Source organism: Halichoerus grypus, chromosome 2 (assembly GCF_964656455.1).
Source record: "Halichoerus grypus chromosome 2, mHalGry1.hap1.1, whole genome shotgun sequence".
NCBI classification, from domain to species: Eukaryota; Metazoa; Chordata; class Mammalia; order Carnivora; family Phocidae; genus Halichoerus; species Halichoerus grypus.
The window spans coordinates 187,001,149-187,138,600 of record NC_135713.1 but is presented as its reverse complement, the minus strand read 5'-3'; the positions used below and the strand labels follow the sequence as shown (position 1 = coordinate 187,138,600).

Below are 137,452 nucleotides of genomic sequence, written 5' to 3'. Positions count from 1 at the left end.
CACTGGGGGGCAGTCTCTGGAGAAGGGCCTCAGGGTTCCAGAGAGACGTCTGCCACCTGCAACCTGCCCCCAGCGGGCCTGCCGTCGGGTCTTGGCACCCTCTCTTCCGCTCTCCCCCAACCATGACCGAAATGAGCGAGAAGGAGAACGAACCGGATGACGCGGCCACCCACACCCCCCCGGGGACCGTCTCTGCCCTCCAGGAAACCAAGGTAACTCAAGAGGCGAGAGGCCTGGACCCCTGCCCGGTGCGTCCCCAGCCCGGGTGCCCTCTCCCCGACGCGGTCACCACTGTGGGCTCGGGTGCCGCGGAGTCACGGCAGCGGGACCCGGGTGATCCCGAAGGCTCTGCGCGGCGACCGGGGCGAGTGGGTTCGCGACGAGGGGCCACAGGGAGCCCCCATCACACAAGCACGACACGCCCTTGCGCGCGTGATGAGCGGACGCGCTGCCGCGACCCTCCCGGGAGGTTGTAACTCGGCTTTGTTGGAGGGAATCGGCGCAGCGAAGGCGGAGGGAGTGTGTAGCGGTGTGTAGCGGGTGTGGGCCGGTGTACGCGCCGGTGTGTGCGTGCGAGGCGCACCCCTCCCGCGCCCGCCAGGTCTCTGTCTGTAGCTCGGTCTGTCCCTCTCTGCCTGTGTCTCTCCGAAAATGTCTCTACAACCTGTTTGTCTTCGTGTCTCTCCCGCTTTCCTTCGGCGTCTATATACGTTTATCTCTGGGTCTCTGGATGTCGCTCTCGGACCCGCCGCAGTCCTGCGTTTCCCCCACTCCCAGCCAGGTTAGGCTCGGGGACGTGAGGCCGCGGCCCGGGGGTGCGCAGCTCCCGAGTGCGCGCTGGGGGCTGCGGCAGCGCCGGCCATCGCGGGCGGGGACCGGGGGACTGTTGCTGCGGCTCCGGAGCAGAAGGACAGGCAGCCCCACCCCCCACCCCGGGAGCGGGACAGGGTGGGTGGAAGCAAAAAGAGAAGTCATCGTAATTAATGAATGTCATAATTAACCCTAATTATGTATGATCGTTACTCCTGCGGGAGTCACAATGAATAAATTATTCGCCAGTGAAGGCAGGCGGAGCCCAGACTCCTGGCGCTATAGGGGTTGGGGGAGGCCACCACTTGAATTTAATGCCCCCCCACCTCTAATCTGTCCACTTCCTCCCCAAGTTCTAGGTGCTCACTAGTGACCCGCAAGAAGTTCTGCGGGGAGCAACATGAGCTGAGCAGGCTGGGGATGGGGAGAGAAAAGGAGACTGTGTCAAGGGCGCTCTCTGCCTCCTCCCCAGACTTCAGGCCAAGGCCTCCTTCCCTCTCCCTTGCACCCGGTGTTCTGTTCCCACCTGGTCCTGTTTATCCAGTCGAGGAGGGGCACTGAAGACCAAAAAAATGGGTGGGGTCTTTGGCTCCTTCCAGGTGTTGAGAGCTCATCTATAGCTCTTTCCAATGCCCATCTTGCTCCTAATTCTGTCCAGGCCACCCCTCAGGATATGAGGTTAATTCAAGGTCAAGGTCATCTAGAGAGTGACCAGGAGTAGATGAGTAGGGGCAGGGTGGGGCCTGGCTGAGGCACCCCAAGGAGCTCCTCGTCTCTAAACCAGCGAGACCCACTGGGTCTCCATGTCAGTCTTCAGATCTGAACTTGACCTTCTTCTGCCCCCTTCTGAGAATGAGACTCTGGTCTCTCAGACCACAGAGTTAACTCCCCCTCAGAGATCCAAGTCTCTACTAGGAAAGGAGTAAGGTCTTGAGGTGGGAGGATATTGCTTGGAATATTTGTGACAGCTTTTTTTGAAGCAGAGAGTCCCAGGCGCTGAGCCCCATCCTGAGTGCCAATATCCCTGGCCTTCCCAGGTGCCTTGTAGTCACCCATGACAGACAGATACATTCCCCTTGCTTCCCAAGGGCATGGGGGTCTTCCAGGCCCTTCCTTGCTTCCCATAGGAGGTCTGGCTGCCTGCCCCCCTTCTTCTTTTTTTTTTTTTTTAAGATTTTATTTATTTATTTGACAGAGAGAGACAGCAAGAGAGGGAACACAAGCAGGGGGAGTGGAGGAGGGAGAAGCAGGCTTCCTGCTGAGCAGGGAGCCCAATGCGGGGCTGGATCCCAGGACCCCGGGATCATGACCTGAGCCGAAGGTAGACGCTTAATGACTGAGCCACCCAGGCGCCCCTGCTTGCCCCCCTTCCTAAGAGCTCTCCGGAAGCTAGAGCAGTGCTGCCTCAGCAAACCCACAGGCTGCAAGCTCAGCTGTGTGGGCAGGGGGAGGTCAGGACCTGGCGGGTCTCTGCCTCCCTCCTCCCAGCACAAGAACCGTCCAGTGCTATCACCTCTGAGCCACGGAGATCCCAAGAGCGAGAGGAGGGGGATTGCATACCTCGCCCTGCCCCTCTGCCCCCCTTCCCTACATCTCACCCTTGTGAAGGACTGTGATCACAACACAGGCTGGGCTGGGGGTCTGGGTGGGGGTATTCAGGAAGGCACAGGTGGGCAGGGAGAGAATTCAGGGCCCTACCAGCCCCTTTAGCTCCCCGCACCTCAACCTGTCCCAAAGAAGCTTTGGTCTCCAGACTCTAGGGCTTGGGGAAGGGGGAAGGGAGAGTTTGAGGCAGATCCAAAGAGGGGGCTGGTGTCCATTAGGCAGTGAAGCCAACATTCCAGGCTTATTCATCAGTGCTGGGGGCCCCCTGGGCATTTCTTGCCAACCTAAGTCCAGCCTCCTGCCCACGCTAAGGTTGGATCATATCCCTGCACCCAAGCTCGTCAGTGACCCTCCTGGTGCCATCATTGCCATCTCTGGGTCCCCGTGCCACCCTACCACGGGGTGGTACCGTCACCCCCTTTGGTGCCATCCTTGGGAAGACCCTGCCATGCCAACTCTGCCATCTGAGTCAGCTTGTGCCCCATCCGCCACCACCCACCTCCAGCTGCCTGGTGCCCTTTCAGGAGCTGGAGGAAAGTGAGGAGATGCTGTGGGGAGTTGAGGAAATGAAAGGACCATCCAGTATGTGGGGAGATGGGGAGGAGGCAGGCAGGCCAGGCCCAGCCTCTGGGAGGGGATTCAGAAGAAGGGGCCTGGTGGTCCAGGCTCCAAGCCAGACAAGCTCCTGGAACACCCGGAGAGAATAGGATGCAGGTGGGTCAGCTTGCCAGGGTACATGGCAGCTTCTCCCCATGCCAGGGAACGGGTCCTGGGACCCGGGGGCACCAAAAAGATAGCTGATGGGAGTCAGGGAAAAGTCCTCTCTGGGAACTAGGAGTCCCAGGAGTGGGACTACCTGGCCAGGCTGAGCCAAAATGAGGTTTGAGTAACCAAGCCAGATGTCTCCTGAGTGGACAGGCATCAAGCCATTTGGCAGAGGGGCCCCCATCCTGCTGTCCAGCCACAACCCTTGACATCGGCCAACCATCCCAGGTGATACGTTGTTCCTTCCCGCTCCTCTGCCCTCCTGGGATCTGGGGCCCACAGCAGAGCCAGGGAGTCAGGAGCAGAAGTGGGGCTGCCTCAGTGCTGGGGAACATTCTGTTCCAGAGACCTCTGTACCCTGCAGAGGTGGCTCTTGGCACTGAGGCCAGGGCAAGACCAGGAAAGAGCAGAGGCTGGAGAGTAAGGAGGCTTCAAATCTCATCCTGTGGGGATTACTATGGAAATAACAGCCTTGGGAGGGGAAGGGGAACACTGATGTCTTCAAATACTGGAAGGACTGATATCTAAGAGGGAGTAGCCCTTTCTGGAGCCAAGGGAGGAACAGAGCCGCTAGGCAACAAGATCTCAGGGAGGCAGGTTTCAGCTCTATATAGGGAAGCATTTTGCAGCGATTGCAGCTGCCCAAAGATGGGATGACTGTCCCAGGAGAGGGTGTGCTTCCTGCCACGGGAGGTGACCCACAGAGTCAGACAACTGTTCGGGGGGATGTGGCCAAGGTGTTGTGGGATGATAGCATGGGCTGGGGACTACTCTAGGTGGCCAGTCTTGCAGGTTCCTTCCAACCCTAAATTTCGATTGACCTGGCGGACAAGCCCATGGCATAGCCGAGGGGCAGGGGTGAGGGCCAAGGCAGAGCCCAGAGCAGCGGGACCCTTCCGGTCATTTGGGCTCAACAGCCAAAGCCGCTGGTTCAAGTTCTGGCTCTGCCACTTACCAGGTGAAGACTCATCACATGTAGGTGATTTAACTCCTAGGCGCCTGTGAGTTCATCTGCAAAGTGGGACAATAATCATCACTGTCTCAGAGGGAAGTGCCAGGATTAATGAGGTGCGGCAGATGAAGCACTAGCCCGATCCCCGTATTCTGACAATGACCGCCCCTCATTATAGCTTTAGGTTTTTACTTTTTGGACCCAGAGCCTTGCATTGCTTAGAGAGCATCTACTCCTGCCTCCTTCCTCTTGGATGTGGGGAAACTGAGGCTCAGAGACAGGAAGTGAAGTGACTTGCCTTCAGGCGGCAGATGTAGTTTTACGCCCACCCCCAGCACATCCTCCCGGAGCCCGCTTGTGCTCTGTGCTCTGTCCCCTGGGCAGAATGATGGGGGGCTTCTCCCTGCCTCTCTGGGCCTGTGAGAGCCCCCAGAGCCACACTGGCTCATAGAATACCTTTGTGTTCTAATGAATTGTCCCTGTGGCCCTCCGCCTCTGCCGTAACACCCAGGGATCTGGGCCCTGGGGCCCTGCTTCTCACACACAAAGAAGCCCACAGTGCCGCACAGGAAGCTGAATTTGGAAGGAGCTAGGCAACTCAGCGTGCCAGAAACCCCAAGGCTCTGGCCTCCCAGCCGGCACACCAGGGCCTGCCTCGTGCCCAAACGTCTCCCTCTCCCTCTCCGCTTCTTTCCATGTTTTGCTGCCTCCCTCCCTGGGGTCACGCAGGCTGCTTGATGTGCCAGCTGGGAACCCTGACCACTTCTCCCTGCCTGAAGCCAGGCCTCCGGCCCCCTTTACCGATCACCGCTGGGAAGGAGTGGGCAGGGGTAAGGGGGCTCTCACCAGGGGGGAAGAGGTTCAAGGATCTGGGTAGAGATGTTTCCAGACCTCACTCTGGGCAGACTCCGAGAAGGATGTGTTGGGGTGAGCAACGGAAGGAACTCTGGCCTCACTGCAGAACTGACCCAGCATTCCAGAACATGGGCTCCATTTAGGATTCCAGGCGCTTGCCCATCATTTAATCAACAAATATTGACTGAGCACCTACTATGTCTTGGGGCTCTGTGTGGGGATTTGATTCAACTGTCCCTGCCCTCAAGGGGCTCCGGGCTCCTGGGGGAGTAAGAAGTAAATGACAACGTAAACCAGATTGGATCTATAATGGAAGTCAGTACTGGGTGCAGTGGGGCCCAGAGGATGGAGTGGTTATACTAAACGGAATTCCTGCAGAAGAGACCGCTTCCCGGAGGAGGAACAGTCACTGGAAACCCTGAAGGATAAAGGGGGTATTCATTGGATAAGGCAGAGAAAAGGACAAGCACATCAAAAAACGCCAGGGTGAGGGCGGGGAAAGCCCAAAGGAATAAACATGGACGAGTTCGAGAATCCCTATGTCTGGGCGGCAGGCAGAAGGCATGGATTGGAAGGGAAGCCTTGGCCAAGCTGCAGAGTCTCACGACCGGGGCAAGGGTCTTGGCTGTGTCCTGAGGAGCCAAGGGTTTAGCCAGGTCAGGGATCACCTCCCTGGCAGCAGTAGGGAAAGCAGGGGGAGATGGGCAGGGTGGAGGTAAGGGGTTGTGGCCCTGAACTGGGGCAGGGCTGTGGAGGTGATGAGGTGATTATAGGGGATGGGCCGGAGAGCGATTTTGGAGGAAGAATCAGCCCTGAGGATGAGGGTCCGGGATGACCCTTCCCGCACTCCCAGCCTGTTTGAGAACACAGTGGAAAACTGGGGACCTCGTGTGTTTGTTCGGCCGCCAAAGTATTATTTTGTTTAACTCGAGTAAATAGTACGCCCATACGATGAAATCCTGTGTAGCCATAAACAAGAATGTGAAACTCTTTATGCGTTGGTATGGAATGATTTCCAAGATTTACTGTTAAGTGAAAAAAGCAAGGCGTAGGAAACATAGTACACTACCATTTCTGCAATGGAAAAAAAAAGGAAATACAACCTCTTGAATTTATTTCTATCCAAATTCACAGAAAAGTCTAGATTTTTTTTTGAAAAAATTGGAAAGCCTGGCACCACTGGGCTGGCCGTGTGGACTAGCCCCGGTTGTCCAGGGGACCCCAGCAGCTGCTCTCTGGCCGGCCAGCCTGTCACAGTGCTCACCACTCCCAACTGTGCCTGCCCAGCCAGAACTCCTCTGCTCATGGACGTTACCCACCTGTCGGCATCCGGGATTGGGACCACCTTCTGGAACAGGGTAGCTTCTGTCTTAGTACTTCGAGGCTGTGGCTGACCAAGGAGCTATCCTGGCTCGGAGCCGGTCCCCTCTGGCTTTCACTTACAGCCCCACTTCCTCTCTCAGCTGCAGCGGTTCAAGCGCTCGCTTTCCCTCAAGACCATCCTCCGAAGTAAGAGTGTGGAGAACTTCTTCCTTCGCTCGGGCTCTGAGCTCAAGTGCCCCACTGAGGTGCTGCTGACCCCCCCAACCCCGCTGCCCCCTCCCTCCCCACCACTGGCATCTACAGACGGGGGCCTGCCGACCCCGGCCCCCTCCCCCTGCCCCATCCCACGGCCCCTGGCACCACTCAAACCAGTAAGGCTGCACAGCTTCCAGGAACACGTCTTCAAGAGAGCCAGCCCCTGTGAGCTCTGCCACCAGCTCATCGTGGGTAGGTGCCTGGGGGGTCAAGGAGAGGGGTCAGGATGGGGGTGGGGAGTATGCCCGATGTTGGGCTCTTGCTATTCAGGGCCCTCCATCCTAACTGTGCCCCTCCCCCTGGGTGGACAAATGAGCAGCCTTGGGCTGGGCGGGTGCCCAGTGTCGCTGCATTTACTAACGGCTCAGGCTTCGGCTGACACGGCAAGCGTATGAGGCGGAGGCACTAGGCCCCCAGGCTGAAGTGAGGATGCCCGGCCCCTTTCTTTCACCGATGCCCTAACCTGCCCCCTTTGCTCCTTGCCCCTGGATGTATCCTCTTTTGCCTAATCCTTCTTGTTGAACCCAAATCCTTCCCAGGAAACTCCAAGCAGGGTTTGCGGTGTAAGGCGTGCAAAGTGAGTGTCCACCTCTGGTGCTCGGAGGAGGTCTCCCGGCAGCCGTGCCCCGGCAAGGCGGTGAGTGGGGACCATGCAGGGCTGGCTGGCTGTGGGTGCCCCCCCAGGACTGGCCTGTGGGGGGGATGGGTGCCCCCCTCCAGGCTGGTTCCTCCTGTGGGGTGGTCCTGGGGCTCGGGGAAGGACAAGCTCTTGGCGGGCTGTGACACCCTCATGCCCTCTCTGTGCTCCCTCTCGCCATAGTCCTCCTCCTTCCGTCGCAACTTCAGCTCCCCGCTCCTGGTGCATGAGCCACCCCCAGCCTGTGTCACAAGCAGAGAGTCCCCACCCACTGGTGAGTGTCCCCCCATGGCCTCTGATCCCGCTGGGGTGTGATGAGAAACCCACGCATTCGTCAGATAGGCACCTGAGTCACGTGGCACCACCAGTCCTTGGCACTTCCCTGCTCTGAATGCCCTTGTCCTGAATGTAGGGGGCATTCATTCATTCATATCTTATGGAACAGACATCTTATGGAACACTTACGAGCACCAGGCATTGTGCTAGACATGGGGACACAGCAGTGAAGAAGGTGGAGTTCATGGTCTAGTAAGGGAGCTAGACATGAAAGAACTAATCACACAACTTGTCAGTTAATCACCGTTCTCATGAATGCCTGAACCGAGAAGGATAGGGACTAGAGAGTAAAGTAGGCACGGTCCTCATCCGCAGGAGAGGGAAGGCGTCCAGAGATACGAAGGATGAGGAGTAATTCCAAGAGGATCTGGTGAAGACTGGTGGGCAGAGAGGGGCCTGGGGTGGGATGGGGCAGGGAGTTAAAGAAAGGACGTCTTGGCTGGGGCCGAGGGAGTGAAAGTGATACAGGGCTTCGGGGCAGAGCAAGGTTGGCAGCTGGGTGCCCGACCTTGAGGGTGGCTCCTTGGCAGGGGCCAGCGGGAAGGTAGACCCCGTCTATGAGACCCTGCGCTATGGCACCTCCTTGGCTCTGATGAACCGCTCCAGCTTCAGCAGTACCTCTGAGTCCCCCACGCGAAGCCTGGTATGTCAGGCACCAAAGGGGAGCCTGGGGGGCAGGGGTCTCTGAGGATGAGGGTCTAGGGGCTGAGCCCTCCCCCATGTGTCCCCAGAGTGAGCGGGACGAGCTGACTGAGGATGGGGAAGGCAGCATCCGCAGCTCAGAGGAGGGCCCTGGAGACAGTGGTGAGTGGCGGTGGGGACCAGGGGCAGGAACAGAGCACAGGGCAGGCCACTCCCTGCTGCCTCACGGCCCGGCCCTGCCCTGGCATCTCTAGTATTCACAGCCCCAGCCGAGAGTGAAGGGTCAGGACCGGAGGAGAAGAGCCCCGGACAGCAGGTGAGGTTATGCTGGCACGGAGCCCTGGGAGGCCAGATGGGAAGGGGATGTCACTTCTTCCTGTCATTGATCCATAGGTGGGTGAGAGCATGGTGAGTGGGAGTATCACTGCTCCATCATTTATCCTCAGTCTACGGGGATGGGCAATGCCAGGGTGAGTATGCAAGGAAGGCAGGGGGTACCACCCCTCCCACCACTGAGCCAATGCCTGCAGTGCCCACTCCCGCGCCAACTCCCCAAGAGCGGGCAGTTCCGGGGTGCAGCCACCAGAGCAGAGTTCTCTTTCTCCAACCTTGGCCCAGACCCCCAAGGATGAACACGGAAGATAGGGGAGCCTGACCTCTCCCTGTCACGGACCCAGGTGCACTGTGTCCCACCTCCTAGCCCCCCCAGGGTAGGCCAGGTCAGGGCCAGTGAACAGTGGGTGGAGTGAGGAGAGTGTCCCCCTCCCATCACTGACCCAGAGCTCTTCCACAGCCCCCCAAGCCCCCTCTGCGAAAGGACGTGGGGCCCATGTACTCCTACGTCGCGCTCTACAAGTTTCTGCCCCAAGAGAATAATGACCTGGCTCTGCAGTAAGTCCTCTTTGCGGTCCAGCCCCACTGGGCAGCCACCGGGCTCCAAGCTCAGGGCCCTGCTCCCAGACCTTGGGACATGAGTGTGAGGGGGACCTTCAGGAACCTTCTCCTGCATGCATGAGACAGCTGAGCCCAGAGAGGAGCTGGACTGCGCAGAGTCCAAAAGGGATTGGTGCTGATGTCCTGTCTCCTGCCCCGGCCCAGGCTCTGCCCTGAAGTGTCTGCTGTAGCTGTGGCCATAGCGTCCTCTGAGGGCATCAAGAATCCTCCCCCAGCTGCAGGGGGTGGGGCGTGCTGGGGATCTGGGGGCCCCAGGTGGTTAAGATGTGGAAAGGGCAGGTCCCTCCTGCCCGTTTGCGACCCCAGCTCTGTCCTCCCAGGCCTGGGGACCGGATCATGCTGGTGGATGACTCTAACGAGGACTGGTGGAAGGTGATTTGGCAGGGTGGGGAGCAGAGGGACCCTGGTAGGCACCCCACCATTCCCCACCTTCAATGGGTGTTGCCCCACCTTCTCTCCAGGCCCAAAGACCTCCCCCACTCCTCCAGCCACTGGCCTAGGACCAACACTTGGGACTTGCTCTCACTTTGACCCTCCCTGCCTCAGCCTTGTCCCTCTGCTCACCTCATGCCCTTCCCAGGGCAGAAGCCACCCTACTGGGGGTTCGGATACAGGAAGCCCAGGATCTGGAGTGTGATCGCATTGGCTCTGAACGGGCATCAAGTCTAGAGGGAGCAATGTGGGAGGGGGTGGCACCGGGCTCATGGCCAGCCTCATCCCCAGGGCAAGATTGGCGACCGGGTTGGCTTCTTCCCAGCCAATTTTGTGCAGCGAGTCAGGCCAGGTGAGAACGTTTGGCGCTGCTGCCAACCCTTCTCTGGGAACAAGGAACAGGGGTACATGAGCCTCAAGGAGAACCAGGTGAGTGCCCGGGCCCTGCAGCAGCCGGAGAGGTGGGCATGGGAGAGAGGCGGCAGGGGCAGCGGCGAATGCCCCGGAGGAGGACGCTTGCAGCCTGGCAGCGGGAGGGAAGGCGGGTTCGAAAGGTGGGGCTGCGGGGCCCTCCTGTCATCTGCTGGGAACTGGGGCTGGTGGCCAATACAGGCAGGGGGCTGGATTTGGTTAGAGACAGCTTGGGGGAGGGGAAGAGCACTGGATGAGGAGTCTGGAGGCTTGGGTTTGAATGTTGGCTATGCCTCTGGCTTGTTGGGTAAGCTCCCGCAAGCCCCTTTCCTCCCCTTACATCCTCTGTGAAATGGGAGTTCAGCCGGGGCGTTCGGCCAGCTCATCTCACAGGTCAGCCCCGAAGAGCCGCTCAGCGTCTGCTGATGTCCTGATCTCGCTGCCGAGCCCAGTTACCCTCAGGGGATCTGCTCCCATCGCCTCAGCTGATGTCTCCAACCACATCTGATCCTGGTCCCATCATCCCCTGGGGTGGCCCCTGGGAGCCATCAGCAGGACTCGGGGCCAGGGCTGTAGGCAGAGCCAGGACTCAGCTCCGTGTCTCTCCCACTCAGATCTGTGTGGGCGCGGGCAGGAGCAAGGATGCTGACGGCTTCATCCGCGTCAGCAGCGGCAAGAAGCGGGGCTTGGTGCCAGCCGACGCCCTGACCGAGATCTGAGAGGAGCCAAGAGAAGCCAGATGCCACCCCTGCCCATGCCTGGCCCTTGCTTCTGGCCCCGGAGGGGACCAGGCATCTGCCCACACTCTTCTGCCCCCTGCCTCTCTCCTAGGGGCCACTCCCCGGCACTTGGGAGCCTTCTGCACTGAGGAAGGTTTTATTTCTTGGGTCCCAAGGTGCCCTGAGGGAGTTGCTCCTCTGGGACTTGGGCATGAGGAAGGAGGAGAAAGTGGGAGGGAATGGGGAAGCTCCAGGTAGGTCCAGCCAATGCCCGGATACCCCCAGTTGCCACGCTGAGCGCAGCCCCGGGGAGGGGGGCGTTCCTGGGGAACTTTCCTGCTGCTTTGTCCAGAGAGCCTTCCCACGTCCACACCGCCTTTGCATGCCCGACACCATCCCCCTCTCCCCACAGAGCTCCTGCTTGGGTCTATGTGTGTGACCCTGCGGCTGCCCCTTTGGAAGGAAGTGGGGCCTTGGGAAGGTGCCTTCCCGAGTCCCTCAGCCCCCCGCCGCCCGGGGTTGGGAGGCGATTCAGGGCTGCAGGAGGATCCTGAGTCCACCTCCTGGTTTCACCACCTCTGTCACTCCATCAATTCTCAGGAAAGTTCTGTGGGAATCTCTCCCCTTACTTGAAACCCAGGCAGACAGAGGAGGGGAGGGCTGTGTTCTGGGGAAAGCGTGGGTAAATCAGAGACTGTCTCCTCAAGAACAGTCACCACAGAGCAGCCTCATCGTGTCCTTGTCCCCTGGAGAAGGACCCTCCAGAGCAGCCTGCACACAGGAACCTGACTGAGCCCGTACTTGGTCAGAACCCCCATTTCACTGTCAGGACTCTCTCGAAGTCCCCGGTGGCAGGGCCGGCCAGCCCGGGGAGCTGTGCTTACTTCCTGTCCCAGGTCTCACGAGGCCCACCCTGGGAGCCCCACCCTCAGGGCCCCCCTCCATATGGCCCTTCCTCACCCCCTTCCTCTGAGCCTTGCAGGAAACACTGGGACCCCTCCTTCAGTGCAGGGATCCCTCTTCTGGCTGTATCTGCGCCCTTATCCTGGACACGGAGTCCTGGGAGGAAGAGGGAGTGGGAGATGGTCAAGGCAGGCCCATCATTCTGTTTGGCCACCAGGAAAGGAACGGGGTAGGCACCCTGGGGGTGGGGTGGGCACATACGAGGAGGACCCCTCCATCACAGGTTGCTTTTCTCTGGTGCCAACCTCCCTCTCCCCCCAAGCTCAGAGCCTCTCGTGCCCTTGATTTGCCAGCCAATGCCAGCCCCCATCCCGGGCACAGTCACACCCTCCCATACAGGGGGAGGGACACATCCTCCTACCCACTGGCCCCAGCTCCACTTCTCCCCCTCGGAGGGGGGCTCAAGCCACACTGCCCTGTTTGCTGCCACGGGGCCCCCCCCAGCAATATCCCAGGGGGGCCCAATGCCCACTGTACATGAGGCTGCATGAGGGGTCTGCTGGGGCATTGCTGAGCCCCTAGACCCTTAAATAAATGTTTCTTGTCCCAATCTGTCTGCTCTGTGTATCTGCTTGGGAGAGAGGAAGGAAAGGTGCAAGGAGTGGGGCGGGGGCTGGAGGTGCCAAAAGGAGACAAGCCTGGAGGTGGGAGAATTTGCGGATCTCTGAGAGGAGGGGCGCCGGGCTTGGCCCAGACGTTGCAGGGGTCCCCCTGCCTCCCCGCTCCCTTTCCCCACAGCAGCCTGAGATGGGGGATCTGGGGAGGAGTTCGAGAGAAAAGCAGGGCAGGGGTGGGGTGGGGTGGGATGTTGCGGGACGCTGGAAGGGGAGAGGGTGCGGCGCGGCTGCGGTCTGGCTCGATGCACACGTGCGTCCGCGGGGACGGTCACCCAGCTATGCGCCTCGGCACCATTTCTGCGCACCTGGCGGTGGCCTCCGACACCACCCGAGATCAGCCTCGCCCCCGCAGCCCCCCAAACCCGAGGCAGGAAGGCAGGCGGTGCGGACAGTCGCCGACAGGGGGCCCTCCCGAGATGACTGGGGGCGATGACTCAGTGCCGCCCGTCATGGAGAGCCTGGCACGCAGTGGGCCGGCGGCGGCGCCCCTCCCGCACCAGTGCCCGCCGCCCACCTGCTCCGCCGCAGAGCCGCCTCGTTCCCCCTCCGCCCGCCTGGCCGCGTCATCGCCGAGGCAGGCACGTCCTGTGCTATTTATAGGCAGAGGGGAGCGCAGAGGGAGAGAGAGGCGGGCTGCGGGGCGTGCCAGGGCCACGCCGGTGCCGCCAGAATGCGGGGGGGGGGGGGGCTGCCCCTCCTGATCGGCGCCCAGCGCTCCTGCCTTGCAGCCCCCCACCCCCCAAAGCAAGGTCGGCCAGGTAGGGCCAGACGCTGAGCTTTCGTTGCGCCCCTTCACCCAGGGAAGGCCCTGGAGCTCGGTGGGTGAGCGGGAGGAGGAAGATGACCTCCCCTTTCTAGGACCCCTGATAGTGGGAATGAAAAAAGGGGTCACAAACCCAGTCCAGTGGCTTCAAGAGAGGGGGACTCACCTAAGTAGGCACCTGCTGTGCCTGGAGAGCCACGCCAGGAACTTTATGTAACCCCCTCGATGACCCACTGAGGAAAGTGGGGCTCTCCCTTTTCACAGATGAAGAAACTGAGGCACAGAGATATTAGGTGGCATACTCAAGGTTATTACAGCCTATCCAGCCCCACCTTGCCTCTTTTATACATAGGGACACTGAGGCCCAGAGCGGACCAGTAACTAGCCCAAGGTCACCAGCAAATTGGTGACCAAGCCAATTTCAGAAATCATTCTCTTGCCTCCCAATTCGGCTCTTTCCCGACCTGGGTCCCTCAGTGCCTCAAACCAACAAGATGGAAACAGAGACACCCCAAGACGCTGGGCCAGGGGCTCCAGGGATCGCAAGCCCACCCCGCTGGAGAGAGTGAGAGCCTTTCAGCCAGGCTTTCTGCACACTCCACTCGTGCCTGCCACCAGCCGGCAGCTGGCCTGGACCCCCGCCTCCTCTCGGGCCCATTTGCTGCACTGCTGAGCGCTGCGGAAGCACTGACAGCACGCCCACAGCCTGGGGGCTGAGAACAGCTGGTGCCCCCGCCAGAGCCTCTGCCCTCCTCTGGGCCCGTTCTGGGGGTGGCTGGGCCAGCAATACCACTGGCCTCGGGCAGAGCATGCCCAGGCACCTGCCGGTGCCAGCTCCCCATTTGGCTCTATTGTCTGACCCACGTGTGCCCTCCCTCCCTCCCCCCACCTCAGCCTGAGCTTAACCTGGCATAGATGGTCTGTCTGTGGATAGACTTCGGGGAGATGTGAAAAGAGGGGGAGTCTGGAAGCCAGAGACAAGAGGCCTAAAAGAGTAGAGAGATGGATACCAGAGGTGGGGCGGGGGGAGACAGATGAGTGAGCCCCTCTGTGCAACCTCACCCATCTCGCTAGTCCCACTCCATTTGGCCTTGTCAGCCTTCTTCACCCCCCATCCTTGTCACCCTCCACCCTGACACTTGGGACAGGGTGGGGACCTCTGCTGAGGAGTGCAAGGGAGGCAACTTCTGCCCTCCCTATGCTGGCAGGGAGCTAGCCTGGGGGGTCTCTCGCTCTGAGCCTCGGAGAGAGCCCCGGGAAGGGGACCAAGGACCCTGGCCCCCTTCTCCCGCTCCTGTAGGTCTCTCCTACAGCAGCTGTGTGCAGGACCCCTGCGGCTGTCTACTCTGAATCACACCCTCCCCCGTCGGGAGGATCAAAGGTAGGTGCTAGTGTTCACGCCATGCTGAGATTCTGGGGAGTCGTTGGCTTCTCCAGGCCTCAGTTTCCTCTCCCAGAAATGGAATTGGACTTGCTCAGGGAGGCTTTACCTGAGGGCTAACAAGCCCCTTTAAATGATATGCAGAACTATGTGGTGGGATCAGTTGTATGATCTTGAGAGGATGGATCTATCTTCCTATCAGAATTTCCCTAGGCTCCTGGACCTAGAAGAGATCCAGCGGTTACTTTAGGGGATCTGCCTGCTAAGGGGGCGCTCCCTGCCCTGCCCTGGGAAGGCGTTGGAAGCCCATGGTAAAAAGAAGTAACCTCCAGGCCTGGGGTGAGCTCCAGAAAGAAGTGACTAAACCCAAGAGATAGGCTCCCACAACCCAGAACCCTTCTCTCCCACCCCAACTCCTTCCAGAACAACCCTAAAAGTGAGGCTGTGTCCGACCCCTGCAGCAACCTGCAAGAGAACAGCGCCATCTCCTGGTCCAGGGGGCAACCGGCTTCGAGTTGCAAGCTCAGGAAGCCTGGTGGAGCTTCCCACGCTAACCTTTTTCTCCTTCCTGTCATCCCTCCACTGCCCCGGGCCGGAGGGTGGCAGGGATGAGGGGAGTGGAAGGGGGGGTGGCCTTCAGTGCTCTTCCTCTTGTGGTCCAGCCACGCTTGGGAAGGAGGTGTCCATGATCCAAGCTGGAAGCTTGGCCAAGGTCCTTCCTCTCCTAGGCCACAGCCTCCCGCCATGTGGACTCGCGAAGGATTACGGCAGGAGCTCAAGGATCAAGTTCACACCAGCTGCTACAGTGGCGACAGGGAACCCAAAAATCAGGTTCTGGTGCACATGGGCGGTGGTGAAGATCCTCTGGGTATTTCTGAGTCTGGGCTGCCCTTCCTTGGGGTACCCACCTGCCCCACCCTGTCTGGACTGGACGAGGACACTAAAGGCAGAGTAGGAGTGGGGCCTGGTGTCCCCAAGAACATACCAGTCCTGTCTTTCCCAGGCAAGTGCACATGGGAACATCTGCCCAGCACATCCCCTGAAGGCCCCAGCTGGCCTTCACATTGCTCCTCAGGAGAGGGGTGGAGGGCAGGGAGGAAACCAGGACAGGGCATGCGTCCAAGCTATGCCGAGGATTAAAGGAGGGGGCCCCTTCTCTGCCACTTTTCTCCCCAACCCAGACCTGACACTGCTGTATTTAACTGGCTAACTGACACCTCCCACCTGGACATCTGTCCTTCAAACTGCCACCCACTCACTAGAGCCAAAGCTCTTCCAGCCACTCTCCCTAACCCAGTTGGTTCCTCATCACCAAAGGCGTCACCTGCCCAGTCCCCCCCTAAAGCTTGGGGCCTGGGGACAAGCCACTTTTTCCTCAGCCCCCACAATGTCTACCAAGTCCTATTTTACTTCCTAAACATCTTGAATCCATTTTCCCGTCCCCAGCATGCGGGCTGTGCAAACCCAGCTCGTCATTTCACCGCTTTCCGCATCTGCCAAATGGAGAATAACCCTACCTTACAATGTTATGAGGATTAGAGAACTGATGTCAGTGTAAAGTGCCTCACAGTACGTGGCTCGAAGAGCCCTTCACTGAGGCCTGTATTGGGTCATTTCTACCGGCCAAGTGGCAAAATAAAACTTACTCCTGTTTGTAAGCAACTCACAATGGCTTTGACAAGTGTTTATTCCAATTTCTGCTGAGAAAAGCCTTTTCCTTTGTGCCCTATGTGATGGATATAAACCAAAAAACATTAAAAAGTTTTTAGTAATCTCTACACCCAACCTGGGGCTGAAACTCAGAACCCCAAGATTGGGTGCTTGTTTTTTTTTAAAGATTTTATTTGAGAGACTGCAAAGCAAGAGAGAGAACACGAGCCGGGGAGAGGAGCAGAGGGAGAAGCAGGTTCCCTACTGAGCAGGGAGCCTGAAGTGGCCTGATCCCAGGACCTTGGGGTCATGACCTGAGCCAACGGCAACCGACTGAGCCACCCAGGCACCCTGAGTGCATGTTCTTCTAAGGCAACCAGGAACTCCTAAAAATCTCTCTTGGTAGAAAAGAAAAGAGGTCTAGAAATTGGGATGCTCAAAAGACCTCAAGGCCATTTGGGCAGCTTAAGGAAGGGTCGGCAGTTAAGTCCAGGTGGCATAGCTTCTGGGCTGGTGGTAGTTGAAATCCCCAGTCCTGAGTTCTAGGAGTAGACTTCAACCCCGGACCCCAGTGGACAGCTGAGAAATACATGCATAGTATCTTGATGGTTTTTAAACAATGTGACAACTGATGTCACAACTTCTGTTGGTTCTCAGCCAACATTTGGGACCACTTTTGACCTGTTACCCACTTTCTGCTGTGAAGGGCAGTTTTTTTTTAAAGATTTTGAGAGGGGCACCTGGGTGGCTGTCGTTGGGCGTCTGCCTTCGGCTCGGGTCGATCCCAGCGTCCTGGGATCGAGCCCCGCATCAGGCTCCCTGCTCCGCAGGAAGCCTGCTTCTCCCTCTCCCACTCCCCCTGCTTGTGTTCCCTCTCTCACTGTGTCTGTCAAATAAATAAAATCTTTAAAAAAAAAAATAAAGATTTTGAGAGAGGAGAGAGCACGCTTGAGTGCACGAGAGGGGCAAGGGGCAGAGGGAGAAGCAGACTCCCCACTGAGCAAGGAGCCCTGGGATCATGACCTAGGCCAAAGGCATCTGCCTTAACCGAATGAGCCATCCAGGTGCCCCTGAAGGGCAGTTTTGAAGCACAGGATCTTGGAGACTTGAGTAATAGAAGCCATTCTTTCCCTCCCTTCATATCAGGCCCTACACCCAACTAAAACCAGATAAGAAACCCCATCTCTCCCATGGATGGACACAGCACAACCAGAGGCCAGGAGCCAAGGAAGAAATGAACAGGCACCCTGCAAAAGGCCTGCACCCCAATCCTCAGTGTGCACTCAGTTCTGATCCTCTCAATAGTGAAGACCCACCAAGCAGCCAGAAACTTTGGAAGCAGAGAGAAGCAGATAAAGGTTGGTTTTATTGAGTAACTGATCTCTGTTACTACCGAGGCCACTATGTACAGACAAAAGAGAGGGAGTTTTATTTCTTCGTCTCTTCCTCCTTGGACAGAGTCTTGATGATTTCCTCCTTCTTCGCCTGGAGCCGCTCTTCACGGCGCTTGCGAGCCTCCTTGGTCTTAGATCTGCGGGCCTCAGCCTGGTCACTGGATGATAGAAAAGGAAAGATGGGTCAGTTTGAGAATAAATGAGCTGCTGGGGAGACAGAAGAAAGCGCCCAGACCTCTCCCTTTGAGCCTAGTCAGCGTAGGAAATGAGTCACCAGGGCCACCACAAGCTCGGCTTCAACTAAGCCCCAGTCCCCGCCCTGCAATGGCGGTAGGTGGTGCGCGCAACAGAGGAGCATGTATTTCTAATGCAACAGCTGTTTTCTGGACAGACTGTGTGCAAGTCACAATTAGGCATTAGCGTATTTTAAAGGTCTTAGAAGAACCCTCATCATAAAGCTCAAAGAACCTGTCCCCTGTGACAGAAGCCAATTCCTCAAAAAACTTACGCCAGAAGCTTCTTGCGAGCCTTGTCGGCCTTCAGCTTGTGGATGTGTTCCATGAGAATCCGCTTGTTCTTGAACACGTTCCCCTTCACTTTCAGGTATAGGCTGTGATACCTGCAGGGTAGAAGGCGCAGGGGCTTCGGTCGGTAATGGGGGCAGAGGCTGGCCCGGCATCTGCCCCTCTATGTAAGGTCCCTCAGTACGCAGGGTTCCTCTCCTCTCTGTTCTGCAGGGACGGTTTCCCCCAAACCAAGACTTTTTGTGCAATTTCCAGACAGAACAGCTTGCCTGGCAGGTTAAGTTCAATTCTTGGGCTATCCTAATGTTGCACGTGGCCGGGGGGCAGGGGGGGAATGGGACGGGACATACAGATGACAATGGAAGAACTTTCTTTGAAAGGCCTAAGACACATGGCTCCCTCCCCCAAGGCCAATGAGACAGACTGTGGGTCTGTGCAGAGAACAAGCTGTCAAAGCACCAAATGGGTCTTAGTGGCCACAAGAAGAGGGTGTGCTTACATGTGGCGGTCGATCTTCTTAGACTCTCGGTATCTTCTGAGCAGCCGGCGCAGAATTCTCATCCTCCTCATCCAGGTTACCTTCTCAGGCATTCGAGCATTGGCAGTACCTTTTCTCTTACCTGCAGGGAAGGGGAGTCAAGCCCGCTGTTGTGCCTCTGGGTCTCAAGTCAGTTACTAGAGCCAGCTGCTTGGTCACAACGACAGCTGCCAGTTTCTTCAACACTTGACAATTCACTCAGTCATGGGCCAAAGGCTTGACTTCATTTTCATAGCATTGTTTTCATTTTACGATGATGACCCTAAGCATTTCTTTCATTTATTCATTTTAAGGAAGCACCAACAAGCCAATTATTCCCCACTTTCTGCAGAATGTGTAGAGGACAGGGTGTGCACCAAGGCAGTATGGTAAGCTGGAAGGGGCTTTAAAGGAGCGATGACCTTCATCTCCCTAAATCATCCTAACTCTAGAAAGTGGTTTTAGGATTTACTGGACCACATTTTCAAGTACCCAGTAGAATCCTTGGCACAGTGTAGGTGCTCAATAAAGTGACCTCTTTCTACCAATACCTTCAACTCCAACACTAGCGTCACCTTTGAGTTGCACACGGAGAAAACACATCTAACATCATGGAGTAAGAAAAGGGCTTACGAGGAGACAAAATGGAAAGAAAAAGATCCTGGATATATCCCAGTCTAGACTTAGGCAACTCTAATTTAAGTCTCAGAGAAAAGGAAGAACACACTTACCAATGCCCATATGTCTGCCCTTCCGGCGGGCCAAAGTGTTTTTACGGCACCGAGCCCGGGAATGGACAGTCACAGGCTTCCGGATGATCAGCCCATCTTTGATCAGTTTTCGGATCTGCTGACCTGGGAAAACATGATGTATCTAGTCAGTGAGGTGGGGCCTAGCCCCCAAAATACCAGTCATAACCCAGAGTCCAAGAAGGCCAGGCCAGAGACATCGCTCACATCCCTGGCCCAGTGGTCTCACAATGGTACAAATATTGGAACTTCTGCTTATTTCTCTTTTGTTAAAAAAACAACAACAACTTTTCTTCTATTTTTCCAGATGTTTTATAGCCACTCAAATTATATGTATTTGAGGATGTGAGATCAAGAGGTACAGACACGGCCTGGTCCTTCAGATCCTGTCTCACCTATTAGCTACTGGTCTAAAACAAGATTATGATATTCTGAGCACACATCACAACGCCACAAATTCAAACTGGTTAAGAAATTCCCTGATAGGAGGGCGCCTAGGTGGCTCAGTTAAGCGTCTGCCTTCAGCTCAGATCATGATCCCAGGGTCCTGGGATTGAGCCCACATCGGGCTCTCTGCTCAGCGAGGTGCCTGCTTCCCCCTCTCCCTCTGCCTGTCGCTCTGCCTACTTGTGCTCTGTCAAATGAATAAATAAAATCTTAAAAAAAAAAAAAAAAGAAATTCTCTGATATTGACCAACATTCTTTGCTTGACCAAACTTTCATCAGCCTCCTGAACCACCTCCTAGGCCCACTTGTGCATGTCCTTGTAAATTCTAGTCTTTCTAAGAACCCGGCTTAAGTCAGTTTAAGCACAAGCCCCCACCCTTGATATAAGATCAGGTTCCCCAACCCCCAACATTCCCCAGGTGATGTCTGATCATCCCGGCCTGTCTTTAGCAACAATCCTGTTTGGTCAGTCTAGCCAGAATCCACCCCTCCCCCCACAGCCCCTTACCATTAGGGTTTCCTCTTAGTCATCTTCCATCCACTGACCCTCATACCACCCACCTTGGCCATAAATTCCTACTTGCCCATGCTACGTTCAGACTTGAGTGCCATCTCCACCCCCCACTGTAAAATCCCACAGTTGTCCCTACACTTGCAGCAATGGTCCTGAATAAAGCCCGCCTTACTATCTTTAACGAGGATGACTGAACACCTTTTTCTGTAACAATATCACATGGAAGTAATGTGGATATGTTGCTGTCTGCACGACTGACAACTGCTTAACTGCCCTGAATTATATGCCAAGAGGCCTTTCCTAAAGCCCGAGGTCCCAGGTCTTCCCAATCCATCTTTCATCATTTCCTTGGCCATCTCTACTCTCAGTCCCTGTACTGTCTCCTCATAAATCCTTCACATAGTTATAAAGCAATACCCACGTTAGCAATAATCATTAATACAACACTGGGTTGTTCCATTAACTCCCATCCTGTCATTTTGGCAAATGACAAGAGAACCTCTGGTATCTCCTTATTTCTGGGACCCTCCATTTTAGAAGACCCCAGACTATGAGCTTTCCTAGGTTTGTTGAGAGTCAAAATCGTGACATCTTTCATCTCATGAAGGATGAGAAAGGAGCAGGGTGAAAAAGATCCCAAGAACTCACGGGAGTTGGCATTGGCGATTTCATTGGTCTCGTTGGGGTCCAACCAGACCTTCTTTTTGCCACAGCGGAGGACACTGGAGGCAAGCCTCTTCTGAAGCCTGAGCATACTGTGACAAACAGAAAACATCATCAAGCCCTGGAAGCCATTCCCCGACAAGACTTGCCTTGCAATCTTTTAATGTTGTGAAACACAAAGCACGGGAACTGGATGTGTGTAAGCACTCAGGATTCGGGGCAACATCCCGCCCCCCTCACCCCCCATATTAAGAATCATTTCTCCAGCAAGACTTTTGCGCTGTGCATTCCTGCAAGAGCAACTGGCCACCTTGGAATGAGAACAAAGTCCAAGCTATGCCTTAACTTCTCTGCCTCAGTTTCCTCCTCCGGAAAATGAAGTTAAAGGATAAAACTGGGATGAAGAAGGGGCTTATGCCCTTTCTGGTACCGAGCTCTAAAAACAGGCGTCTAAGAATCCGAGGCCAGAGGGTCTGATTCGCTCGTCTAGTCCTTTGCTTCTTGGGCCCGTCTCCCTCGTCTTATCACAGTAATAAACTTACGTTCCGCTAGCCTCAGAGTTTTCTTAGGAACCGTCCACGGGGCGGAAGGCGTTAAAGTGCTAGGGATCGCCCCACTCTAAGCAGTCTGAGGCCCGAGGCCTACGCGAGACCTGTCCTACGTCACATGGAAGCACAGCTGGGCTCCGATCCGGGGCGCCCAGCGAGTAAGGGGGCCACAGCCTAGACCCCGCCGCGGCCCTTCCACTGTCCGCGCAAAAGTCGCTCGCGACCCATATGGGGCGCGGGGCCCACCCTTCCCGCGGCCTCGCGTTCTCGGGACGCCACCCCCCCATCCCCGCGAGGCCGGGGCCTGGTGCGCTCCGGCCCACCCCAAGCTCCGGGACCGGCTGCTTCAGGACTGCCTCCACCTCATCTCTCCCACCCGGGCCCACGGAAGCAAGCCCTGCCGCCCGCCGGCACATCGAATCAAGCAAAATCAGAGGCCCGCACGCCCTCACCTCATGGCTGCGGCCGCAGCGCCGAAAGGAAAGAACTCCCCCCGGCCGGGCTCCTCCCATTATCTGCGAAGGGGAGAGCCCACCCCCTGCTCCGCTTTCGCCCGTATTCCCCGCCCGTCCTTGCATCCTCTACCACACGGAGCTTACTCTTACCCTCTGTGAAGACCTAGAGAATAGAAGCCTAATCTCGGGAATCGGTTTTAAACTTAAAAACATAAGAAATAGATCCTTTCGGTGAGGCAAAGTGGTATAGTCCGACTTCCTACTAGGCATGCGCAGCAAGGGTACCTGATCACGTGGGCAGTGGAAGCCGGAAGTCACGGCTGGACGGCGCAGGCGGCGCGTAGTTTTGCTGGAGTGGCCTACTCTCTGCAGGCGTTCTGGGTTCTCTGGATGATGTTTTCTTAGCGAAAAAATATTAGTGAATGGAGTGAGAGAAGACAACGTGGGGAGATATCAGTCAAGAGCAACCTTTTATTCACTGTCCCCGTACGTTGGGAACCCCTGCAGCACAGGAGAGCTCACCAAACATAGCAGTTTGTTTTTGTGCCACTGTGGTCCTTAATCTCGTAGCGCTTCAGTTTGCTCCTTTGTAAAGTGTATCTAATCCTCATATTCCTGTCATCCGTTGTGAAAACCACATGAATTAACTTGCAAAAGAGGATATTAAGACAAGCTCCTTGGTGACAGGAACCAGGCTTGTTTGGTTCTCGCTGTAGGCACCACAGGAGGCATGGAGCTTTGCGTGTAGTAAGCATTTGAGAAATAGTGCATTGGCTGACTGAAGGAATAGTTGTGAAAGTTAGAAAAAAAAATGGAATGACAGGGTCATCCATAGTTCTTTTCTCCTGCTCTGAAACACCCAATGCAAAAACCCAAAGAGAATATTCTGCGGTTCAAGAAATCTAGATCTGAGTCCTGGCTCTATCTCCTTGCTTGGCTCTGGCTGAGCACCCATCTCTATCATTTGAACTTTCCTGGTTGCTAAATGGAGCTGAGGAAAGAGAGGAGGGGAAGCAAAGCAAAATTCATGCCACTTTTTCAAAACAACGGGGATAGTGTCATCTTCATTTTACAGCTGAGTGAGGTAGCAGAAATTGAAAATCCAGGTCTTTCTGACTTCAATATCCATGCCTTTTCTGTCATACCAGGCTCCTTGTGCCCAAGGGACAGATCGAAACCCTGTTCAGGGTTGGATCTGTTCATAGCACAGTGCTGATGTACTTCATTCTTACTCTCCCTCAAAGTAATGTGATCAGAGAAACAACATAAGCTGGCCATCCACTTGTAGAACCCAGGGTGAGGAGAAGGAGTCAGTGTATTCCACAGTCTCTCCTCTAGCAGGAGACAGCAGGCTGGGCTTTATATTAGGGTAACTGAACCTGGGCAAATCTTGTCCATTCTACTTCTCATCTCCCCTCTTTGAGGAGCAGGGGAAGTGGTGGAGAAGTAACAATTCCTCCTGCCATGAGAGACCTTTGTTCAGCGCCTTATAGCATCTCCAAACACCTGAGCAGTCCATCATTTGATTTCATTCTCCCTCATCCTCCTAATAATCCCAGGTGACAAAGACACTACAGTACTGGCAATCCCATTTTACAGAAGTGTAGTGACTTATCCAGGGCTGAAAGAGCCTGAGCCAAACTGACACCAGAATTGTTGTTGTTGTTTTTAACTTATCTCTATGTCCAAGGTGGGGCTCAAACTCACCACCCTGAGATCAAGAGTGACATGCTCTAAGGACTGAACCAGGCAGGTTCCCCAATACCAGAGTTTTTGCCAGACTCCCTAATTCCTTTTCTCTCCATAGGTTGTGGTTGGTGGGATCCAGGCCTTGGGTATTTGTCCCCAAATCAAGGATGAAGGGGGAGCAATTCTAGGTCAAAAGGCACTAGATCTGATTTTAGCCACTCTCTCAGCTCCACATTTCTTCCTCCTCTTTCCTCTCTCTTCCAAGAAACGGGGACCTTGCCTTCTGGAAGGGCCTGGGGGGATACGAGGGACAAAGGCAGAAGGACCCCTGGGTCCCCGGGATTTCTTGTTGCTGTCTGTGTTGGGGCTCCCTTTGGACATTCTCATCACCCCAGCCTCAGTCTCAGACAGCCTCCACCTCCGGAGAGCATCGTCCTGTTGCAGGGAGAGGGGCCTTTCTGTTTGGTTCAAGGCAGCCTGAGCCCACATCGGGGAGAAAGGAGTTAAAGCCGGGTCCCAGGATCAACGGGATCGGGAAGTTCCGGCGGCCCAAACTGGAGTGGAACAAGCCGACGCGCGAAGGGAGAGCGGTTTGGGACGGAAGGGGGGGCCGTGCCAAACAGCGCTTCACCTCCATCAGCGCTCTGCCTCCACTGGTAAGCCGCGGCCCCCGCCCCCTGCCCCAAGGCCGGGCTTCACTCCCCTCCCCGCCCCCCCTCCCGACTCAGAGTGGGCCGCCCTCACCCCAGGCCAGTCCGAGGCCGGCGCTCAGCCTCCTCCCGAGCCAGGAGGGGCGTGCCTCCCTCCGGCCGCCCTCCCATTGTCTGTGCGGAGCCCGCGGAGGGGCTGCGAGGGGCGGGGCCGGGGCGGGCGGAGGGAGGGAGGGAGGGCGGAGGGAGGGGCAGGTGGGAGCGGAGGGGGCGGGGGGAGATGCTGAGCCTTCAGGGGCGGAGGAGGCGGCGGCGGCAGAGGAGAGAGCGGGAGGAGGGACGGGAGGCAGGAAGAGGGCAGCCGAAGGCCGGGCCAGGTGGCTGGAGCGGGTGCCGGCTGCGCCGCGCGGCTCTCGGTTCCGACGGCCTCTCTCATGCGCTGAGGGCGCCCGGCTGGGCCGGGCCGGCAGCCGGAGGGAAGGCTCCTCTCCATGGTCCAGAAGACCAGCATGTCCCGGAGCCCTTACCCACCCTCCCAGGAGATCCCCATGGAGGTCTTCGACCCCAGCCCGCAGGTGAGGTGTGGTGGTCGGGCCCGAGGGCAGGGGGCCGCTCCCGCGGACCTTGTGGGGTCGGCTCGAGGGACGCGGGGAAGAAGGAGTTAGGTGCCCGGCGCGGAGGGGCGAGGGGCGCCTGCGCGCCCCCAGTCCCTGCCGGTTAATGATTGATGGGCGCTTGGCCGGGAGTTGGGCTGCGGTTTGGCGGAGCTGGGAGGGGGCGGTCGGGCCGCCTGTCACCCTGGCCTCGCCTCCCCCGCGTCAGGGTCCCTGCTCCGGGGCTGGAGAGTGGGGGAGCTGGCGGGGCATCCGGGGGTTGAGGGAGGCTGGAGAGCGAGCTCAGGCAAAGGGGGCGACGCAGAGCACTCTCGGGGGCGCCAGGCCGGGGGTGGGTGGGGCGGGGGTGGCCCTGGGAGATGGCCGAGGCGGTGGTCAGGGCGGTGCCAGCAGGCCTTCGGAGCCGCAGACACTGGCCTTTCGAGGGTGGGGAAGGGGCCGGCCCCGGGCTAGGCCCCCATCCTGGCACCTCAGCTACATCCTCATATTGGACCACCTTCCCTCCCCCAACACCCACATTATCTTTCCTTCTCCACCCCCCTCCCCTCCCCAGCCTTAGAAAACGCCTCCAAAGTTTGGAAAGTTGGATGGATGCCAACTCACTGTCCTGGAGGGGAGGAAGCTGTGTTACCTGGGGGTTGGGGGGTGTCTGCCGCCCCACCCCCAGTCACACTTTTCCGGTGCCGGGTTATCCCCAGGAAGGGGCGTTCTTGGGTGTGTTGCGTGCCCACGGAGTGACCAGCAGGGTCTGGGGTGACTGGTCAGGGTCTAGGGTGGTCGTGCCAAGGGATTTTTCTGGGACAAGGCCATTCTCCAGTCTGGCAATACCCCAAGGCTAGGATACCATTAACTCTTTTCTTGCTGTGACCAGCGTGGAGCAACTGTAACCACCATGAAAATGTGGTTGATGGACATGTTGGGGGGGGGTCAGGTTAGACCTAAAAATACCTCCCTTCTCCATCCCAGGCCCCTTGGAGCCTGGGAGGCAGCTGACTGGGGCCTTCCTTTCAGCTGTCCCTTGTCTCTCTGGGTGCCACTCCCTTTTCCCATCCTGGGGTGGTGGTGGTGGTGTGAAAGAGAGTCTGGGGCTCACTGGAGGATCCTCTTAAGTTTGTAGGGATCCTCAATCCTAGAGGTTGGGTATGTGTTTTGTTTGAGAGAAGGGCTTGGGAGGGAGGATTTTTGAAGGGTTCCCAGGTACCTTTCTCTCCCATCTATCCATGCTCCTTCTTGTACTCAGGCCCAAGGAACCAGAGCCCCTAGTCTGATCATGTCTTATCTAGCTTCTTGGGCATAGAAACTCTAGGATGGCAGCTGGGGGCAAGGGCTTGGAGGGCCTGAACCGTCCATCATTCCCCTCCCCATGACTCTGGACTGGCCTGGGGCCAAGTGTGTATGTGAGTTAGGGAGGGCAAGGATGAGCCCCCTTGACAGGAGGCCTGGAAATACCTGAATGTGTGGCTGCTCGAGAGGTCAAGCAGTGTCCACTCCACCCAAGCCAGGAACCCAGGTAGTGAGGCTAAGCCGGCCTACCCCAGGGACTTGTGGGGGCTGTGTCCTAGGCTTGTCTTGGGGCAGGGCCAAGGGGCATTTAGATTGATGCAGCCTGGTGGTTACCATGGGGACCGGGCATGGACAGTGGCAGCCAGGGGTTAGAGAGTGGAAGCTTGAGCTCTCTCCCCCCTTGGGGAGAGGCGTGACCACTGCGATGATCAAGAGGGGGCTGAGAAACAGTCGTGACAGGGTTGGTGGGTGGGGGTGGTGTTGCTAAATCTGCCCCCATGACACTGGGCTGGGTTGGGGTTAGATGTTTCCTTTCCAAATACAGTTCCATCCGTCCCCCTTAGCCCCCTCCCCAGAAATCTGGTTTTGGGTCTCCCAGAACTGAGAGCTGCCACTCCCCTCCCCACTCTGCGGAAAAATGAAGGCAAGATTCGGGCACGGGAAAAGCCAAGCTGGGCCCAGGTTGGCGATTCCTCTTCACCCTGGGAGCCACAGGCACACTCGGCCCCCCTCTGCTCCAGCTGAGGGGGAAAGGGAGGGGGACTTTCCCCAGCTCTCTCTGCCCCCCTCACACTGCAGGCAGCCTCTCCCTTCCCCGGAGGCCTCTGCAGCCTGCCCAGCATCTTAATTAGCTTTGCTGCCTAATGAGCCTCCAGCTTCTCAGCGCCTCCCTGTTCCCAGCCTCTCTGGCTTGGTTTGGGGGTTTCTGTGCGAGCTTTCTAAGGTTCTCTCCCACTGTCCCCCCACCCCAAGGCTGTGGTCTGGGCCCCCCTCCCCCTCGGGCTGTACCATCTCTGGAAGAAGATGGGGGGTGGGGCTGTTCAGATCAGGGAATGATACTCCCAAAGCTTGGCTGTAGCTCTGGGCCTGATGGGATGAGGGTTGGGAACGGCCCTTTCTGATTCCACTCTTGTCCCTTCCTGGCTTCCCCAGGGCAAATACAGCAAGAGGAAAGGGCGGTTCAAAAGGTCGGATGGGAGCACGTCCTCAGATACGACATCCAACAGTTTTGTCCGCCAGGTAATGGGGAGGCTGGGCTGAGAGAAAGGAGGTGGCTGGTTGGTGGAGACCAGCATTGGTTAGCTGGGTCTGAGGCTTTTCTCCAGGCACCCTCCTCCATGTCATTTGTCACCTGCCTGGAACCACCCCATCACCCTCACCCCCATGACCTCTCCTGCACACACTCTCAGCCTGCACCCACTGCCTCAGCCCCCGCCCTGCCCCTCCCCCAGCCCCAGGCACCAGCCCCTGCTGCCTGCCTGCGTCATCTCATTCAGGGACAGCCTGGCCTGCCTCCTCCTAGCTTGCTTCGGGCTGTCACCCACTCCCCCTGCCGGCTGTCTGCTTCCATGTCCTCCCCCAGAACCTGTGACAGCGTGGGGTAGACGCAGAGCCTAAGAGATGAGGAGCCAGGTCCTTTGGGTCCCTGGAGCCCTGGTGAGGTATGGTGAGGAAACGCCTCCTCCCATCCAGCTGACTGCTCTTGAATACGCAGAGAGAAAGTGTGTTGGAGGGGGCTAGGGCGGGAGGGCATTGGTTTTAGAGAGGAGGGTAGCCCAGCACCCCTGGCTGAAGGAGGCTGGATAGCTTTCTGGGGTCTTCTTTTCTCAGTCAGGAAGATGCCATTCTCATCTCTGTTCTCACTCCTAACCCCAGGCCATCTCGGGCTCCGGGAGGGGCAGCCAGAGAGGCATGTGGTTGCTATGGCTACAGAGCATCTCAACAAAACCTGGTACCCAAAAAAGGCGAGAGAGGCTTGGGATCAGACAAGGAAAGGGAGTATGTTGAAAGAGGAAATGGGCAGGGCATAAGAGAGCAGAGGACAGTAGGGAGGTCAGCCCCTGCACCCCCTTGGGCTGGAGAGAGAGGGTGGTGCCAGGCAGACCCACCGCGGATTGGGGAGTGAGGCCCTTCCTGCCTCTTCTGTCTCCACAACACCTGGCACATGTGAGCCCAGGCCTGACTTGGGAGGGTCAGACAAGCAGCCCTTCATCCCAGCATCTTCTAAGCACACAGACAGACGGGCAGTCCTTTCTTCAGTCTTTTCCTCATCCCTCCTGTTGCAGGACTCAGCCAGGGCCAGGGCCAGGGATAGGAGGAATGACGCTGGGCTCGGGGGTAACTCCTCTTGACAGAAAAGAGTCTTGGTTCCTTCAGTGTTTGCCACCCCAGAGGATCAGACCCCAGCCTCCAGTCCATCCTCCTCTCAGCTCCCTAGCTCTGACCCCCAGTAGGTGGCAGGGAGTAGGGGAGCAGGCCTTGCCACATCTCTGAGCTAAATATACCCTAGCAGTTTGCACATGTAGCAACTCTGCTTGTAACCTGAGCCCCCTGGGGGAACGGGCAGTTTGGGCCACCCCCTAGGCCTGCAGGGCCAGGCACTGAGGGCGCCGGGATGGAGGCGCCCAGCCGGACCCTCGTAGTGGTGAGCCAGGGATGGGGTGGGAGTCGGGGTGGGTGGGAGCAGCCCCAAGGGAAAGCTGATGGGGGGGCCCTCACTCTAGCCTGTCTCCTCGCCTCCGCGCTGTTTCCCTGCTCCTGCCATTTCTGATAAGTCTATGTGCGTGCATGTCTGTGTGTGCGCACGCGTGTGCGTACACGCATGTCTGTAAGGATCAGTAAATGCCTCTCTGCCACTCTGTCTCTGGGTCTGTTTCTCGGGCTCTCTGGGCATCTGTCTCCTTGATTCTTAGTGCTCTCATCAGGAGGGGTGGAGAGTGGTAGATCAGCTGGCTTTCACTCTCCTTCCCTTTTGTTTCTTTTCCAGCCTCCATTAGTGACCCCACTCCCACCCCGATCTTGCCCCTTCGTGAGTCTCCTACTTTTGTGATTTGGCTGGGAAAGGAGTGGGCAACCTCACTAGCTAATGACAGGACCCTCTGGGGGAGGTGGGACTGTGTTTTCTCTCTTTCCTAGGTCCCCTGGGCATTCCTGGCCAAGTGACCCTTTCATGGCCTCAGGAAAGAACCCCGACACGTGTGTAGTCCTGCTCTTCCCCCAGAACCTCCTGCCCCTGTCCCAGCACCGCCACATTTGTGTAGTCACACAAATGCACACCTCCTGGCTCCTGCCCTCATGTGCCGCACATGGTCAGGGACACTCACACCTCGGGTGCCCCCCTGCTTGTGCTCAGGTACACCTACATGCATTCAGTCGTGCATCTCCAGCACATACCATAGAACACGGCCTCCTAAATGCACTTGAAGTTGCACATCCAAGCACGCCTGTGAATAAGCATGTTCATCGACACTTTGGGCCTCACTCATGCACCTGCATCCCTGAGGGAGTTCCTTGGGCTCTGGGATGGTCCGTGTGGTTCAGGCCAGCTTCCTGGCATAGCCAGACTTCTGGGCCTGCCTAGACCCTAGCAGCCAGCTGCCCTAGAATTAGAGAGAGGCCTGCCCCGTGTTCTGCTCTTCACTTGCCTCTTTTGCCTGCATTACCCTAGGAATCTTAGGTTCTCGTTTTGGATCTTGTGAGAGCCTGAGGGTTGGGGTTCCTCTGATTCTGCCCAGGGAAATAGGATTCTATCTTCCCTCACCTTTGAGCAGAAGATAGCAAAATTTTTGGTGGCCCCGTCCTGCAGAGCGGGCTGCCCACTGCCAATTTTGCAGAGAGCTCAGGCCTATGTTGGTGGCTACTGGCCCTGGAAGGACTCTGGGCTTCTCCCGAGTCTGTCTCAGCTGGTACGGTGCTGGGGGCAGGGGAGGGAAGGAGGAACAGGGAGTGGAGACCGTCCCCTGGCACTCCTCCCCTGCGCTGTGCCCCTATCAGGTTCCCACCCCTCCCTGGGCCCCAAGCAGCTGTCCTGGGACTTGCTTTAACCCCCTGCTCGCTGCTGTCACCCTTCCTAGGGCCACACTTTTCCCAGGGGCCTGCCAATCTCAGTCCCTGGCTTCTCTCATCTCATACCACCTTTTCCTAGCCCTTGTGGCATCACGCTGGGCTGGCTGGGGCTTGAAGCATTCATGATGGGTGGCCCCTCTGTGCCTCCCGAGGCCCAGGAACCAAGAGGCAGTGCGGGCCCTGAGCCGGCCCGGTCCGTTTTCAGGGCTCGGCGGAGTCCTACACCAGCCGACCATCGGACTCTGACGTGTCTCTGGAGGAGGACCGGGAAGCCCTAAGGAAGGAGGCAGAGCGCCAGGCATTGGCCCAGCTCGAGAAAGCCAAGGTGAGAAATACAGAGTCGGGGCTGTGCTGGCTCTGTTTTCCCACCCCCAGGCCTAGGGATGGCCTGAACAGACCGAGGGTCAAGTCTTGGCCCAGCCACTTTTCAGCTGGTGTACCCCAGGGCCTCGATGTGCCTCTGCCTTGCAGCTGTAAAGTGTGGGCCATACTACTTGCCTTCTCATACAGTATAATAAGTGCTAAGTAGTATTGCCGCACACAGTAGGAACTTGAGACTCCCCACTTCTTTCTGGAGTCAAACATCCCGGGCTGACCCTGATTAGCTGTGTGATCTCAGGCTAGCCGCTTAACCTTTCTGAACTTTAGTCTCCTCATTCATTAAGATGAAGATAATAGGGGCGCCTGGGCGGCTCAGTCGTTAAGCGTCTGCCTTCGGCTCAGGTCATGATCCCAGGGTCCTGGGATTGAGTCCCGCATCGGGCTCCCTCCTCAGGGGGAAGCCTGCTCTCCCTCTCCCACTCCCCCCGCTTGTGTTCCCTCTCTCGCTGTGTCTCTCTCTGTCAAATAAATAAATAAAATCTTAAAAAAAAAAAAAAAGATGAAGATAATAATAGTAGTTAATTTTTTTATTTTTTAAGATTTTATTTTATTTTGTTTTAAGTAATCTCTACACCCAGTGTGGGGCCCGAACTTACAACCCCGAGATCAAGAGTCCTACACTGACTGAGCCAGCCAGGCGCCCCTAGTAGTTGACTTTTTAAGGTTTTTGTGGGGAATAAATGAGGTAATGCTTGTAAAACATGTTAACACGGGATCTGGCACAGTAAACCATAGCTTTGGTCATTATTATTATTATTATTGTTGTTGTTATCATTACTAATATTCTTTCTGGATGTCATTCCAGGCTAATACTTACCATCCCCAGTGGCCCCCTTCATCCTGAGAAGGCTGAATTCTATTTTTTTTTCAATTGTGAAATTTAATGTACATACAGGAAAACTACTTAAACAATTCAGTATCCTTTTTAATGATCAACACAACAAACCTCCACATCATCCCCATCCCACTACGGTACGTCGTGGCTTAACCCTCTGGTTGTCATTCTCCCTGTGCACCTCTAGACCAAGCCGGTGGCATTTGCTGTGCGAACAAATGTCGGCTACAACCCATCTCCCGGGGATGAGGTGCCGGTGCAGGGAGTGGCCATCACCTTCGAGCCCAAGGACTTCCTGCACATCAAAGAGGTGGAGAGAGCATTTGGTGTCTGGAAGGAGGGCAGGGTAGTGGGCGCCAGGAGAAGGGCAGCTGGAGCTCTAGCGGAAAAAGACTTCTGAGCCAAGCAGAGCTCGGCTGAATCTGCTGTGTGATCTTAGACAAATCTCTTCCCCTCTCTGAGCCTCTAATTTTCATTGGTAAAATGGGGTGGTGATGCCAAGGTCCCACAGATGTCGGATGTCGAGAGGGTCGTGATGAGATTTGTAAGTAGGGTGGGAGTGTGCAGGCACGTGTGGGTGTCAGCATTCGCCCCTCTCCCTGCCTTTCCAGGGTGGGGTGGGCACATGGTGGGACAGGGACGTGTGGGGGGTGCGGTGGTCCATGGGCCAAGGGGCTACAGGTCACGGAGTTGTTCTAAGGATTGGGTGCTGTGCTCAGAGGCTAGAGCCAGGGACCAGCTCTTCAGAGGTGCCGCCCCCTGGGGAGGCGTCGCAGGTCCCAGGGTGGTTTCTTCATAGGGTGGCTGCTGGCTTGCCCCTCCAATCTCCCTCTTGGTCTCTCCCACCCCACCTGATGTTGCTGTTTGCAGAAATATAATAACGACTGGTGGATCGGGCGACTGGTGAAGGAGGGCTGTGAGGTTGGCTTTATCCCCAGCCCCGTCAAACTGGACAGCCTGCGCGTCCTGCAGGAACAGAAGCTGCGCCAGAACCGCCTCAGCTCCAGGTGTCTCGCTGGGGACCGGGAGGGGGCCATCCAGCTGGGTTGACCCATCGCCCCGAGGGCATAGCCGCGTCCAGCGTCACCCGTGGGGCTGGAGAATCTCCGGGGTGGGGGGGCAGGCAGCGTAGGAGAGAACAGGCTTCCCCCACCCTCCCGCCCACCCCTCTGCTCACAGCTCCGTTTGCCTCTCTGCCCACACAGCAAATCAGGTGACAACTCCAGCTCCAGCATAGGAGACGTGGTGACTGGCACCCGCCGCCCCACGCCCCCTGCCAGTGGTAAGAGCTGCTACCACCTTAGGGAACGGCGGGGCTGGGGTGGGGGAGCTCCTGGGTGGGGTGGTCTCTGCACTGCCTGTCCCCTCCTTTCCCTGCAGTAGGGGGCGCCCCAGACCTGAGTCCTCCAAACACACCCAGCGGTACCCCCTCCGTGAAGAGTAGGATGCCCCCCAAGCTGGGCCCGTCAGCGCCCATTCTCCTGTGTCTCTCCTTCCCGTTTCTTTGGTAGCTCCATCTCTCTGCCTGACTCCCCTGCCCCAACCCCATTCATTTCTCCTAGCTCTGTTCCATTCACCTCTTCTTCTTTCTTTTTTCCCCACCCCATCCCTGCCTTCTGTACTTGTGTCTCCATGTCCATCCCACCCCTCCCCACCTCGCCTCCCTCCTGTCTCCTGACTGCGGTCCAGGTAATGAGATGACTAACTTAGCCTTTGAACTAGACCCCCTAGAGCTAGAGGACGAGGAGGCAGAGCTCGGGGAGCAGAGCGCCTCTGCCAAGACTAGCGTTAGCAGTGTTACCACCCCGCCACCCCATGGCAAACGCATCCCCTTCTTCAAGAAGGTAATTCTTGCTGGGTTCTGGCCAGAGGGCAGGGGGTCAGGGCCCGGCTCTTTGGCAGGGGGAGGGGCCGGATCGGATTCAGACGCAGTGCTGGCCCAATTCTGTGGGGAGCAGGGCCTCCTGCCAAGGAGCAGGGAGGGTGGCATGGCACCAGGAGCGGGCGCGTCCAGCTCCACGCACCACCCCGCTCTGGCCCACCCCCAGGAAGGGATGTTTCTTGCAGTCGAAGCACCCCTTCCCTTGGAAGGCTGTGCCCCTTGCCCCACCACCCCCGGAAGGAGGGACTGGTGGTAACGAACCTGGGATATTCCATGTTTGCCCTGCACCCCAGCATGTGATGGGGAGAGCAGAATGGTGAACCCTTCTTGGTCTTTTTCGGACTCCGTGGGGCTAGGGTGGGCATGTGGGGGTCTCCTGGCTGCGCAGCAGGACAGTTTAAGGGACCCTTAAAATGGGCAGGTTGGACTGCACTAGAGGCAGGAGATGGGCACCAAATTAGGGGCTGTCACCCTTTCCAGAACTTTCCCAAGACCCAGAAAGGGGAAGGGTAGGTGGGAATATTCACAAGTCCACTGGACTGTCAGTCCTTCTCCCAGCCCTGATCTAGGGCCATCTCTGGCTCCCTCTTGGCATGGGGTCCCGTCCCCTCTCTCTGGCTCTGTCTGTCACTAACACGCATGCCCTGTTATCTCTCCTCGTCTGCCCGCTCTCCCTCCCTCTCTTGTCCTGGCTCCTTCCTTGCCCTCTGCCCCTGCCTGGGTGCCCTCCCCTCTCTCCCCCGCCTCCCTACTCTTGGCAATCTCTGGACCCAGCCAAACAGAAGCAGAAGTCGGTGAGTATCACAGCTTTCTGTGTCCCCCTCCCCACCCCCTGGGATGAGCTAGTGGGACCTTCTAACACCCATTCTCGTGCCCTCTCTACCCACCCCCCATTTCCCTCACCCTTCCTGGTTCTCCTTGGCCATCCCTCCCCACCCCCACCCCCATCCCCCACATCTGGGTTCTGGGAGCAGGGGGAGGAAAGAATGCATGGGGGAGCCTGGAGGCTGGGGAAGAGGGGCTAATGCCATCTCCACTCTGGGGTTTCCCCTCCCTGCTTCCCCCTCAGACAGAGCATGTGCCCCCCTATGACGTGGTACCTTCCATGAGGCCCATCATCCTGGTGGGACCGTCGCTCAAGGGCTATGAGGTAGGAGCCCCTAGAGGGGTGTGGACCCAGAGGGGCCCAGATCTCTAGAGAGATGCTACAGAAAGTTTCAGACCCCAGGGAGATCCCCTGGAAGGGCCCAGATTCCCAGGGTATCTCCCCAGAGGGCTACAGACCTTCAGAGAAGCCCCCAGAGGGGACTGACCCACAGGGAGACTCACTCAGAAGGGTCCAGTCCCCTTCCCCCAAGACACCCCCAAGAAGGTTCCTCCCAGAGAATCCACCTAGAAGAACCTTTGGAATCAGAGACCCCATCAGAGGCTCCTCAGACCCAGAAGGAACCCCCCACCTCCCCCAGGGGGCCATTTACCTCAGGAATTCAAGAAGAAAATGGAATGTGAGGGTGTAAATACTCGGCAGCCCACCCTTCCTGAGTGGCTTTAAACACCTCACTCCGCCCCCCCCCACACCCCCCAACCTCAGGTTACAGACATGATGCAGAAAGCTTTATTTGACTTCCTGAAGCATCGATTTGATGGCAGGTAAGACCCTGGGAGCTGGCTTCCCAACCCCATTGTTGTCCTGGGCTGCTGGGGATGGGCAGGGTGGGCTTGAATGCTGATCCTGGGCCTCCTTGTACTGAGGGCTAGGAGGCAGTCCTGGAGCCTGGGGAGTGAGCAGGGCATTCAAGCCCACCCTGACCCCTCACTCCCCTTGCCCCATCCCTCAGGATCTCCATCACTCGTGTGACGGCAGACATTTCCCTGGCTAAGCGCTCAGTCCTCAACAACCCCAGCAAACACATCATCATTGAGCGCTCCAACACACGCTCCAGCCTGGGTAAGCCCACCCTGCGACGTGGGGCGCTGGGGGGGGTGCATCTCCAGAAGGGTTGGATTGTCCATTGCCTCTTGGGGAGGCCCCCCTACATTCCCCCTTCCCCATAACTCCGTGTCCCCCAGCTGAGGTTCAGAGCGAGATCGAGCGAATCTTTGAGCTGGCCCGGACCCTTCAGTTGGTTGCTCTGGATGCTGACACCATCAACCACCCAGCCCAGCTCTCTAAGACCTCACTGGCCCCCATCATTGTTTACATCAAGATCACCTCTCCAAAGGTAGGTGAGAGAGCCTGACCCTAGTGGGGACAGGAGTGCTCTGGGGTTGGGTGGCCTGTATTTCAATCCCAGCAACTGCTTATTAACTGTGTGACTGAATCTCCCCGAGCCTTATTTTCCTCCTTTGTAAAACTCCATCAAATGGACATTGTGAAAATCGAACCTAATGTGAATGCTTAGCACTTAGCAAAGGGTCTGGTATAATGTGCCTCATCATGTATTAGCTAGTATAAGTATCATTATAGTGTCATGCAGGCCAGCCCCCTGTCTCCGCTCTGGTTGACCTCCCATCCTTGATCCAGAAAACTGAAAGAATTCTGTGCTTTTTCTCCGCAGTGTCACCCAACTACTTGGCAGTTGGGAGGTCTTTTCTGTCATTTGATTTTGTCCCTTTTTGCTGCACTGTCCTCGCTTGGACCTTGATAGAAATGAATCGGTAGGAAGGCTGATTTACTTCTTGTTCATATTGCGGCTCTGTGAGCTTCCCCTCCTAGACATTAGCGGGGGTTTGAGAAACATGGAGGGAGAGTTTAGGTGAAGGATTTGAAGTAAGAAAACAGCATTGGGTTCAACCCTTTGCTCTGGTTGACTTATTCATTCATTCATACACTCACTTTTGTTGTTTGTTTGGTTGTTGTTCTGTTATTGAGCTTGGGATCTCTGGAGGATTTATTTAGCCTCCGAGCCTCAATTTCTTCACCTATGAAATGGGAATTGAAATCTCTCCCTTGTTATTGTTGAGGGGATTTGAGGTAATGATGGAAAGAGCCCTGAGTTCTGTCTGATTCATGACCGACAACCAAGGGTGGTAACTGTTCCCATTTTATGAAGACACCCTATGAGCGGAGCACCCAGGCACCCCAACCTTTCTGAGCCCTAAGTTTCTAATGAGTGGAAAGGGCAGGATAGGATTGAAGTCCTTCCTGGGGTGGTTGAAAGGATCTAATGAGATAATGGATACAAAAACACTCCGTGAGCTGGCAAGTAACCAATCCTTCCATTTCTCCCAGGGGCACTGACCAAGGTGAAGGGTGGGGACTCTGGAGCCAGGGCGCCCGGAGTTAATGAACCAACACTGTACTCCCAGCTCTGTGCTCCCTTGGCAAAGTCCCCTAACTTCTCTGTGCCCGTGTCCTCACCTGCAAAACAGAGATCCTCACGTGGTGGTTGTGAGGATGACATAGGTGGATTAACCATGCGAAGTGCCCAGGACCTACTAAGCACTATATCTGTTCTTTTTTATTTTTTAGATTTTTGTTTTGAAACAATTCCAAATCTAGACAAGAGTTGCCGGAAGAGTACCAAGAACTGCCATTCTTTGAATGCCCTTCACTAAGATTCAGTAATTTTTTAACAGCTTTATTGAGATAATTCACACACCATTCAATTCAGCCATTTAAAGTATATTATTTCATTTTCTCCAGATTCACTAATTTTGAACGTTTTGCCACATTTTATCTTTAGGTATGTGTTATGTATATGTGAATATATTTTTTTTCTGAATTATTTGAGAGTAGGTTGTAGATACCATGTCTTTATTCCTAAATATTTCAATGTGTATTTCTTAAGAACCGAGGACATTAATCTACATAACCACAGTACAGTTACCAAATTCAAGAAATATTTTAGTCCTTCATTTTTCTTTTTTAATTTATTTTTTATTTTTATTTATTTATTTTTTTAAAGATTTTATTTATTTTTTTGACAGAGAGAGACACAGCGAGAGAGGGAACACAAGCGGGGGGAGTGGGAGAGGGAGAGAGAGGAGCAGGCTTCCCGCTGAGCAGGGAGCCCGATGTGGGGCTCGATCCCAGGACCCTGGGATCATGACCTGAGCCGAAGGCAGATGCTTAACGACTGAGCCACGCAGGCGCCCCGTCCTTCATTTTTCAATTGTCCCAATAACGCCCTTTATGGCAATTTCTCCCTCAACCCAGGATCACGTGTTACATTTAGTTGCTTTATCTCTCTCTTTTTTTTTTAAGAGTTTATTTGACAGAGCACAAGCTGAGGGAGAGAGAGGGAGAAGCAGGCTCCCTGCTGAGCAGGGACTCCAATATGGGACTCGATTGCAGGACCCTGGGATCATGACCCGGGCCGAAGGCAGCTGCTTAACCGACTGAGCCCCCCAGGCACCCCTCTCTTTCACATTCCTTTTTTTTTTTTTTTTTTTTAAAGATTTTTATTTATTTATTTGACAGAGACACAGCGAGAGAGGGAACACAAGCAGGGGGAGTGGGAGAGGGAGAAGCAGGCTTCCCGCCGAGCAGGGAGCCCAATGCGGGGCTCGATCCCAGCACTCTGGGATCAAGACCTGAGCCGAAGGCAGATGCTTAACGACTGAGCCCCTCAGGCGCCCCTCTCTTTCACATTCTTAAACTGGAACAGTTCCCCAGCCTTTCTTGGATTTTTACGACACTGACGTTTTTGAAGAGTACAGACCACCGACTTTGTAGACTGTTCCTCAGTGTGGGTTTGCCTGATGTTTCCTTGTGATGAGGCTTAGGTTTTGCATTTGGGTGCAGTGTGTCTTTCCGAGCATGTTGCATCAAGAGGCACGAGGTGTTTGCTGTGTCATTGGTGACATTAACTTTGATCATTTCGTTAAGGTCATGGCTTTCTGGTTAGCTGTTACTACCGTTATCATGATTGCGGTGGAGATGAGAATAATAATAGTGGCTACCTCATGAGATTATTGTCAGGACTAAATGGACTGATCATATGGAAAGCACAGACCAGTGCCTGTTCACAGCAAGTGTCCCGTCAAAGATGGCTGCTGCCGTTCCCATGGGGATGCCGGCCTGGAGAAGGAAGCCTGTAAAGTGACAGGGACCAGGAAGGCGAATCGTAAAGTGACAGGGATCAGGAAGGCGAATCACTGCCTTTCAGATAGCCCCTTCCCAGGAGAGCCTGGCATGAGACTCGGGAGAGAGCCTGAGCACTATGTAAGGAGGGACACAGGGCTGGCGAGGTCATTTCTGAAGAGGTGGCCAGGGCTGAGAATCATCCAACATCCACCCCCTGCCGCCCCCCCAGGTCCCCCCGCCCCCGTCCTGACACGCTCGCTCCACCCAGGACCTGCTTCTCTGATTTGGTGCATTGCGAGATCCCTCTAGCTCTGCTTCTCTCGCCCCAAACTAGGTACTTCAGAGGCTCATCAAGTCCCGAGGGAAGTCTCAGTCCAAACACCTCAATGTCCAAATAGCGGCCTCCGAGAAGCTGGCGCAGTGTCCCCCCGTGAGTGCTCAGACCCTGGGAAAGGGGAGATATTTGGGTTCTCCTGTTTCCTCTGGCCTGCATGAGAGACAGAGCGACCAGGAGCACCAGGGTGGGGTCTATAGGTGCGAGCTGGTCTCCCGGGAAAAGAGCGCCGGACAGGCAGTCAGAGACCGCGTTCGAGCCCCGGAAGCCCCCCACTTCTCTGTGGGGTCAAGCCGGGGTTGCCTTATATCCAGGATGAGAGAGTTGGACTGTCTGGGTGCCAAGACCTCTTGTAGTTCTGCCAGTGTATGTTTCTGAGAGTCCTCCTCTTCCTGGACATCCAGAGGTTTCTTTTTAACTTTGTCCTTCAACCCTTTGACTCCACCCACTGCACCCAGGCCACACCCTCACCCCCTCGGTCACGCCCGGCTCATCCCAGCCCCGCCCCTAACCCCGCCTCCGCAGGAAATGTTTGACATCATCCTGGACGAGAACCAATTGGAGGACGCCTGCGAGCACTTGGCCGAATACTTGGAAGCCTATTGGAAGGCCACACACCCGCCCAGCAGCACTCCGCCCAATCCGCTGCTGAACCGTACCATGGCTACTGCCGCTCTGGCCGCCAGCCCTGCCCCTGTCTCCAACCTCCAGGTACAGGTGCTCACCTCACTCAGGAGAAATCTCAGCTTCTGGGGCGGGCTGGAGTCCTCTCAGCGGGCCAGGTCGGTGCCCCAGCAGCAGGAGCACGCCATGTAGGTGTCCCACCCATCGCCCCTCCTGCCCAAGGCTCGACCTGGAGCGCAGGGAACATGGGGAAGGAAGGGAAGAGCTTTATTTTGTAAAAAATGTGGTGAGTGGCAGCTTCTGGTGTCTGTGGTTTTTGATGGGATTGGGGCTGGCTGGTGGTGCCTCCCTGGGCCTGGTCCCATAGGACTACAGCTGCTGCCCTAGGGGCTTTTGGATATGAGGCCTGATTGGGGCCTTATTAAATAGATAGGAGATGAGGAGGAAAACATAAGGAAGACTGATATTTTCATTCACTGGACTTCACACCCACTTAGGTTTTATTTTTTAAATTTATTTTTTTAAAGTAATCTCTACACCCAGTGTGGAGTTGGATCTCGTGGCCGAGAGATCAAGAGTTGCGTGCTCTGCCGACTGAGCCAGCCAGGCGCCCCCACACCCATTTTAGACCCAGCAGAGCAAGGGCCATCAACCCCAGGCAGTTCCCACAGAGCAGGGCCATTAAGCCCAGAGAGACTGTCCCTTCTCTCAGAGCCCTAATCCCAGGAGTTTCCTCAGAGGGGACCCAGAATGAAGCATCTTCTCTGAGTTGGTGCCCTACCTTCCATCCTTCTCCCAGTGAAACAGATTCCAGGAAAGGTCCTCCTGTGGGTGCCCTGCCCTGGCTGGACCTCTTCCCCTGGATGCTGCTTCCCATCTCTAGACTCACACCATTAAGTATTTGGTTCTAGATTAGAGCCAGAAGAGAGCCATGAAATCATTCTAAGAACATTGCTTTTCAAATTTGTTTTCAGTAACAGAGCTCATTTGTTCATTGAAACTTCTAAGGAAGCTCAGTATATAAAGTGGCCCTGCTCTGCTCAGAGGGAGCTGGGGGCTTGGCTTCCGTTTCACCTCTACAGGGACCCCTGAAGCACTTTTGTGCCCTTCCCGCCACCTTGGGTCTCCAGGGAACAGCTTGGAAATTGCTGGTCTAATCCCCATCATACCACCGCAGAGAAACTGGGCCAGAGAGAGGAGAGTCATTTGCTCAGGGTCACACAGCTTGAAGTGGCAAGGGATGGGACTAGAACCCAGGCCTTCTTGCACCCCACCCAGCCGCCTCCATGGTGGCATGACCATCAGGTCACCTTTATGTGGCATTTGGTGCTGAGGATGTTGGGCCACCTCATTGTCTCTGGGGGAGGGGTGGGGAGTGTGTATGGAGGGGGGTGGAGACCCATCAGCTTTCCCCAGGCTGCTGCTTTGGTTTTTTGCTGGGGCCGGGGGAGGAATCCTATCATCCCTGGAGACTTTGTCATCTGACCAGGGAACGGATAGGGGAGGTGTGGGGCTCTGGAAGCCTGTGATTAGGGTCTGGTTTGGGCTGAAGGAACTGGGGTTAGTGAGCTCAAGCTGAAATCCCCTTAGTATATTTGGAAAACTGGGGCAGTGACTAACCCAATCAACCACTAACGAGTGGCGATGCTAATGAGCTGTTAATGATGATTTAGCCCAAGACAGATTAATGACGTGCATTGAGGAAGCAATGACTAATTATTCGTGGGCTCTCTACCATGGTTACCGGCAGAGTTCATGCCTCCTCCTGTCTTACGAAGGCTGGGTGCCTCCTGTCCCAGTAGAGGAGCAGATGGCCCGAGGTCTGTCCTCTGGCTGGGCTGCCCATCCCCTAGAGCCAGCACCCACCTCCTGTAGCCAGGCTGGGTGTCTTGGTGCCATCACTAACCTGCCTTGCTTTGTTGTGTCTCTCTCACCCCTGCCTGATCTGCATGGTCTGTGCTGTCCGTCTGCTAACCAGGGACCCTACCTTGCTTCCGGGGACCAGTCGCTGGAACGGGCCACCGGGGAGCACGCCAGCGTGCACGAGTACCCCGGGGAGCTGGGCCAGCCCCCGGGCCTTTACCCCAGCAGCCACCCACCAGGCCGGGCGGGCACCGTGCGGGCACTGTCTCGCCAAGACACGTTTGACGCCGACACCCCCGGCCGAGACTCTGCCTACACGGAGCTGGGAGACTCGTGTGTGGACATGGAAACTGACCCTTCGGAGGGGCCGGGGCTCGGAGACCCTGCAGGGGGCAGCACCCCACCGGCCCGGCAGGGATCCTGGGAGGATGAGGAAGAAGACTACGAAGAGGAGCTGACCGACAACCGGAACCGTGGCCGGAATAAGGCCCGCTACTGCGCAGAGGGTGGGGGTCCAGTTTTGGGGCGCAACAAGAATGAGCTGGAAGGCTGGGGGCGAGGTGTCTACATCCGCTGAGAAGCAGGGGCCACACAGTGGCCCAGGGGAGGGGAGGGACCGAGGGGCTCACCACAGGGGTGTATCATTCCTCCGGGGGGGGGCGCTGTCTCCCTCTCAGATGCCTTCGCTGGATGTTTGGGGTTTCTTTGGTGGTAGCATCCCAGCTCCTGGGATTCCCTTAAAGCCCAGCTGTAGGTTTTCACTTACTGCTGTGGATGGATGGGGGGATGCCCACCTTTCTGCAGTGTCCCTTTTCCCCCACCTCAGGGGGCTCTCTCTGCTCACTCCCAGAGAAAAGGTGCACTTCCTTAACTCTTTCTACTTGGGGCTCTAAATAAGGGTCCTAAATGGGGTAGCCCTTTCTTTCCCCAACCTGGAGTATTTGGGAAGGGTAAGGGGGCTTCCATAGACTCCTTCCCGTGAGGGCTCTCTTCCCTGAACCCCAGATCCAGGTTCCTTCACCATGCCCGCCCCTCTCCCAGCTTCCTGGCAGCATTGTCTGGTGGGTGAAAGGTATAGAATAGAAGCCCCATGGGGAGCTTGTCTTGGGGAGGGGGGAGGGGTCTGGGTAGAGAGCGGCAGGCATCAAATGTAGTGCCTCTGCCGGACCCGGAGCCCTGAGGAGCGGGCAGCCGGAGACCCTGCTACCCGCCCCACCACTTCCATGCCTCAGCCTCCACCTGCGCCAGGAATGAGCTTTGCCTACAACCTCCCTTGCCTACTGCCATCAGAAGAGGGGGCCCCTCTGCGTCTGAGCCCCCCCACCCCGTTTCACCTGGGTGTGGCACCCATGGAACATTCTAGTCCGCCTCATTTTGAAACCAAAAAAACTGCTCCTTCACTTTCGCCCGGAGGCCCCAGGGGAGAGGCCCTGTGGGTTGGTGCCCAAGAGGTAATCGCCGCCCCAGGGGTCACCTCGGGGCCTCGGATCTCCCCTGGGGGGCTTGGCTGCTGCTGGTCTTGCTCTGCATTTGCCTCTTGTGATCCTGTCCTTCCCCCACGTCCACTCCCCCCCAGGAGATGCCTTGGAAGCCCCTCTGGCCCCCCCAGTGGTCCTCGGCCTAGCGTCCCTACAGCCCCGCAGCCCTGCCCCTCCCCAGCACGCAGTGGGGCCAGAGAGAGCCGACTGTGCCAACGAGGACTGGGCCCTGCCCGGCCGCCCTCCTCGGGGATGGGCGCCTCATCCCTGTCTCGCCACCTGTGCCAGTGTTGTCCTCCCCCCCCAACGTGGGGTGGGGTGCAGCTTCCACTCACTGGTTAGAAGACACCACTGCCCAATCTCCCTCCCCTCCCTCCCTGTCTGGTGTCCTGTGCCCCCATCTGTCTGTCTGTCCGTCTGTACTCCCCTAGAAGTATTTGGTCACATATAAAACCGCCGTCCTGTCCTTTGCAGCCGCCTCCCGAGCCTGCTTCTTCGTTCCTGCCACGCGGTCAGCCTGGGCAGGTGGGAGCTGCCGCCACGCAGGGGAGTGTGAAGGGACGGGCACGGGGACAAGCCGTGCCCCGAGCCCTGGATTGACCAGGACAGACGGGGCTTTGTTTGGCGGCTCTCTGAGGCCTCACGGTCCTGTGTGGCCAGTTTCAGTTGCCGCTTCCCATTCAGTCCCAAGCCTTACCCGTTTCCCCACAAGTAGAGCCAGAAAAGAATGGGAAGCTGAGGTGGAGAAGTGGGGTGTCGCAGGCATGATTCTGTGGGTGAGATCCAGCTTTTCTGCTCCTGTGGCCTTGGCTGCTGCCCAGCACCTCCTGAGAGAGTGACCGAGTTCCCTCTGGCTCCCTCCTCCACTGATGGCCCTGCTAACCATCTTTGGGGGATGGAAGAGGTCTACCGGGGGGGGGGGGGCAGAGAATGGCGGCTCCACCAGCCCCAGCTGAGAACATCGAGAGAGAGTCGGCAGGGGACTATGACAGTTCCGTCATCCCCAGCTGGCAGGATGTGGACCCCAGACTGTTGTCACCACTGGCACCTGTATCCTGCCTCACGTGGCACTCACAAACCATGTCGCCACTCTCCTGGTTCTTGTTTCTGGGGTGGTGGACCTGGAGGACTAGAGCCCCTGGGTCCCTTACCTGAATGCTTCTGCCCAAAGTGTGTGTGTGTGTGTGGGGGGGTGTAGGGCAGCAGACATCTAGACCTTCCAGGTGAGGGGTTAGCAGACCCCAGGAAAGGAACTGGGCAGGTCTGCAGGTCAGGTGGCTGGCCCAAGGTCCCAGGGAGTTGACGGCAAAGACTGCTGGGGTTGGAGTCCAGTCTCTGCCTCCCAGCCTAGCGCTCTGACCCCACTGCCTTTCAATGGAATCAATCCTTTATTCCTGTGTTTACTCATTGGACATTTATTGAGCACCTACCATGTACCAGGCACAAGTCTAAAAGGGAGCCACAGACAATTCAGGACAGCACGGTGAGCTCTCTGCTGGGAGAAGCACTGGGTTCTCCAGGAACCTGGTAGAAGGGTAATTCCCTTAGCCTGGGGAGGTCAGGAGAGGCTTCTCAGAGGAGGTGAGGCTTGAGTGAAGTCTAGAAGGCTGGTTAGGAGTTAACCTGGGTGGGCAGGGGGGGAAGTGTTCAAGACAGGGGAAGCAGGTAACATGCATGGCATGTTCCTGGTACTTCACCAGCAAAGTGTGCTCTCAAGGGGGTGGTCAGAGAAGGGCCGGCAGGAGCAGATCACGGTGGACCTTGAGTCATGTGAAGGAGTTTGGGCTTTGTCCTGAAGCTGCTGTGCAGAAATTGAAGGATTGTAAGCAGCAATGACAAAGTTGCCTTGGTTGCGGTTTGGAGAATAGATTGGCAGGCCTAGCTTGGACACAGCTGCAATACTCCGGGTAAGAAACAAGGGTGGATGGAACACTATCAAAAACTAATGATGTAATGTATGGCGATTAACATAACATAATTAAAAAAAAAAGAAGAAGAAACAAGGGTGGGCTGCACTGGGCCATAGCAGGGGGATGGGAAAGGAGGCAATGGCTGCCAGAAACATCTAGCAGTTAGGATCCAGAGCTCGTGGAGAGCAATTGGAGGTGGCCAGTGAGAGACAGGGAGGCATCTGGGGACGACTATGGGTGATGGTCTTCCCAGACATAGAGGAAGCAGGTGGAAAAACCAGGTCAGGATCAGAAACAATGTCTAGCTTTGGACAACGTGGGTTTATGGTGCCTGTGGAAGGACACCCAGGAGGAGAAGAACAGAAGACAGCTGGGTGCTTAGTCTGGAGAATCGGGGAACTGCAAAGAGCTCCATCTGGGGGTGGACCCCCATCTTTTGAATCAAGGGCAGGGATTACTAACTTCAGTTTACAGATAAAGCTCCGTGAGGCTAAGCAACGTCCATAGTCACACAGCTACGGAGCAAGGACTTGAACTCAGATCTTTGGAGTTCAAGTTCTGTGTGGTGCCTGTGAACTCCAAGTCTCGTGCCAATTCCCCTGCTCCGGGTTCTGCAAGGGGAGGAGGGCTGGGGAGGAAGAAGCAGGTGTCTGAATACGTTTGTCTCCTCTTCATGTGCCTTCTGCCTGAAAATGCATTTGCCCGGAACTTGCAGGTGGGGGCATTTCTAGGTGGTTTAGAGGTGTTAAGAGATGAAGAAAGAGAGATTCTTATCTTTTGGTAAGCACAAGCCCTCAACTGATGTACATTCAGCACGTTGGTGGTTGTCAGCATGTGCGGATTTCAACAACCGTAAAGTCAGCTGGGATTAGGTCTCCAGAGGCTGGTGCTACCACCACCTCAAGGAGTTGAGAACTGAGGCGCTGGGGACCCCTCCTATCGGGGACCCCTCGTCTCCTTCCCTGACCAGTAGCTTCTGTTCAGCTTCTGAGCTGAGGTCAGAGAGGCCTCAGTCCTGGGTGTGGCTGAAGGTTTCCACCTTCCAAAAAATCAAGGAAGCTGAGCTCCCTCCATGGCCCGGGAGCAATGGGTGTTCCAGCTGGTACCCTAAAGAAAAATCTTGTCTTAGCGCCAATAATCACATCCTCAGAAAAGTGTGCCTTCTTACCTACTGTCTCTCAGGGCTTTGTTTTGGTTTTATTTTTTGATGTGTATATTTCTCTCTCCCACTAGACGGTAAAGGCTCCAAAAGACCCAGACCGGGTCTGTTTTGTCTACTTGGCCTGTTTCCTAACTCCTGACTCATATTTGTCAAATAAAGGAATGAATGCCCCCTAAGACCCAGGCTCTAGGCCTGGCAGCCAAGGCAGCTCTCGTCTGTTTACTGACTGTGCTCCAGCTAGCAGAATATCACTGTCAATTCTGCAACTGGTGGTGGTAGTTGGGGAAGGGGGCAGGATGCACTAAGGGGTTCCTTCCCCCCCCGAAAGACATGGTAAAAGTGCTTAAAATATTACTGCTTCCCCCAGCCCCCTCTGCACCCCCACCCTATCGCACCCAGCTCTCCTTCTTTCCTGGGGCTGAAATGGGCTCTGGTAGTCAATTCTCCTTCGCTCTAACTCCAGGCACCAAGGCGGGTGGGATAATTCCTTATTTAGCCAACTGTTTTCCCTCTGCTCTCCATACACTTCCCAGCCTTCTTCATTCCTCTTCAACTTGTGCTCACACTTTTTTAATGCTCGAAACACCAGGCTCTAGCATAACTCATTGTACTTCACTCCAATAGCAACATGGTCCTATTGTGTGCCAGGCACTGGACCAGGCTGGGAGTGCGGGGAGAACACAAGTGAACAAGACCCAAACCCCACACTCCAGGCCTCACAGCTGATTGGTGGAAACAGGCCAGTGTCCAATCTCAGAGTAGAGAGAAGCCCCATTTGTCTGGAGAACCAGGCCAGGGCTTGAGAAGTAGGTGGCTTTTATGGCAGGCAGCTAAAGGCTTTCAGGAATCCACCTTTCTGAGAAGGTGAAAGACATTCAGGTGGAGGAAACACAGAAGCAAAAGCATGGTTGGAAGGAGCTGGGCATGTGTGGGCAAGCACCAGTGGATGCAGAAGGTAGGAGATCACCTGCACAGGCAGGTGGGGGCTGTTCACGGAGGCTCTTGAATGTCAGGTGAGGTAGCTGATCTGAACCAGTGGGCGATAGGGAATCATTGAAGGTTTATGAGCTGTGGAGTGACGGACTCTGAGCTGTGCTTTACGAAGGTCAATAGGGCTGTGCTGAATAGGGGGGAGGCAGAGGCAGGGAGACGAGTAAAGTTTGTTCCCTTAGTGGAGGGGAGCACTAATGGGCTATAGGAGGGCCGTGGCAGTCGGGGGCAGAAGGAGTTGATTCTCCTGTGTGATAACTGGCTTCTCCTAACCGCCCCCTCAGCCTGAGGTTGGTTTGCCTTCCCACTTCTCTTTTTGTTTTCTGGGTTTTCCCAGTTTAAGCAAAGAAGGAAATTCACAACAAAGAGTCCCCTCCTCCCTCTCCCTCCTCCAGCCTGGCTCTCTCTTGGCCCAGGTTCTCTTCTGCTGGCTCTTGGCATCTGGTACCCCTCTGTAGGGTCTCTGGCTGCGAGATCTCTCTTTTTGCTCCGTCCTTATCTTCAGATGCCCATCCCCCCAGATCTGGGAGCTGTGCCTGAGCAGTCAGTTTGCCAATGAATCATAGAAGCAGTACGGATTTATTCCTAGAAGTTACCTATCACCAAGGGACCTCCAAAAGGAAGGGAGACCCTGCCCTTCCCTAAGGAAACTCACTTTGAGTGGGCCTGCAAGAGCCACACTAGTGAAAACAGTAGGGATCTGCTGAGGGTTGGAATACTCTCCCAGCTCAGAGAGGATCAGTGAGCCGCCTGCTCCACACAGCTGGCCGGTGCAGAAGGTAGGGTTTTGCTTCAGTCTAGTGTCCCAGACATGCCACTTGGAGAAGGGAGAGCGGGGACCTGGTAGTGGGTCACTGTGCTGGGCCTCTCTGATGCAGCGGGGGAGCAGTTCACCCAGAGAACCTCTGGGGTTTTCTCAGGGCAAAGGCAAAGGGGAGGATGTGGAGTCTGGACCCCACTTTCCTTGCACCTCCAGGGCTCTAGACAAGTAGCCTGTTCGTTGTCGTCGTGACATTCATAGCACCTGCAAGGGGCCCCCCATCCCAGGGGATTCCCAGGTCCCGCAGGTGACTCCTCGGGCTTCCGTGACCTCATAGGCAAAACTCGCTCGGCCCTCCCCGGGGGGCGGGGTTCTAAGCACCCTGGCTCGACCCGGGCCCCCGAAGGTCGCTGAGTCTTGCCCCTCTCCGGCCTGGGACGCGCCATGGGACAACTGATCGCCAAGTTGATGGGCATCTTCGGGAACCAGGGTAAAGGGCGCACAGCGCATTCAAGCGACCGCTTTGATCCGGTCCCACCTGGGGCTCCCGGATCTGGGGTCGGAGCGGATGCGCTGGGGGACCTCGGGCTCCGAAGGCCCTGCGTGGGCACTCCTTGCAGGCTCCGCGGCCTCCCCTGCCCCCTCCCACAGCCCCTCCCCGCCCGCTCCTCGCGGGTGGCGCGCTTTCGGTGCACCCCGGGGCGCAGGGCTCGGCAAGCCTCCGTCCTCCTGGCTAAAAGCGGCCGCGGGTTTCCTGCGATCGTGGCCCCTTCTCCAGACCCCTTCTCTTGGCAAGCCCAGGGAGACCCGGACCTTTCCGGCAACCGCTTTTCTGGAAATGTGGAGCGAGGGAGGCGGGGCTCAGCAATCATTTCCACTTTCCGGGAGTGGTGCGGCTGTCCGGGGTCTGGGGGTGGGGGGAGGAACCCTACCCTGTTGGGTTTTTGTCGGGGAGGGGTGCAGGGGAGCAGAAGTGGTACAGTGGGCAGAGGTCTCCCAGCTCACTGGAAACACTCGTCTCCTTCCTGGGAAGCCCGATGGGGCATTCAGTCCCTTGGTTATTGAGTTTGGCCCTGACCCTGCCTTCACCCCTGGATGCCTCCAGAGCACAAGGTTATCATCGTGGGACTGGACAATGCCGGAAAGACCACCATTCTCTACCAGTTGTAAGTGACTCTCTGATGGAAAGAGGTGGGGGTTGGGTCTTCCCATCAGACTGACTGACCTTTGGACCAATCGCCGGAGCCCTTCCCTGGGTTCCCGGGTTTTCCAGTAGCCAGGAGGAGTGATGGTGGGGGGAAGCTCTGTGATCTTCCTGGCATAGTGACCCTTCAGTTCTGTGGCCCCTCGCCTGGCATTCGAATCCTGCCCGATATGGGCGACCCCAACGGTCCCCGCCATCCCCCTCCCACCCCCGCCCCTACCAGACCCTGTTGCAGGCCTGAGGCTGTCAGAAACGGACTTCCTGCCTCCCTGCTCTTCTCTCCCCCTAGTGGCGGGTTCCACATTTCTAACTCCTGCGCCCGAACTTTGCCTCTTAACTTTCTCCCCCTCTTCACACCCAAAGGGGAGGGCTAGTTTTGAGTCTGGCTGAGCTCTGTAGCTCCCGATGTCCACTCTCTGGATGGCATCTCTCCCCCTTTGGAACCTGCAGAGTATTTACGTAGGAAAATTTTCCCCTGAAAAAGAAATATATGTAAATGTTTATTTTATTTATTTTTTATTTATTTTTTAAAAGATTTTATTTATTTATTTGACAGAGAGCGACATAGTGAGAGCAGGAACACAAACAGGGGGAGTGGGATGGGGAGAAGCAGGCTTCCCGCAGAGCAGGGAGCCCGATGTGGGACTCGATCCCAGGACCCTGGGATCACGACCCGAGCCGAAGGCAGACGCTTAACAACTGAGCCACCCAGGCGCCCTAAATGTTTATTTTAAACCAGAAGAAAAGAGTACATCGAACGTTACAAGCACATACAGTGAAAAGTAAGTTTCCCAATCACCCCTGATGCCCAGATCTTCCAGAGGCACCCCCTACGTATAAAAAATGTGTGTTCTCTCTGTTAAACAAAGCACCTCTCTGATGGTCTTCACTTGTATCTGTCTCGTTTTCCCAATCCCTTGCTGCTCAAAGTGTGGTCTACACATCAGCAGCATTGCCATCATCTGGAAGCTTGTTGGAAATGCAGAACACTGGGCCCCAGCCTAGACTCACTGGACTAGAATCTGCATTTTAACAAGACTCCCAGGTGATTCAATTGCATATTAAAGTCTGGGGACACGACTCTAATATGACTCCTGTCTCTGGGGTCCCCGCCAGGGCAGGACTTGGTCCCACTCCTGCCTGCATTCCCCTGTGCCCAGAGGCTTGGCCAACCTGGGTCGAGTTTTTCTGAGTTAGATTCAGTCTGACTCGGGAGCCGAGGGGTGGGGGGCCCAGAGCTGGGAGCAGAATGGGCTGAGCTCTTGGTGCCCTCTCCTCCCTCCCCAGCCTGATGAATGAGGTGGTCCGCACATCTCCCACCATCGGTAGCAACGTGGAGGAGATCGTTCTGCGAAAGACACACTTCCTCGTGTGGGACATAGGGGGGCTGGAGGCTCTGCGCTCTACCTGGAATGCATATTACTCCAACCCCGAGGTGAGCAGAGTGTTGGGGCTGGAGGGGCCTTGAAGGCTGCTGTGTGACATGAGCCAGTCACTTAACCTCTCTGAGCCTTCGTTCCCCCACTTTGTGAGGTGGAGACTGTAATAACGACTGCCCTGAATTGTTGTGAAAATCACATAACAAACAACAGCTAACGCATACATTTCAAATCCTTAATGCAGCACAGTGTTTTTAAAAAATGTTTGAATACCTCTTGGTAGCTTTGTCTGTTGGCTGGCAGCTTTCTGTGTGATGCACTGCATGGGGCAGGCCCTCGGTCTCCGGGGGCCTTTCTCACTCTTGCAAGATTTGGTGGTTTGCTTCCCAGAGTGAGACCGAAGGCGAATTCCAGCACTGCTACCCACCAGCCGTGTGTCCTGGGGCAAGATCTGTCGCCTCGCTGAACCCATCTCGTTTGTAAATGGCGCTAAGCCTAGTCCAGTCGCCCAGGGCTGTGGTGGGACCTGAACACCGTCCCGAACGACCAGGGCGTCGCCTCTGGCACACAATCAGAGTCGTGCTGTGTTCCCCCACCGTCTGGATGGAAAAGGGAATGAAAATGGGACTAGGACGGTGAGAGCTTGAGACCAGACCCGTGCTCTGTGGGGCTTACACGGGGCGGTGCCGAGGCCGGGTCGGGGAGCACAGTGGGCGGGAGAAAGCCCGCTACTCACAGCTGCTCTCTGCTGGCCAGCTCATCATCCTTGTGATTGACAGCACCGACCGGGACCGGCTGCCGACCACTCGGGAAGAGCTGTATAAGATGCTGGCCCATGAGGTAAGGCCCCTGAGGTTGGGAGAGGGCCCGGTGTACTAGCTGTGGGACCTCAGCCTACTCACTCAGCCTCTCTGAGCTTCGTTCCTGAGTCCCCAGTGTCTAAGAGCCGCTACCCTAGCAGTTTGGACGGGGCTAGTTTATCCCAGATGAAGGGCCAGAATGCCCTCCGCACAGCTGATCGCAGAAGCCAGAGCTGCTGGTCCAGGTCGTGACCCCACTTCTCACTCACCATGGGACCTCCAGACAAGTCACTTCACTTCTCTGTTTCCCCAAGTACAAAATGGGGGAGGATCACCAAATTCCTGCCTCATGGCACTGTCGTAAGGAGCATATGAGCTGGTGGGCAGGCATTCCCCGAGCTGTGGGTGTCCGCGGATATGGTGGCCCTACGCCGGTCCCACCTGGGACAGCAGGGGAGCTAGGGAGGACTCGGGGGTGGGGGAAGGGGGAAGGGAGGCTAGGCCCTGGCTGGCTGAATGGGGCTGGGCTCCTCTGTGCACAGGCTCTTCGAGATGCTTATGTCCTGATCTTTGCCAACAAGCAGGATATGAAGAACTCCATGACCACTGTGGAGATCTCTCAGTTCGTCACTCTGAGCGCCATCAAAGACCACCCGTGGCACATCCAGGGCTGCTGTGCCCTCACCGGGGGAGGGTTAGTGGCTGCCCCACCTGGACCTCCAGGGTCTGGCCCAACCAACGAACAGCTGACCATCAGAACCTTCTCCTGTTTCTCTGCTGTCAGAATCTGGCTCACACTTAGCTCCTGGGCCCAGTCAGTCGAGCACCCACCCACAGTTGAGATGTTGTGGGTAAGCGGTGAGCGAGATAGAGTGCCTGCTCTCAGGAGGTGTATTCTAGTGGGGAGAGAGGTGACCCTCCATCTAAGCACAAACCTTTCAGGTACTGAGAAGTGCCATGAAGAGAGTGAAATTGAATTAACAGTGATAGATGGGGCAGGGTTGGGTCTGATTCAGCTCTGGTGGTCAGGGACAACCTCTACTAGGAGGTGACCTTTGGGCTGAGACCTGAAGGGGGAGGAGACAGCCATGGGAAGACCTGGGGGCCAAGCCTTCCAGGCAGAAGTCACTGAGGCTTTCTGACCTCGAGTTTTCTCATCTGTAAAGAGGAGGGCGATTATACTGACCCTCTCTTAGAGTTTCTGTAGAGAGTAAACGGTATCATTCATTCAACATTTATCGAGCACCAACTCTGTGCCAGGCATTTTTCCAGGTGCCAGAGAAACAGCAGTGAACAAAACACAAAAACCTCTGCCCTCATGGGGCTTACTTTCCGGTGGGAGGGAGCCGACAATAAACAATAAAATTAAGAAAAATCTATAGTAAGTTAAAAAGTGGCAAGTGCTCGAAAAAGATCAAGTAGGAAAGGGAGATTGAAAGTATGTGGGCAAATGTTGCAATTTTTGCTGAGGTACGGCTGAGAAAGTAGCTAAGTCATGGTCACATAGAAAGGGCCTCGCACGCATCAGGCTTGGAAAATTCTCTTTCCTCTTCTCTCTCTCGAGTGGGATCGCAGCAGGCTGGGGACCCGGGTGCCTGGAGACTGCAGGCAGGTCAGCCCAAGGAACCACACAGTTCTGGTAGTGTTCCTGCCATTCCCTCCCCCAACCCACATCCATCTCCTCTGCTAGACTGTAAGCCCCAGAGGGCATGTCTGTGTTTTCACCAGTCACCCCAGCCCCTAGCCCAGTACGTGTTATATTTGTCGACTGAGAGATGGGATGTAACTTTGGTTGTTACATCCAATCCATCAGCTCTGGGTAGGGGCTGGGGGCTTGGAGGCCATCGTCCTCATGGGATATAATGATCTTTGCCCTCTTCCATCCTCCCCGCAGGCTGCCCACGGGGCTCCAGTGGATGCAATCTCAGGCCACTGCCAACTGATGCCCCGACCTGAGGCCAACCAAGGACTCTGGGGGGTTTTGCTTGGACTACATGGGTGGAAAGCCCAAGTGACGATTACTTTTCTACGATTCTCTGATGGGAGCTGGGTCAGCTCTGGACAGTGAGATCGCCACAGTCCACCCAACCCAACCCCGCCACCAAGGGGCTAGACTGCCCGCCCTGACCTGCTGCAGACAGGAGAGCAGAAGAGCTGCCCTTCACTCCAGGGAAGCAGGTGTCCTTGGAGGCACAGGCGAGCTGTTGGACATGTCGAGGGATTGGGAAGTGGAGCCCCGTCCCCTCAGCCCGCAACCTCTTTGAGGAAAAAAAATGGGGGACGGAGTAAGAGACCCCCTGGAATTGCTCTTTATTTCCTAGAACCCTACCCCCTATCCATCGATTCCCGCCCCAGCTTTCTGGCCCCTTAGCTATCTTTGAGCAAAGGAGATTCCAGAAAGGTGAAGGGGCAGGCTCAGGGGAAGGAGGACAGAGCCAAAAACTGGTGGGAAAGGCGCCTGGGTGGCTCAGTTGGTTGGGCGACTGCCTTCGGCTCAGGTCATGATCCTGGAGTCCCAGGATCGAGTCCCGCATCGGGCTCCCTGCTCAGTGGGGAGTCTGCTACTCCCTCTGACCCTCCCCCCTCATGTGCTCTCTCTCTCTCTCTCTCTCTCTCAAATAAATAAATAAATAAATAAAATCTTAAAAAAAAAAAAAAAACTGGTGGGAAGGGAGAGGAAGAAGGACGGGACATCCCGGAGGGGGACATGCCTTGCACTTTGGGGAGTTCCACTCCTCCCATGCCTCTCATTTCCCTCTGGGATGCTGGCTCTGACCACAGCTTCTGAGCGTTAAGCCATCCCATCCTATGCCCTCCAGTCCTTCCAGTGTGAATCCCACTCCTCCCACATGTCTCCAGTTCCTACAGCGTGCCTATCTCGACTGTCTTTTGTCATGATTTTGTCATTGTTTTAGAATTTTTATAAAAGTATAATAAATGCCATTGAAAACTGCTCACCTCTTATTTCTGCCTGCTCCTGCTACCTGTGTTTCCAACTGGCTTTTGGTTTTTGTACAGGGTTATCAGGTCCGGGGAAATCCTCCTTGGAAATGAAGGGGGTACTGCCTCAAGAGTCCATCTGGCTAGGGGACTGGCTGGTTCTTTGGTCCTGGGCTCTACCATCCTCTGCCAGATAACTGACTCCTGACTTGCCAGGACTGGGAGCTTTTGGCTCTACCTGGGTCTAGGGGTGGGAGTGGTTTGATGCTGACTCATGGAGGAGGGGGGAGGGGCCTTTGGGGATTTCTATGGACGCAGAGCGGAAGACAAGGATGGAAACCCAGGCTGTCCACCTGTATGCGGAGACCTGCTGTTACCCCATAAGACCTGAGATGGTCCTGGAGTCCACATGGGTTTCTCTCCTTCCCGAGTCAGGCCGTGGACATCTTGGGGACGCCTGGACACAGTTATAGAAGGCGTAGGATTCCTTAATCCTGTGGTTTTCCTGAGGTGTGATGATGGGAAAAGAACTCAGGATTCTAGCTATCCCCACCCAGCCCACAACCTGTTCTTTTCAGGAGGTCATTTCGACACAGCCCTCGGATAAAAACATAATTTAATATTCCCCTTACACTACAGAAATCCATTCTAATAAAGGAATAAGCGACGTGACGGGGGTATAGCTCAGTGGTAGAGCATTTGACTGCAGATCAAGAGGTCCCCGGTTCAAATCCGGGTGCCCCCTCTCCAAACAAGACTTTTCGTGTTTTCTTTGTCCTGAGGTCCACCTCTCAGAGTGCCCTAGCAGTGGAGAGGGGTTGCGGTCCACCTCTCAGAGTGCCCAGGCAGGGGAGAGGGGTTGCAGTCTCGGGGGCTGCCACCCCCTTTTGCAGGCAGGCGACGTTGGAGTCTTGGCCCCGCAGATCCACGCGCTCAGCCCGCGCGGGCGTTTACGGGTGGGATGCAGTGCGAGGGCGAGAAGCTGCTGGTTAACCCTGGGGGGACAGCGCAGACTGCGCACTCCCGAAGCGCGAGGGCGGAGGCGGGCGCACCCCCAGGTGGGCCTGGCCAGCGACCCGACGGCTCTTCCCGGGGAGGGAGGCCGACTATCAAGGGCCGGGCTTGGGCTGGGGAAGGAAGGCCCAGAGAAGCCTGCCTGGGCGTGCAGGACGGAGAGAGGGGCGCCAAGAGGCAATAAAGGGGCTCCGACAGGGCAGGAGAGGGGGACCTCGGCGCAGGGAATGTCCCCGAAACCAGGGATCTCGAAGGATCTCGAGGGATTTTTCCAAACTCCATTTTGCTTACACCATTCAGTAGAAATCTTTAGCTCAGAGCTTCGGGAAACAAGTTCCGCGTCCAGGCGAGTAATCTTTTGAGATTATATTATTTTCAACTTTTGTGAACATTGGACCCCACTTCTTTTCACAACCTCGTCACAGCGCCTGCGCACTCATAGCACTAAGAGGTTACTGCGCCCAAACGTCAGCAGAGGGGGTATAGCTCAGTGGTAGAGCATTTGACTGCAGATCAAGAGGTCCCCGGTTCAAATCCGGGTGCCCCCTTGCTACTCATTTTCACTTGGCCGCAAAGGTCCTGGTCTCCCTATGTCATTTTTTCCCCCTTCCCCATTTTACGTTGACATCGCCTTCGCCAGCTCCCTTCGGGGCGGACGACAATTGGTGCAAGAAAGACGCGAGAGGGTGCAAGAAGCGGGAAATCTCAAGCAATGGCTCTTAAAATGTGGTCCCCGGACTAGCACCACCACCTGGGAACGTGTTAGAAATGCAGATTCTCGGCTTCTTCCCAGAACTATTGAATTAGGAACCTGAGGGTGGCGCCCAGAAATCTGTATTTTTAATAAGCCCTCCAGGTGATTCTGATGTACGCGCAAGTTCTAGAGGCTTACATTTTAAAAAATTTACATGTCACTTGCTTCGAATTATTTCCAAGCTGCTGTTTTCAGTCCGAGCCCTTAAAGAGACCTTGTAAGACAGACCGCGGCTCGCCACTTGGCCGCTAGAGGGCAGCAAGAAGCCGCAGCTGGAGGCGGCGGCCTCTTCCTATTTGAGAGTCGGCAAACTCGGGATTTGAATTAGACAACGAGAAGAACTTACAGACAGGCCTTGCCTTGTCCCATTGTAAAGGCTTAGGGTTTAGGGCTGGAGGAGGTCGTTTCTGGGACCCTGGATCCAGAGGAAGGAGGAACTGGGATTCTGAGAGATTAGGGAGTCTTTAGTTTTTGTTTCCCTTCTCAGTTCCTGTCTTTGGCCTCAGTGTCAGGGAATCCCCCTCTTCCAGCCCACACTCCTGTCCCCGCGCGTATCCCTCTTCCTGGGGAATTCCCTGAAGGGCTCTCCGCGTCCATCCCCTACCTGTCCGTGACTGTCCATTCCCTAGGCCCCAGCCCCGTGAGAAACCAGGTGCCCCTCACCCCTCATTCTCCCACCCTCGAATGCTCCAGCTCCTTGCCAACGCACGAAGTAGGTCAGGGGAGGGAACAGGCACCTTCGTGTCCTGACCTGATTCCCCGCCGTCTATTAAATCTCCTAAATTGCGGGTATTTTTGTTCTGTCCTGAAAGAAAAGAAAAGGAAAAAAAAAGGTGATCTATCCCCAGAGTCTGTCATAAGGTGGTGGCAGGTGGGGTGAGACGTCTTCTTGCTCTGGGGGCTGGCTTGAGGATTGATTGGGACCCTGAACAGGCCCGGGGTCCCCAGAGAGAAGGGTAGCCTCGGTTACCTTCTGGGGGTGAGGGGAAGTCCGGGTTAAAGTATGGGTAAGCCGGGCCCCTCCACCCCCGTGTCCGCCAGGCTGGTGGGCAAGACGTTGCTGGGAACTGGGGGTGACGGGAAAAACGGAGAGGAGCCTTGGGGAGGGGAGTGGAATTCGGGCCTCTGTTGGCGAGAGAAGCTGGGGGGTCTGTGCTGCAAGGGGAGATTCCTGGGGTGGGGATGGGCATCAGAAACCCACAGAACTCTGAGGAACAGCCCAGAAAGTCGGGCAGCCTGGTAGAGCTGGGGAAGGGGTGCGTATGGCAGGAGTCCACCGCCCGAGGGACGGGACGCCTGTCCCTTCCTGGGGTGTGCACCCCCCCCCCACACCCCCCGGTCTTGTCTCCGCGGCTTTCCCAGGGGGGTGGAGGAGGGGAAGGGAGGCAGGAGCTAAGGTGAGGGGTGGGGGGCCGCTTCTCCCAGCCCAGGGTCCCCCGCCCTGTCCCCTACTCCGCCCCCCGCCCTCCCCCGCCCCCCCGCAACCCCCCCGCCGTGGGAGCGCTCGGGGAGGGCTGGGAGGACCCGGGAAGATTCGGGGAGCGCTCGGGAGGCGCCGCGCCCCCCCCGCCCCGCCCCCTCCCCGTCCGCGCTCCGGGAGGCCGCCGCTCGGCTCGCTCGCCGCCCGCCCGCGCCGGCGCCCGCGCCTCTCCCGCCGCCCCGCCGGGCCCCGCGCTCCGCCGCCTCCTCGCCGCCCTCCCCTCGGCGCGCCCGCCCCGGGCACCGCGCCGCCCGGGCCCGGCCCCTCCCTCGCCGGGGCCCGCAGCGGGCCGGGGGCGGGTCCTGGCACCCACCATGCGGGCAGAGCTCTGGCTCCTGGTGCTGGTGCTCAGGGAGGCTGCCCGGGCGCTGAGCCCCCCGCCCGGAGCAGGTAGGACCGGCCGGAGTTGGTCGGGGTGGGCCGGGGGGCGGGAGGGGGCTGGCCGGCGGGCGTGGGCGCGGGCAAGTACCCACCGGCCGGCGATGTCGGGCCGGTGCGGGGACCGTCCGCGGAGGGCCAGGAGCTCTGTGGGCTGTGGCAGGTGGACAGGGACCCACTTTCTTAAACACGTAGGGTGTGTGAGTGAGGGTGGAGGCATCAGACCCTGATGCCCCCCACCTCTCCTTCCCTCCTGGAAGGACACTGCAGGGACCCCAGTAGAGGGGGCTGCATAAGGCGGTGGCCTCTGGCCCCAAAGAGGAGAGTGGGGGAGTCATAGGGACCCCTGGTCACACCGAGGGAGGCTGAATTCTGATGAGATGGGGAGTCTGGGGTGCCTCCTGCCCCAGCTTTGCCACCTCCTTCTGTTCCCGTCCCCCACGCCCCACCCCAGCCCCAAGCTGACCCAGGTTGGGTCTGAGTCGGATTTCAGATTTGGGGGCTGGGTGGGAGCAGCCAGGGGGATGGTGGAGACCCAGCATCTCTCCCAGAGGAAGCTCTGTAGCAGCCTGTCCTACTGTCTTCCTCTCCCTATTTGGAGCCTGGAGAACAGTCCTGGGCTCAGGAAGAAGCCACCCCCTGCCCCCCCATTCCCCAGTCTCCAGGATGCTCCTGGTCTCCCGCCTTGCTGTCCTGGTGGCCTTTGGCCATCAGCTGCTCTGGCTCTGGATGGTGGGGGGCTCCTATTTGCACACTCCTCTCCCCTACACCAGTTCTCCACAATCATCTCTCCCCCCAGGAAGTCCTTTCTGAGGTCTACCTTGAGTCTCTTGTATTATAAAAGAACCATTGTTCAGCATGCAATTTCACATTCCCTTCCTTTCTCCTCAGGCACCCAGAACTTCTCTGGGGTTGGGGAGGTGGGTAATTTTCAGTCTAGCCTCTTGACAGAGAGAATTGGGAAGATAGAACTTTATGCCTCGGGGACATCAGTGTCCCTTAAATGGGATGGAGCGGGGGCACGGGCTTGTCCAGGGAGATGCTGTAGTTAGGCTGCTATGTCTCTGGAGTGTGCTAGCATCAGGCACAGCATCCGCGACAGAGTTCTTGACTCTAATGGTCCTCAGTCCTCCTGTGTAGATGAGGCAGGCCTGGGTCCCTGCGGAGAAGGAGGGTGGGGAAGGGTGCTGCTGGTGGAAATGCGGGCAGAGAGCGGTGGAAGTTGGTGTGGCAAGAGCCTGGTGGTACAGAAGCACCAGTTTTCAGGGAGATCACACAGAGAAGGGCCGGAGACTTGGCTTCTTGTCCCAGCATCTCACTTGCTGGGTGACCTTGAGCAAGTTACTTTCCTTCTCTGGGCCTATTTCTCCACTTCTAAAGTGAGGCTGTGAGCAAAATCTTTGACTCTTGGTGGTGGGATTATGAGAGATTTTTTTCTTCTTTTTTAGGATTGTCTTTCCTTTTCAGATCTGTTATGATATATGTGGGTAACTGGTAATTGAAAAAATATATATATATATAAAGGAAGAGGTTGGGCAGGTCAGATTTTGAGGTCCTCTGCAGTCCCAAACTTGGTGAGATCTTCTGAACTCAGAATGCGATTGGGCGATGAGGAAGGGCTCTGGACCCCTGACTGAGTTGGGAGAACCGTGGAAAGGGTTGGGGAAGGGGAATTGGGAGATAACGAGCCTGTGCTGGGGGATGGTGGCCAGCCTGGGGCCTGGCTGAGGGCTGCCTCTTCAGAGTTCAGTTGGGGTACTAGACACCTGGGGAGGCCAGAAAGAGAGGGACAGGCAGAGACTTGAATCAAATTTCTAAGTAGAGGACACCTTGTCTTCTCGGCTTTGCCAGAGACTCGGCCTGGAAAAATGGACTTTCTCTGTGGCAGGAGAGATGGGTCGGACTTCAGGAAGCGCTAGGAAGCCAGGGTGGACAGCTGCTGACTCTCAGTCCAGCGGTTCTTTTCACCAGGCCCGGCTGGATTGGAGGAAGGGCCTGTGTGGAGGTGGGGGCCGGGGTGTCTTTTGGGAAGAAGAGATGGGGGGGGTAGGGCATTCTGGGGGGTGCTGCTAAGCCTGGCTGGGATCAGTGGTGCAGCCCTCAGACCTGATGAAAGGGCAGTGGGGAGCTGGACTTGAAGGGGTGCCATCTAGCCCCAAGACTCCAAGCTCTCTGGGCTGGGGGGCCCTCAGGAGGGAGCTGAGATCTCCCCTCCCTCTAGATGGGTTGTTTTGTTTGGTGGAGCCTTGAAACTTCATCCGTCATGAGAACGGGAGCAGCACAAAGATGAATGGCCCAAAGATATAGTTGGGTGGTGAGGAAAGACCACGAGAGGCTGATAGACAGACGGATGGACAGACAGGAAGATGGCCTTAGGATGCACGGGGTGCGGCAGGGCCAGCAGGGTCTGGCCCAAGGGGAATGGGAGCTGCCTAAAACAGAGAAAGAAGAGGCAGCTGGAGGGCGTGTCTTTGGTCTGGGAGTCAGGAGATCAGGCCCAACACCTATCCCTGGCGACCCTGGCAACTTCCTCCTTTCTCTGCACCTGGGTTTCCTCTTCTATAAAATGGGGTTTGGACCAGATTGCATCTAGGGCTCCTATAGCCATGATTCTGCCCACCAGACACTTCCAGACAAACCAAGACTAAAATCCGAACTTCTTCCAGGGGCCATCAGATAGCCTCCAGCCATCCCCGCACCTGCTCTCACTCTCCGCAGCCCCATCCCTCAACACATCCAGGCTGTGGGACACTGGTCTTCAAGTCCTGGCATCTCTTCATCCAGGTCTCAGTCAGCTCAAGGGCCACCTCCTCAGAGAGGCCCACCCTGATGGCTCTGCCCAGGTGAACAATAAAACCCAACCCTTTCGTCTGCCTGATAGCACTCATCACCATGTCACATTCTTATTTGCCACATTCTTCATTCATTCATTCATTCATTCATGTGTCTTTTCCAACTAGAATCTTCTTGGGCACAGGGGTTGTGTCCGCCTGTTCACTGTCGCCCCAGCACCCAGCGCAGTGCCTGGCACACAGTAGGGCCTCAATGAATGTATATTGAATGAGTGAGTGAATCAGGAGGTGGTCACGGACCCCGGACCCTCCCTTCAAGAGAAACTCACAGAGAGCCAAGCTCTTCTCTCCTCTCCTCTTCTCCTCTGACTACTTGGTGGTCCCTTCCTGCCAATTCCCTGTGCCTCCCTCCCTCTCCCCAGGGGAGGGTCCTCAGTGGGAACCTCAGTGGGTTTCCCAGCAAGAGGATGCAACTGGGGGCTTTGTAACGAGGATGCAGGATTTCAGCTCAGGGTCTGGAGACTCTCTCAAGCCCCTAGGAAAGTCGGTCCTCCCGTTAAACCTGGGGAAGGCAGGGGGACTTTGCTGGGTGCTTTGCGTATATTATTTTGTTAAAGACTCAAAACAACCTACCAAGTGTTATCCCCATTTTACAGATAAGGAAACTGAGGCTTAGAGAGGTTATGTAATTTGTCCAGTGTCACAGTCAGTAAGTAGTAGATTCAGGGTTCATCCTCGAGAGCCTGTATGATTCCAAACCTGCGCTCTTTTATTGCTGTGGCACGGCCGTGAGCTTTCTAGGCTGTGCCCCGGGGGAAGGGTGTTCTCTGCCTGTGGATCTCAAGTACTAAGAGCTTCTGAAGACCCCCCCTTCCTTTCCTCCTTCCCTTCCCTCCTCCCTTCCCTCCCCCTCCCTCCCTCCCTCCCCCCTTCCTTCCTTCCTTCCTTCCTTCCTTCCTTCCTTCCTCCATCTGTGCTTACTGAGCATTTGCTCGGAGTCAGGTGCCTGGAGCCTACAGATGCCCAGGCAGCAACTACATGTGGGGATCAGGGCTGGGACGGTGCAGGTAGCATTTGGGGTGATGGGGGACAGATGTCGGGGGACGCTTTGGGAAGAGGTGCCATCTCATGGGACTTGAAGGATGAGCAAAAACTCATCAGAGGGGTTCATTTATGGAGCAGAGTGGTCCTGGCTGGGAAAGCCATTTGTGTGAGGCCCTGTGGCCAGAGAGAGCCGGGCTGGGTCCTGGAGAGGGCTTTGGGGAGACAGGAAGCTGGAGGAGAGAGCAGGGATCCGGTCACCGGTCATGAAGGGCCTTCGGCTGGAGGGCTGTGGCGAGCTTGAAGCCTGGGAGGGACGGAATCAAGTTTTCCTGGGTGTGCGGGAGACTAGCTCGAGGGCATTAAGGGTGGAGGCTACAGGAGCTCCAGGACTGTGTGGTGGCTGTGGGGCCCGAAGGGCAAGCTTGGGTGGCGGGTGGGATGAGGGCGCCCTGGGGCTGGGCATGACGCGGCCTCCTGCGGTCAGCCCGGGGCTTCTTGCGCCAGAGCAGGGCAGTGGCCCATGGAGGGGATCTGGGGCAGTACTGCTGGGCCGTCCCCCTGCATGCCAGGGGACACGGGCTCCCAGGACAGGACTCCCGGGTGGCCCCCAGTGAGCCCAGCCCATATGCCGGTCCTTCCCCGGGCTGTCCCTGCACCTTAGGAAATCCCCTCTTGTTGCCCTTGCGGTGGCCTGAGCACACCCTGAAGTCTGGGGAGCCTGGAATTCAGCCCACCCGTGTGCACATATCCTGCCACGGACTAGTTGCGTGACCTTGGGAGATTCCTTGACACCTTCATGCCTCAGTTTCCTAATTTGTACAACAGATCAAACCTAGCACCCATCCCATGGGGTTACTGTGGGGAGTAAATGAGTTAATGGGTTTCAAGCATTTGGAAGAGGGCTAGCCCTAAGCATACTCGAAAAGTTAGCCGTCATTTCTTGTTCTCCCTATTACTGCTGTGACGGCCCACTAGACGGTGGGCGACTTGGGGCCGTGGGTGAGTGAACGGATGGATACATGCCCCGGGTGTGCTCTGGGCGCTTCTGGCCGGTGCTCACAGGCAGCTACACTCACATACGGAGGCGTGAGATGGGGGCTGAGCCGGTGAAGCTCTCCGGTGCAGGACAGAAGGTAGAGCGGAGTGTGGCCGAGGGTTGGACAGGCCGGCGGCAATGTGTGAGCATGCAGGGAGGAGGGCCGGGACCTTGGCGCAAGTGTGTGCGTGCACAGGCACGTGGGCCCCGACACACACATGCGAGTCACCAGCTGTGTTGGCTCCTTCCGCAGGCTGAGGGGGTGATGTCCTGTCCTAGCCCACTGGGAGGGGGTGGGGTGGCAGGGAGACAGATGTGGGGGTGGGGTTGAGAGGGTCAGACTGGGGCTAGGTCAGGGTAGGGCAGATTCCTGGGCCGCTTCCTTCTCCATCCCCTTCGCTGCCTGCCTCCATGGACTCTTTGCCTCTGACCTGGGCCCTGAGCTCTCTGATTATAAAGCCTTCTCATTTGAATTTTGCACTTGATGCTCACGGCAGCCTGTGCTGTAGGCATGACTGTCATCCCCGCGTTAGTGATGAGGAAATGGAGGCTCAGAGAGGTCAACGGATGGGTCCAAGGTCACACAGCCTGTGGGTACAGGTGTCCCTTCCGTGACCTCACAGCTGGTTGGGCCCCCCTTTCCAGCCCTCTTCTCAGGCCTTGGACCCCCACTTTGCAAGTACCCTCCTGTCTCAGTTGCAGGATTGTGATGTCTGCAGATCTCCAGCGTCCCCTTCCAGACCGGTTCAGCTCCTCCATTCGCTCCGCACACGTTCCTTTCCTGTTCTGGCTCTAGCCCAGGCCCGAGGGCTGCTTGCAGGATGACCTGGGGAGCTGGGCAAAGCAGCCCAGCACAAACAGTTCTATCTCCAGAGGCAGCTGTGGGCCCCACCCGAGAGGGGCAAGACAGCCCTGGCTTGGGGTCGGAGCCATGGGCAGACTGCCTTCCCAGTTCTGGGCGCAGGCCCATCACAGCCACTGGGCAACTTGGGGAAGGGGCCTGGGGACCGCCCCTCTCCCCACCTTCTCCAGAGCATCTGGTTGCGATTAGGGGCAGAGAAGTGAGAGGGGGGCCGGCAAGGGTCCAGCAAGCACCAACAGCCAAGAATGACTTAATTGGATAAAATGTCTAATGACAAACCAGGGCCCCACAGCAGAGTCCTGGCCCCAGCCTCAGGCCTGGTGCTGGCCAAGCCTTGTCTCAACCTCTGTCCTTGCTGGCTCCCAAGAGTTACCTCCAGTATCGTGTCCTCAGTTGAACAGTGATTGAGCACCTACTGTTTGCTAGACACTGAGGATACACATTTGCAGAAGATGGAGATTGTCCTGGGGGAACTTGTCTACCAGGGAGACAGGCACGTAGTTACACCATCGGGTGCTCTAGGAAAGAGGGTTATATCCAGGAACTCTGGGGAGGGGTGGGGCAGGCAGAGGTGGAGAAGGGCGTCTGACGCCGGGTGGGCCTGGAATTGATGAATATCACAGGAAATACCAGCTCCACCTCTCCGGTGATCTGCGTGCCATATACACGTTCATAGTAGGGGTGATAATTGCAGTAACAATATAAGACACATCTTTGGGGGCACAAATCTTTCCGAAAAGGAAAAGCATGGTTTCTGTGACATGTAGAATACATTTAATGACCTAGAGGAGACAGAAGAGAACACCGAGTCTAGGAATGGCTGCTAAATGGCCGGTGTGCGGCGTCTTTCCAATCCTGTGTCCCCGGCAGACATTGTTAATTGATCATGACAATCTTTCCTGCTGCACACAGATGGAGCTTCCGAGTTTGTCTCAGTTAGAGTGCTCCTGGCTGTCACTAATCGATTGGAGATGACTTTTGAAATGAAACCTATTTGCCATCCTTGATGGTGGCGAAGCTCCATGTTTTAGGGAGAAAGGGACCTGCCCAAGGGGTTTGCAAGTAGTCATAGGACTAAACAGTGGTCCCCATCACGGAGACATCTTCGATCGTCACCATCTGGGAGGAGATGCCACTGGCATCTAGTGGGCAGAGGCCGGGATGCTGCTGGACTTGCTACAACGCTCAGGACAGCCCCCATAGCAAAGAATTCTCCAGTCCAGAATGTTGATAGTGCTAATGTCAAGAAGCCCTGAACTACAAGAACTCTACTCTAGCTTCTAGAACCCAGAGTCACCTGGAAGGTGAGATTTTGTGCCATTTCTGACGGAGAAATAAGGAATGGGTTTGGAGTGTTCCAGAGCAATGGTTCTCACTCTTGTCTATAGAGTTCCCTTCAGGGCTTCTCAAAAGCTCCCCTGGGGATCATTTAAGACTCCTAATGCCCAAGCCACACCACAGAACAATTATATCAGAATCTCGGGGGTGGGACCCAGACATGAGGAATTTTTAAAGCTCCGCCAATGATTCCAGCATGCAGCAGAGGTTGAGAATAATTACCCCTTTGGAGGTTTGGAACTTGTCTCCATCCTTAACCCAAGGTGTGACATTCTTTAACCACTGTGAGCCCCTGATTCCTGTCTGCAAAAGGGAGAGCATCGTATCTACTGTGGAGGGCCTGGGTGAGGGACTAAAGGTGTTCTGCGTGCGGAGTGTGTGGTGTGGGGCTGGCACGGGGCTCTCATGCACATGGGGTGTCCCCACAGTCAGGGATGGCGTGGGGTTGGGGCTTTTGCACAGTACGTGGGCTAGTCCCCTCCTTGGACCTTCACTCTGACTGCTGGGACTCAGCTTTCTGTCTCCTTCTCCCAGATCAGGATGCAGGCCGAGGCTCTGCATGGGCTGCCAAGGGCACCTCACAGGGCTGGAGTCGGAGAGCCCGAGAGAGCCCTGGGCAGGTGTCGGAGTCGGACAAGACCCAGCTGAGCCAAGACCCGGGCGGGGGCATGCTGGCCATTGACAGACTGCCGGATAACAGGACCATGGTGGTGGTGAGTGCTGGAGGAACGGGGAAGGGGAAGGAAGTGGTGCTGGGAGGCTCCCCAGGTGCCCTATGTGTACTTGTCAGATGCACAAATCACATATCCTTTGGGATTGGCCTTGGATGTCAGCATGGCGAGAGGGATCCCAGGGGAGGAGATGAAAGCAGGGCCCAGCCCGGGACATGAAATCTTCACATCTCAGAGCTTCATAGATTGCCCCCCTCCTTGTGCACCCAGAGAGGTGAAGTGACTCGCCCAAGGATGCACAGCATGTGCACAGGGTTCTTGACACTGGACTCTTCCACTGCCTGAGGCCTCCACTAAAAGGTGAATGAAGGTGGCATTATTAGTCACATCCAGCTGCCAGCCGAGGCCCCTCTCTCTTCCCATTTCCGCACCATTTACAGACCGGCGTAGCCCCAAAGGGTTAAAGGCTGCAGAGGCTCAGGCTGCTTAGCCTGGGGGCAGGGCACAGAGAAGGCAATTAGGGTGAAGCTCAGGGGTGAGATCTCCTCTGCCTGGGGGCAGTTGCGGGAGGGGGGATTGGTGGTGGTGGTGAAGGGAGGCCTGGAGGGTCGAGGCCCAGAGGACGCGCTGTCCTTGCAATGTCTGGCCCTGCCCCCCAGCCGGCTTTCTTTCCAGGAGGCTGGCAGGGACTGCGTGTCTGTGGGTGAATCCATCACCATGTGTGCGTGTGTTTGCACGGGTGCCTGAGGGTTTTTGTGTATTACGTACGCTTGCCCGTGTGTCTGCCACCGTGGGCTGTCTGTGCGTGTGTGTGATGAATGTGTGTGACCGTACGAGTGTGAGCGTGCCCCTGGCCGTGTGTCTAGGCTATATAGCCTATAGCTGAGATTGAATTCCGAGGACGCAGAAAAACTATGAAACAAGAGGAAGCAACAACAGGATGTGCTTCTTGGCGTACATTTCTTTATTTTATGTTCAAGAGCGATCTTTTTACAACAAAGAAGTGCATGCAGGTAGTCAAAAAGGTCAAATGGTGCTAAGATCGGAGAACAAAGCACAGCAGACCGCCCCGCCCCTCCGCACCTGCCCGCCCCTCCGCACCTCCCCGCCCCGCCCCTCCGCACCTGCCCGCCCCTCTGCACCTCCCCGCCCCGCCCCTCCGCTCCTGCCCGCCCCTGGCACCTCCCCGCCCCGCCCCTCCGCACCTGCCCGCCCCTGGCACCTCCCCGCCCCGCCCCTCCGCACCTGCCCGCCCCTGGCACCTCTCCGCCCCGCCCCTCCGCACCTGCCCGCCCCTTGCTCCCGAGGTACTACTGGGGGCCGCTTCTCCTGGCTGTTACCACCATATTTCTAAGTAATTTGCTTATGCTGCTGACTCTTGATTAATTCATTCAGACATTATCTGTTGACTACCTGTTGTGTAGATGAAGATCTGTCTTTTATAGACTCCCTCGAGTGTCATCCTACTCTCAATATTTTTGTTAAATCCATATGCTCTGCTTTATAACATGATAATCATGTAAATATTGCTCGCCACTAACCCAAGCAGGGTAATATCCTTGTTTACTTTCTTGTGTAATTTTTGGTTTTCCTGGATCCTTTCCCTAACCCCCGTTTGCTTAGCTTTCTGTACTTACCATGGTTATGTATTCTTATATGTCCACTGGCCTCAAATAGAATTTTTGGTGTCGTCCAACCTGTCTGATTTTATCCCGCCCCCCCCCCCAACCTCTCTCCTCTCTCTCCTGTTGTCCTGCTCCAACCTGGGCTGGCTGCTGCCCCACCCGCCTGCGCCACCTTCATCGTGCGACCTCCCTCTCCTGGCGTTCGAACCCCCCCTTGTCTGTCTCCTGTGTTGGGCACCCTATTCTGTGGACCCTGTGTCTTCTCTTTTCTGCTTCTCCCCCTTGTTCGTTTAGCTTCCTGAAAAAGGTTACACAGGAGGGAAAGTTCTTTAGAGAGCTCGCATGCCTGAAAATGCCTTTATTCTATCCTCACACTTGATTGATGGTCTGGCTGAATATAGAATTCTAGATTAAAAATAAATTTCCTTCAGCAGTTTGCAGGCATTATCTTCTGGCTTCCAAAGTCACTGTTGAGAGGTTTGATGTCCTTCTTACTCTTGTTCTTTGTTTATTACGGCTTTCCCCCCACATCTGGAAGCATTTGGGGTGTAACCCCAGTATTCTGGAAGCGCAGTCATGTGCCCTGCCTCTGGCTTTTTTCCCCCTCCCACCACGCTGGATATGTGATGCACTATTGCAACCTAGGACTTACATTCACCAGTCTGGAAAGTCCTCTTGTTTTATTTCTTTGACAATCTTCTCTCTGCCTATTCTTTTTTTTTCTACAATTCCCCTTGATTAGATGTCCATCTTAGGGATTGATCCTTGAATTTCCTTCTCTCTTTTGTTGTCCATGCCTTTCGCCTTTGTTTGTTTGCATAGTTTGCTTGGTGGTGGTGGTGGTCCATTTTCTGGAAGATTTTCTCAACCTTATTTTCTTAATGTTACTGATCTTTTTCCTACTATCATATTTTTAATTTCCAAGAACTCTGTATTGTTTTCTGATTTTTTCTTTTCTTAGGAAAAAAAAAGCATTCTGTTCTTGTGTCATGGATGTAATATCTTTTCTGTCTTAGGATATTTTAAAAATTAAAAATTTTTTTCCTGCTCTGCCCTCCCTCCCTTCCTCCCTTCCTTCCTTCCTCCCTTCTCTCCTTCCTTCCTGTCTTTCTGTCTTTCTTTCCAGTGGGGGAGTTTAATGCAGGGACAGCTTACCCAGGAGTGGGCAGGGTGAAGGAAAGCAGCAGAGGATGGTAAAGTGCTTTGGGAACAGCAAGAGTAGGAGCAGCTAAGACCTCTCTACACTGGAGCCGGCAGGGAGGGTGGTGACCCAAACCAGCAAGAGGGACTACATCTAAGAACCGTTGCAGTGGGGACTGAAGAGGAACCAGAGCCAACCAGCAGCCTGGTAGGGAGGGAGCTGGGAGACTCATAAATGCTCTGAACTCTCTCTCCTTCTGCATCGTTTCCATGACTTATTTTTCCTTTTACCTCGGGCTCTGACGTGGCTTGGCACTAGTACCAATCCTGTTTATTTACAGTTTGATATTTTGTTCATCGTGGATTTTTTTGCACTCATTTCTATTTTAAAATATTGCATGAGGATATTCTCTATCTTGATGGCTGGGTTTGTTGGTGCCATCTTAAAATTGTACCTGAGGTCAGGGCCCCACTGTTTTACCTAATCCCTCTTTGAGATGGAACCTGGTAGAACCTCAGAGAACAAAGCCCCAAGTCATTTCCCATTCTGCCCTGTCTTCTCCATCCTGGAGAACCAAGGAGCCATGGTGGGATGATGGAGTGGAAGACCAGGGAGGGGGGAGAGGTACCCTGAGTAAGGGGGCCCCTGGACACCCTTCCCTACCCCCCAGCTTTGTTGGGCCATCAGTTAAAGAACTGGTCCTCGGGGCACCTGGGTGGCTCAGTTGGTTAAGTGTCTGCCTTCGGCTCAGGTCATGATCTCAGGGTCCTGGGATCGAGCCCCGCATCGGGCTCTCCACTTAGCGGCGAGTCTGCTTCTCCCTTCCCTCTGTGATCTGTCTCGCTTTCGCTCTCTCTCAAATAAATAAAATCTCTTTTAAAAAAATAAAAGTTCCCATGTGATTCTGATGGTCATCTAGGTGTGGGAACTTCTGATCTGTAATATGTCAAACCAATTTTAAAATCAGTTACTAGAATGACCAGCAGAACATGAAGCTTTCTCAGGTACCACGTGGTTATACTTGACAATACTACTCCCACCGTCCTGGGAGCGTCGTGGCCCCCTGGGCAGCCACACATGGAGAGTCCACGTGAAGGAGCAAGGTCCCCCTGGCAGGAGACCCCTCTGACCGCCCCAGAGGCTGTGCCCAGCTCTGCCTGAGCGACAGGAGGATCAGACTTCTACCTCAGCTGGAAGAGAGTTCAGATGTCAGACTGGGATCCAGAAGACGGCCTTGGCAGGCTGAATGATAGTCGGCCTCACGCTGGATGAAACTACCAGGATAAATATAAATCCTGGCCCTTGAGTTTAAAATAAGGTGGGAGAGATGGGGCTTAGTGGTAGTCCATGAGGAAAAGATGTGGGGCTCCTCACGGCTTGTAGGCTGGAGATGAGTCAGGAGTGTGAAGTGGCCGCCAAGGACGGAGGTGGGAAAGCAGACTGGAAACCAATGGAAACCCACAGAAACCCGGGAACCAGGGCTAGGGCTCTAGAGATCGTGCGGGGCACTTCTTGGCCTGACCATACGCTGAGGGGCCTGTGCTCCCTTTTAGGTGGTTATCTAGAAACCAGAGGAGTCCGGAATGGCCGATGGAGCTTGCGGGTATTTAGCTTGGTATAGAGAAGGCTCTAGAGAGATGGCTGTTTTCTCAGGGGGCTGTGACTGCTACAGAGGGAATAGACTGTTTTGCTCCACAGAACTTATCACTTCCTGCACCGAATTATCTATGTATTTGTTTATATTGCCTGTCCTCCCCACGGAACGGAAGCCCCATGAGGCCGAGACTTTTCGGACTCTGCCACCGGTGCCTGGCACACGGGAGGAGCTCCTCCTTTGAAGGAACAGAGGAAGCAGGGATGTCTCCCTCCCCAGAAACCTCGGAAGACGGGGTTGTAGAGGAGAAGAGGTTGTGCTGGGGTCCGTCCTTGGACTCAGTGCCTGCAAGGACCCCAACTCTACTCTACTCTTGGGTTCCCGCACACATATGAGAAGAGCGGAGCTTACACACGCCAGAACACGTGGGCGCACGCCTGCGACCCAAGTGCCTCATGCCCGGGGCCTCAGGGGGCCCCCCCACTCCATTCCCACCTGGAACCCACTAGGCCTTACACTGATCACTGTTTGATGGGGGACACTGATGATCACCCCTTCGGCACAGCAGGGCCTCAAGCCCCACCCCCACCCCCAGGCTGTGTGCCCACTCTGCCCTGGACAGTGGGCAGCCTCGGCCACTCGGGAGCCCAGAAAAGGGCCCTGGAGACACCTGCTTCTCCTGAGTCTCTGCTCAGCTTCTCTGAGAGCTGGGCTCTATTTGACTGGACGAAACCCGATCTAGACCAACACTTGGTGGCAAAGGGCTAGGCAAGAGGGGAGTGGCTGGAAAAGGATATTTCAGTGGATTTGGTTTGGTTTGTTTCAGAAGGTTTTCTTGAGTCTCACCAGGAAAACGTTTCTGCTACTTATCTATCACAGCCTGCTTCATGCCTCTGCTCTGGGGCCATTTCAAGGGGCCGAGGGCCTGGCAGGTGGGCTTCCATTTCCTTTGCTGCCCCACATACCCACCCCGGATGCCTCTCATCTTCTTTCATAGGTCCCCGGGACACCCTCTGGGCCATGGAATTCCCTTCTGGCTCAGGCCCTCTGCCCAGCCCCCATCCCAGACTTTCCCTGCCCAGTCTCTCTGACTCTCTTCCTGTCTTGCCCCCTCTGGCCCAAAACTTTCTTCCCAGTCCCTTCTCCCCAGATCCCTGCCCAGACTCCCTACCCAGCCCTTCTGCCCGGCCCCTCTGCCCAGCCTCCCTAACCAGAGTCCTCTGCTCAGCTCCTTCTGCCCAGCACCCTGGGCTGGCCACCTCGCCACAATGCTCTGTCCAACTCAGACGTTCTTGCTCAGAGGCAGCTCTGAGGCCCCAGGCCAGAGCCCTCTCCTTAGATTTTATTCTCACACCCACTCTACCACCATGCCCCAGTGGAAATAGGACTCTAGGGGTGCCTGGGTGGCTCAGTCGTTAAAGCGTCTGCCTTCGGCTCAGGTCATGATCCCAGGGTCCTGGGATCGAGCCCCACATCGGGCTCCCTGCTCGGCGGGAGGCTTCCTTCCCCCTCTCCCACTCCCCCTGCTTGTGTTCCCTCTCTTGCTGTGTCTCTCTCTGTCAAATAAATAAATCTTTAAAAAAAAAAAAAAGAAATAGGACTCTTGTCTGGAACAGGCTTTCCAGAGATTTTCCACCAAGACCAATTCTTTTTTTTTTTTTTTTTTTTAATTTATTTGACAGAGACACATCGAGAGAGGGAACACAAGCAGGGGGAATGGGAGAGGGAGAAGCAGGCTTCCTGCCGAGCAGGGAGCCCGATGTGGGGCTCGATCCCAGGACTCTGGGATCATGACCTGAGCCGAGGGCAGCCGCTTAATGAATGAGCCACCCAAGCGCCCCCCACCAAGACCAATTCTGAGGCCCTGGAACACTGGCAACTTTTTTGGAGGGGGTGGATTGGGGGTTGGAGGGAGCTATAGTGAGAAGTCAGAGACCCTGGGTTGTGGCTCAGTTTATTCTGAGAGGCTGAAAAGGGGAAGGAAGCCTTGGACAAAGTTCTTCTTCCATCCTGGGGACTTCCAATCCTAGCCCAAGGTTTTCTTGTTCTGTGTTTCAGATCTAGCCCAGAGTTTGGGAGGAACCAAGCTTGAGAACGTTCAGATTTGGAGGTTCCCCTGTAATAGAATAGTTCTCTCCATGGTAGGAAAGACTCCCTCCCCCCACCCCAGTCTTCCCTAGGGCTCCACTTCCCTAAGTTCCTCTCCTCTCTGGCCAAGCAAAACTTCCCCACTCTTTCCCCACCATGGGGGGCCTAGGAATGCTGAGGGACCCCACATCCAGGCAGGCACCATGTGGTCCAAGATGGTGGACAGCAAGAAGGATGAATGAGTGCAAATACTTGCCTGGTTTCCACAACCGCCCAAAGGACGCAGTTCCCGAAAGGAGACCTCTAGAAGGCCTCCTCCCCAGATGGGAGGGCCTGGGGGAGATGGCATGGACAGACAGACTCTTAACCCAGGCACCTGGCGAGCAAGCGGTGCTCATGGAGGGACCGCACCGTGCCAGTGGGCTCAGGGGAAGGGATGAGGTGAGGAGGCTGAACCTGGGAGAATTCTGGGAGTAGTGTGTGAGGTGGGTGGAGGGAGGGGAAGCTCACGAAGAGAGAAGATAAGGGGTTTTGTAAGAAGAAGGGGTGTTTGGGAAGGTGGGACATGGAGCCCAGGTGTCTAGTCTCCAGCGGTGTGGAAACAATCTAGCAGTCCTGGCTCCCAGTCTTGACCCTGGCATGTACCAGCTGCCTGCCCCTGGGCTGGATGCTTAACCCCTCAATTAATGAATCCCTGCAAGCCTCCATAGCTTCAAATTTCCCAAATGGGGTGGTAAATACTGATCTCACAGGGTTGACGTTCAAGAGCAAAATGCAAGTTTTCTGATCCTATCATCTCCTCACCCACCCCTTCCAGGCTCGGTACAGGTGCCAAGGACCCCTCCTGGCTGCTCAGCCCCGGGACGTCCATCTCCCACAAAGGTTACTCTTATTGATCCTTTTCCTGTCCTTTGGGCAGGTTGGTTGGTTGGTTGGTTTCTTTCTTTCTGTTTTTCATGTTGAGGTGAGATTTACATAACATAAAATTAACCATTTTATTTTTTTTTAAGATTTATTTATTTTAGAGAGAGAGTGCACACAGAGGGAAAGGGAGAGAGAGAATCCCAAACAGATTTCCTGCTGAGTGTGGAGCCCGACGTGGAGCTTAATCCCATGACCCATGAAATCATGACCTGAGCCAAAATCACAAGTCGTTTAACTGACTGAGCCACCCAGGCACCCATGTAACATTAACCATTTTAAAATGAAGTGCATTCAATATATTCGTAATGTTGTGCAACCATCACCTCTATCTAGTTCCAGAACATTTTCACCACACCAGAAGGAAATGCTGTGCCATTTAAACAGTTGCTCCCCATCCCCCCTCCCTTCATCCCGAGCAACCACCAATCTCTGTTCTATTTCTATAGATTTACCTATTCTGGATATCTCACATATAAATGAAATCATACAATATATGACTTTTTGTGTCTGGTTTCTTTCACCTAGCATAATGTTTTCAAGTCTCATCTATTTTATGGCTGAATACTATTCCATTGTACAAATATATCATAATTTGCTTATTCATTCATTTGTTGATAGACACGTGGGCTGTTTCTGCCTTTTGGCTATTGTGAATACTGATGCTGTGAACATGTGTACATGTATTTGTTTGAGGACCTGTTTTCAACTATTAGGACCATATACTTAGGAGCGGAATTGCTGGGTCACATGGCAACTCTATGTTTAACTTTCTGAGGAACCTCCAGTTTTCCCTAGTAGTCAAACCATTTTACGTGCCCGCCAGCAATGTATGAAGGTTTCAAATTCTCCACATCCTTGCCAACATTTGTTATTGTCTTTCTTTTTTTAAATCGTAACATCCTAATGGATGTAAGATGATATTCATTGTGGTTTTGCTTTGTGTTTCCTGAATGACTAATGACGTTAAGCATCTCTTCATGTCTTGTTGGCCATTTGTATATCTTCTTCAGAGAAATGTCTAAAGTCCTTTGCCTCTTTACCCATTTTTAAATTGAGTTGTTTATCTTTTTGTCTTGGGCAGATTTCTTAACCTTTCTTCATTGTCAAATAGGGATGCTATTGTCTAAATGTAATTGCAAAGATGTTCTATAGGAATCTATGTTAAGGGCCTGGCACAGGATGAGGAATGATAAACAGCTGACTCTGAATTACGCTGTGGTCGAGGTGACCAATCATCTTGGTTTTCCCAGGCCTGTCCCTGGGTTTCCGCAGTGAACATCCAGCATCTTGGGAAATTCCAGAACCAGGCAAACTAGGACAGCTGGTCACCCTACTGTGGTCCCAGGTATGGTAGATACTAGGTATCCTTGCCACATCTTTGCTCTAAACCTCAGATTCCTCATCTATAAGGTGGGACTGAGAATGGTTCGTAGAGTTGTTCTAAAAATCAGGTGAGTTAATTGGCTGAGAAAACTAACCAGAAAGGTAGGTGGGGGAAGGTAGTGATTTTCCCCCAGATCTTACCTAGAAGTACAAAAATAGTATGCTAGCACCAAAAGAGGATTTCCTGGCCTTGAAACTTCAGGTGCTATGCTTCATATCCTCAATACTCAAAGTCAGCAGGATTGGCAGCACCTGGGAGCCTATTAGAAATGCAGAAGCTCAGGGGCGCCTGGCTGGCTCAGTCGGTAGAGTGTGCGACTCTTGATCTTAGGGTTGTGAGTTCCAGCCCCATGCTGGGTGTAGCGATTACTTTTAAAAAATTAAAAAATAAAATAAAATAAAATAAATGCAGAAACTCAGGCCCTGCAGAATCGGAATCTGATTCTTGGGTGATTTGGATGCACATTAAGGTTTGAGAAGCACTGCTTTGTATCAAAAGCTTTAAAGCAGGGGAAACAATCCTAGAGGTAGAAAGTACATCAATAAATTCATCACAGCAGTATTTATGAGAGCATAAAAATTAGAAGCTACCTGAATGCTCCAACAATAGGGAAATAATTAAGAAAATTGTGGGTTTTCTTCTGAGTAGATGACCAGGAAGCCATTACAAGCGATGGTTAAAAGACTATGTTTAATATCAAAAACCACTTTAGATATCATGAAACCTGACAGAAGCAGTCCACACACCTGGCTGATCAGCAGGATTATAACCATGTGAAGTTATATTCATATGGAAAAGGCTAGAAGGAAATATGCCAGCATGGGGCCAGATGAGGGACGGGGGAGGTCTGTTTTGTTTTTGTGTTGCCTTGTCCTGTTTCTATGTGGTGATATGATATATATTTATGCTGTCAAAATCCCTGGTTGGCTGATATTTCCTCCTCCTGGTTGGCTGATATGTCCTGTTTCTGTGTGGTGATATGATATATATTTATGCTGTCAAAATCCCTGGTTGGCTGATATTTCCAAAAATAAGTGAATCAGTGCCAAGAGTGGATGGTTCTTCCATTTCCATGAAGTGTGGCGCATTGAGAAATGCTTTGTCTAGAAGGCTGGTCCCCACCCTCTTTCTGAGCCTGGTCCAACCCCCCAATTCCAGGGCCTTCCTAGGTCAGCCTCATCCATCCTGACACCTCTTTACCCTGGGCCCTCAGTGCTGACGCCAGCGCCCCTTTGTCTGGCCTGGGTCCCCTCCCTTTCCAGGATAGACCTGCTTTCTGCACTCTGTGATGACGAGTGTTCTGTGTGTGTTTATTTTAACCTGAGGCTTGAATACTTCCAGAGGGCAGATGGAGATTATTATGTGGATACATGAGGTAAGGGAAAATAATAATAACAGGCGATGTTATGGGAGCCCTTCCTGAGTGCAGACCTCATTCTATGGCCTGACATGAAATTCACCCACCTACCCCAGGAGGTGAGTATGTCTAATACTGTCTTGGAACAGAGAGGTGAAGTGCTTGCCTCAGGTTGCACAGCTAGTGAGTGACAGAGCCAGGACAAGAGCCCAGATCTTTCTGCCTTAGGAGTCAAAGGGTTTAACATACCATCTCCTCGTGGATGAAAATGCCTGGCATTTTGGTCCAGACAGGGGCTGCTTCTAGACCAGTGCTTTTCAAACTTTATTGTGCAAAAGAATCCCCTGGGAAGCTTGTTCAAATTTGGATTTTGATCCAGCAAAGTTTGGGGTTGGGCCCGGGATTCTGCATTTCCAATGAGCTCCCAGGTAATGCAGATGCTGCTGGTCCCTGGGGCACATTTGGAGGAGCAGGATCTGGAGAACATTCCTATGGGTCTTGTAAGGCTTCGTGGGATGGGGGAGTCAGAGAATGGATGCCCCCTCCCCCAGCAATCCCATCAGCACCTCCTGGGTTGGACCCAGCTGCCTGGAGCACCGTCCTGACAAGCCTGGCTGGGCAGATCTCTCCAGCAGGCCCTGCAGGGTGCCCTTGGTGGCCTGCCCCAGCATTTTTCACCTGCCAGTTGGCTGGCAGTTGACAGGCTGACGGTGACAGCTTAGCCGGAGTTCCTGTCCAGAAACGTCTTGAGCTCAGCCAAGGTAAATGCTGCCCCGCTGTCAGAAATGAAGCGCCTGGTGGGCTCCGGGCATGAATAATTGAGGCAGAAGAAACACTGTAACAGCAGATGTTTAGGATGGAGCTGGGGTTGGTTTGGAGGAGGCAGCCTCCACAATCAAAACCTTTCTTGGAAAGGCCCAATAAAATCACCGTAATAGCTCCTACTTAGCGAACACCTACTGTGGACCAGGCACTGGGCTAAGAGCTTACACGGGTATGTTTTGTCTAATCCTTTCAAGAACTCGGTGCGGGAGGTTACTGACGAGAGACTGAAGCTGAGAGGAAAGTAATGTTTGGCACTAACTACCATATAGTGGAGCCAGTTTTTGAACTTGGTCTGTCTGACTCCGCAGCCCCTGCACCTGACCCTAGAGCAGCGGTTTTCAAAGGGCACTCCATGGAACCCTAAGGGTTCACAGAGGCATTTCCCGCAGGGGCTGCCGTGGGATGGAGGGTGGTGGAGAAGGAAGTGGCCCAGCAGGCTGGGCTCCAGGCCCTTCTTTCCTTCCCCCAGAATGGCCATACTTTGATGTGATTTATGGATTGAGCTTCCATGGAAGATTAATTGGAACAAAGGATTTCATGACCAAAAATGTTTGAAATCTGCATCATGCTGCCTCCCAGAACGAATGTGGATTATTGACCAGGGCTTCTTACACGCATTTCAAGGAAACATAGTTCCCTTTGGTGGACTTGCTAAGTAGTCTGGCTCAGGCTATGCCCCCTGTCAGGCCACCCCTGTCCTAGCTTCTAGCCTCCAGGCCACAGTGTCTGGAGGGCTGCTCTCAGGGGGAACGGGACTGCCCCACGGACAGCAGGCCCAACACACTGACCGGCCTGAACTGGGTGAATTTCTGGGACAAGTTCACCGTCAGGCATGGCCTCTAAACCCTTTTAGGAGTTGCGTGTATATGGATTACCGCGAAGAAGCCCTCACATTGACCGGCCTAAGGAGGCCTCTCGGGACCTTGCTTGTATTAATTAGGACATAGATTCAACTATTGTAACAAATGCTCAACTGATGAGGGACTTAGGCACGAGTTTATTCTTCTCCCACATGTAATAGTGTGAGTGTAAGTAAGCGGGGGTTGATGTGGTCTCCATGGTGTTGGGGACGCAGCTTCCCTCTATCTTGCTGCTCTCCCCTCTGCAACACGTGCCTTCTATGCCGTGGTCCAAGATGCTTGCCCATTCCTACTGAGGACAGCTGTTCGGCTGGTCTAACATTGTCCGGATGTAGTCACGTAGCCCTACTCAGCTGTAAGGAGGGCTCGGACATGTAGTCTTAGCTGGGTGGCCATGTGCCTAATGGAAACTAAAGGAAGAAGGAGAGAATGGTTATGGGGAAGCATTTATCCATCTCTGTCATGGGTGGACTTCCTCTACAAAACTGCAGGTGTTGGCAGCAGCGTGAGCAGGGGCCTGCAGTAACAAATGGGAAGTGCCCCCAAGGTTGGGGGATTTCCACATGACTCGTGCCCTCGTCCCTTCCATAGTCAGTCGAGAAGCCGGCAGTGGGACGCTTGGGTGGCTCAGTCAGTTAAGCCTCCGCCTTCAGCTCAGGTCATGATCCCGGGGTCCTGGGATCAAGTCCCGCGTTGGGCTCCTTGCTCAGCCGAGAGTCTGCTTCTCCCTCTCCCCCTTCCCCCACTTGTGTGCTCTCTCTCTACTAAATAAATAAAATGTTAAAAAAAAAAAAAAAAAGAAGCCAGCAGTGATTGACTTTCTAGAAGAAAAACATGGCAGCCTGGGTGTTGTCAGGGAAAATTCTCTCAGAAATTAGGTTTCTCACTTCTCTCTTCCCATTCAGATTCTCACTGTCTGTGCTGGGGAAGGACTGTCTGGGGTCTCCCTGAAAGACCCTCTGATCACTCCATGAGCAAGTCTCTTCTGGTTAGTGCCCTTTTGGTTCCGAGGAGCTATTTGAGCTGTGTCAGGAGAAAGGTCTATAGGGAGGAGGTAGAGACCTACCATGGGATCTAAGGGCTGGAGATGACAGACAGCCTGATCTCAGCCAGAAACCAGGGCTCCTTTCTTTCTCTCCAGGCCCACCTCTCTTTTTCACTCACCCAGCGTATATTTATTGAAGCCAAATGCATGTAAGGTCTTCCTTCTCCTCTCTATGAACAGGCAGTCACACTTAGGACAATGCCCTGATAACACAGAGACACCCGTCTCCTACATTTGCTGTCGGGTGGAGCCAGGGTTTCTCTTCCTTGCTTGGAAAGTGTCTCCCTCACCAGCTTCAGTTCCTCAGAGAAGAGCTTGAGGAGTCAGGGGACTTCCTCCTGTGTGCAGGACGTGCCAGCTTTGGAAGGCTTTCCACAGACTTGGATTCCCAGAGGAGGCAGCTGGTTCCTTCATAAGTGGCTTGTCAGTGCTGAGGGAAGATGCTGTCCTTGTCACCACCCCACACGTTCTCAGCACAACCTCGGGCCCCATCAACTGCGGGATCCTTGTGACTGAACTAATTCAGCAGGCAGATCCTACCACCTACCATATGCCAGGTGCCAAGCCCTGGGCTAGGGAGGTGCTAGGGGCGAGAAGATGAACACGACACAGTCCCCTCAGCTCTGTGCCCCATAAAGGACCCACGCTGGTGCTTCTGATGCAAGAGAGTTTAACCAATGACTGAAAAGTGGCCCACGTCCCCTTCCAGTGGGAGCAGTTACTTAAACACCCGAGAAACAATGGACAGAGGAAAAGCCTCTGCCTTTGAGTGAGACTGACCCGGTTTCAGAGGGGGCCTATGAGACACCGCCCCAGTCACTCCACCCTTTGCTGTCTTAGCTGAGGCAGCAGAAACACGTTAGCATCTGTTTGGGCTTCTCGAACGACCAGAGTGTGGCTTCTGCCAGGGGGGCCCTCATTTCTGACGCTTGGAGGTTTGGCAAAAGCTCTCACCGGGTGAGTCCCCGGAAGCAGGTGATAGAAACCAGACCCTTCTCCAAGCCTCCAAGCAGCTGTTTTTAAACACAGGTCTGCTCTGGTTCCCACGTGGGAGCTGCATTTGGTTGACTCCCACCATAGCTGCCCGTGTCTATTCTCTGCTGTTGTCCTGCTTTGCTTGGTAACACGATCCCATTCCGGTCACCAGAATGCGTGGTGGTAGCAGGGAAACAGCGGATAAGCAGGCCTTCGATGACTATGCTTTGTGACCGTTCACTCGTCGGCAAATCCTCCAGTTGGGCATGTCCTCTGTGCTTAACCCCCATAGATAACCATAGATAAAGGCAGACCTCACCCGGGGGGGATGTCTGGTCCTATAGGAGAGGACGTGGGAGCCCCAGATGGCTTGTGAGCGGAGTGGTGTGGCCTTGCACGTGCCTTAGATTCGTCTGACAGCCGCACGGAGGGCGGGTGGAGGGGTGGGCGGTCTGGAGGCTGGAGGGGAGGAACCAGGCGGTGGCTGTGGGGAGGCCCCCTCCCCTGCCACACCATCCTTCTTCTGCTCATCTTCCCCCCCAACCTGGCCCTGACCCCAGGTCCCCAGAGCGTGTCACTTGTCAGAAGAGCAGAGTCTGCCTCTTGGCGGGGGGAGAGAACAGGCATCCTCCGTCCCTGCTCGTGCTGGGCCCAGGGCAAGGGCCGGCTGGGCAGCTGACGGGTTGGCAGGGAGAACATGGTCTGCTCTGCTGTGTCCGCAGCCCCTGCCACTGGACAGCCTGATTAATGACCCGCCGCCTCCAGGGCTCCTCATGGGCCACCAGCCCCATCTCTGCAGCCGCGGCTCTGCCTCCTTCTCCCCCATGGCTGGCGCTCCCACATGGGCTGAAATGCTACGATATGGCCCCCTTGCCCGGGCTCTGCCACCCTTTCTGCTATTTCCTGTCCTCTTTTACATCCTGGCCCTACATGCTTCTGTGCAGGAGAGGCTTTACAGAATTATCTCCCAGCCTGCTGTGTTCTGGCTTGTTCTTCATCTGCATCGGGCTCATGGTAGAGGTTAGAAATGTCTCGAAGGAACCACTGCTGCTTCTCTCCTCTTTCTCAGCCCTCTGGTGACTGTCGTGTGGGCCCTGAATTCTCCCTCTGCTTAAGGGTTTGTGTCTGTGTGTCCTACTTGCATAAGTCCACCTCCTCCGTCAGACTAGCAGCTTCCCAAGATCAATGGTCTGCCTCCATCTTTATTTTTTATTTATCTCTTCATTATTTTTTTGAGGGGTGGGGAGGGGCAGAGGGAGAAGGAGAGAGAGAATCTTTAGCTTTACTTTATTTTTTTTTCAATATTTTATTTATTTATTTGACAGAGAAAGACACAGCGAGAGAGGGAACACAAGCAGGGGGAGTGGGAGAGGGAGAAGCAGGCTTCCCACTGAGCAGGGAGCCCGATGCGGGGCTTGATCTCAGGACCCCGGGATCATGACCTGAGCCGAAGGCAGATGCTTAACAACTGAGCCACCCAGGTGCCCCGAGGAGAGAGAGAATCTTAAGCAGGTTCCATGCCCAGCAGAGCCCGACGCGGGGCTCGGTCTTGCAACCCTGAATCATGACCTGAGCCGAAACCAAGAGTTGGACTCTTAACCGGCTGAGTCACCCAGGCGCCCCTCTGCCTCCATCTTTAGACTGGTGGCTTCTAAGATCCAGTTTTTTCTTTTCCCTGAAGCAGGGTAACCCTGGGCAGCGACTGTCTCCCCTTCGGTCTGAGAGCTCCTCGAAGACAGGAGCGCTGTTTGGGGGTACCCTGTCTGTTTCTCGCTGATGCCCCAAGCTGAACTCTGCCTTGGGCGTGCGCTGTAGATACTCAGGGGCTGCAGGGAAAGCCTCCTGGCCTATCTGGAAATGGCAGGGCTGAGCATGGGTACAGCCGGTGTGGATTTGGCTGCGGCCAGAGCTGTTGGGGCATGGCTATGGGCCTGGTACTGAGCTACTATCTGGGGCCAAGGGGAACCCAGGACATCCAGGCCGAAACGAGCCCTCAAGGCCACAGGTCCCGCTCCAGGGAGGGCGGTGATTTCGCATCAGAAGTCTGTGCAGGGAAGGGGCAGAGGATGGCTCCTGGCCACCCCGACTCCTCATACCTCCTGTGGTTTCTGTCTCGGGTGGGAGCAGGAGGACAACCACAACTACTATGTGTCCCGTCTGTATGGCGCTAGCGAGCCCCGAAGCCGGGAGCTGTGGGTGGATGTGGCCAAGGCCAACCAGAGCCAAGTGAAGGTCCACAGGATCCTCTCCAACACCCACCGGCAGGCTTCGGTGAGTATGCCAGTCCCCGGCAGCGCTGCCTTGGGTGGGGAGGCTGGGGACCAGGGCATTCTGCCTGGTCAGTGGGCGTGGTTGTGGCCTGAGGTCCGTAATCCGGGAGGTGCCTTCCAGGGAACCCTGGGGGGGGCTGGCCAGAGTTAAGGTGCCCACCCCCGGTCCTGGGGGCCTGTCCTGGACATGCCTGCCCCCTGCCCTGTCCAGACAAGCATGGGGCAGTGTGGGTGCCCAGCTTCCTGGCCTACAGCTTGGCCCATGCTGATTCTCTCCCATGCCCTGCAGAGAGTGGTCTTGTCCTTTGATTTTCCTTTCTACGGGCATCCTCTGCGGCAGATCACCATAGCAACTGGAGGTAAGGCTGTGTTCGCGGGGCTGGGGGAGGTTTGGAGATCTCAGCCAGAGCCCAAGGGACCTACCTGGGGAGGTTCACTGGAGACAGGGGTGTACAGATAGACAGTGGAGGGTCCCACATTGGGCTCTCTTGGGACCCCAGTCTCAGGAGGGAGATGAGTGTGTGTGTTGGACCACCTCTGGGACGTTGGCTGACTTACGTGTGTGTGTGTGTGTGTGTGTGTGTGTGTGTGTGTCCTTCTGGGCCAGCTCAGGCCAGCGTGGGCAATCCCTGGAGTCCCTGTGCTTCAGTCTGTGAATGAGGGAGGAGGAGACTTCACTGCGGGTCTGGCTCCTGGGATCAGGCTCCTTGTTGATATGAGGAGCCCATCTTAGATTCCTGTGCACCTTCCCAGGGACAGGGAGAGGTGGAAGTCTGTGCCCCCCTGGAGGGGCAGGGAGAGCCTTCTCTGCTCTGGAGCCCCTTTGCTCCATACACAACAGACCCGGAGCCCAGCAGGTGGGGATGGGGAACAGAGGTCCAAGATTTGCTTCCAGCTCCATCTGCACCGGCCCTTCCTGCACAGGGAAGCAACCCCTCTAGGCCTTCTCTGGTGATTCCTCTGCCTTTATCCCCCCCCGCCAGGCTTCATCTTCATGGGGGACACGATCCATCGGATGCTCACAGCTACTCAGTATGTGGCACCTCTGATGGCCAACTTCAACCCCGGCTACTCCGAGAATTCGACAGTCGCTTACTTTGACAATGGTGAGACCAGATCTCAGAGTTTAGGTCAACTGGCTCCAGGGCTCACTTGGTCCAGCCCCTTTAGAGGAGCCCCAAGTCTAGAGAGGACAAGGGACTTGCCCATGGTCACACAGCAAGGCAGGCTGAGTTCAGTGTCCTCCTCTCTAAGATGGGGACAGGATGCCTGTGACCGAGCAGGATCTGATGAGATAACAACAGAAAAGCGCTTGGCTCTTAGCAGAGGTGACCAACATTACAGACCTCGATTCTCTCTTACTCTCACCGGATTGTCCCTTGAGCACCCAGTCCCCGGCCATGCCTGCCTTGGGGCCCTCCTCCCTGCCCTGCCTCCCTGGCCAGCTAGGTCTCTGCTCTCCTCCCCAGGGACAGTCTTTATTGTTCAGTGGGACCACGTCTACCTCCAAGGCCGGGAGGACAGGGGCAGCTTCACTTTCCAGGCCGCTCTGTACCACGATGGCCGCATTGTATTTGGCTACAAAGAGGTGAGTGAGCTTAGCTGCGGAGATGGCTGGGTCTTGGAGTCTTCCATTCAGCAAATATCTGTAGAGAGCCTGAAAATGTGCCAGGCATAGGCCTCGGTGCTGGGAATACAGCAGTTAATGAGATGGCCGGAGGCCCTGCCCTTGTAGGGCTGTAGGTCTGGTTGGGGAGATAGATGGTAATTGCAGGGACAAATGTAGAATCACCACTGTGACAAGTGTTCCTAAGCAGAGGTGCCTGGTGCCAGGAGAGCCTTTCACGAGGCTTTTTTTTTTCCCCTTTTTCTTTTTTTTTCTTCATGAGGCTTTTGACCTCAGCAGAGGTCAGGGGAGGCTTCCCTGAGGAAAAGAGTTAAAATCTGCAGGATGCATAGGACTTAAGGAAGCAAAGAGGAGAGGGAGAAGCACATTCAAAGGTCCTGTGGCAGGACAGAGCAGGGCTGGTTCAAAGCATTGAAAGAAGACAGCAAGGCTGGAGGGGAGAGAGTGGGGGGCAAGATAGGGCAGAGGAACACCCAGCTTTGCCCTTGAGAAAGGTCACTCTGGTTTCAGAGTGCAGAACAGAGTGTTGGTGGCTCAGAGGGAAGGTTGCGGGATGGTTTTGGAGAGAGATGTTGCCAGCTTGGAGTAGGGTAGGGTGAGATGGAGAGAACTGGACAGATTTAAGAGCCAGTGAGCAAGTGAATTAATAGGATTTGGAGATGTGTTAGGTGGAGGAAGGCAGAGATGGAAGAAAGGGGGTGACTCCCAGGTTTCTGGCCTGCACGGAGGTGCCATCCACTAAGAGCAAAGAAAAAAAGGAAATGTCCTGGAGATGGTGTGGGGGAGACTTGCAAGTTGGGGGGGCCCATTGGATTTGGGATATCTTTGAGTCCTCCGAGAGGTGCCGCACAGCAGGCGGATGCATCTGGAGCTCAGAGGGGAGGTCTAGGCTGGCCCAAGGGTGTTTAGGGAGGTAGATGGAGCCTCTTCTCCCCTGCTGCAGATCCCTATGTCCGTCCTGGAAATCAGCTCCTCCCAGCACCCCGTCAAAGCAGGCCTGTCAGACGCCTTCATGATTCTCAACCCTTCCCCGGATGTACCAGGTGAGTCCCTAGGGATCCAGTGGAGCTCTCGATGGGCTTGGACTGAGCTCCAACTGAGGGCAGGTGGGGATTGGCAGTGGAGGGAGTGGATGGAGGACAGAGAGCTGAGCAGGAACTGAGGGAAGATGGAGCATAATGAGTTCCAACTTTTCTTCATTAAAGCAGAGGAACCCTTTACACGTCCCCCCCCCCGCCTCCCCCGGTGAAATCTCCAGTGGGAGGTGCTGCTCTGGTTTTGGAGGGGAAAGGAGCTACTCAGCACCCCGTCCATTTAGAAAATCTCCAAAAACACCAAATTAGGGTTTTGGGTCCTCCCAGGACACAACTATAATTGCAAACCCATCCCAGGTGATAGGAGCCTCACAGAAGGAAGACAGTCTCAGCCACATCGTTATCTCCCTGTCCTTCGGCAAATCAGATCTCGCTAGCCTCAGTTGCTTCTTCTGTAAAATGGAACGGCGCTTTTTCCTTCCTGGTCCTCCTCCAGTTCTGATATTTTGGGGGCATCACAGCTCTTTCTCTCCCGCTTCTAACCCCCCTGCTGACTCCCAAGAGGGTCTTGAATTCACATTTCTGGGGGAGGCATTGCAGGCATGCCACCCCCTGGCTCTGACACTTTTAAACCTGAGCTCTTCTGCTGTGCAGTGTATGCCAAAGTCCTGTCTAGGGGCGCCTGGGTGGTTCAGGCAGTTAAGCATCTGCCTTCGGCTCAGGTCATGATCCCGGAGTCCTGGGATCGAGCCCCGCATTGGGCTCCCAGCTCAGCAGGGCATCTGCTTCTCCCTGTCCCTCTGCCCCTCCCCGTGTTTCTCTCTCTCTCCCTCAAATAATTAATAAAATCTTTTTTTAAAAAAAGTCCTTCTGTCTAACCTGCAGGACCCCAAAGAGGAGCAGACCCTTGTCTGTTCTCCTCTATCCCTCTCTGTACTTGATGGGACTAGGGGATATTCTGAACTCCACCCTAGCCACGCCAGGCCGGATGAAAGGACGTGGGTGGAAGGCACCAAAGTGCTTTCCTGCAGAGAGGCAAGGCACCACCATTCTGGGAACTCCAGGGATTCCAGGGGAAGTATCTTCCCTGCATCTGTTGGTTGAGTTCAATCAATACACATGTTCTGAGTTTCTACTCTACACTATGTTCTGGGTGCTCTTGAGATACAATGAAGAGGAAGTCATGGAGGGATTCATCCTCTGAGCAGAGCCTCTGTCCCTAACGGAAATCTGAGGGAAGGGACCAGGGCTCATGTTACAAGCCTTTATCCAGCACCTTCCATGTGCAAGGTTCAGTCCAGTGTGAGGGGCTTGGCTCTGGAGTTGGAAGCATGGAGTCCAAACTCTCCGCAAGCATCTGACCTCTGGCAAGTCACTTATCCTCTTAAAGTTTATTTCTTTATCTGTAGTTGGGGATGTAAGTGGTTCGTACCTGCTAAGGTATTGTGAAAATGAATGCAATGATGCACGTGAAGCGTTCAGTCCGACGTCTGGCTCATCGAGTCTGTGAGTCCTGCTTTAGGATATCTTCCTAAGCTAGCCTTTAGCACACGACACAGTGTTTGATAGTCTAGCAAGACATCTGGTACGGTAGCAAACAGTGCAGAATAAGAGCATGTGATGTCCCGGTGCTGGTGTGTCATGGGTCAGATGCCACGCCCACAGGACTTTCACATGACTTTTGTAGCTAGTGGGAAAACAATCATGTGTACATGGGGGAAGTTTCCCAAACTTGCTCCATGTACACATCACCTTTGAGTTTTTTGCCATTAACATGAATTACTATTCTGTTATTATGAATGCTTTTCTTTCTTTTTTTTTTTTTAAGATTTTATTTATTTGTCAGAGAGAGAGAGAGAGAGCACCAGCAGGGGGAGCGGCAGGCTGAGGGAGAAGCAGGCTCCCTGCTAAGCAGGGAGCCCAATGCGGGACTTGATCCCAGGACTCTGGGATCATGACCAGAGCCGAAGGCAAATGCTTAAACCAAACCAACTGAGCCACCCAGGTGTCCCTATGAATGCTCTTCTTTATCCTAATCTCTAAAATGATATTTTTGCACAAATAAATGTACCTGGTCTAAAACTCAAAAGATCCAAAGTTTGTATAGAAACAGTTAGGTTTTGGGGGGCAATGGGGGAAAAAAAAGAAAAAATTAGGTTTCTCTCCCATACCTGACCCCTGTCCCTAGTTTTCCTTTCTGGAGGCAACCCCACTACTGGCTTATTTCTAGAGCTATAAGCCTACAGGTAAGCATATGTTTGGATATTTAACACAAACGATGGTATATGATGCCACTGTTCTGCCCTTGAACGAAGTATATCCTGCCCATCATTCCATATCAGCTCACACCTCATTCTTTTTAATAGCTACTTGATAGCCTGTCACACAGATGTACCTTAATTTAGCCAACTCCCTGGACATAGGTTTTACAGCTGTTTCCCATTTTTGCTACAACAAATAACACTGCAGTGAATATTCTTGCAAGTAGCTATTTTTATGCCCCGTTGTATTCCCGCAAGATAAATCCCCACTACTCCTCCTGCCCCTCCCTGACCTTCCCTGAGCACTCAGTGCTCTAGCAAGCGGCTCACCGAGACCCTGCTCCATGGCCCAGTTCTCACTGGCCGGTGAACGCCTGCACTGAGCTGGCTGCTACCTAGTTCAGTATCTCTCTGATTGTATTAGTTAGTTCTTGCTGCATAACAAATTATCCTTAAACGTAGCAGCTTAAAACAGCAAACATATTATCAGCCCAGAGTTTCCGTGGATCCGCATGGCTTTGCTGGATCCTCCAGTTCAGGCTCTTGCCCAGGCGGCTCTCAAGGTGCTTTGCCAGGTTACAGTCATCTCAACCACCGATTGGGGTGGGGGTCTGCTTCCAAGAGCTCTCACATGGGTGTGGGCAGGATTGACTTCCTTGAGGAGGCCCCCCTCGGTTCCTGCCATGTGGACCTCCCCATAGGAGAGCTAGCTGGCTTCCACCAGAGCAGGCAAGCAAGACAGCCATAGAGGGTGGGCAAGACAGAGGCCAGTCTTTTTGTAACCTGATCTCAGAAGTGCCATCCCATCACATTCGCCATATTCTATGGGTTAAAAGCAAGTCACTAGGTCCAGCCCACACTCAGGACAGGATTCCACTGGGTGTCAATACCAGGAGGTGGGGCCATTGGGGGCTACATTGGAGGTTGTCTGATTACCATGCTGATTATCATCCCATCCCCAGGCTCTGAGCTTTATCTTATTTGGTCATCCTCCCAACACTGCAAGTGAAGTCTCTACTTTCTAAATGAGGACACAGAGGCTCAGAGACTTGTGAAGTGACTTTCTTGTAATCACACAGCTCCGAGAGAGAACTGAAACCCAGATCTTCCTTTTTTTTTTTTTTTTTTTAAAACCCTGGGGTCGACCTTTGAGACTTTCTAAATCTAACCCAGCCTCATTCCAGCCGGAGGGCGAATCCTTTCCTCCTCAGCTCCCCAAACACCCACAGCCCTATATGCGCACATCCCAGGCTGTTTTACGGGATGGGCAGTTCTTAATGCCCAGGTACCCGCCACCCGTGTGCCTTACGGAACCCCGTCCGTCTCATTGGTGCCTCTCTCACAGGGCTTTGTGGGCTGGCAGGGTCTCAGGAAATGTGTGTTGGATCCAGCTGTTGTATGAGGCTGAATTAGAGGAAGTCAGATCCCCCCAGGGAGTGTCTGCATCTGAGCTTTGTCAGTGATTCTGGAATGAAAGGCTGTTTTAGAGCAAGCCAGGGAGATGTGGGGAGGCGGGAAGAGGGGCAGGGGAGGAAGCACAGCCCACCTGCAAAAATAGCAGGCCAGTTGCGCCTGCTCTGATTATGTCATTCTCTGGCCCCTCGTTGCTGCAGCATGAAGTCAAAATCCTTAACGTGGTGTTCAAGGTCCTGCGCAGCTGACACAGCCTTCATCATCCACCACTCTCTGTCGGGCATCACTGGTCTGTATGCCCTGTTCCCCAAACGTGCCAAGGGCTGTCCACATCTCCAGGACACAGTTTTTTTTTTTTTTTTTTAAGATTTTATTTATTCATTTGACAGAGAGAGAGAGAGAGAGGACAAGCAGGGGGAGAAGCAGACTCCCTGCTGAGCTGGGAGCCCGACATGGGGCCATGGGGCCATGGGACCCAATCCCAGGACCTGGAGATCATGACCTGAGCCGAAAGCAGATGCCCAACCACCTGAGCCACCCAGGTGCCCCTCTATGACACAGTTCTTGTATAAAATGGCACCAATTTCAACCCTTTTGTCACTTGGCAAAATTCTCGTCATCCGTTGGTCCAGCTCAGATATTGTCTGCTCCCTGCGGCAGAACTCATGGTTTCCTCAGGCCCCTTCTCCCCAACTGGCCATGGGCTCCTTGGGGGCTCACCGTGGCCCCAGGGCTTAGCTCAGTGCCCGCGGCAGGGCAGGCGCTGAAAAAATGAGGACTAGGGCAAGAGTGGGTGCCCCTGAAGGGAATGGGAGCAGCAGAGACCTTCTCCTCTGCCCTCTGGTGACCCCAAATGAGAACAGAGGCCTGATGCCACTTGAGGTGGAGGGAGTACTTTAGTAATTAATTGCATCTCTCTCTGTCCAGCATTTAGCCTGGCTCCGAGCATAGACTTTAGGAGGAATATTGAGGTGTGGATGGAGCATATTCATATGCAAGCATTTTTCTGGGACAGCATCCATGGCCTTCATTGGGTTTTTAAATGGGCCACCACCTCTCCTTTGGGCAGTGATGGATTTTATGTGGCTGAGAGGTCAGATTCCTCTGGGTCTGCTATTCAACCCACAAGTAGGGAATTAGTTTGGATTAAGCTGAGCTGCAGATAACAGTAAATCCCAAATAACCATGGCTTCAATGAGATACAAATTCAGGGACAGCTTTCTGGTCTGCAGCTCCTATTATTACCACAGATATTCCCATTGTCCAAGCCTCCCTGGGACACCGCCACCAGAATGGATGGTATCACTGTCTTTGTACCCAAGCCCCTCCCTGCCTGGAGTGCAATGAGAAGTGGAGGCTGGTTTCCCCACTGTTCCAGAATCCCCCAGCCACTGAACCCAGTCTGGTGTCTGGTCTGCAGAACTGACTCTCTCCCCAGGCTCCACTTTCCTCCCACCCCTGCCTGAGGGTGGGGGTGGGGGGGCGGGGAATTCAGCACAGGCTCACTCTTGGGGTTGAGGGAAGGAGATGCTGCAAACAACCAGAGTTTATCTTACCATTATTTCCTTACATAAACTGCTACACCAACTTTGCAGCAGAGAGCCTGCAGGGCATGCCTGATGCAGAGAAAAGATCGATGGGCAATTAGCAGCAGCTTTTTGCAGAGGCTCTCAAAACATACAAGGTAGTTTATAGGCTCTTTATTTGGCCTCCGGGGCCCCCAGAAGTCAATAAAATTTCCTCTATTCATTTGTTTAAGAAACTCTTTCTTGGGGGGGTGCCTGGGTGGCTCAGTCGTTAAGCGTCTGCCTTCGGCTCAGGTCATGATCTCAGGGTCCTGGGATCGAGCCCCGCATCGGGCTCCCTGCTCCGCAGGAAGCCTGCTTCTCCCTCTCCCACTCCCCCTGCTTGTGTTCCCTCTCTCAAGCTGTGTCTCTCTCTGTCAGGTAGATAAATGAAATCTTTTTTTTTTTTTTTTAAAGAAACTCTTTCTTTGGGCACCTGGTGGCTCAGTTGGTTAAGCATCTGCCTTCGGCTCAGGTCATGATCCCAGGGTCCTGGGACTGAGCCCCGCATCACTCTCTGCTCAGTGGGGAGTCTGCTTCTCCCTCTCCCCTGCTTGTGCTCTCTCTTGCTATCGCTCTCTCTCTCTCTCTCAAATAAATAAATAAAATCTTAAAAAAAAAACAAAACCTCTTTCTTTCATGGACAGGATAAAAGCAACTTTAGTGTAGCCAATGTCAAAACTGACAGAGGTTCTGAATTAGTGGAATCAGTTAATGAGGATTTCATTATTCAGGGCTCCAAATTGTAGCCCACCCCTTGGGATATGGGACCCTCATTGTGCTCACCTCTGGGGTCCCCTGCTGGGGCTCCATTTATGATTATTGAATGAATAGTCAAATGAGCAAGGAAATAAATGAACGAGGGACGCCTGGGTGGCTCAGTTGGTGTAGCGTCTGCCTTTGGCTCAGGCTGTGATCCTGGGGTCTTGGGATCGAGCCCCGCATCAGGCTCCCTGCTCAGCGGGGAGTCTGCTCCTCCCTCTGCCCCTCCCCCTGCTTGTGCTCTCTCTCTCTCTCTCTCTCTGTCAAAATAAATAAATAAAATCTTTTTTAAAAAAGGAAATACATGAATGAAAAAACACAAACTTTTTCCAAAACTACCATCTTATATTTTTTGTATTGGAACCACCTATTTTGGAGGGCAATTTGTGGCAGGACTAGTCAGTCTGATTTCTTCTGACCCATCCAACTCTTCCCCACCAGTGTCTGGTTTTGAAACAAAATGGGACATGTAAACCTCTCTTTTGAGCTGCAAACGTCTCTTGTTTAGGCAGAAGTGCTTTCCACTTCTGGATCTTAGTATTTCTGAATCTTTGATGAGTGGAGGCAGAGATAAAAACAGAACGTCTCAAACTGCCAGAAATGTGGCTTTGGCGTGGCCTCTCTGTCTTGGTTCCGGAGAGATCTGTTGGTCATGCAGATGGACGTCATCATCCTTGGGCGAGCCCCAGATGTTGGCGAGATAATCCAAAAGCAAATAACTCAGGCAGGGATATTAAGAGTTCTGTTTATAGAGAAATAAAAATATTACCAAAGCCATACACTCAAACAAGTACAAGTTGGCCGTTGAAGTGAGCAAATATTTTTAATCAGAGGTCTATTTCCGCACACCCACCCTCATCTCCCTTCCTACCGTACTCATCTCCCCTGCCCTGCGGTAGGGCGATCAGTGACAGTCTTTGGAGCACATCTGACCCTGTCTGGCTGCGTCCTTCCTTGAAGCACACCCACAGCTTTGGTTCCTCGGCCCAGGTGGTGGGGAGACCCATCCCTAGATTCTGGTGTGAGGTTTGCTGGGAGCCTTGCCTTCCCTGGTTGCTGCTTGTGGGTCTCGATCCCTGAAATCGGCCTCCTTGACAAGTTCATGTCTCCATTCATGCCCAACACTGACTCCACTTGTCGCTGCCATTTCACCTTCCTTCCCACCCTGGGGACAAGCTCTCCTCTACATCCTTGCAGGTGGAGAGATCTGGAAAGCCAGGTCTCCTCTCCTTTGAGCTCTAAGGTGGGAAGGGGCATGTCTGGCTGCACAGCCCATTGGGGGCTGCCCTTTCGAGAAAGGCCATAGTCTGGTGGGCTGGGGAGGAAGGGCGTTCTTCCTTAAGACTGTGGACTGAAGTTATAATAAGTTGCTGAGGGTTTTGTGACTATCTATAATCCACTCATTCATTCACAGTCATTTTTTGAGGCCCTGTTATGTGCGGGGCCTGGTGCTAGGGACTGGGGGATGGAGGGAGCTCACAGCCTGGTGGGGCAGGTGGCCAGCAAAGTCAATATTGATGGAGTGGTGTAACAGGTGACACTGGACATCGTGCAGGAAGCTGTGAAGCTCAGAGGAGGGGCCACTAACTGTGCCCAGGGAGGGTGGAGAAGCCTTCAGGGAGGGCTTGTCCTTTGAGTTTAGTCTTGAGGGAGGAAGCAGATAAGGAAGAAAAGTTTACATAGACTCTAGACCCGATGGTCTCAGGCCCCTTGGAAGACCTGGAATTTCACTTTGTTTTCTTCCCTTTACATTTTAGTGCTAAAAGGGGTGATTTTTCAGAAGGAGAGATGGCCCTTGGGGGTGGTGTGTGGGACAGAGCCGTGGCAGGCTGCCTGGGTGTCCTCTCTCTAGATGTCCCACATCCCCTAGGCTCACTCAAATCCCAGGCCACCTTCCCATAGCAATTGGTGCCACACGGGGAGGGCCCTGCAGCGCATATGGACCTTTATTAAAGATTAAAGATTAAAAACTGAGCAGAAAAATTACAGAAAGCTGACCTTCCTCACCCCAATCTTTTCCAGACCCCACTCCTGCTTGGCAACGGGCCTTTCTTGTACCAAAAAAATTGTGTGTGTACAGGGCTCTGTGAACCTCACTCCCTCAGCTTTTGACGGAGGAGTCTCTCCTCCCTAGGACCTTGGTAAGCCTGTAGACGTCGGGCAGTGACTGCCTGAGATATATGAAGCTTTCTTCTCAGCCCCTTCCCTTTTAGGCTTAGGCTTGCTTAGGAGAACAATAAGCACACAATTACTCCATCTTTGGGATGTTGGCTTAATTATTTATTTTTACTGAAACATTGTAAATGTTTCCTTTCTACCCTTTCAGAAACGCAAATACAGTGGTTCCCCCCCCCTTATCTGCGGGCACACGTTCCATGATCCCCAGCGGATGCCTGAAACCAGGGGTAGCACTGAAGCTTATAGATACTATGTTTCTTCCTATAAACACATACCTATGATAAAGTTTAATTTATAAACTAGGCACAGTAAGAGATTAACAACAGTAACTAGTAATAAAACAGAGCAATGATAGTAATGTCAAGTTATAAACGTTAAGTGAATGTGGTCTGTCTCTCTTACTGTACTGTACTCACCCTCCTTTTGTGAGGAGATGGAGGGAGTTGAGTGGCGTGGCTGACGGCGGGGGGGGGGGGGGGGGGGAGGGGAGGGGGGAGGGGGTGGTCACAGACCGTGAAAGCAAAGCGGCGGATGCGGAGGATGACTGTAAAGAAACCGGGAGCTACGGGGGCGGGGACCCTTGTGTAGAGTCAGGAGAGCAGAGTGACCACGTCTCTTCCCGATGGTGTGTCCAGTGACTCCAAATTGGTAGCTTGAAATCAGCATGGGGAGTATTTAGACCACAGAAGTCAGCAAATGCCACCAGTCAGGGCTCATTCACTGCATAGGACGACGTTTCCCGGACATTCCGCCGTTGGGCATGTTTCAGGGGCTGACGCGCGCATCACCGCTCTCTAGCACAGCAGTGTGGTCTGGTAGGAAGAGAGCACCAGACCAACTGCGGTTCAGTCCTGGGTTAAGTAGGAGGCATCGATTCCGAGATCAGGGATAAACCAAGGATAGAAACGAAGATGAGATGTTCTTTTAAGCAGATTCAGGAGGAGGGCGGGCGGGATGGGGCACCCAGCACAGGACATCCTTCCTTTCACAGCCGGGCCTGATGAGCTGTGCTGCCACCCTGGGGAAGATTCCTCCAAAGCACCTTCAGCAGAGAGAGTAACTTACATCCCTGCCTACTTGCGGCTTCCAGTACCAAAAACCCAGCTCAAATTAGCTTAAGTGGAAGGGGGAATATGAAGTAGCCCAAAGAACAAAAAGGAAGAACTGAGAGCCAGAGAGACAGGAACCAGGGCAGGTCCTGGGACACCAGAGGCTGGAGAGCCACTATTATGTTCTGCTTCATGAGGCTTGTGCTTGAGATTGGACCTGTGGCCATTCATGGACTTGGAGGTTACATTTTCTCAGCTTCATTGCTAGAAAGCAAAGGGCCTTTGGGTTATAGTTGAAAAGTCCCAGAGAAGGTCTCTGATTGGTCCGCTTGCATCACATGCCCAGCCCTGGACCAATCACTGTGCAGCCAGGGAGGAAGGCTCATGGAGGAAGATGGTAGCTCTGGGGCAGCTCACACGTGGGAATGGACTCGAGGTAGTTCCCCAAAGGGAGTGCTGTTTCCAAAAGGAAGAAGGGGTGCTGGGCAGGCTGAACACTACATGACTCCTTCCCCTTGTAGGAAATTCATTCACAAAGCTCAGAGGCTGGCTCCTGGCCTTTCAGAGCCTAAGGAACCCGCCCCCCGCCCCCCCCCCCGCCCAAGTCACGGTTCTTGGGTGGGTGTGGGTATGCAGTGGGATGTTATCAAAGCATCTCAGATTGTCATTTTAGGAGAAGTCTTTTCATCTACAATTCCACTTTCTTCCTCCCAAGTGTGTTGTAGCAGGTGTTTCTGTCTTTCCACATCACAGACAAGAAACTGAGGCCCTAAGACTGGGAGCAGAACTCGAATCAGAACTCAGGTCTTTTGACACCGAGGTACTGCAAGGGACTTACTGCAGGGACTGAGGCAGAACATAAGCCCCACCCCTGGCTGCCTGGCCCTGAAGCTCGCTCTGGCTTCCATCCAGGACAGGAGAGGTTCTCCAAGTTCAGCCTGTGCATCCGCAGACATTTGCAGAGTGCTCACTGTGGGTCAGGTTCAGGACCAGATGCTCACAGTCTATTGGCCCTAAATAGACCCTAATGACCCCATATATGGGGAGTGCAGTGGGAGCAGGGTGCCTGGCCTGGGTAAAGAAGAGGAGGGAGCTGGCGAAGGAAGGCTGCTTGGAGGAAGTAGCTCTGAGCTGGATCTGGAAGGATGAGCTAGAAAGGAGAGAAGGGGTGGAAGAACATTATGGGTCAAGGGAACAGCAGCTGTGAAGACACAGAGCCATGCAGAAGCATGGGAGCTCCTACTACGTCTTGACCTCAGGGGCAGCCAGGCCTCTGTGTGGAGTAGTTTGACCTGTTGACAATACAAAGCTCTTCTCTCAGGGTCAACTCCTGTCCCGTCTCTCTGTAGCTTCAAGATCATTGTCCCAGGTTGATGAGTTTCTTCCTGCCCCCAGTGGCTGCATCCTGACTCCCCGATCCACTTGCTGCAATCTCTTGCCCACCTATCAGGCTCCAGGTACAAGCCTCGAAGGCCTCTGGCCATGAGATGCTCCTGATGACGGGCTCTGCCTCTGTTTCAGAATCTCGGCGAAGGACCATCTTTGAATACCACCGTGTGGAGCTGGATCCCAGCAAGGTCACCAGCACATCAGCCGTGGAGTTCACCCCACTGCCCAGTGAGTAGGGGTCCCCACCGAGGGAGGGCATTCCACTGTCCTGGAAAGAGCTTCCTAGTCAAACAATCTGGGTTCCATTCCCAGGCCCACCACTGACCCCTGTGTGGGTATGGCCGCCTATTTCTCTGGGCTGCCATTTCTCATTTGTCACGTGGGCCTAACCCCACTTCCATCCCAGAGCTACGGTAAGGGTCAGAAGCAGGGTAGGTAGAGTTGAGGACAAATGTCAGCTCTGACACTAACTGGCATATCCCGGGCCTGGGTCGTGGTTTGTACTTGATACATGACAGCTATGGTTATTGACACACAATTAAAACCCAGGAAAGGTGTACCCCTGAGAATTTTTAGACTGAGCCCCCAGGAAAGGTAATCCGGGAACTGAATGAATCGGTCCTTACATTTCCTTTTTTTTTTTTTTTTTTAAGATTTTATTTATTTATTAGAGAGTGAGCAAGAGAGAGAGAGGGAGAGTGTGTGCAAGTTGGGGGAGGGGCAGAGAGAGAGGGAGACGCAGACTCCCCACTGAGCAGAGAGCCTGAGATGCCAGGGCTCAATCCCCCGATCATGACCTGAGCCAAAGGCAGACCCTCAACCGACTGAGCCCCCAGGTGCCCCTTCGGTCATTACATTTCTTGTTGCATTTTCCTTAGAGGAGGAGTAAGGCCGGAGTCCACAGGCAGGAGGCAATAAAGGAATTTAGCCAGCAGTCCTCCAAGAACCAGGGCTCGGCCCTCCCCCGTGCCCCACTCACCGGCAGTTGAGGCCACATGTCCATGACCAAGGCTCCAGCTACTGCTGTGGACCCCACTGGATCGGGGTTGGATGCTCTTCAGGATATGGTCAGGGCAGCTGGGGAGAGCGAGGGAGAGGACAGGACTCCTGTTCTGGCATTTTTACTTTCTTTTTATTTTTTAAAGTTTATTTATTTAAGTAATCTCTACACCCATCGTGGGACTCAAACTCATGACCCTGAGATCAAGAGTCACATGCTCTCCAGACTGAGCCAGCCAGGCGCCCCCGTTCGTGCGTTTTTTTTTTTTTTTTAAAGATTTTATTTATTTATTTAATTGACAGAGAGAGAGACAGCGTGAGGGGGAACACAAGCAGGGGGAGTGGGAGAGGGAGAAGCAGGCTTCCGGCCGAGCAGGGAGCCCGATGCAGGGCTCGATCCCAGGACCCTGGGATCATGACCCGAGCCGAAGGCAGTCGCTTAACCAACTGAGCCACCCAGGCGCCCCCTGTTCTTGCATTTTTGAAAGAGAGTTTTAATTTCCTCTCCTGTCTCACAGTACCTGCTGGTTTCCCTCTGAAGCCATGGCCTTCTCCCTGCTTTCTGGGGCCTTTCTTGCCTTGCCTTCCCCTGCTTCCTCTTCCCTGAGGGTTCTGGGAGCAGGGGTGTGGAGAAAGAAGAAGGGGAGGAGGAAAGTTCTTGAACACTAGGCCTGTCTCTGCAGGGCTCAGCAGGTGTCTTCCCCTGGGAAAGAGGAAGGACACAGACATCATGGGGTCGCAGGACTAGGACCCCTTGCAGATCACAGCCCCACCCCCACTGCAGCTGCCCTCTCTCTTAGGCAGGAGAGACCTGGGGCCTGAGAAGCAGGGGTTCCTCAAGGACTACCGAGGACAAACCTCAAGTCCTAGGACTTGAATAAACTGCACTTGGGAGCAAGGACATCCAAGGGCAGGGTAACTGCCTGGGCGGAAGTGAAGCGTCCTGGGAATCATTTCTGGGACACTGTCTGTACATTTCAGCCACTTCCCACCCCTCCAGTGAATTTGGTGAGCATTTAATAGCTCGCAGGACGTCTGAAATGCAGATGAGAAATAAAGGTCAGTGGGTTGTACGCATACCCCACGGAGGCTCCCAGGCTTTTTTCTCATGGCCGGTTTGCCTGGAGCCTTCTAAGGGGCCTCCGGAGCACTGGGAATGAGCAGGCCATGGGATCCCATGTGGGGGCCCCTGTGGGTGTGGCTGGTGGGGCGGGGGGCAGTGCTGCCAGGGCTAGGATCTGAGCCCCTGGGAGGCCGGTTCACTTGGTCCCGAGAAAACTCAGCATCCCCCAGTGCAGGATTTCTCTCTTACCTTTGGGTGGGGGACGACTTAGCCAAGATTGGTCCAGAGGTGCGGATGGGCTATCTCCAAGCCATTATACTCTGTGGCAGGTTCGTCCGGGTCGCTCTTCTAGAAGACACAATGAAAGGGTGGCACAGGCTGAGGGTGGGAGCTGAAGCAGGGAAGCCCACCCGTGGGACCTCAAGGCTAAGCGCTCAGGCTTTTGGCTCCCACAGACCTCAGTTCAAGCCCAGACCACCACTCCTAGCTCCATGACTATCTCTAAGCCTCAGTTCCCTCCCTTGTAAAATGGGGATAACAAAACCACCCAGGCACCAATTCTGTAAACATTGGTCAACTGCTTACCACGGGCTTGTGATGGGGTGCTGTTCTAGAACGTCTGGCTACAGCAGGGGACAAAACAGCCGGAGAGCTCCATTCTATTGAAAGGATACAGTGCCACCGACAGCCAGTCGCTCCCACAGTGACTGAAGGTGACACGCTGTGCCCACAACAGCTTTGCTCCCACTCCCCCACGGCGGGTTCCCAGCTGCCATCTTGCTGGGGGTGCATGGAATGCAAACTGGCTCCCTCATTAATGGATTGCAGTAGAGTCCCAGGAAGACTCACATAGCGAGGAAATGTGTGTGATAGCTATTGAATGAGTGGTTATTTTTCTGAGTCAGTTGTCACTTCTTGCTGTTAGCGGTGTGTTCTGTTCCATTCAGCTGCTCATCAGAGGAACTCTTCTACTGCACATGGTTATTCTGGGTGAGGGCCTGGGTCTCCTTGGGATAAAACGCACAGGTTTGTGGCAGCTGCTTGCCACCCAGAGGTCATTCTGGTTCTCTTCAGAGTAGCGCTCAATTGCAAGCGAACAATGCTTAAAATCCAGCCCCCATACCTCCTGCCTCCCCCCCGCCCCGCCACCCCCCTCCCCCCGGCCTCTCTGCTCCTGGGCTTGGCTGGCGCCAGAGGGGTCCGCGCACCGTCCAGCAGCCCGCTCCCACCAACTCCCCTGCTCTCGGGCCCTGCCCTGCCCCGGGCCAGACCCCAGCTCTTGCTCCTCCTCGTTCCTGTCACCCTCAGCTTGTCCACTCTGCCCAGCCCGTTAGCGTTCTGGTTGCTGCTGGGAACACAGCTGAAATGGGCTCCTCCCGGGCCTCTGCGCGCAGGGGCTTTTCTGCTTGGACTTCTCCTCCAGGAGAGCCGCCAGGCTTGCTTCCTCCCTTCTCCCAATCTCTGCCCAAACGACCTCTCCTCAGAGGCCCTCGCCAACCATCCTGCCTCCCTGTTGTGCGCTGCTATTTTGCACAGCCCGCTGCCAGAAGCCCTAGTGCAGACTTCGTTGTCTGTGTACTGTAGGCCGTCTCCTGCTCTAGGCTGCAGGCTCCGGGCAGGCAGCGCGTCTGTCTGTCTTTCCCTGTTCACCACTGCATCTCTAGCAGCCGGGACAGGGCCTGTGGCAGGTGTTCAATACATAGTTGTTGGAAGGTTGCCTCGGGGCGCCTGGGTGGCGCAGTCGGTTAAGCATCCCACTCTTGGTTTCGGCTCAGGTCATGCTCTTGGGGTCCTGGGGTCGAGCCCCGTGGCAGGCTCTGCACTCAGCTTGACGTCTGCTTGAGGATTTTCTCTCTCCCTCTCCCTCTGCCCCTCCCCATGCTCACGCGTGCTCTCTCTCTCTCTCTCAAATAAATAAATCTTTAAAAAACAAAGAGGAATGAATGCAAGCATGAATGAACAAGTGGACGAATACCTGGTCGGTACATTGAGGGGAATGAGTAAGACCACAGTCAATCACAAGCAGCATTCGCAGGGCTCGCCGCATGGCCAGCACTCGTATAGACCCTCGCTCGGTGTCACCTCATCTCCTCCTCACTGCACGTCTGCCCAGCAGAGAGCATCAGGATCCCTCTTTTGCAAAGGAGGAACTGAGGCACAACGGGGTTCAGCAACTCCCCAAGCGAGATGTAAACCCAAGTGAGCAGAGAGACCCATATACTCCCTGGGGTAGCTCACTTCCAAGCGGAGAGGGAGAAGAAAGGGATGCGATTATGAATGCCTGGTTTACCCCCGCGGACCAGTGCTCAGGCTTCCCTGGGAGGTGAGTGAGGAGGCGGAGACAGGCCAGGGGATGATCCTGGCGCCAATCCCCCCACAGGGACCGAATGAGTGCTCCCAGCTAGCACTGGCTGGCGGGCAAACCAGAACATCTTAAACATCCTTTTCTGTGATTATAGCCAACAAAAGTGTATTATAAACATTAAACTTGTTAGAAGACTAGCTCTTGTTCCTTTCAGGAGAGGAAACAGTAATCATGTGACATAGTAGCGTAGCTAACCCTATAATGGCAATTCTATTGCGATATAAAGGTGTCAAATCAATGTCATACACCTTAAACATATACAGTGTTATACGTCCGATATATCTCAATTAAGACAAAGAATCCTTCTCAAGCCTGTAATTGTGGGCAATAGCCCAGCAGTATAACTTCCCAGGCTAGGTGAGATCCCTTTGTCCATGCTTCAGGGCCCCTGTAATTTTCCTTCACAAGCCTCATCACAACGATAATTACGTGGTTATGTTTGCTTGATGATCTGTTTAGTGTCTGTCTGCCCATAGGACTGTAAGGCCCAAGAAGGCAGGCACCGGGATTTACTGCACAATCCCCAGCACCAGCTCAGGGCCCGACCCCCTGGGGACGGAGGAGGAAGGAGGAAGGTGGGGGGAGGGAGAAAGAGATGGAAGAATCTAGGGCTGGACTCAAGTGAGGGTGGCATTAATGACCTCCGGGGTCCCTGCTAGTCAGACTCCGTAGTTCTGTAAGGGCCCAGCACTGGGGAGAGCTGTGCCTTTTGGAGGTCCCTGGAGGTCCACGGAGGGTCTGAGGGACTGCCACTTTCTCTCTCGCAGCCTGCCTGCAGCATCGAAGCTGTGACACCTGCGTGTCCTCGGACCTGCCCTTCAACTGCAGCTGGTGCCACGTCCTCCAGAGGTTTGTGCCCCGGCTGAGCCTCTGGTTCCCACGGGCGGACTGTGGAGGAGGGGCAGAGGGTGACATGGCCCCCCTCCCCGCCTCGGGCCTCATTGCCAACATGAGAGCCTCTCTAGCCAGTCTACTGTGCCCCCTAGGACAAGAATGTCGCAGAAGTGAGTTTTTCCCTGAGGCCTGCGACCGATCAAGGTGACTGTGTAGCAGGGTCCCTGTGCGGACGCTAGGTTTCTGGAAGACCATCCAGGGATCCCATCTACGGCAGCTCCTCTTCACACCCCAGAAGGGTCGGTTCATCCTAGGGCAGGGCTTCTCAGAGAATGGTCCACAGCTGTTGAGGATCCCAGAATCAGCTAGGTCTTGTGTCAAATATGCAGATTCCTGGGCCCTACCCTGGATCAGGATCTCTGGGAGGGAAGCCCAGGAGCCTGCATCTCAACATGGTGCCTCATCTGCAAACAAGTGTGAGACCTGCCATCTCCAAAGTCCCATTGCCGTTGGATGAGAGCCCCATGACCCCACCTTAAGATCTTTGTCAGGCTGTAATGGGGTTTCCTGAAAATCAGGGCTATGGAAATTGCAGGCATCTGTGGAAGGTTGGGGCGGGCTACAAAGCTGTGTTTGCTTGGTTTTGGAAACAGGCAAAAATTCCGGATGAGATTCGGGTTCAGGGATAAAGTTCTTAAATACAACTCATCTTCCATTCCTTGTTCTGAAATCATTTCCTCACAGATTAGACTCAGAATCTGAGCCCTGTTCTTCCGTCCAAAATAAATAAATAGCAGAGAGGGAAAAAAAAAATTTCTCTGGGGACTTGGGCTCTCATGAGAGTGGGAAGCCCTATGAACTCCCAGAGCCTACGAGGCAATCTCGAAAATTGCAAATTACAGAGTCTGCGTTCCACGCAGCTGTGGGGCATCTGTCAGCGTTTCCTTCGCTCCTTTCAAATATCCCGGTGCAGAAATAGAAGCTGCCGCCCTCACAGGCGGTCTGCCCAGCACAGGGCACAGCCCGGGCTGGGAAGAGAGGGGTTCCTGTGTGTTTTTCCCACCAGCTGTGCTCTTATTCACTCTCTTGGGGCCTCAGTTTATTTTCCCCATAGAATGGGCTGTGGTGATGTGGCCCCGGGGAAAAATGGGTGAAGAACATGTCATCATTTTAATTTCTCAACTACCAAAGAGCATTTTTGCAAAGTGTGCAGGGCCCTGTGCACGAAAGGCATGGAGCCTCGAGAGAATACCTAGGGTAGACCCCAGCTTGGTCCGTCCTGGAGTGCGGCTTTGCTGCCTGGTCCACCTCGGGCACTCTCAAGTTGTGAGCCACTGTCTCAGCGTGGAGAGATAGTCCAGATGAGCTCAGATGAGCCCTGGAATCCTGGGGCTGGCTGCCACCGCATGACTCAGCATCCAACCAGAGCTGAGCCATGAGAGCTTCAAAATGGGTCAGATGAAAGCAAAACCCTCACATTGACACATCCTCATTTAACACATACGCCCAAACCCAGAGACCCGTAACCGTTTAATGAGGGTTGGTCAGGTTGGGGGAGGGCAAGGACTTGCATGTGGACACTGCCTTTGCTGTGTGGTCATGTCCGCTCCGGGACGGAGAAGCTCCAGCACAAAGCAAGTGAGGCTGATGTGGGGCCGAGATCTTGTCCCCCGATGCCCATGGGCCTGGGCTCACCCCAGCACGGGCCCCTCCTTGCCAGCCCTCTGGAGCCTTGGCATCCACTGAGAGCTGACCCCAGGTCCCTAAAGAGCCAGAGGGCAGGGCTGGTGCCGAGGGGCCGGCCATCAGGGACTCTCCCACCAACAGCTGCTTGCAATCACCCTGTGGGTTCTCAGCTTCCCCTTCCTCACCACCCACTCTGCCTGCCGCAGCCTCCCAGAGTTTCCCTTCCTTGCGCTGGGGCTGGATCGGATTTAGACAATTTCACTTACCATGGCCGCTGTCTTCCTTTCATCCCACATTGCCCCCATCCCGCCAAGGGCCCACTCTGGAGTCTTGGGGTGACCTTAACTCCAGGATTTGGCCCAGGGAATGAGGGGCCATAATCCTTGCTTTCCAGTGTCACTGGGAGGGTCCCATGAAACAGGACAGGAGCAGCATATGGCTGGGGCGGCACTTGGCATTCAGGAGGCACTCATTAGTGGCCATATCTCAGGCCTTTCTTCTCTGCATCTGGGTTGGTTGGCTCAGGTCTTAGAATGTGACGTTCTTAGACTTACATCAAAGGTTCAGTCCTTGAAAGAATCAGTTAGTTTGGCTTAAAAAGAAACTTTAGCTCCCAGCCCCCAAGAGACCCCTAATCCTCCATGCCCCAAAGTAGTGGGCACAGAGGACCTGAGAGTGGGGGAGTGGGGATGGCTTAGTTCTCCCCCGGCTGCAGGAGAAGCAGCTCGGAGCCCGAGGGGGCACCTTCAGAAGGAAACACTGACAGTGCTCAGAAATCCTCCGCCTTACCAGGTCTCTGGCAGATGGGTGGGCGGTTGCTAGTGAAGAAAATTAACTAGCCATGAATCCTTTCTCAGCACTGGTGGCTCATGATATTATTCTTCCCATGCACATGTCCCAGAGCTTGAGTTGGGCTTGGTGGACTCCTCTGGCACCAGAGTGAAGAAGGGAAATTTGAGCATGATGCCATGGAGAACATTCCCTGGTTCATCCTCATATCCCCACCCCTTCCCTAGGGAGGCACTTGGCATCTTGCAGCCCAGCTAAGCTGCACAGTGTCCTTTCCTGGGACACTGACCAGCCAGTTTTTTAATTTCTCCTAGCCTCTGGCAAGACCTTCATTCCTGCCCTTTAGTGATCACACGGGAGACATTGGCTAACTCTGCTGATGTCTACCTCTCCTTGTCAAGTTTAGGCCCCTCCACAAAGAAAGAGGCGGATTGTCTGTGAATAAGCGAGGCTTTCCCAAGAAGACATTTGTGTGAATTCCCTGGATTCTCAGCAATTCCATAGCAACCTAGAGCCAAGAGGATCTCAAAGTTCATTTGAGGTCATGCAGTGCATCTGGCTCCCTATACACACACATGTGGGTAGATGTGGCCTTGGTCCTGGGGAGCTGGGTCCGAAGGAGGCTAGGGATGCCACAGACACCTTGCCTTCCTTTTGGGGAAGGAGTAGTTGGGGAAGAAGGGCCTGACTGCTGATCCCACAGCTGCCTGGTGCTGAGGAGGGCCCCTGCCCAGTGGTCTTGATCACCGCAGCCCTGGCAGGTCGGCCCCCTCCTCACCATCATCGGAGAGCTGTTACTGACTGGGGGAAGTGAAGGGGAGGGCTTCTCTGTCGGTCCATCACACCTCTTACCTTCTGGTCCCCTTGCAGATGCTCCAGTGGTTTTGATCGCTACCGCCAGGAGTGGCTGGCCTACGGCTGTGCCCAGGAGGTGAGAAGCTTCAGCGAGCCGGGTTGTGGGGAACCGTAGGGCTGCCAGCAGGCCCCTCCCACCGTAGCTCTTCGCAGGGCATCTTTGGCTCTTGGCGAAATTCTCCGCTTCATCTGGGACTCTCAGACTGCTCTGAGCCAGTTAGAAGACTTGGGAGATTTTAGAGGGTTCTCTGGTCTCTGAGAAAAACACTTCTGGTGGCTTGGCCTTGGGTGGGCAGCTCTCCGGGAGCTCTTTTGGTGTTTGCAGAGGGTACGTTGGGCATGGTGCTGGCCACAGCTGGATCCTCTGGGAGGCTGGTGACATTCTCGGGGCATTTGCCCTGGCTCCAGTCCTCAGGCTCCTCAGGCTCTTCTGGGAGGCCAGGCTTTTCTGGGAGGGAGGAGACTGTTCCAGGCACCTCCCATTTAGAATCCCATATAGGTTCCTTCTCATTGCTGGAGTTTTCCAGAATGCTCAACACTTTGATTCTGGGTGGGGATGTCCTATTGTTACACCTTATACCGACCCAGACAGATCCATTCATCCGTGCGCCCTTTTCCTCTCCCTTGTCTTCTCCAGCCCTTCTTGCAGTGTGTGCCCAGTGCGTGAGCCCAGCACCCCACTGCATGCTGCCCCACACTTGCTCTGCTTTAATCTGAACAGCCCCAGGAGCTGGGGGCCGGTGCCCCGCCCCCCTGCTCAGAGCGGGGAAACTGAGGCACAGAGAGATTTAATGACTTGAGCTGCCTCTCACAACTGGTGGGATATGGAAGTGCCAAGGCCCCACATTTAAACATAACCCTCCCCCCCAGACCCCATTCTCTGCGCTCACCACCTCCTCTGTTATTAGTAAGGCCGGATGAGCCTTCTGTGTCCTGAAAAAAAATCTTGTCTAGCAGCCCACTTCTGACGCTGGCTGTGGTGAATGTACGGATTTGCTTTATTTGTTTAAGATTGGCATCTCAGCTCCTTCCTGGAGGAAGGATTCGAAGCAGCGGACAGCTAAATTGCCTTGTAAGGTAGATAAGGCACTTTCAGGATAAAGTGGGAGGCGTAAATGCACTCAGGGCCCAGCTCTGGTGAGTTCACCACACTTGAACCATGCGCCGGCATCTGAAGGTTTCTGGCCGCTGGGGGATGAAGGGGCCCCCTCCGTCCCCCCGGGGGAGGGCTCTTCTCTGTGCGGTGTCTGTGCCCAGCGGTGCCGGGTCTCTCCTGCAGGCAGAGCGCTGGACGTGTGAGGACTTCCGGGACGAAGGCCCCTCCTCGGCCTCCCCCAACAGCTCCTTCAGTCCCTTTGACGGAGACCTCACCACCACCTCCTCCTCCCTCTTCATCGACAGCCTCACCACGGAAGGTAAGTTGTGAGCCCGGGAGGGGAGCAGCTGGGGCAAGAAGCCACGGGGAAGGGACGGGCTCGGGCCCCCGCGCATCATAACCATCCCTGACGGGGGATCTCAGGGAAGACGAGTGGCCCCGACTTTCGCAGAGGAGGGCCCCGAGGCTCAGAGAGCTGGAGTCCCCAGCTTGCTGGGGAGAGGCAGAGCCAGGTGCTGGCCCACGTCGGGACGGTGGGACGGATTCACCGTGACGAGGGGAGGAACATGAACGTCCCAGCCCAGGGCCCGGTATTTGATATGGTCCACCCCAGGTCATCTTAGTAGCCGTCCCCACAGAATCCGGGAGGTCTTAGCAGCCCTGTGGCAGGTATGAACTCAGTCCACACACTCAGTTGTGAGCGAAAGGCTGCCTGATTTTTCTACAACTGTGCTTCTGGCTCTCGATGCTCACGCAGCTGGAGGGGTGCACCTCCGCTTGGCTTCCTGCTCCTGGGACCTGGTGTGGACAGAGGGTCAGAGTGGGGCAGCTGTGTCCAAGAGGGTTGCCGCTGCTCCGTCCCCACCTCTCCAGGCTCTGGCTGCCCCCCCCCACCCCCAGGGGCTTCTGCCATCCCAAGGCCTGGGGGTCTTGAAGCTGCCGGGAGGTCTGTCCACCCAGGGAGGGTCTGTCCTCCCTGCCGGGAGGTACCACATGGCATCTGGGGAAGCCTGGTACAGGCCCCTCCGGGATTCTTTGGCCGTCTCTGAAAAATTTCTCTCTCATCCTTTATCAATACATTACCGCCAGGTTTTAGCCCTTTGCCCTTAGGCTCAGACTGAAAGACGTGGGCTCGTACCACCTCCACGGAGCCACGTACCTGCTTGGAAGGGTCAAATGGAACAGAGGAAAGGAGAAGAGAAAAAGGCAAATGTTTTAAAACATTATTCAGCCACCATCCCATTTGGCAGCTATGGAAACAGGCTCGTAGGGGCAAAGTTGGTTACTTGGGGTTACCTGAAAAGTAAGTTGTGGAATGTTCTTTCCACGGTGCCCCCTGCCTTTCTCACTGCAGCCTAAAGAACTGGAGAATGGACCCATGGGTCTGGACAGAAGGAAGTCCTAGATGAGGGAGCACATGATAGGCGAGCTAACTTTTTTTTTTTTTAAAGATTTTATTTATTTATTTGAGAGAGAGAAAGAACAACACGAGCAGGGTGAGGGGCAGAGGGAGAACAGACTTCCCACTGAGCAGGGAGCCCAGTGCAGGGCTCGATCCTGGGACTCCAGAATCATGACCTGAGCTGAAGGCAGTCGCTTAACAACCGAGCCACCCAGGCGCCCCACGAGCTACTGAGGGTCCTGACCATATGCTAATTGTGCACATTGTGCAGACATCAACACTCACTTGGTCCTCCTAACAATCCTGCATGTTGATGCTGTTGTATCCCCATTTCACAGAGGACACACTGAGGTGCAGGGAGGTCAGTGACTTGCCCAGGGTCACATAGCCAGAAGAGGAGGAGTCAGGTCTCATTCGGCTCAGAAGCAGCGATCTTGCCCCTCGACTGCTTTTCTTGGTGCTGAAAAAAAACCTTTTTTTTTTTTTTAATTTATTTGACAGAGAGAGACAGGGCGAGAGAGGGAACACAAGCAGGGGGAGTGGGAGAGGGAGAAGCAGGCCTCCCACTGAGCAGGGAGCCCGATGCGGGCCTCGATCCCAGGACCCCAGGATCATGATCTGAGCCGAAGGCAGACGCTTAACGACTGAGCCACCCAGGCGCCCCCCCCACTTTTTTTTAAGATTTTATTTGGCGCGCCTGGGTGGCTCAGTCAGTTAAGTGTCTGCCTTCGGCTCAGGTCATGATCTCCATCCGGGTGGGGAAGAGCCACAGGGAGGGTCAACCATTGGAACTTATTTAGGAAGCCACAGGACACACACCTTGCGGTGTGGAAATCTTTCCTCCAGTTGTGTGCCAGGGGAGGTCTTCAAGCAGAACTGCATCTGTGACACAAGATCGCTGCTTTTGAGCCTCTTCAGGCCTTCCTCAGCCTCCTGGCGCCCCGTAGGAGAACGTGCCAGGTCCTCACCTTGGTCTCGTGGACCCCCACCCCACCCCCAGCCTCATCTCTCACCACACCCCACTCACACCCTCTCCACCCTCCAGCTACTCGGCACTGCTTTTTATCCCCACCTGGCCAAATCCTTGCTGACTCTGGGCCTTTGCTCATGCTTCTTCCTCTGTCTGGACCCTTTCCCCGGCCCCACGTCTCGCCCCTCCGTCTCGACACCCTTTGTCTGGGTGAGGCCCCCAATCAGAGCTTCAGTATGCTGGGTTTTAATTGTCACTCCATCTCCCCTACTTGTTAACTCCCTGAGGGCAGAGACCATGTCAAACCCCAGTGCCTACTCCCAGGGCTCAACTCCCGTAGTAAACATCCAATAAATATTGCTTGAATGAATGAACACGAGACTAGGAAAAGTTGGCTTGTTGGTGGACTTCCACCATTACACTGCTGTGTGACTTTAAGCAAGTCACCTCCCTTCTCTGTGCTTCAGCTTCTTTGCCTCTAAAATGAAGGATTAGGGGCACCTGGCTGGCTCAGTTGGTAGAGCGTGAGACTCTTGATATCAGGGTTGTGGGTTTGAGCCCCACGTTGGGTGTAGAGATTACTTTAAAATAAAATCTTTACAAAAAAAAAAAAAAAAACATGTAAAATGCAGGGTTGGACTAAACCTCCCTAAAATCCCATCTGGACCTAAAGTGACCAAGGCCATAATGATTCCACTAACTTTATGCCTTCTCTTCTTCTCTTTGAAGATGACACCAAGTTGAATCCCTATGCAGGAGGAGACGGTGAGTCCAGAGCTGCCTGCCACTCTTCATCAGACCCACTGCCTCTTGGAACCCGCCCCCCAAGAGTGTGCAGCAGGCACCTGGCCTCTCTGCTTTGGTTCCGAGGCGGGGAGGAGGGGAGTGACAGCGGCCTCAGCGGCCCAGACCTCCTGCTGGGCTCCTGGGCACGGGCCCACTAGATTGAAGGAATATGTCTACATCTAGACATTTCTCATCAGCCAGGAACCTCCTGGAGATCTGTCTTGATTACTCACTGCCCTGAAAGGAGTGAGAGGAGGAAGAAAGAGCGGGGCTAGAGCAGACATGGCAGTGTGTGGCCTGTCACCAGTGGCCTCACCTCTTGTCCCCAGGGGCCTCACCGTCAATGAGGGGTGCAGAGCCGCTTCTCCCATGTCAAGTTTCCTTGGATTCCCTGCCCGGCTTGGCAGAGAGTACACAGAAGTTGTCTACGCTACTTTTTTCTTTTTTTTTAAAGATTTTATTTATTTATTTGACAGAGAGAGACACAGCGAGAGAGGGAACACAAGCAGGGGGAGTGGGAGAAGGAGAAGCAGGTTTCCCGCCGAGCAGGGAGCCCGATGCGGGGCTCAATCCCAGGACCCTGAGATCATGACCTGAGCCAAAGGCAGATGCTTAACGACTGAGCCACCCAGGCGCCCCTACCCCACTTTTTACAGGGCACCAGAAGTTGGGGTCTTTTGCTCCCGAGATTAACTGGGAGGATAATCTGCTCTCTGGTGACATGACATGGCCCACCTCCCTGCCCTTGGCCCAGAGCCAGCTGGAGCCCTTACTGCAACCACTGCATGGGGGAGATGGACATGCCTTCCAGACTCTAGGGACCAGGACATTGCTATCCCCACCCGCAGGGGAGGAGAGGCAGTTGATGCAGCGGGGTGTGATCCAGCCTCCCCCCGGAGATGAAGGCATGACTGCTCGTGAGTGAGTGTACATTGTGTGCCTAGGCTGGGAGTGAGGAGTGGGGGCTGGGCCACGTTCCCCTCGCTCTGCACCACGCAAACCCTGACCATCTGATCGCCAGGGTCTCAGCGGGCTGCGGGCTGACTGCCAGGTCAGGGGAGACTAGCGTGGGGCGTGTCACCTCACCTGTTGGCAGATAGCAGCACTGACCATGCGCTGGAGTGCCCCGGAGACAGTTTCTCTCTTGGGTTTTTCTTCTGCTTGCAGAGAAGAGGGGTTGGGGAGGACAATGACTGGGATGCGTGCGACATCCTATTAAAAGTCCCCACCTCCTGTTGATTCCCATTTCACCCACGACCCATGTAAGAGAAGATTTGATATTTCTTTTGCTTATGTGCTCATCAGTCTTTTCTACTTCATTATCTCCACATCCCTGTAGGGTAGGGAGAAGCAGCAAGTAGCCACCCCAGGAAATATGGGAATATAGGCTTCTTAGTGGCCGGCTGACTCTGTCCTTGAGCAAATCACTTTACCTCTCTGTATTTCCAGTCATACAAGAAAAGGGTTGGACTAGATGACCTTCCAGCTTGATAGTCTATGGCAATACTCAGCCTCCTCCGTGGGATGTATTTCAAATGCTCAGGATGTTCTCAGAGATTGCCTGCTGGTTTATTAGCCCTCAGAGGACCTGGTTCACTCTTTTATTGAGCTCCTACCATGGGGCCTGCCATCTTTTCTAAGAGCTAAGGACACAGAGATGAATAAAACACCATGCTTGCCCTCCAGGAGGCCACGGTCTGGTAGTAGACAGTGACAGATGAAAATATGGTCATTTTGTTATCAAAATAGCTAATACTTACTGAGGTCATCTGAGATCCAGCCCTGGTCTTCAGCAGTTGATGTGAATGATCCAGTTTTAACCCTTAGGGCTTTAACACTAACCCTATTAGGTAATCATTATGATCCTTGTTCTATAGAAGTGATAAGTGAGGCACAGAGAGGTTCTGTAATTTGCCCAAGGTCACACAGCTAGTAAGCAGCAGAGCCTGGATTTGAACCAGGGAGCCATATTCCAGATCCAAAATGCCTCACCATCACTTAACCTATGAGAACTCCCTAAAAGCATTTAAGTGGCACGTGTGTTGGAGAGAACTTCTCTTATGATCCTTATTAGACATTTGGGCAACTTTTAAGTGATTTTGGAAAACCACCTGAATGTTGCCCAGTGCAACGTGAATGCCATCCATACTCATGATTCTACCCACTCCTGCCCCATCTTTTTACCTATTTCATAAGCAGGCCCAAAGTTTCTGCCAGTTTTCATCTCTGAGATTTTGCCAGAACCTGGGACTTCATGGCCCCACCTTCCCTGCTCCCCAGTAGCCACCCCCTACCCTATCGGTCTCTCCACAGGCCTTCAGAACAACCTGTCCCCCAAGACCAAGGGCCCCCCCGTGCACCTGGGTACCATCGTGGGCATCGTGCTGGCAGTCCTCCTGGTGGCAGCCATCATCCTGGCTGGGATTTACATCAACGGCCACCCCACCTCCAACGCTGCGCTCTTCTTCATCGAGGTCAGTGTAGAATTTGGCCCCAGCTCCACTGTCTGCCTCCGCATCAGCATTTCCCCAGCCACGGAGTACCTGCCTCTCCCCACCTCATCCCTCCCTGCCCGCGTGCCTGGCTCCTGTTCCTTCCTGAGGAACCATCCTTGACTCCATCCTGGCGCACCTTTGAGTCCCTAACCCCCCTCCCCGAGTCTCCCCCAGGAGTGCTGCACCCCTCCTGTCCTGTTGAACAGCCTGTCTGCCTTTCGCTCCCCCGTTGGTGAAATTAGAAGCGTCCCCAGAGGAAAGAAAGAGACTGTGCAGCCAATCTTTAATGCTTTGTGGTCTCTCACCCCCAAATTCCAGGCCGGCTGCTTATTCAAAGCCATAGTGGAACAGACCTTTGCCTTTTTGCCTGTTGTATGGGTGCTTAGGTTAGAATTGACAAGACACAGTAATCATAAGAGTTGCTCTCTCTGGGAGCTTTCATGGAGGATGCTATGGTTTGGAATGTCTCAGAATTCGGAAGAACCAGCTTGAAGTGCAGCTTGGGAAGTAAAGGCCAGCCCCCTTCTCTCTGGGCCACAGGGTTCGGCAGCTCCTGGCCCTGTCCTCCGCTCTCAGCTCCTCACCAGCTCTGTGTGTGGTCCAGTGGGGCTGCCTCTTTGACCACGGTCTCCCACACAGGGGTTACCCAGAGGCGCAGGGGGTCTCCTCCTCTTTGCTTAGAAGCCCCTGTTTCTTGTAAGCCCTAACCAGTCAGCCTTAAGTTTTAGCCTCCCTGGGTATCACCCCGGGGGACTGCAGATCCCCAGCCATAGACACGCTGATGGGGCAGGTCTGAAACTGGCCCAGGAAGGTGCATGTTCATAAGCTCCCCAGCTGTCTCTGCCGCAGGGTCTATACTGTCTGGAGGGTTATCTTGGCATTTCCAGAGCCTCCCAGATCATTCCCTCTCTCACCCACTGCCTCACCTTTCACCGTCTCAGGGCTCCACTCGGTACATTGCTAAAGGCTCTCACCTGTGTCCTGCAGTCCATGCCGTGAGGGGTAAAATGACCTCCTCCCAGACTCCTAGGGCTCCCAGCAATGCTCCCAGCAGTGGAGGGATCACCATGGTGGGAGCTTCCGGGGAGGGGGTTGAACTCCACCTGGCTCAGAGTAGGCCCCAGCGCCCTAGTGAAGAGAGTCTTCGTGCTCAGCACTGTCCCTGGTCAGGGAGGGGGTGGGGGTGGGGTCCCAGGTGGGTGAGGCCACACCCGCTGACTCTGTGCCACCCCCGCCCCCCGCCCACAGCGGAGACCTCACCACTGGCCAGCAGTGAGATTCCGCAACCACCCCAACCACTCCACCTACACGGAGGTTGAGCCCTCGGGCCACGAGAAGGAGGGCTTCGTGGAGGCTGAGCAGTGCTGAGAGCACCAGGTCTCCCCGTGGAAGGATAGGAAAGAAGACCCCGGGACCCCAAAGAAGACCAGTCAAAGCAAAGCGGAGAAGTGACTTTTCTTGGCTTCCTCTGAACTTGCCCTGGCTGGGAAGATGGAGATGAGACCGTGGCTAATGGTGCCAGAGCCACAGTTTGGCCATCGCATACCACACACTGAAGCAAGGGGGCAGAAAAGCAACCACATGAGGTTCTTAAGGGACAACAACCTAATTTCATCCTGTTTTGATGTGAGGGGTCTCCCCTTCTGGGTCTCTCAGTGGTCTCCTCCCGTGGTCCTGCCCCAGAGGCCCCTCCCACCCGAGTCACCTAACGCCCCTCCACAGGACACAGAGAACAAGACGCAAGACTGGGGCCGCCGCATTCCAGGGTCCATAGACTCCAGAGCTGGTCCTCATGGCTATGGATTCAGTGTATTTCCCCCCAGCCTTGGCGGCTCTGGAAGTCTGAAGACGTTCTAACCATCTGCTAAACACAGGTACGACTCTGTCTGGCATGTTGTCACCAGAGGAAAGCCAAACGCGCGGAGAGGAAAGAACTTGCGGGGGGGAAAGTTGCATTTTTAGGCTTTACTCCCTAGAGTTACCCTTTCTGCTGAGAACCAGTCCTACATGGAACGTGTGTGCAGCCCGCCTCGTGGGCTTTACCCCAACTGCGGCCCAGCCTTGGCCTGGCGAGCGGAGCCGGGCGGTGTGGGGCTCCAGATTCCGATGGCACGTGTGGTGTCCACAGTACTCACTGGCCTGTCCTTCTGTCAGCGCCAGGAAGTACCTTCAAAGGCAGGGCCTGCCAGACTAGTACCTTTCCTCCTCTGAGCTGGATTTTTATAGCCATTAAAGAGAAGACACAGGGTGGTAGGAGGGCTTCTGGAGACGTACTCAGCAGGGAACTTCTGCTGGATTCTGTTGTGAAGCAAAGCTGCTGGAACGGATGGGACAGAGGAAGCTGGCGTGGGAAGGAGGGACTTTCTGTGGAAAACCTTGACCTGGAGAGTCGCTCCCACATCCCCAGCTCTGCTGGAAGCTTTTGGAACAAAGTGTTTAGGCTCTCAAACTTCACCTGGCTTTAAGGGAATTCTGTCCCAGGGATGAGTTGGGGCTGCTTCTGAAGAGAATTTTAAAATTAAAATCTATAGCTCAACCTCATTCAAAGTAAAGAATATCAGCAGCAAATAAATGTTAAATCAGTCTCCACTGAGTCACGTCCTTTTATGCACGTCGCTGGGAACACTGCAAAAGTACAAGACCTCCTGAGGTGGCAGGTAGGGAGTCCACAAATAACCAGACATATCCAAACACTTGACCCATGGTTTTCCAGATGCTTCGTGGTTTATCCTCGGTGAGGCCATCATTGACAATCCAAGTGGGAAACATGCTGGACTTCAGCTATGTGTGTGTATGTGTGTGTGTGTGTGTGTGTGGTTTTTTTTTTGTTTTTTTTTTTTTTCATAAACCAGACAAGGAAGAGCTATGGGGAGGGTCAGAATATGAGAAAGAAAAAAGACAGGGCAGCCGAGAGTATAGGGTTCTTTCCAAGCTTCTGAAGGACAGAAAGGTCTGTAACTGAGCTGTCTTAATGAGAGAAGAGCAGCCAGGCGCTAAAATGATCTGGGCTCCCAGCACTCCTGGCCGGCAGGGGGGTGATTTCTGCCCTTGCCTGACTAGCAAAGCATCTATGACCTTTATGTGTCTAAAGTGGCCAGTGGGGCAGTTCCTACTGTGGCCAAATGCAGGGCGCAGCACCATTTGCCCCACTCCCAAACTCCAGCAAGCTTCTTCCCAGTGGGAGCTCTGCTCACTGTTCGTGATTCCTGAAGGGAAAGAACACTGAGAGTGAAGAAAGGTGTGTGAGTACGTGTGTGGGGGGAGAGGGGGAGGCACCTGGGTGGCTCAGCTGAGTTAAGTGTCTGCCTTCAGCTCAGGTCATGATCTCAGAGTCCCGGGATCGAGCCCCGCATCGGGCTCCCTGCTCAGCGGGGAGCCTGCTTCTCCCTCTCCCTCTGCCCCTCCTAAATAAATAAATAAATAAAATCTTAAAAAGAAAGAAAGGTGTGAGGATTCGGTGAGGCCTATGCATAACCTCTGTAGGCAGAGAAAGCTCGAGATGCCTCTGCCAGGTCACAGCGAGCCTGGCTGACCCCAGGGAGGACAGTGGTAAGGCCATCAGGTGGCCTGGTTAATTCACAGCAAAAAGAGCTAAAGATGTGTCACTGGATATTAAGAGTCTTTGGACTTCTCGAGCCAAAACACATAGCCCAGGGCTCCCAAGATACAGAGCCAGGCATCTCACGGAGTTAACGCTGGTTCCCAGCTACCCTTAGGATCGGTGACAAGGTAAGCGTTTACTCCAACGTTTAGAGCCGGTTAGCTGGGTAGCGAGAGAGAAAGGCTCACTTGGAGAATGAGTGACCAGGAGGAGACCCAGGGGTCTTATGGTTAACTTTCCACATTTGCCTACAGTCCAGCAAGGCCAAGTAACACCCCACATATGCTTGCAGACTTCCAGGACCTTCCACCCCACCAGAATATCCAGTCTCCAGGGAAAGCAGGTGGTTGGCAGTATCTTTCCCACATGGTGCCTTTGCGTGTCCTCACTGTGATCTCACTGCCGGGTGGGAGGGTAGGATTCATGGAAGTTCATCACTGCGACAGGAAACTTCAACCCTATGAAATAGGGCTCTGCAGAGCTGTGTTGTACCCAGAAATGAGAAGTTCTCAGGGAAGCTCTGTTTTATACCAGAACTCTTAAGAGAGCAAGTGTGAGGGAAAGAAGAGGAATGCAGAGGTCGGGTATGAGGAGTGCCCGGGGTCAGGCTGAGAGCACCCCTTGTACTCCTTTAATCTGCTGCCCCCAGATGCGTGGACATGTCCTGTGAGGTGCTGGGGTTTCTGATCCTAGAACGTGAGTGCATATGAGCCCACCCATCAACCCCAGCACCAGGAGTGTAGACTGGGTTTCCGAGCTCAAATGATTGGCCATCTCCCTCCCGCCAGAATCAGGTATCACCCACTCACCCCCAGCAGGCCTGTGATGCTGGAGGCCACTTCTTCAGGTCTCAGCCTGGAGCCTGAGGTTGAAAATGTCCTTTGGTCACTATTCAAGTTTCTCTACGGACCCCGGGAAGCAAGTTTTTCTTTTCTTTTTTTTTTAAAGATTTTATTTATTTATTTGACAGAGACAAGATAGCGAGAGCAGGAACACAAGCAGGGGGAGTGGGAGAGGGAGAAGCAGGCTTCCTGCTGAGCAAGGAGCCTAATGTGGGGCTCGATCCCAGGACCCTGGGATCATGACCTGAGCCGAAGGCAGACGCTTAACGACTGAGCCACTCAGGCGCCCCTGGAAGCAAATTTGTCAATTTGTGTGTGTGTGTTTTTTTTTTTTTTTTTTAAAAGCTTTGTTTATTTATTTATTTATTTATTTTTTAAAGATTTTATTTATTTATTTGAGAGAGAGAATGAGAGACAGAGAGCACGAGAGGGAAGAGGGCAGAGGGAGAAGCAGACCCCCTGCTGAGCAGGGAGCCCGATGTGGGACTCGATCCCAGGACTCCAGGATCATGACCTGAGCCGAAGGCAGTCGCTTAACCAACTGAGCCACCCAGGCGCCCCAATTTGTGTGTTTTATCAGGGCTCTCCTGTGCACAGTATCCCTGTGTGTGTGTATATATATGTAGGTGTGCATACAAGTATGTGCACACACATGTGCATTTTATTGCTAAAAACATCGGATGAAGTTGTTGCTATGTTCAGGCTTAAGACAGTGGCAAAAGCTGTTTTAAAAGCTGCCATCCTCATTGTTTGAAAAGCAGAGTGTTCAGCACTTGAGCTGATCACTCATCTGGTTGTGGGCAAGGCTAAGACTCTCTTCTCCCAGTCCTGGAAATGATAACAGATTTGGACAGAGCACTGATCAGGGGCTGCCCGCAGACTTCCTGGCCTTGGGAACCACACCAGGTAGTCACAGAGAAAATGAAGCCAACCTCTCTCTCTCTCTCTCTGTCTCCACCCCCTTTTTCCCCCACTCCACCTCCCCAAAAAACCTGAACTTACACTTGGTGTTAATAATAAAAAGCAACCTTCTTCTAGGACTTCTGCAGTGTGCAGAATAAAGTGCCAAGAATTTTGAGTGCATTCTGCAAATTGCAGCTCCTACCTTGGCCCAATGACTAGCATCTCCTCTAAGGACCTGGACTAAGGAGCCTAGCAGAAGCCTCCAGCAACCTGCCCAGCAGGGCTGCTTCCCCCAACCTTCCATCCTACCTCCAGGAGAAAGAGCCTGGAAAGAGATCCCAGCTCTTTATTTATTTGGGGTTTGTAAATCCCTGGAAGTAAACCTCGTGGGTTTCCAATCGACCTTCTAGAGACACAAAATCCATCTGCATATGATGAGTCTGCCACATTTCTGGAGGATTCCCAGTCAAACCACTTTAGCGGCCTTATTGTGCTTTTATTACTTTGAGTGTTTCGTTCACAAAACATGGTGAAGTAAACCAAAACAAAGAGGAAACATTTGAACTCTTCACAGCCAAAATCAGCTGTGCCAAATTTCAGGCTCCAAACAAGCTGATTTATAAATAAACATGCCGTGTTCACCGAATAAGGAGGAATGTGTTGGAGAAGGCAGCAAGGATTGGTGGAGAAAGTGCCGAGCTACATAGCTGGTCAGAAGGTGGGAGCTGTAGCCCTAGCCTTGTTCCTGAGAAGCTGTGTGATGTGGACCAAGTCACCCAACTTCTCTGGGTAGGAAGATGCTCCTCTCCTTAGCAAACAGCCTCACCTGCATTTTTTTCTTGCCCTAGCTCACACAGCAGCTCAGACCTAAGCAACCTTTCCTTTCCATTAGGGTTACCAACTTGTTCTAGTCTGCCTGGAACTTTCTTGGTTCCAACACTGAGAGTCATATGTCCCAGGAAACCCCTCCAGGATGAGCACCTTGGATCAACTGGTTAGTTAGATCAACTGTCCAGACTCCATGGGCTGAAAAGATAAGGTTAATAATTTCAAGGACTTTAGGGTCTTGGACCTAGCTACTCAAAGTGTGGTCTGGATAGGCATCCCCGAAGGATTAGCTGGAAATGCAGAAGTCAGGCCCACACAACCCAGACCCGCTGAATCAGCATCTGCGCTTGAGTAGCTCCCCAGGTGACTCATGTGAAGCCCAAGAAAGTTTGGGAAGCACTTCTAGGAAGCAATTTTACCTACATGATTGCAGCCTATTGGGGAGGCATTATTCCCCCATTTCCCAGATAAGGAAACTGAGGTTCAAACAGGTGGTTTACTTGTTTATTTGTTAATTTGATCCATACTCAATGCAGCACCTACCACGTGCCAGGCACTGTTAAGTGACTTGCCCAAGGTCGCATGGCTAGTAAGTCACCGAGACAATCCCCAAAACTAGGGCTCTGGATTCCCAGCTGAGGTTGTTCCCTGGGAACCACCGGGCAGCACCAGAACCTCACGGCTATGGTTAAGTATGGAAGCTGGCTGTGGAGTATACAGAGTCCCCCCAGGCCTGGAGAGAGCCTCAAAAACAGGCATAACGATGACTTCAGATCCTCGTTCTTGGATCCCAAAACTGTGAGCGTATCAGGTATTTATTTCCACAATCCCAAGAGCTTGAAAATGTCCTCGTTGTTCCTGCCTCCCCTCATCCGGCTCCCCGCTCCCCCACTTGGAGACCCCCTCACACGAAGATTTGGGAGCGCTCTCCACAAGGCTTTATAGAACCCCAAGGCCATGCCTCTGTGCTGGTTTTCTTCTTGAATGGAGGACAACTGATGACTTCATTTTCCACGATGGGGCTGGAGAGAAAGGAAGTGGGAAGGGGGAATCCTCACTTGAACTGCTGAAACCAAAGAGAAAGTCTTTGGGGGCGAGGTTTCTGATGTTCACAAGACATTTTTACATTTGGTCCCTGGAGATAGCCAAATCGTGCCCACAGTTCTCCACAAAGTTAAAAGCACCGAGAAGGAAATATCTGAAGGCAGGCCAATAATATTTCAGCATACACTCCCAGTCATACAATCCAACCTTCCCTTCCAGCTTCGGTCTGTCCTCTTCAAAGTTTTTTATTCAGAAATTGGCTCACCACCATGGGATCGGATCCAGGGTCCAAAAGGTATAGTATAAGGCTCCCCGTGTCCAGCTGAGGAAAGGCTGAAAATCCTTCTGAAGTAACAAGTCCCCTCTCTTTTCCACTGACCCACCCACAGTCCCCTCGGTTTAGATCCCATTTTGAATTCACAGATAGGCAGCTCTCCACAAACTCAGATGTGGTCCATCAAGCGCCTAATGGGGAGCTCTTTGCCTGGACTCCCCTCTCCCAAGGAACAGTAAGTCATTTCAAGAGCCTCTCCTCAAGGCCTAAAGGGCAGCCTGCCCTAGAGCCCACCCTGTCCCCTCTCTAGAGCTGCCCATACCCCTCTTTTCTCCCCCCAGGGCCTCTATGGACTGAGCAAAATCTCCCCAGCTGACTTAGCTCTTCCTTCTGCCTCCTGAGATAAGCACTCAGCCCTCTTCATGGTAAAGGAGGAACCAAAACTAACAAAACTGGACATTGGCAGAACTTTCTTACAGAAGCCCTGATCTATTTACTTTTGTCCTCTGAGGTGGCGAGAGGGGCAGCTAGCAGGTCGCGTTTACTAAGTGCTATGTTCCAGGCGGGGTGTTATGAGATTTATTTGGATCATCACTTATGAGGCAGGTCTGTTGTTAGCTCTACCTTACAAGGCAGCCACTGAGCTGCAAAGCCCATGAGGGGATCTGCTCAAGGTCACCAGCTAGGTCACTCAGGCAAGGTGACTAAAACTTGGCAAAGATAACTAGAAGTCAGTTGGCCTCTGGCGGGGTTCCTCGGCTTTGGATCCTGCAGCCAGGGCTTGCCCGCCCTCCTACCCTCCACATCTAGACCCGCCCTCTATCAGAGGCCCTGTGGATCTTGTCCTCCATGGAAGCTTCACTGCCCAGCGAGGGAGTGGAATTGGCTTGGAAGAGGCAACATCTGCCTCAGTTTCAAGTGGAAGCTTTAAATCTCTGAGGCCCCACAGATGGAGTGACCGACCCCCAGTTCCCTAGGTGTTAGCCCTCTAGAAATGAACCCTCTGGGGGTGCTCCTCCCATCCTCTGTGCCACACATCTTAGAGACTGGTACCTGATGTTTTCTTCTCTATTAAGAGCCCAGGCTACACGAATGGCTTTGTTCACTTCCCCAATCCCTTCATTTTACAGAGGGAAACACCGAGACCCCCAAAGGCCGTGAAGGCCGGGACCGACTTGCCCACAACCACACAGAAAGCCGGAGAGCCCAGGCTGCTGGTTCTCAGAGCTAGGACCTGTGGTGGGTGAGCACAAGGGCTCTCATGCCACCGAGCCCGAGCTGCATGCTGGTGACGCCACATGCCACCTCTGTGACCTTACACAATGACTCCATGTCCTTGCTCGCTTACAGCATTAGTTAAATGCAAGTGGTGAAAACAGTAGCACCTGGCAGCGCCTGGGGGGCTCAGACGGTTACGCGTCCGACTCCTGATTTCGGCTCAGGTCATGATCTCAGGGTCCTGGGATCCAGCCCCACGTCGGGCTCCCTGCTCAACAGCAGTCTGCTTGAGATTCTCTCTCCCTCTCCCTCTGCCCCTTCCCCACTTGCACATGGGCGCTCTCTCTCCCTCAAATAAATAAATCTTAAAAAAAAGGGGGGGGTGTCGCCTTAGAGATCGGGACTGGCTGGGATTGCAAAAGATCAACATGCCTTTGGCTAGAGATTTACTACACCCCGTCCTTGGAAGAGGAGAAGAAAAAACATAAAAAGAAACGGCTAGTTCAGAGCCCAAATTCCTATTTTATGGATGTAAAATGTCCAGGTTGCTACAAGATTACCACGGTTTTCAGCCATGCTCAGACGGTGGTTCTTTGTGTAGGCTGTTCAACAGTGTTGTGCCAGCCAACAGGAGGAAAGGCCAGACTCACAGAGGGGTGTTCATTTAGAAGAAAGCAACACTAATGATCCACACAACCTCTTGAATTTGTGTTATATCGCAGAAAGACTTATCAGTTCAGTAATTCCAGTTATCTACCAAGATAATGTAATTATGTTTAATTTTGTAATGTTTACAACAGTGATGTCCTATTTTGGTGTCAGTTTTTCAATAAAGTTTTGATTATGGGCAAAAAAAAAAAAAAAGGTGGGGGGGAGAAAGAAAATAGTAGCACCTGGCTCATCAGGCTTTGGGAGGGTTAAGCATTCCAGTATTTGGAGACAAACATAGCACTGAAGACCTTGGCTCCTTTTTTACTTGTTGAATTTTATTTGTTAATTACTAACCGCAGCAGGACTTATTATCCCCAGTGGAGGGTGGAGGGTGGAGGGCGGTGGCCGGGGAGGGGGTGGGGGGGATTTTCTGGCACTTTCTGTTGCCTTTATGTTTGGGTATGGTTTACACCAGAAGGGGGCGCTCTGCTGGGTGAGCTATTCCAGCAGGCCTCATCTTCCTCTCAGAAAGCCTCCCACTTACCGCAGACTGGGGATAGACATTGACAGACATCCTTGCAACGGGCTGGCTCTCGTGACTCTGGCCAAAACAGGCACTGAAACTTCTCATCGCTCTTCATTCTTAGTTTTCTATATTTATCTTCAAAACACTAACTTATTTTCATGTTCCTTAGGGAGCAAAAAAGGACTATGAGAAAGGGATATTGCAGAATTCACCCTACAGAAATCAACCCCTGAAAACTTCCCTCAGTGATTAATTTTGAAGGTTTCAATACCCAAGGCTGACTGTTTTGTAAGAGATCAGCTGAGGCACTGAGTTATTTTTCTAGTTCCCTTTAAACCTAAATTAAAAACAGATTACACTAAATAAAACTGAGGGTATCACAATCTCAGATATCAAGATCTACTACCAAGTTGCAGTAATCAAAACAGCATGGTACTGGCACAAAAATAGACACATAGATCAGTGGAACAGAACAGAGAGCCCAGAAATAAACCCACGATTATATGGTCAATTAATCTTCAACAAAGGAGGCAAGACTATGCAATGGAAAAAGAGAGTCTCTTCAACAAATGGTATTGGGAAAACAGGATGGCTACAGGCAGAAGAATGAAACTGGACCCCTTTCTTACACCATACACACACACAAAAATTAAACTCAAAATGGATTAAAGACCTAATTGTGAGGCCTGAAACCATAAAAATCCTTGAAGAGGGCATAGGCAATAATGTCTCTGACATTGGCCATAGCAATATTTTTCTAGGTATGTCTCCTAAGGAAAGGGAAACAAAAGCAAAAGTAAACTATCAGGACTACATCAAAATAAAAAGCTTCTGCACAGCAAAGGAAACAATCAACAAAACAGAAAGACACTGAATGGGAGAAGATATCTGCAGATGACATATCTGACAAAGGGTTGGTATCCAAAATATATAAAGAACTTATACAACTCAACACCAAAAAAACCCCACAAATAATCCAATTAAAAAATGGGTGGAAGACATGAAGAGACATTTCTCTAAAGAAGACATTCTGATGGCCAACAGATACGTGAAAAGGTGCTCAACATCACTTGTCATCAGGGAAACGTAAATCAAAATCACAATGCAGCATACCTCACACCCGTCAAAATAGCTAAAATCAAAAACACAAGAAACAACAAGTGTAGGCAAGGATGTAGAGAAAAAAGAACCCTGGTGCACTGTTGGTGAGAATGCAAACTGGTGCAGTCAGTATGGAAAACAGTATGGAGGTTCCTCAAAAAATTAAAAATAGAACTGCCCTAGGATTCAGCAATTCCACTACCAGGTATTTACCCAAAAAATATGAAAACACTAATTCCAAAAGATATGTACCCCCTATGTTTATTGCAGCTTTATTTACAATAGCCAAACTATGGAAGCAACCCAAGTATTCATCGATAGATGAGTGGATAAAGAAGATGTGGTGTATATATAAAATGGAATATTACTCAGCCATAAAAAGATATGGATGGATCTAGAGGGTATAATGCTACAATATGGATGGATCTAGAGGGTATAATGCTAAGTAAAATAAGCCAGAGAAAGACAAATAACGTGATTTCACTTACATGTGGAATTTAAGGAACGAAACAAACAAAGAAAAAAAGAGACAAACCAAAAAACAGACTCAACAATAGAGAACAAACTGATGGTTATCGGAGGGGGATGGGTGAAATAGGTGATGGGGATTAAGAGTACACTTATCGTATGGGGCGCCTGGGTGGCTCAGTCATGAGGCGTCTGCCTGCAGCTCAGGTCATGATCCCGGGGTCCTGGGATCAAGCCCCTCGTTGGGCTCCCTGCTCGGCAGGAAGCCTGCTTCTCCCTCTCCCACTCCCCCTGCTTGTGTTCCCTCTCTCGCTGTGTCACTCTCTGTCAAATAAATAAATAAAAAAGAGTACTCTCATCGTAATGTATAGAACTGTTGAATCACTATATTGTACACCTGAAAATAACACTGTATTTAACGATATTGGAATTAAAAAAAAAAAAACAGATTAAACTAACAAAGCACCTACATTGAGGTCTGGCACTCAATAGGCATTTTGCCTATTTGTAGAAAGGGTGAATGTAGGAGAGACAGGCTTCTTTTTCTTTTTTTTTTTTAAGATTTTATTTATTTATTCGTCAGAGAGAGAGAGAGCACAAGCAGGGGGGAACTGAAGGCAGAGGGAGAAGCAGGATCCCCGCTGAGCAGGGAGCCCGACGCGGGGCTCGATCCCAGGACCCTGGGACCACGATCCCGGCCAAAGGCAGACGCCCAACTGACTGAGCCACCCAGGAATCCCGAGAGACATGCTTCTTAACCCAAACAGAAACTCTTCTTTTCCTCACCTGAGAAACCCTCACAGATATTTTGATGGAAAGAAAAAAGGTGAAAAGCCTTCATTTTTTTTTTTCAAAGGCACATAAAGCCAAGAAAAGTCCAGTTGTGGCTCCCTTGCAGGCCTTGCGTTCAGGTGGACTACAAGCTACCAGGCCCCAGGGAGGGTGGGATAACCTCCAAGCCTGGCTAAAGAGGGGGCCTCTAATCCCTAGGCCCACAGAATAACCAGAAGACCCAAATTTAGAATCCTCATTTCTCCCTTGGCCTGCTTCCTCTCCTTCAGGGGAGAAGGTTGATGTTCGGGCAGCTTCCAGAAGCAGGACAATGGATCTTTAGACACTGAAGCATTTCTCACTCATTGCAGGCCCCAGGGCTGGGTCTGCCAGTTTCTGGTTATTTGGCAAAAAAGCACAAATTAACTTGCAGTGCTCCGCACCCAAATAGATGACTCATAGTCAGCCCCCGGCACAAGGAAAGGACACAAAATGAAGAAATGCAGAGCAAAGTGCCAGAGGCTCTGGGAGCACTTCTGGAACGAATTCCTTCCTGGCCTGGTCTTCGTAATTCAGATTCTCAGTTTCTGGGGAAAATCACTTTCTGCAATATAAACACTCTAGGGGAGTGGGTGGGGTGGGATCACGGCCCAGGGCGGATGAGAATCAAGCACCGAAAGGCTACAAAGGAATTTCTCCCTTCCTTTGTTAGGGATGATTTACCAAAAAGGCCCTTTGAGGAAGGAACTGCCTTTGAGATCTCAGAGGAGCAGCGCCCAGCCCACGGGCCCTTCTCCAGGCTCCCCACCCCCCACCTTCTGCTACTGGGGTCTGATGGTTAAAGAAATACCCACCACAGGGGTGGTTTCTGTTCCTCTGAGTTCCTTCTATTCAGGCAACTGTACAGATTTGACAAGGCACCTGAATGGGCATGGGTACTTCCTCCCCCACCCCCGCCGTGAAACAAAGCGCCCCATCCCTTCAGCTCACAGGGGACCCCTCTCCCGCCTCCGCACTCACTCAGAATAAAAAGATCCCTCGTGGAGGGCTTTACAGCTTCCAGAACACTTCCACACGTTCAGGCCCCAAAGGCAGGGCCAGTGGGGCCCACACCGTTGGGGACCCTCGGGACACAGGACATGCTGCTGGCCGTCCTCCCCCCAGCCCCAGCAGGATGCTGAGTTCAGTACAAGTGTAACCCTGCTTCTTTACTGATTGATCTTAGTTTTGCAAAACCATTGTCTCAGTATCTCAGTGATCATTTGAGTTTCATAGCGCTTCCAAGTTGCCAGGCTGGAACCTGATGTAGGTTCCGAAGGCAGGTGAGGTCTGGAGCCCACGGCCAAGAAAGAATCCTTGAGACATCTTTGGTGCAAAAAGGAGATTTTATGAAAGCACGGGGACAAGACCCGTTGGGCAGGAAGAGAAGCTGCACCAGGGCTGTGAGGAATGGCTGGTTATGTATATACTCTGGGGTTGAGAGAGGTAAGGAAAAAGAGAGGTGTCCAAAAGGACTTTTCTTTTGTTTTAACTTTCAAAGTGCTAGATTTTGTTGTTGTTGTTTGGTTTTTGTTTTTTTCTTTTTTTATTATTAACATATAATGTATTATTTGTTTCAGGGGTACAGGTCTGTGATTCATCAGTCTTACACAATACACAGCGCCCACCACAACACATACCCTCCCCAGTGTCCATCACCCAGCCACCCCATCCTCCCACCCCTTCCGTTCCAGGAACCCTCAGTTTGTTTCCTGAAATTAAGAATCTCTTATGGTTGGGGCGCCTGGGTGGCTCAGTTGTTAAGCGTCTGCCTTCGGCTCAGGTCATGAACCCAGGGTCCTGGAATCGAGCCACACATTGAGCTCCCTGCACGGCGGGAAGCCTGCTTCTCCCTCTCCCACTCCCCCTGCTTGTGTTCTTCTCTCTCTGTGTCTCTCTCTGTCAAATAAATAAATAAAATCTTGAAAAAAAAAAAATCTCTTATGGTTTGTCTCCCTCTCTGGTTTCATCTTGTTTCATTTTTTCCTCCCTTCGCCTATGATCTTCTGCCTTGTTTCTCAAATTCCACATATCAGTGAGATCATATGATAATTGTCTTTCTCTGATTGACTTATTTCGCTTAGCATAATACCCTCTAGTTCCATCCACATTGTTGCAAATGGCAAGATTCTTTTTTGATGGCTGCGTAATATTCCTGAGTGTGTGTGCGAGCGCGCGCATGCGTGTGTGTGTGTGTGTGTGTGTGTGTGTATACCACATCTTCTTTACCCATTCATCTCTTAATGGACATCTGGGCTCTTTCCATAGTTTGGCTATTGTGGACATTGCTGCTATAAACATTGGGGTGCAGGTACCCCTTCAGATCACTACATTTGTATCTTTGGGGTAAATACCCAGTAGTGCAATTGCTGGATCATAGGGTAGCTCTATTTTCAACTTTCTGAGGAACCTCCGTACTGTTTTCCAGAGTGGCTGCCCCAGCTTGCATTCCCAGCTTTTTTTTTTTAAGATTTTATATATTTATTTGAGAGAGAGAGTGAGAGAGAGCACAAGAGTGGGGTGAGGGGCAGAGGGAGAAGCAGACTCCCCACTGAGCATCCCAGGACTCCTAGGATCATGACCTGAGCGACCAAAAGCGGACACCGACTGAGCCACCCCTCAAAAGGACTTTCATCTGCTAAAGAAGACCCTCAGGATACTGGAGGCCTGGCTATTATCAGACTAAGTTTGTTTTTTCCTCTAGCCACACATTAACATTAAGAGAGTTGGAGGTTTCCTGGAGGAATATCACACATATCCCACCCAGGAATGGGGGGTTGGGGGAGGTTGTGGGATGTCAGCTTGTGCTTTGTCCTCAGCTTGCCTTCTGCTCTCTCATTGGAAACTAGCATCTCACTGTAGGGACAAAGGATAAACTCCAAGCGCTGAATGGTTTTCCCAGGCCCCACTGCCTCTGACCAGAACACTGCATTAGCACTCCCACTTCACCCACTACCCATAATATGGCAAGGACAGCTGAGCTGATGGAGCGTCTTTTGTGGTCCTGCGGGACTAAGCATCTCACAGGCATTTCAACCAGAAGATAAGAAGGAAGCCCATGACTTTTACTTATGGTTGGATTCTCAAGGCTGTCAATCCAAACATGCTTCTTGGGCACCTTTCCCTGAGCCCCGCTAAGCAAGAGCTGTGGAAATACAGAAAATCAGAGCTAGTTGCATTTATGGTACTTAAGGCCAAGTCTGTGAGAAAGACAAGATCACATGAAACAGAGGACGATAGTCTAATCGACATTTACGGCCTAAACTGGTAAGCAGACTAAACTCTCAGAGTTATGGTAGCTCAAAGGAAAGCTGAGGTGGAAGATTCCGAGCTGCACTCTTCGGTCTGAGCACTTAAAACATAGCTGGTCCCAATTGGGAGGTGCTTGTAAGTGTAACATACACTCTGGATTTTAAAAATTTAATACCAGAAAAAAGATTGTAAACATATCTCATTAATAATTTTGATATTGATGACATGTTGAAATTATAGTATTTTGGATGTGTTGGGTTAGATAAGTTATTAAAATTAATTTCACTCCCTTAATGGGGCTACTAGAAAATTTTACATTACCTATGAGACTAATATTATTTCTATTGGACAGCGCTGGTTTCAAATCTGTCATCAACGTGCTTTAGATGCCAAACTAGTGCTAAGCACTTTATGTCCATTCCCTTATTTGATCTTTGAATCATTTCCATGATTTCATTATTATTCCATTTTACAGATTAGGAAGCTGTGATTTAAAGGAGTTAATCATATAGCTATTAAAAAGGGTAAGTTAAAACTACATATATTGGGCGCCTGTGTGGCTCAGTCGGTTACGCGACTGCCTTCGGCTCAGGTCATGATCCCAGGGTCCTGGGATCAAGCCCCACATCAAGCTCCCTGCTCAGCAGGGAGTCTGCTTCTCCCTCTGCCCCTCACCCTGTTCTCATGCTCTCTCTCTCAAATAAATAAAATCTTAAAAAAAAAAAAACTACATATATTGTGGGGGCGCCCAGGTGGCTCAGTTGGTTAAGCTTCTGAATTCGGCTCTGGTCATGATCTCGTGGTCCTGGGATTGAGCCCGGCATCAGGCTCCCTGCTCAGCCGAGAGTCTGCTTCTCCCTCTCCCTCTGCTCCTCCCCCTGCTCGAGCTCTCTGTCTCTCAAATAAATAAATAAAATCTTTTTTTTTAAAAAAAAATGTGTATTGTGATGGAAAGTGTCCATAATAAATTGTGGGGTTTTTTTTAAGATTTTATTTATTTATTCGACAGAGAGAGACATAGCGAGAGAGGGAACACAAGCAGGGGGAGAGGGAGAGGGAGAAGCAGGCTTCCCGCCGAGCAGGGAGCCCGATGCGGGGCTCGATCCCAGGACCCTGGGATCACGACCTGAGCCGAAAGCAGACGCCCAATGACTGAGCCATCCAGGTGCCCCATAAATTGTTTTTTTTAACAATGATCATCCATTATCAGAAAAATAAAATATGCCTATATAATTTATTTTAAATAAAGGCATTGAGTGACTTGCCCATATCCATTCAACTAACTGTGGAGCCAGGACTTGAACCCTGGACCTATGACAACTCCAAATTCATGTTCTTGTCCCCACGAGAACCTACAGAGGTAAGAAGGCTTTTGGACATGTTAAAATCAAGGGTAGACAGAGACCAGTCTGGAAGGTTCCCTGAGCAGACAGAACCAGCTTAGTCATGCAGTCAAAGCTTAATTTAGCTTATTATGCAAGACTAACTTGACCTGGATTATCTCTTGCTTGTGCCTCTGGAAATGATAAGCAAAACTTGAACTGTTTCCCAGATTGATATGAGGGAACCACTGAAAATTATAGTATTGTAACCAATCGGTGTGAAGAATAAACAATCACTGCTTTGTCACTATAATAACCTGCTTTATAGCAATATACTCCCGAGCCTCATTCCATGTTTTGGTTCAAGTGCTCCCAGTTTGCAAACTGCCTTTTGGTGTGTGCACAATAAATTTTTCCTATTTACTGCTTCAGTGCTTCATTGGTTTTACTTCAGCTATTTGAACCTTTGACAGAGGGCATAGAAGCTGAACTCCCATCCATGTCAGGCCATCTCTCTCTGCAGTATTCCTGGAAGGCAGACAGCTAGCATCTGCTTGAATACTTCTGGTAATGGGAAGCTCATTACCTTTCTTGGCAGCTTGCCCCATCGTTGGCCACCTGCTTATTAGGATTTTCCTCCACTAAATGAGGAGAAATCAGTCCCTCCTAAGTTCTGTCCTTGAGTTCCAGACACTCCGAGAGGAGGCGGCCAAGTTGAGTTTAGGCCAAAAGGACGGGCTGGCTTGCCCTGGCCTCTAAGGAGAGATCTCAGATGTGGGTCCAGCAGGGCCGTCACTGCTTCGTGGGGAAGGGAGCCCTAATCTGCCCTCCACCCCACTCCCGCCACCTCCACTGCCCAACCCATCCCTCAGACTGACCCAGGTAAATCTCACTTGCTTGATGTGCACGGACGGCCTCCCTGATTGGCTGTGGGGCCACAGCTGCAAAAATGTCTGAATTTCCATTCATGGGAAGGCCTCCCACCGCTGAAAGGATAATCATCCGCTTGCTGTGCTGACAGGTTCCCATCTGGTGAGGGCTGAACGCTGTGTCATTAGAAAAGGCAAGCTTCTGGCCCGGCTTTGACAGATTCGCTCAGCGAATCTAAGGGGAAAAAAAGACATTGCTGGGGGGTACGGACTGGGGGTCGGGGAAGGGGAGAGGCAGAGAGAGAAGAAGAGGAAGAATCTGGGATGCTAATGAATTCTTTGTGATCTCACTCTCCTTATTCCACTACGTGCTCCTTTGCAAAAACCAATGGGGCCACTGCGCCAGCCCGAGCCTGAAATGTGCCCAGGGACACAGGACCCCGAGCCCGACGACAGCCTGTGATACGCTGGCTGCCTGCTCATGGCTGAAAGCTGAGAACAGAAAACAAGCGATCTGCTAAAGGGACCCCCCACTCCCTTGACATTGTACTTCAGGGGCCTGCTTTCCCGGCCTGCCCCCCTCCCAGTGACAACAGAGCCATGAACTCAGAACATCTACAGTCAAGGGAATTGGCATCGCGGGACCTTACCACGGCCTCTTCCCTCCTCTCCTTGCCACTTTCACTATCAAAGCATAATAAAAGAAATGCCCTTTAGGAGTTTGAGTAAAGGGTCTGAAGCCTATCGTTTGACCCCCAGACCCCCAGGTCGGGTAGCGAAGCTGTGGCAGGCCCCGTGCGGTCAAGACGGCAGGCCTGCCATCCACCAGCAGCCACGACCGGCTCTGAAAGTTGGTGTCACCGGCACAGGGAGGCTCAAGCAAACCCCTAGTGGCATTACTGATCACCAACCGCGTCCCGGGCTCCGCCCCCAGGGCTTTGTACACTTGCAACACATTTGTGAACCAGGATTTATCCTTAATCACCCTTTAGAAACGTGGAAAGTGGGCTGAGAAGAATTAAATGACCAGATTACCTAGCCAAAAAATAGCAGAGAGTGGATTTGAACCCAGGTCTCCCAGGTCTGCCATGCTATAAGATCTGTGCTTTAAACAACAAAACCCAGTTTTTATTATGGAACATTTCCAACATATAAAAAAGGTATCACGAACCAGTGCCGTGAACAGCCGCATACCCAAACACCAGGTCATAACGATCATCAGCACAGGGCTCCTGTTCCTGCTCTGTGCTCACCCATCCTCCTTTACTGGGTTATTATTTTTTAAAGATTTTATTTATTTATTTGACAGAGAGAGACACAGCAAGGGAACACAAGCAGGGGGAGTGAGAGAGGGAGAAGCAGGCTCCCCGCCGAGCAGGGAGCCCGATGAGGGGACTCGATCCCAGGACCTTGGGACCATGACCTGAGCCAAAGGCAGACGCTTAACGACTGAGCCACCCAGGCGCCCCTACTGGGTTATTTTGAAGCAAACATTAGACCTCATGTCATTTTATCCATTAATAGTTCAGTTTGTATCTCTAAAAGAGAAAGATCCTCCAAATCTGTGCTCTTGACTCCCTCAAAATATTGACCCTGAGTGAGAGATTATCACAGAAAAGCCCAGAAAAACTGCAAGATTTCCATCACCCCCAGGGGGAAGTGAAGCATTCCCTGGCTGCCTGTGGCATTCCGTCATAATTTGGGGAGACTACAGTCACTATCTGCTAAGTCTAAGAATGCGCACCTGGTAGCCCAACACCAGGATGACCTGCTCACCTGGCCACATGGCCAGACCTTTCCTGCCGGTTACCCCTAGTAACATCTAGCTAAAGAAAACGGCACCTAACCAATCTCTTCCAGAACACATTACTGTGTTGGCTGTCCAATGCACGTAGAATACCATTAACATCTATTCAACACACCTACCATGTGTCAGACGCTGACCTAGGAGTTCTTATGTGTCAGGAACCTAATCCTTGATTTTTTTTTAAATTTTGATTTGATTTTTGTGGTTCCAATTTCCATGTGGTTTGGAATCTCATCTTAAACTGAAATATTATGAAAGGGACTATATATAATCCCTTCAAGGGTTGGATTCAACAATCAGCAGTATTTCTTGAGAAAGTGTGTGTGCACGTGCATGTGTAAATCACCCCGTGAGTCACCCCGGAAGTACCAAGAGGAAGAAATGGCTCTGTATTGAAGTCTGCGGATACTTTATTAACCTCCTTTTCTCATGCCACAGGGCTTGTGGTCCCCATCCTGAGAAGTCTAGTAGGGTGGATAAGACAAAGTACACAGATAAGCAGATCTCCAAGGCAGAACACACCAACTGCCACAGCAGATGTAAAAATAACACGTCGTGGGAGTTGAAAGGTGATAGCAGTAATGGGTGACCTGGAGAACTCAGGAAAGCATTGGTGGCACGTGAGATTTCGAATGTTCCCCAGGACTCTGTGAGGTGTGCTCTACACGCCATGTACAACAGACTAGAGAGGCCACACACTGGGTCTACTCTCAGCTTCTCCTCAGCACGAGAGTGGTGCTAGTCCTAGCCAAGGGTCCCTGGCTCTGGGTCCATCTGCATTCTTCCTTCTTGAGCTGGAGCTGCCCCCTAACCTCTCTGGGCTGTCCCCCCCTTACTGTGGAAGCCTGGTTGCTGCTGGTGACAGCTCTCCATCTCCAGTTGCTGACCCCAGAAGGCTGGGTGATGCTGTAGCTCTCTGCGTCTCCAGCACAAGGTTCGCTCACCGAATCACTGGTTTTCTGTACACTGTGTGGATGTCAAAGGGGCCTGAAGACCATCAGAGGAAAGAGTTATGCCTCCTGGAGTTAGGGCTGAAAATAGACCCATGGTTAGGAATGTTACAGGCAGAGGTGTTGGGGGAATGGAACTATAAGCAGAAAGGCACAGAGGCAGGAACAGAGCGCTTTCAGAGAGCCCCACTTAGAGGGTGGGCTGTGGGGGAAGACAGACCTTGGGGGCACATCTGGAGGAACAGGCTGGGCACTTGATGAAAATCCATAAATACATACCGAGGAGGAACAGAGATAATGGAGAGCAAATGAAGGGACCTGGAAGAATTATCACCAGACCTTAGGAATGTTCCTCTGACACAGCAAGTATCATGGACTGGAATGGAGGGTAAAAACAGAGGCCAGATCAGCTAGAAGGCCCAGGGTGTACGCTTTTCTGCTCACTTACCATGGCCCCTGGCTGGAATGTAAGCCTTCAACTGGCTCTCAGTATTTTGGGGAGTGGGCCTGCACCGCATTCTTTGTTTTCCCAGGGCCTGGCACATAGTAAGTGCTCATTAAATATTAATGCCTGGCACATAGTAGGTGCTCAATAAATATCTGTTGAAAGAAAGAAATAGAGAGGGAGGGAGAGGGGGAAGGAAGGAAGAACTAAAGCCAAACCTGTGATATGCTATGAAGAGGGCTTGGGGAGAGACAATGGAGGCCTTTCTGCAGCGGTGGAGGAGTTAGAAGTGGGAAAGTGTCGGGGGGTGGGGGGTAGCCACAGATCCGTCAGTAAGAGCATCCGGGGCCTGGCGAGTGGGAGGAAAGCAAAAACCGAGGAACCTAGGATGACCTGGAGAATAATGGGGCCATTAACAGAAATAAGACAACCAGGAGGAGAAGCAGGTCGGCGGGAAAAGGCAGTAAAAGGATGATTTTCATTTTGGACACTTGGAGTTTCAGGTGCCCCCAAAAGCCGTCTGGTCGGCATGTAGAGGAAGCTCGGGAAGGAGCTGCGTGCGAAAAGTAGGGGCTGCCGAGGCATCTGGGAGAGGATCTAGCGGTAACCATGGGAGTGGGTGAGATCGCGGGGCAGGGAAGGGAGAAGACCAGAGGCCCCGGGGGCAGAGGCTCGAGGAACGCCAGCACCACGGGAAGGGGACAGCAGCTGTTGGAGACACAAGAGGGAAACCGGGAAGGTGCCGCCTGGCGCCGCCGAGGGGGCGGTTTCAAGGGGGAGGTGACCAGCAGGACCAGATGCTTCAGAGGTCCGGTGGGACGAGGTCTGAAAACGAGCGCGCGGGATTTGGCAGCAGGAGGTCACCAGAGCCCTCCGAGGGCGCAGCGACGGCGACGCTCCGGCGGGATCCAGATGGCGCCTGGTGAGAAGGGAGTGGGCGGCGAGAGCCCGGAGGCGGCCGCGAAAGCGCTCTTGGAAGGGCCCTGGCAGCCACGGGGAGAAGAAAGGCAGGACCACTGCGGGAAGGGAGGAGGGCTGGAGGAAGACGGGCTTTGGGAATGGGTACGAAGAGAACAGACTTGTAGGCGGGAGAGAGAGAAGCGGTGAGGTGTACCGGAGGGTGACCGAGGGCATTTGGGGGGGCAGAGCAAAACCCCAGAGGAGGGGAGAAATCAAGAGAGTATATATTTTGGAAAAGCCTACCAATCAAAGCAGCACATAAGTGATAACAATAAGTCCTTACATTGAAAAGCAGTGAAATGCAATCTACAGAGCATTTTAATGTGCTTTCTCTCCTTTAATCCTTGTGAGGAGCATATTATTATCTCTACTAAAATATAAGGAGGTTAAATGACTCACCCAAGATCACACATCTAATAAACAGAAGAACCCAGGATCAGAAAGTCCATCATGAGACATTTATTGATCAAATGTCTGCTGTAGCAGCACTGTGCTCGGTGCCAAAGATTCCCAAAGAGAACAGAAATGGTTCCTGCCCCCTGAGGAGCTCACAACCCAGGAGACTGGCCTCCATGCTACTGACCAATATGCTCCAAGACAGAACTGTGCTCAGACCGAGGAAGGGAGAGGGGTACGACCCAAGGGAGGCTTTCCCGAATTGGTGATGTTGAGCTGAGTGTGGAAGGATAAACAGGAATGAGCTGGTGGACAAGTAGGCTGACAAGGGGAAAGGTATTCCCAGCAAAGGAGATTGGCGTGCAAGAGCCCGGAGCCTTTGGAAGCTAAGAGCAATTCACTGTGCAGGGACACAGGGTAGGTGTGGCAAGGTACAGGAGAGGCATGTGCCAAGTCCAAGGTGAGGGAGCATGGCATGCTACCCTGAGGATCTCTAGTCATATCCTTAAGGTGAGAGCACCAGCAAAGGGTTTTAAGCAAGGGAATGATATCAGATTTGCGTTCTAGCACAATCACTCTGGAGGACCCCTGGAGCCACCCCAGGATGGGTTAGAGCAAGATATTATGGGAAGCAGGGACACCAGTTAAGATGCAAATGTAGTGGCCTAGGCAAGAAAGGATGAAGCCAGCCTGGATGGGGCTGTGGCCTTTGTAATGGACTAGAGGACGAATATTCCTATGTATGTGATGAAAAAACTGGCCAGCCTTAGAGGAGGAAGGAGAGAAGGAAATATGGAAATGGAAGGGTCTAGGATGACTCCAAGCTTCTGGTTTGAACAGAAGCAGGAAGAGAAGCAGATATTGGTTGGAGGTGGGGTGTTGAGTTCAGGACATATTGGGTTGAGAAACCCACAGATATCCAGGTGGAGGTGCTCTGTAGGTAGTTGGATATGGGATCTGGGGCTCCTGGGGAGGCTGACCTGAAGATCTATCTTTGTGCATCACAACATAAGGCAGTGGTTGGAACCACAGATGGGGGTGAGTATTTGGCTGGGGGAGAGAAAATGGTCTCTCACACAGCCTTCAGGAGCATTGGCACTTAAGGAGTAGGTGGATGAGAAGAGGCCCCTGAGAAGGAGGTCAGAAGGAGAGGCCAGAGAGGTAGGAGAGAAAAAAAGGAGAAAAGGATGTTCCAGAAGATGCTGAGATACAATGGGTCACCTGGGAAGATGCTACAGAGCACTAGAATACCATCTTCATTCCTTTTCATGGAGAGAGGAGATGACTCCCTCTGGGTTGGTCAGAGAAGCTTTTAGGAAACAGAAGGAAAGTGAGAAAAAGAAAAGCCGTTTCGAGCTGAGAAGTGGAAAGAGAGGGTTAAGCCACCTCGTCTCCTCTTTGCCGTGTTTTCTTGACTCCGGCTGCAATAATCAGTGCATTCATAGAAAATAAAGCATGTTATTTGATGAAATGTGGAGAATCAGATGTTCAAAATGTTTCAGTGACGTGCTTCGAAACCAGACATGCTAAAAATGGAGACCATCCAATGTGATCATGCTGTCCTTAAAAATATTCCTTTGATAAACATTAAACTGTTCTCTTTACCAGAAATGTTAACAAGGAAAATAAACAGCAGGGCTATTTAGGAGTATTTCAAAATTGAATTTTAAACCATAAAAGAAAACAAGAGGCAAAAAACAAAACAAATCAAATCCAAAACCGCATGAACATTGCAGACTTCAATGGGTGCAGTGCAGACTTCAATGCCCTTGAAATCTTTTTCTCTGTCTAACATTATATAATTCTTCATCAGCCCAAGCTATCAGGTTCACATGCTAAAATTCAGTGAGTAGGTGTCATACTCAAAGGACAGGATACTGAGAGGGAAAAATGATATAAAGAGATGGGAAAAGGGTTGACACATAAAGGCCTGAGGATTTTCTAGAGGAACTTAAAGAATATTATTGATACACATTCCATAGAAACCATACTTCACATTTTGCATTTTGGTCTTTTCCTGGGCCAGCAATATGCAGTATGATGCTTTCTCATGAAGCTGGGCAGGGCAATCAGGAACGTAAACAATCGATACACTTACAACGATTCTGTACCCATACCACCATTTTACACTTTCAGTACAGTATTCAGTAAATCACATGAGATATTCAACACTTTATTATAAAATAATAGGCTCTGTGTTTTGCCCAGTTGCAGGCTAATGTAAGTATTCTGTGTACACTTAAGGTAGGCTAGGCTAAGCTATGATGCTCCGTAGGTTAGGTGTATTACATGCATTTTCGACTTAACAATATTTTCAACTTACCATGGGTTTATCGCGAAGTTTACCCTATTGTAAATGAAGGAAGATCTGGAAATCTAATGCTTCCACCTGGAGGGTTTGCAACCAAAACGGGCTATCTTGGTTATTGGTACCACATGAAAGTAAAACTAACTCTTGAGAATATGTACCCAAAGCTAGCCCCCGCACAAGTTTGCAGCCCATATGTGTATTAGTTGTTTGATCTGAAAAGCCTTCAGCAGAAAATTTAACGGAAAGGGGTCCTAAGTGCCTGAAGTGCTGGAAGAAGCAAATGCAAATCCTCTCTAGATGAACCCACCTTTATCTCAGGGTCCCCCCAGAAATTCCACAGGTAAAGTTTTAAGAAATGTAAGCTTACAGTGAAAATCATAAAACACAAGGAAACAAGGCACCACGAGCAAGAGAAGCTGAAACACAGACTCAGATGTACCAGATTCAGATTCAGATGTACCAGACTTTAGATATAGGAATTATTAGAAACTTGATATAAAATAACTATTTTAGAGCTTTTAAGAAATAAAAGAAGGATTCATAGGAGTAAATGAGACTGCAAAAATGATCAAGCAGTTTGCAAAAAGTAAATAAAATTCTGGAAATGAAGGGTGCTTGGGTGGCTCAGTCTCTCTCAAATAAATGAAATCTTTAAAAAATATTCTGGAAATGAGAAATGTAATAATTAAAACATAAAACTCAGTGGACAGATTTAATAGCAGACAGACACAGTGAAAAAGGAATTTATGAGCTAGAAGACATCTGAAGAAATGTTTCGGGCTGAGCACAGTGAGACCAAAAAAATGGGAAATGGAAGGATACTCAGATTCAAGAATCCCAGTGAATCCCTACTAGAAATAAAAGGAAATTGCATTCCAACACATCATAATAAAATTGCAGAACACCAAAGACAGACTCTAGATTGTAAATGCAGAGAGAAAAGTCAGATAACTTCAAAGCTGCAGCAATTAGACTGATAGCTGATATCTCAAGAGCAACAATAAAAGTAAAAAGATAATGGAATTCACTGGGCTGAGAAGAAATTGCAATCAACCTAGAATTCTATACCCACTGAAAATCTATAAAGAACAAAGGTGAAGGGTGCTGGGCTGGCTCAGTCAATAAAGCACAGAGCTCTTAATCTCTGGGGTTGTGAGTTCAAGCCCCATGTTGGGTGTGGACCGTAGTTAAAAAAAAAAAGGTGAAAAGAAGGAATTTCAAACAAAAACTAAAAACATTTGCTACTAAAGAGCATCACCTAAGGAAATTTCAAAGTATGTTTTTTGTTTTTTTTGTTTTTTGGGAGTTTTTTGAGAGAGACAAAGTGTGTGAACAGGTACATGCAATCTGGTGGGGGGAGGCAGAGGGAGAAGGAGAGAGAATCTTAAGCAGACTCCACGCTCAGCATGGACTCCAAGGCGGGGCTCAATCTCACCACCCTGAGATCATGACCTGAGCCAAAATCAAGAGTCAGACGCCCAACCAAATGAGCCACCCAGGTGCCCCTCAAAGTATGTATTTCAAACGGAAGAAAAGTAGTCTCAGATTGGGGTGCCTGGGTGGCTCAGTCGTTAAGCGTCTGCCTTCGGCTCAGGTCATGATCCCAGGGTCCTGGGATCGAGCCCCACATCGGGCTCGCTGCTCGGCGGGAAGCCTGCTTCTCCCTCTCCCACTCCCCCTACTTGTGTTCCCTCTCTCGCTGTGCCTCTCTCTGTCAAATAAATAAATAAAATATTAAAAAAAAAAAAAAAAAAAAAAAGAAAAGTAGTCTCAGATGGAAGGAATGAGATAAAGGAAGGAGTGAAAAGAGACAAAAGTGGTAAAATAATGAATCAAATATGGACTATCTATTTTACTGATCGACTATTGACTGTTTAAAACTACAATGAAGTCTCATGGCATTGAAAAACTAACAGAAGGCTATCTGCTGTCCTCTGGCCCCCGGGGTTGCAGTATAGGTCCAGCCATGGTTCTGTGCTATCCCATGGCCATAGATCTCAACCAGGGGCACGAGGCGACCAAGAACATGAGCAAGCCAACACACAGCTGTGGCCTCGGGTGCCTCATCAGGCACACCACGTTCCTGTGGGACATCATCCAAGAGGTGTGCAATGTTGCTCTCAGTGGTACATGAACTGCACACCAGGAAGCTGCTCAAGGTCTCCAAGGACAGGCAGGCCTTCAAGTTCATCGAGAAAACAGTAGACACTTATCTGTGCCAAGAGGAAACAAGAGAACTGAGCAGCGTCCTGGCCACCGTGAAGAAAGCAGCTGCCGAGGGGACCAAGCCCCCTCCCCGCTGCGCGTAATGAAAGCTTTACAGAAAAAACAAACTCGCAAGAAAGAACCCAAACACACAGCCCAGTAACACATAAGTCAGAAGATGGGTGATGGGAATTATAGTGTTTTAACGTCCTTACAGTGTTTGGAAGAAGGCAAAAGAATGAAGATCCACTTTGGATGAGTTAAGTAGGCAAGATACATTTTTAGATCAACTGCTTAAAGTCTGAGAATAGAATACTTAGCTTCCACACTAATAGAGGAAGACACGTGAAGTGATAAAAAAGTAATTTTTAAAAAGTTAGAAGAGGGATAAGCATCAAAAGGGAGAACCAAATACAGTTGACCCTTGAACGATACGGGACTTAGGGGCACTGACTCCCCATGCAGTCAAAAATCCACATATAATTTTTGACTCCCCCAAAACTCAACTACTAATAGTCTACTGTTGACTGGAAACCTGAATGATAACATAAACAGTCAATTAATACTTATTTTTTGACTTGTGTCACTTCTATGCTAGAATATTTAATTTCCAACGTGAGACCATCCAGTCCTCACTTCTGCTGTGATGGTCATGGAATCATGTTGAGATGGAGCCTCCATCTGCCTGGGTCCCTGAGTCACTAAATGAGCAACTAGCATTGGATGTGTAATGTGACCAAGAAATAAATCTTTGTTGTTCAAAAAAAAAAAACCCACTTATTTTTTATACGTATTATATACTGTATTCTTACAATAAAGTAAACTAGAGAAAAGAATATA

General features: G+C 53.4%; 5 protein-coding genes, 1 long non-coding RNA gene, 2 other non-coding genes and 2 pseudogenes across 28 annotated transcripts in view; 8 read left to right on the top strand and 2 right to left on the bottom strand.

The window, feature by feature from the left end:
* The window catches only part of STAC2 (SH3 and cysteine rich domain 2), a 12,489-nt gene extending 280 nt beyond the window's left edge, over window positions 1-12,209 (top strand). Inside the window, exons 1-12 of one of the 16 annotated variants that reach the window (XM_036112004.2) lie at window positions 1-212; window positions 6,451-6,757; window positions 7,105-7,202; window positions 7,386-7,476; window positions 8,069-8,181; window positions 8,270-8,342; window positions 8,435-8,496; window positions 8,574-8,650; window positions 8,974-9,071; window positions 9,455-9,506; window positions 9,858-9,918; window positions 10,592-12,209. The exon at window positions 1-212 is cut by the window's left edge and continues 280 nt beyond it. In XM_036112004.2, coding sequence (XP_035967897.1) covers window positions 123-212; window positions 6,451-6,757; window positions 7,105-7,202; window positions 7,386-7,476; window positions 8,069-8,181; window positions 8,270-8,342; window positions 8,435-8,496; window positions 8,574-8,650; window positions 8,974-9,071; window positions 9,455-9,506; window positions 9,858-9,918; window positions 10,592-10,696 — 1,227 coding nt within the window. In that variant the 5' untranslated portion in view covers window positions 1-122 and the 3' untranslated portion in view covers window positions 10,697-12,209. The other 15 variants (XM_036112010.2, XM_036112005.2, XM_036112002.2 and 12 more) reach the window with 15 other exon arrangements.
* Window positions 12,210-17,415: 5,206 nt separating this feature from the next.
* Window positions 17,416-21,951, bottom strand: RPL19 (ribosomal protein L19). The gene is made up of 6 exons (XM_036112018.2): window positions 21,879-21,951; window positions 20,864-20,970; window positions 19,237-19,359; window positions 18,488-18,608; window positions 17,973-18,083; window positions 17,416-17,622 (listed from the first exon to the last, which is right to left on the bottom strand). The coding sequence occupies exons 1-6, from the start codon at window positions 21,881-21,883 to the stop codon at window positions 17,499-17,501; spliced, it is 591 nt and encodes a 196-aa protein (XP_035967911.1). The 5' UTR covers window positions 21,884-21,951; the 3' UTR covers window positions 17,416-17,498.
* A 2,570-nt stretch (window positions 21,952-24,521) lies between these two features.
* On the top strand, window positions 24,522-43,080 carry CACNB1 (calcium voltage-gated channel auxiliary subunit beta 1). 3 transcript variants are annotated; one of them, XM_036111983.2, is made up of 14 exons: window positions 24,523-24,795; window positions 27,271-27,357; window positions 30,389-30,508; window positions 31,587-31,709; window positions 32,270-32,406; window positions 32,605-32,681; window positions 33,089-33,243; window positions 34,351-34,431; window positions 34,873-34,931; window positions 35,120-35,229; window positions 35,352-35,503; window positions 38,645-38,740; window positions 39,170-39,355; window positions 41,247-43,080. In XM_036111983.2, the coding sequence occupies exons 1-14, from the start codon at window positions 24,712-24,714 to the stop codon at window positions 41,706-41,708; spliced, it is 1,929 nt and encodes a 642-aa protein (XP_035967876.1). In that variant the 5' UTR covers window positions 24,523-24,711; the 3' UTR covers window positions 41,709-43,080. The 3 variants fall into 3 exon arrangements, with proteins under 3 accessions (XP_035967880.1, XP_035967876.1, XP_035967877.1); XM_036111984.2 differs by lacking the exon at window positions 33,089-33,243 and adding an exon at window positions 34,056-34,075 and having other exon boundaries at window positions 24,524-24,795; XM_036111987.2 differs by lacking the exon at window positions 41,247-43,080 and having other exon boundaries at window positions 24,522-24,795; window positions 39,170-39,564.
* Window positions 43,081-48,403: 5,323 nt separating this feature from the next.
* Window positions 48,404-53,713, top strand: ARL5C (ARF like GTPase 5C). Its single transcript, XM_078065659.1, has 4 exons — window positions 48,404-50,070; window positions 50,771-50,854; window positions 51,357-51,508; window positions 52,709-53,713. Exons 1-4 carry the CDS (start codon window positions 49,927-49,929, stop codon window positions 52,755-52,757), a joined length of 429 nt encoding a protein of 142 aa, XP_077921785.1. The 5' UTR covers window positions 48,404-49,926; the 3' UTR covers window positions 52,758-53,713.
* Window positions 53,714-54,427: 714 nt separating this feature from the next.
* TRNAC-GCA (transfer RNA cysteine (anticodon GCA)) lies at window positions 54,428-54,499 on the top strand. Its single transcript has one exon. It is a non-coding gene; the product is annotated as a tRNA-Cys (tRNA).
* A 745-nt stretch (window positions 54,500-55,244) lies between these two features.
* On the top strand, window positions 55,245-55,316 carry TRNAC-GCA (transfer RNA cysteine (anticodon GCA)). Its single transcript has one exon. It is a non-coding gene; the product is annotated as a tRNA-Cys (tRNA).
* A 1,925-nt stretch (window positions 55,317-57,241) lies between these two features.
* On the top strand, window positions 57,242-112,414 carry PLXDC1 (plexin domain containing 1). 2 transcript variants are annotated; one of them, XM_036111988.2, is made up of 14 exons: window positions 57,243-57,392; window positions 64,987-65,165; window positions 81,069-81,212; window positions 81,501-81,570; window positions 82,195-82,317; window positions 82,681-82,799; window positions 83,782-83,881; window positions 94,622-94,717; window positions 99,684-99,765; window positions 103,096-103,156; window positions 104,360-104,495; window positions 107,278-107,313; window positions 109,648-109,808; window positions 111,078-112,414. In XM_036111988.2, the coding sequence occupies exons 1-14, from the start codon at window positions 57,317-57,319 to the stop codon at window positions 111,195-111,197; spliced, it is 1,503 nt and encodes a 500-aa protein (XP_035967881.1). In that variant the 5' UTR covers window positions 57,243-57,316; the 3' UTR covers window positions 111,198-112,414. The 2 variants fall into 2 exon arrangements, with proteins under 2 accessions (XP_035967882.1, XP_035967881.1); XM_036111989.2 differs by lacking the exon at window positions 107,278-107,313 and having other exon boundaries at window positions 57,242-57,392.
* LOC118548195 (uncharacterized) lies at window positions 95,036-102,363 on the bottom strand. Of its 3 annotated transcripts, XR_013445068.1 has the most exons (6): window positions 102,226-102,363; window positions 97,401-97,558; window positions 97,137-97,210; window positions 96,801-96,899; window positions 96,010-96,191; window positions 95,036-95,566 (listed from the first exon to the last, which is right to left on the bottom strand). It is a non-coding gene; the product is annotated as an uncharacterized LOC118548195 (long non-coding RNA). The 3 variants fall into 3 exon arrangements; XR_004923513.2 differs by having other exon boundaries at window positions 97,137-97,558; XR_004923511.2 differs by lacking the exon at window positions 102,226-102,363 and adding an exon at window positions 98,527-99,073 and having other exon boundaries at window positions 97,137-97,558.
* Window positions 112,415-118,952: 6,538 nt separating the features above from the next.
* Window positions 118,953-119,403, top strand: LOC118548193 (small ribosomal subunit protein eS27-like; annotated as a pseudogene).
* Window positions 119,404-136,373: 16,970 nt separating this feature from the next.
* Window positions 136,374-136,716, top strand: LOC144380923 (large ribosomal subunit protein eL36 pseudogene; annotated as a pseudogene).
* The last annotated feature ends 736 nt before the right edge of the window (window positions 136,717-137,452 follow it).

Coding starts and splice junctions, on each gene's coding strand:
- CACNB1 (XM_036111983.2), top strand. CDS start 24,712: ATGGTCCAGAAGACCAGCATGTCCCGGAGCCCTTACCCACCCTCCCAG. Junction 24,796..27,270: donor TCTTCGACCCCAGCCCGCAG/GTGAGGTGTGGT, acceptor TGGCTTCCCCAG/GGCAAATACAGCAAGAGGAA. Junction 32,682..33,088: donor CCCCACGCCCCCTGCCAGTG/GTAAGAGCTGCT, acceptor ACTGCGGTCCAG/GTAATGAGATGACTAACTTA.
- RPL19 (XM_036112018.2), bottom strand. Junction 18,084..18,487: donor AAGAAGATCGACCGCCACAT/GTAAGCACACCC, acceptor TCTACCCTGCAG/GTATCACAGCCTATACCTGA. Junction 17,623..17,972: donor GCTCGCAAGAAGCTTCTGGC/GTAAGTTTTTTG, acceptor TCTATCATCCAG/TGACCAGGCTGAGGCCCGCA.
- PLXDC1 (XM_036111988.2), top strand. CDS start 57,317: ATGCGGGCAGAGCTCTGGCTCCTGGTGCTGGTGCTCAGGGAGGCTGCC. Junction 82,318..82,680: donor AGTCGCTTACTTTGACAATG/GTGAGACCAGAT, acceptor TCTCCTCCCCAG/GGACAGTCTTTATTGTTCAG. Junction 82,800..83,781: donor TTGTATTTGGCTACAAAGAG/GTGAGTGAGCTT, acceptor CCCCTGCTGCAG/ATCCCTATGTCCGTCCTGGA.
- ARL5C (XM_078065659.1), top strand. CDS start 49,927: ATGAATGAGGTGGTCCGCACATCTCCCACCATCGGTAGCAACGTGGAG. Junction 50,071..50,770: donor CATATTACTCCAACCCCGAG/GTGAGCAGAGTG, acceptor TCTGCTGGCCAG/CTCATCATCCTTGTGATTGA. Junction 50,855..51,356: donor ATAAGATGCTGGCCCATGAG/GTAAGGCCCCTG, acceptor CTCTGTGCACAG/GCTCTTCGAGATGCTTATGT.